Below are 123,546 nucleotides of genomic sequence, written 5' to 3'. Positions count from 1 at the left end.
AACATTGACTACCACGCATATGGCACGATTATTATAATATTATTCTTTATAATTCTGACGTATGATGGCCATTTATCTACTTTGTGATATGGAGTTCGGCTTCTTAATCATCACGGTCTTATTAGATATCTTCTAAGACCGTGTTAATCATAATGCGTCAGACTCAGACTTAATGAGTTAGCTATCTAATAGTCTATATATCCGTGATTTAGACCGATGTGTTGCAAACACAAGACATTGCGAAAATAGTTTTATCATATATGTGGAATGTGGACCTTTAGGTATAAGTTTAAACCGTTCATGGTAAAAATTTTTATGGGGAAATATAGATAAGATTTAGGGAATTTTTTACAACAAATCTACGGAAATTTAAATTTTTGAGTTGGTAACACTGATTATGTAGTTCACTATAGAAATTTGAAACAGGCCATCGTTAATGGATTAAAAGTGAAAAAAGTTCATAGGATTCTGCGTTTTTCGCAATCTCGTTGGATGGCACCATATATAAATTTATGTACAAATATGAGGGTTAAGTCAAAGAATGAGTTTGAACGACAATTCTGGAAACTGTTAGTGAATAGTGTCTATGGAAAATGTATGGAAAATGTAAGAAAACGTATGTCAATGTTTCTAGTATCTAACGAAAAAAAAGCACATCGATTAATGTCGAAAACAACATTTAAAGATCGAACTATATACACAAAAAATGTAATGGCTATTCATATGAATAAGGAAAAAATTAAATTTGATAAGCCTATTTATGTAGGATTTGCAATATTGGATATTTCAAAGTCGATAATGTATGATTTTCATTATAATGTAATGAAAATATGTATAGAAATAAAATTAACATTGTGTATTCAGATACTGATTCGTTAGTTTACGAAATAAGAACTTCTAACTTTTTCGATGACATAAAACGAAAATTATTTTCTTACTTTGATACTTCAAATTATCCGAAAAATCACTATTGTTCTAGTGATCGTAGAAAAAATCAACCAGGTTATTTTAAAGACGAATTAAAATCTGAAATCTTATTAGAATTTATTACTTTACGTCCTAAACTCTATGCATATAAAACAAATAAAGATGAAGTAAAAAGAGCTAAGGGTGTTAAAAAATATGTTATTAATAATCACATGAAGTTTGACGAATATTTAAATATATTAAATGCATATATCAATAATTCAGCTAGTCAACAATTATGTAAATCTATGAATTTTATACAATCAAAACACCATTTTGTTTATTCTAAATCTATAGATAAAATTGCTCTTAGTGCGAATGACGATAAAAGGATTATTATGCGTGATGGTATTAATACTATTGCATATGGTCACTATCGTTTAAAAAAATATTTTATTTTATTTTTTTTAATTATGTAAAATTGATATAGTATTCAATAAAAATAATAATATTAATAAAATAAAATATAGGATAAATACAATTTAAAAAAAAACAAAAAACGTTATTTATTCATTATTTTTATTTTTATTACTAAAATGCATGTTTAAACAATTAGCTAAACAGTATAACATTTAATTTTTCAGAATGAACAAACCTAGAATATTCGTTCAAAACCTATAATTCCAAATTAGAAATCGATATTGAAAATCTGAGTGAACTCTATTTTATTTTAGACAAAGTTTTACATCGATTGCCAGATTAGTAGGGATATGGTAATAAAAAAATTAACGGATTTAATTTAATTATAACATTCGGTAATCAATTAAAAAATAAATTAACATAAAAATGAAATAGATCCAAACATTGTAATAATAAAATGGTTTATACAATTAAAATATTAAATATTGATAGATACATTTCGTTTATTTACTATTTTAAAGTATCGTTTACATCAATCCACGAATTATGACTGTTGTTAAAACCTAACCATTTAACATATAATTTGTTTTTATTTTTTTTTATAATACGTTCAATGAGAAAGGTGTCGGGAAAAAATGTTTTTTTTAATTCTTGTGTATAAAAACAGCCTAATATTATATTATTTGAACTATCTTTTAGTTGATAAGTTAATGGATCTGTATTTAAAATTTTAGAAATAGTGAACACTTCTGTTGACCAATTTGGTGTATAACCTTTACTGAAATTATGTTTATACTTAGATATTCTTACTTTGTCATTAATTTTAAATTTAAGTTTATTTGATGTATTAATTTGTAATGTTTTTCTTTTAATTGTAACCGGGTTGATCCGAGCTTCGTGTGGTGAACATTTTATTGTTGAATGTTTTGTATTATTATAATTATATACTAATTTAAAAATTGAATTTATCCAATTCCATGAACCTGATGATGTAAAATATTTGTAAATTTTATTTTTTATTGTTCTTATAACGCGTTCAACCATACCAGCCTTTATACTGCTGTATGTTGAATAATGTCTAATATGATACTTATTCATTATACTTTGAAATTCATTATTGTAAAATTCTGTTCCGTTATCTGCAGTGTTGCCAGGTTTGGACAAGGGGATAATCGTACAATATCTTCGAAATTATCGTATTTCACTTGAAATTATCGTATAAAAAAAAAAAAAAAAAAGATGATTGTACAGTAAAATCATAGATAATACATAATATGTATATTATGTATTATAACTATAATCTATGAGTAAAACTTAAAATTAATAAAAACTAAATGTATAAACTAGCTGGATTGTCGTTACTTTATTTTATATTTTACAATATTTAATAAACACTAAACGCAATTACGCAAGTCACTAATCAAATAATAATAAATCGCATATAATACACAAGCCACAAATAAAATAATAATACATTTTCCAAAATACGACAAAAGTCAATACATTACGTATATTATGTTGTATACACAAAATACTCAATACACGAGTCATAAAATATATAATAATAAAAATACATTTTTCATAATACGACAAAAGTCAATCCATAATATCAAAAACAATTTCATTAGTGTTCAATTCATCGTTCGGAAAATCATACATATCATTAGTCAAGCAAGCATACATTTTTTTAGTTGGTTCGAATTTAACACAAGTAGTGGTTTTTACACATTCACTTGTGTTTATCAAACCATTTATTGTTTTTGTCATAAGTTTATTTCTTAATTTGGTTTTTATTAGATTTACTTTAGAAAATAATCGTTCACAAACACAATTCGACTGTGGTAACGATAAAACGTTAAGAACAAACTCTGCCAGATTAGGAAAAAGCTTCTCCCCATTTTCTTCGTACAAAAAAATTTCTAACCAAAACATGTCAACATTTTTATTTTTATGAATATTAATTATTTCTGGATCAAAGTATGAATTTAATTTTCGCCATTCATCATCAATCAATTGCATTTGATTTGTATCATTACATATTCTTGGAAATAAAATTATAAAATTTAGCAGAGTATTAGAATGTTGTTGACTAAATATATGTTTAGGTGAAATATAATATAATGAAGATAAGACTTGATCATTAAAATCAAACCGTAATTTAATTTCTATGCAAAGTTCTATCAAAAACAATCTACATCGCCTTAACACATCAACTAGCATTTGTTCATTAATATTTTTATTTTGTGTTAATACAAACATTGATGCACTTAAATAAATACTGTTGAGTGGTAAATACTGAGTTTCGTCTTTAGGATCTACTGTAAATGGATTTGGAGTTTTCTTAATAAATGAAAAAATTATATCTTTATAGAGTTCAGACATTTGTGTGTGTACAGAATGAATAACTGTTTTATCACTTTGGAATAATTTGTTTAAAGATGTTATTTTAGGTAGAATATAATTTAAAAATGTATAGTACATAAAGAGTGAAGGGTCATGTAAACGATGATAAATGTTTTCTGCCATTTTTAGCCTATCATCTTTATGATTTTTGGCAAAATACTTTTTTAAAGCCTCCCATTGTTCAATACTACGTGATACTGCCATACCAAGAGATAACCATCGGGTCTGGGCTGGTCGTAACATTTTATGGGGCTCTAACTCACAAATATCTTGAAATTCTTTGAACTGTGATATACGTTTGCAGCTTGCTTTAAAGTAATTAAATACATCACGTACTAGATCTTCACAGTCTCTAGGAAGTGTTTTACAAGCTGCACTAGCGACGAGATGTAGGCTATGGCAAATACATTTTTGTAGAAAGATACCTATGAAAATACAATATTTATATTTTAATTTCGATAAGAATAAATTAAAGTTTATAAATTACCTGGAAATTGTTCTTTTAATTTTGCAGAAACCGAATTATGCTCTCCAAACATGGTATTACAACCATCAGCCGCAAAACCTAAATTTGTATGTCTATGTACTCGTATAACTGTGCATGTATAAAATAAACGAATCGAAAAAAAAAGTCCCCGTAACAAAAGTAATTTTTTTAATTTTAATTTTTACCACTTTTACACTTTTTTTTTTACCGGGACTTTTAATTTACTTTGTAAATAATATTTGCTTACCAATTATATTATCCATTGGAATTTTATTTTCAATAAAAGAATTCAATAGAGTGTTGTATAATATTTCAGCTGTTGCACCTTTCTTCGCACTTTCTGGGTCCGTGAATAATTGAACTAATTCCCAAAATTTTGTTTCTAGTTTATTATTTTCCAAATCATAATATTTAACACAAATTGCCATATTTTTAACTGTTCCTACATCCGTACTTTCATCGATAATAACACTAAATTTGTATTTCATTAATTTACTAGCTAAATCTTCATGATAACATTTTCCAATAACGTTTTTTGTAATTGCGGTTGCTTTAGTAAGCCCGATACTTAAACCTTTTGCTATATCTGAATCAGAAAATGCTTCTTGACATAATTTACTTAAATGGTCTATACTATTTAATGATAAATTATGTTCAGCTATAAACCCACATAATAACATTTCCGCTCTATTGATTTTTTCTTGAATTTTAATGTTTTTCGAATCAAAATAATTATTAATCGGAGTCTTTACATTTTTGATTGAACGAGCAGATAATTTATGTTTTTGTGAGATTTTATGTTTTTTTAAAACAGTTAATTCTGCTGTTAACTCAATAACACAAATTTTACATTTTGCTCTAAGTGGTTCACCTATAACTGGAGTGAGCCAATCTTTAAAATCTTGATGATTCATCCATTCTGAACGAAATTTTTGTTTTTTGTGTGTTTTATTGTGAGATTTCGAACCTTCATTTCTTAAGCGTTTGGTTTTCTCGGGGGTCCTATCCCTTAAATCACTGTCTTCAAAGTCGCTCATACTTATAGAATTTCACGGTTATGTCACAGTACACACAAACACTACTACACTATTCACTAGTGCACTAAATTTTTGAACGTCTAGATAAATTACAAAGACAATATCTGGTCGTGCGATAATCCGGTGATTTTTTCGCTATAATAATATAATACAATTATTATCGTCAACAATAAATGGATTGAGTTGAATGAACCGATTAGATATTTTATTTTATTTCTATTGTTATTGACTTATTGTATCAGTTAGTCGTATTATTGTGCTGTATTAAATGTTTTTTTTTTTTACTTTACTTGAAATAAACAATCTATACCTTAGGAGCACAATAGGTTTATGTGGTTAGTGCGTATAGACTACATAAAATAATTACATTTAAAACATGTATGATTATAATATAATTAAAATGCATATATATAATGCATGATACATAATAATTAAATAATACATGTTCAATTAAAAATATAACCGAAATTCTACTATATATATAAAATAAATAAATAAATTTCTGCCGTACCCTCTATTCAAAAGTTATATTTATAAATTTCAAAATTATCGTATTGAGTACGATCGCCATCCTTTACATCGGTGGGGGATCGCACAGGAGGCAATATTATCGTATGTCCCCACTAGGATCGTACCATCTGGCAACACTGGTTATCTGTTTGTAATAATTTTGGTTGATTTTTTTTTAATATTTTTATTATACCTTTTGTACACTCCTTTGCTGTTTTATTATTTAGTGCTTCTACCCACACATACTTGGTAAATGTATCTATAATAATTAAAATGAATTTAAAACCATTATTTTGTCTAGAATGTGGTTGCATGTCTATTAAATCAGCTTGCCAGAGATCATCTTTAAACCGTGTTACTACGCTTCGTCTAGGAAATATTTTTCTCGCTGGTCCATGTAACTCCTCAGCTAAACTGGTTAAGATTGTCATTATACTATAATATTTCTCTCGCGTAATTCTTCTAAAATTGATATAATTTCATTATTGACACCAGTATTACCAACATTTTGTGATGATGTTAGAAGATTTAATCTAGTTACTACTTACTAGTTCATTCGGATCGTCATAATAAACTAATTGTGTTTGAGGTATTACATCTTTATATAAACCAGAACCTCTCTTAACCTTTGGGGTTGCAGTAAAATTAAACATTTTTTCATTCTTTGGATCTGTAGTCATAGAACTGTTTGCTGTTGGACGAAATTCAAATGGATCATTTGGGTATAGTTGTATTATTATGAATATTACTACGTTTAGTGTTAGATCTAGATAAATGATCGGTAATTTGTGCTAAACTTAATCGAGGAGTTCTTGAGTTATTAATTTTATCTATTTCTTCGTTTAATTGCTTTTCCTCATTTTTCATTCTATCGTATACAGGTTTTACAACATTCGTCCATTTATGAAACTTTAAGGTTTTAGGTTTCCCATCTGCTTTTAAATGAGCTCGTGAAGTTTTTAAAATGTCGTAATAAGATTCCATATCTTGTAGAGTTGTATTTTTTGGTTCTTTCTCACATAGTAAAGACCATAGTCCTTCAGTCCATGGATAGTATTTATTAAATAACTGTAAGTTACCATGACTAAAAGTTACAGAGTAGCCTCCTATTTTATATGAATCACTGGCTTTATCATAATACATACCATATGATTTATCATATCGTTTTGATGTAGGACGTTTATTGAAAAAATTTGAAAATGATGAATTTAATTCGTTATCATTATCATCATCACTAACGTCTGAAGTTTCCGGTTTTATTTCATCAGCCGGTTGTGTATTCTTTTCTGTTTGGTTGCTCAATGGTTCTATTATTGGTTTAAATGCTTCACGAAAATAGTTGTCGGAATCTATGATACCACGTTTCATTTCCATTATTTTTCGTTTTATATTTTTTTTTGAGGTTATTAAATTTTCCAATAAAACTTTTTCTTTAATCATTTCAAATAATAATGTGAATATAACTGTATCGTATGACTATTGACAACACAATGTATATAATTTCAGTTATACTTTATATTTATATTTATACTTACATTTATTTTATTTTAATAAAAGTATGAAAACCACATCTATATCTTCCTTCATTCATTTCCCGAGTTTTATCAATAACCATAAACCCATAATCACTATGATTCAACATAAATGGGAAATTTTCCGAAATTCAATGAAATCCATATCTGTAGACGAATGATCATTGAATATATTTCGTAAATTTGTATCGTCTTGTTTTAGTATTATTAAAAAAATTGAGTTATCTCTTACTAACTGTTTTGGTATTTTAGAATATGTTTGTGCTAAATAAAATACTGAACTAGCACCTGAATGTCTACAAATTGAGAAGTATTCTCTGATTACTGACTGCGGACCACATATAACGTCATCAAAAATTATAATGGAATTTTTTTTAGTTAAGTTTGGTTTTATAACTTTATCAGCACTTGTAAAAATGAAAAAATTAACACCTTTTATATCATCTATTATTTTTTTTAACAAAACATATTTTTCTTGATTTGAGGTTTTAGAGTATAGATAAATATTTTAAAATCTTAACCCGTTTTCATGGGTAATTAAATTATACATTATATTTGTTTTTCCTGAACCACTAGGACCAACTAATATAGCACGTATGGTATCAAGTAATAATGATCCATGTTTTGATGATTTTTTTTCTATCTGAACATCAACATTTGTAATATCTAATTTATCTTTCTGCTCAATCAAGTTCATTTTTTCGTATAAATACTTATGCATTTTTACTTTATAATCAGTTATAAATGATACGTTCAACTCATAAGTGTAAATCAGGTAAGACTGGTAAAGGATTTGTAAACTCACTTATAAATAGTCATCCGTTTGAAGCTCGTATTTCAAACTATTAGTATTGTTGACATGGTGCAAAATTAAAAAAAGTGACTAGATTGTGTTGATAAAGGAATAAACCCGTTGGATACTGCATGTTACGATCACGATATTTTGCATGCAACTAGAAAACATTTAGAAGATAGACATAAAGTGTTAGAACTTCGGACTTGGGAAAGATTTAAAGCAAAAGATACACCTAGAAATAGAAAATCGTTGCGTACACCGTAATAAACGCAATGAAAGCTAAAAGAAAAATAGGAATGGGTTGTAAACATAAACGGAAACGTACTACAAAAATAAAAATAAATGGTATAATGTTAGCGAAAAAAAAAACGTTAAAAAAAAAATGTTTGTAAAAGGTTGATTTTAACACCAGGTCAGACAGGTGGTGCAATTCCCTTAATACCTATTTTTGCAGGATTATCAGCACTTGGTAGTTTAATGTCTGGAAGTGCCAGTGTGTATAATGCAATACAAAATTCAAAAAGAAAGAAAGGTAATGGATTATATTTAAATAATAATGGATCAAGGAAAAAAAACTGATGAATACGCTACCTAACAGACCACTAACTTCTAGAGATATTATAAAATACGTTACAAAGTTTAATATCAGTCATTTCCGCGGAGTATTTTCACGTGATAACTTACCTAAAAAACCTCTCGCAATCGAATGTGGTATATTAAACTTAGACGTATCTTCCGGTAATGGAAGTCATTGGGTAGCGTTTTATAAAATTAAAGATAAGGTTGAATATTTTGATAGCTACGGTGATTTACCTCCACCGATTGAACTACAAAACTATTTTAAAGGAAACAAAATTAAATATAACTATACAAATTATCAAGATTTTAATTCATTTAATTGTGGACATTTATGTCTTAATTTTTTACAATGCAAGAATCAGTTACTTTAAGTTTATCTGGTAATACAACCACATTATCTGTACATTATTGTCCACCAATTGATGTATACGATGACTCGGAAATTGCTTTGTTAAATTTGCAAACATATAATACATTTGCAAACATAAACGAAACTAATAACAACTTCGAAATATATTTAGAAAACCCCGATCGTTTACTAAATAATAATAAATTTCCAATCTGCTATATCACACTGAAAAAGGGGTGTTACGATATTAAGGATATTAAAAATCAAATTTTGACCCAAATAGATGACTTTAATAATGATAACGATTACTTTAGAATAAAATCGACAGAGAAAATGACTTTTGATATCGGGATTGATCAAATAGATTTTAGAACAACCATATTCAGTAATGGTATAATACGTTTTAACGTAAAGAACAGTATAGGACCTTTATTGGGGTTTGAAAAAAAAAGTTATGAACCACACAATATGCACATTGAGGGTCATCGATCACAGAAAGTGACAAATTTAATCAGTGTTAACTCAATAAAAGTAATGTGTAATATAGCTCAAGGTTCATTCAACAACCACATGTCAAGTCATTCAATTTATGAGTTTTCCCCTAGTGAGAACATAGGGTCTAAGCTGATTCAAACACCAAATAACCTAATATATTACAAATTAAATAAAACAAATATCGATTCAATAACTATACAATTAGTTGATCAAGATCATAATCCGATAAACAATTTAGGTGAGAAATTAGTAATCAATCTACATATTAAACGTTACGGATCTTAATATGGGATTAAAATTTAATATAAGCCCATTACATAAAATAAATCTTGTTAGTCAAAAGACTAAAGCGGTACCGGTAACATCGAATAAAGTAAAAAAAATAACAACGAAAAATAAAACAATTTTAAAGGCTTTAGGTTATAAATTAAAGCAGAATGCCTGAAAGTGATATTTTAGATATAAGTTCGCCGTTTGAAACCGATTCTAAAATTACGAAAATCGAATATCATTCATATACACCGTATACAACTTCATTTAATAATAGTGATGAAATACGTATATCAATTCAACAAACAGATGTTTATCCATATCTGAATGAAAGCTTTATATATTTAGAAGGTCAAGTATCAGATGCTGGAAAAGTAAAACTTACTAATAACGGTTTTTCCTATCTCTTTGATCAAATACGACTTGAAATCAATAGAATAGAAGTAGATAGAACACGTGTACTTGGTATTACCAGTTCGTTAAAAGGTTATCTATCAGGTACACCTGATAATTATAGTTGTTATGAAAATGCTGGTTGGATTTTTAAAAATAGTTCAAACTCAGCAAATAATAATGGAGAATTTAGTGCATGCATTCCGTTGAAATATTGGTTAGGTCTATTTGAAGACTTTAAAAAGATATTAGTTAATTCTAGATTAGAACTAATATTAACTCGAAGTCATAACGATTTAAACGCTCTAAAGGTAATAACCAGTGCAAGTAAAAATTCTGAAAAAGTTGATTTGAATAAAATAGTTTGGAAGGTTCCACATATTACTGTTGATGATGAAGAAAGGTTAAAATTATTAAAACTTATTGAAAAAGAAAAAAGTTTGTTTATCCCGTTCAGATCTTTTGAAACTTTTGAATATCCTGAACTCGGAACCACAAAAAAAGTAGTGTGGAACTTGAAGACAGCATCAAAATTAGAAAAACCACGATTTATCATAATTGGATTACAAAAAGGACGTAAAAATTCGTTAGAAAAAGATTGTAGTATATTTGATCACTGTAATATAACAAACGTTAAAGTATTTCTTAACTCAATAGCTTATCCATATGATAATTTGAATTTAGATTTTACGAAAAATAATTTCACCTTATTATATGATATGTATACATCGTTTCAAGAATCGTACTATGAAAAAAATATACGAAACCCCTTATTAAGTCCCTCTACTTTTCTATCGAACGCACCAATTGTAGTTATCGATACTTCAAAACAGAACGATTCGGCTACAGCATCATCAGTAGATGTGCAATTGGAAATTGAAGCATCGGAATCTCTTACACGTGTAACTGCTTATTGTTTATTAATTCATGATCGCATTGTTGAATATGTACTTTTTACTAGAGAAGTAAGAAAACTAGTGTGAATAATATTAAAAACTGATTTATTTAAAATACTTGATGTTAAATACTATTAATTAATTTAAAATAAATAAACAAAATGATAATAAAAAAAATGATTTTATTTATTTCAGAAATTTAAACGAAAATGATTCGTTTAACTAATAACTAATCATGTTTTATTTTCAGTAAAAGTAATAGGGAGATTTTTTATACTGAAAGAAGGACATTCCGCTTTAAACATTTTTTGTGTCCCTATAAAAATGGAGCCAAACGCCTCATGGTTTCCCTGAAACAACGTGGGGCGACTGACTCCATTTAACAGCGGGAATTTCTTACACTGCAAGGGGACAATACCTCCTCAAACTTTTTTCATCTCCGCTGAAAAATGGAGCCAGACGCCCCATATTTATACTAAGTAATGGTTAGAAAAACCATGGGGCGTCTGGCTCCATTTTACAGCGGAAATTTCTTACACTGCAAGGGAACAATACCTCCTCAAACTTTTTTCATCTCCGCTGAAAAATGGAGCCAGACGCCCCATATTTATACTACTATTGGATTTTAATATTTCAATATGCGACAAAATAAATAATATGGTTTGTATACTTAGTACCTACTTATTTTAAGTGAAATATTATTCAAGTAATTAGGTTTTTATTGTATTTTTTTAGATACCTTATCAACTAAATTTGAAAGAAGTGTAAACAATTGAATCCAACCAAAATTCCAGAGGATAACTATTACCAACCATTTTATATGTATATAAAACTAAAAATTGTAAATGAAAAAAATGTATTGTAATTTGTATAACATTCCATACTTAAATTTAAATAAGGTTACAGCATCAATCATTTAAATTTTAATCCTAAAAGATAATTCTGAAATATTATAGCTTGCTGGTGCATTGATTAGTAAAAATAGAAATTTAAGTATTGTAAAATAATATAAGTAAATATTCTAGTATAAATCAAATAAATAATTTAAAAAAAAATCTTTTGGTACCTATCTAAAATCTATGATTAATTATTATATTTAGATTGCTACTAAGTATTTGTTTTTATCATGCATGATGAATTTCAATATAAAGTATTAAAAGAACATATAATGTATTTTAATTTTAAATTGTATTGTTTTACATAGTGAGATGCCAAATACTCACATTAGATATTTTGTAAAGGCAGATACAGACTAGAGAAATGGGGGGAGGCAAAGATATTTATGAAGTTAAATATTAAAAAAAAAAAAGGTTGTCTATTAGCAGCCATTGCATTGCCCCTGTAGTAAACCGACATAGTCACTTTACTAGCACATAATCGTTTTACTATTTATGATAGTTAAACACATAGTACAATAATTTATTGGCTTGTTGTTTACGCATGTAGAAATATGGAATAGGTGAACCAGTTTACAATTCTACGAAATTATTAGTAAACCATTTATCCGTGCAAAATAATAGTACAACAGTAAATTACAATTTTGACAAGTTACTATCCCAACATAATTTCGGCTTCCTTGATCCACTTCCATTCTTTACCGAGCAATCGTCCAGCGGAGATTTTGTATATATACAGGTCTCTACACGCTGTACGATTAGAATTAGTCTACTATCCCAGATCACCGGACTTAGCTTAGTCGTTGGGCCGCGCCCTAACATCGCCGCTTGTACACTAAGTCTAGATCCCAGTCTTAAATTAACTATTTCTCGGGCAGAGTCATTTATACTCTGTCCTCAAATTTATTAAATATTGTTAAACATTAAGTTACAATTATATTTTCTTAACATAATAAACTATACATTATACTAACTCAAATTGTTGTGTTCTACTCATTACTTATCCGAACTCTATCTACTGACGTACGACCGACAAGCGTTCCAGAGAATATTTATATATAATTGTGTGATGAGTGCAGAGCCTACCGCACATGGGGTCACTGCCAGTTAACTACACCCCCTATGCCCTATGCTCTAAGCTTGTATCTGCCTTTTGGTAAATGATGGTGTTGTAGCATATTTATTGTTGAATATTAGAAATAGTTTCTATTAAAGTAATAAATTAAAAGATGTAGCGAGCCTCGGTGTCAGCCGAGAAGCCGATGCGCACAGTGGTGAAAACAAAAAAAACACGTGGGGAAGAAAAATAAAAATAAAAAAAAACACTGCGTTAGGCAATAGTGACGAGTGATCGCCGTGTATTTTAAGTCAACAAGCAAAATAATGTTAATATTTAATAATAATAATGAAACATCTCGCCGTAAGGGGAGCTCAGTAGTGGAACTCAGGGAGTTACCGTTAACTGAGTAAAGTGTGATTATTATTAGTATGAGAACACAAAAGAAAAAAAAAACAAAGTTCCACTGTAGGTAGCGCTGACTAGCACTATAACTCCGGGAGTTACTGTTTAATCGAACAAAATACGAAAAAAATAAAGAACAAATGATATGTGGTATGGCCGTTTGGTTACGGGCGTGGGGTTTTTGGTCCGCGGTGGTTTGTTCGTCGGGACGGTCGAAAAACTAGTGCCGAGACAGTCCGCGGTACCGGCGGTTGACAATTCCAGACGCGCTTATCGCGCGTCGGTGTCGGCCGTCGTCGATTGGCGGTTGGACAGACAGGTGACGGCGCGGGTATCCGCGCAAAGGTCGCTTGTATTCAAGCGACTATTACGAGGGACCGCGTCAAAGATAAACATTTTTTTAGTAAGTAATTACATACCTGCATATAATACATTTTTGATGCACAAATAAGTTCATATTCTACAATAATTTTTTCATAAAATCCAGGCCCTTCATGAATTTCTAATTTATATTAATATTATTAGGGCCACTTTTAAATTTTACTATTGTTTTAGGTCTGGGATTATTAGAGACTTGTTTCTTATTTCTTGAATACATATCATTACTCATATTTTGCATAACTGCATAACGAAAATTTTGGTTCAACTGTATCATCAAGTTAGAAATACATTTTCCATAGACCTAGACTTTAAAATGATGGTAATATTTTATAGTGACTCATAATAATATTAATAGAAATTAGAAATTCAAGATGAGCCTGGTTTTTATGAAAAAATTATTGTAGAATATGAACTTATTTGTGCATCAAAAGTGTATTATATGATTTACATGCAAGTATATAATTTCACTAAAAAGTGTATCAAATACAGGAAATTATAAATGTATGATTGAAAAAAACTGATCAAAATTTAAATAATTCTGTGTCTGCAAATTGTAACTATTTTAAAAATGTAGAACATATTATATTAGATTTTACTAAAAGATGAAAAAAAACATTAACTAGAATTAATATACTATGTATTAAAAAATGTTAATATAGATATTTAATTTAAAATTTGATATGTATGCAAAATATAAATTTTGATAAAAGCTTGGCCCTTGTGACATTAAAATAAGTTGTTTTCTTAAGATGTAATTGTGTTTAAAATAATTTTAACAAAATTTCTTCATTCAAAATGCATGTGCTTATTATTTTTATATGTAATCCTACAATGTTTTGTTATAAAAAAAGAAGAAATTCCAATACATACACATTGAAAAATAGAATAATTTTGATAAAAAATATACATTTTATTTATAATTTAAAAAATGAGTTAACTGTTTTTGTTCAGGCATTTACGTAATCGGGTGATAGCGCAACGAGCATACCGTACATAAGCTATACCGCAGACGAAGTTCAGTTCACGTTCCGTCCACCGGTGTGCGTGCATAGCGGCTAAACTTATAGGTGTGTAAAAGTATCCAACCTTGTTTAAATTTTAAAGCTATAATATAAGAAAAACTTGTAATTCCCCCTCTGACCAAAAAAAAGACCTTTTTACACTTGTATAATATTTTTGTCAACAATAACATAACCAACAATCATTGCCGGCATGTTCCTCGAAATCAAAATGTACACCTACCAAAAACATATTACTCGAAAACTATGTTCACTGCTCTTCCATGTTCGCCTCCAGGGCAGAAACAAACACATGGTACGGTGGTCGCTCAAAGCCAGTCGGCCACTCCACGGCAATATTCAGTTGTACAGGGCCAACTAATAAATATACATAATAAAGAAAAATAAAAATAATAAGAAGAAAAACAACAAAACAAACACAACATACCATAAAACTCATATTATATCGACACGCTTTTAGTCACAGCTTTAATTTCTGGAAATGCAAAAAAGGAGGAAAAATTACAATAAAAAACAGAGTTCATAGAGCGACTTGAAAGAACGCAAAACAGCTACTGAAGTAAAATATTACACAAGCATATCAAGCATATTCCACGTCTACATATTTCAGGCATTACAACTTCATAGCGTCATAATATACTCAACCTGTACAGTCGCAGTAAGCAAAAATTGACGCGCAATGAGAACATTGAGAATACGATCAAATTAAATTATTCATGCACGGAACAGAGGAGTAAAAAATGAGTTCATATTTTTTTGTAATTTCGGGGACTGTTGTATTAGGATTTAATGAATTTCAATAATTAAGCAATAATAAAAAATAGAATTTAAATAAGTTAAGATAACAATTATGAAATATAGTGTTGTTAAACTTTTATATTTTAGTTAGCATAGTAATCAAAACATAGTAGTAAGAAATGTAAATAAAATTTGTTATTAATTGGGTTAAAATAATAATTACGTAATTTAAGGTGTATGAAATGTAAATTAGTATAATAAGAGAATCGATAATTACTCAATTGTAAATTTAGTATATAAGAGATATGGTTAAGGCAGAAAAGGGGTCATTGGTGGTGATCGTGTGACTCGATTACCACTGGATGTCGCGTTCAAATAAAGTATTTCACATCATTTTTGGTTTTACCTTAATTTGGTAAACGTCCGAGTAATCGGAGTATACGAAAAATGAGTGTATATATTTACCGATATTGATAGGTTTATCAAATTTAATAATTTTGTTCTCAAGCTCCACAGCGTTGAGATTATCATTATACCTAGTACAGTGCTTGAATGTAGCCTTATTGATCAACTTCTGCAACCTCCTCTCACACGACACTACCTCCATCTTCATTTGCTTGCGTTTTGATTCCATAGTTTTTCCTGTATAAAGTAAAATTTTAATGTTAAAAATGTTTAAAAAGTTTATAAGTAACCTACCAAATACAGCGTTATTCATTAGTTTTAAGAAATCCCTCTCAAAATCGTTCCCAGCCTTCTTCCTCATCTCAGTGTTAAGTTTTATGTAATCTGTCAACCACGCAGACTGTTTAAACTGTATAACTCTATGTACATATAAAAATAAGAAAAATGTTAAAAATCTGTTTGAAATCTTATAAAATGCAGATATTTACTTTTTCAACTATTAAACCGTTTTTGCCTGCTGCAGGTTTCTATAGTGTATAAGGTAGTTTGTCTTTTTTTCAAATGTAGCCATCAGTTTCCGTACCTTTGATCCACGCGGTATACTATTTTGTGGCAGGAAAGGCAGGTCATTATGGTTATCGTGCAACTCTTTCGGGTAAGACACATCTACTTCATATACCCGTCCTTTATCCGATGTTGCTGTTAAATTGTCCAAACCATCCAAGTTAGTTCAGCGGTGGCTGTCATGGTGTGAGCTCGTGTCTGTTCACCGCTCCGCAGTTTTACTTCGTTTTCCTCGGAAATACCTACACGTTTTTTACGCGGTGTGAACCCATCAATTTAACACGCTTTTTCGCGTCGGTTGGTGTTAGTCTCGTGAAAATCCGTGAATTTTTCACCGAGTTCTCGCGATTTCCGCAGTGCGTCTTGTCGTGCTACTGTGTTACGTATCGACACGCTTTTTTTTTGCATCTTTGTACCTGAATTTTTCGGGTGTTTTACGGTCCCGCTATTTGCTTAAAAGTGCGCGCGCCTGCCGGTGTCGGTTTTGAGTTGGCAGGTATAAAACCCGCCTGTGGGGTCCACTTTCGTGTTCCGCCATAAGTAATACATGGCCGCCTATCGTCGGTGAGTACTATAAGTAATTCCAGACGTTATTTCGGTTACCACGTGCCAATTTTTGCATACGACCTTGCAACTCAATTTGCATAATTTGAATATCACAACCGAGGTTATACGTAGTGTGCCAAAACGCCGATATATACAGAGCGCTCAAGGGGGTGGAATTTTTTGAACCGCTGCAGCGCGTTCAATAACTCTCGTATAGAATGCGCGTAAGGCCCAAACGGATTGTGGGCCCTAGCGGAAGAACATACGAAAAGTTACCTCCCCCCCCTGTTTTCGGAAATTTTGAGTCAAGTATAACTCAACGGGGTTTCGACTTAGAGAGCCGGTTCCAACGGTAATCATTTTGTCTTGGATCTCTCTCAAAAGTCCCCCCATAATCGGTGGGTCTAAAAACTTCCAAGGGATCTTGGCCCCCTGTGAAGGGATCTCGAACAAACTTGGTGTACGCCTTTCGGGGCTCCCCTGGACCGTCCCCACCAATTTTGGTGCAGATCGGAAGGGATTGGGAAAAGGGATCCCCCCTTTGGGGCTGCGTGGGTCTTTGACTAGGTTTATGGAACGGGCGGCGTCTGCTAACTCCCTGATTTTTACCTGGTGTCTCTGAGTCGATAGGATGACCCTAAGCGGATACCCTCGGATTGGTATTCCTGCTGTTGACCATCGACATGGAAGCTCCGTCCTCGCAGTCAGCCCCAGTGACACTCAAACATCTCGAGAGCCAAGACGTGGGGCTCTTCCGAATGCTTAAGGCGGAGGTCGAGTCTCTAAAAGAGATGGCCAAGCGCACGCAGGTAAGGGGGCTCAGGGAGAGCGTTGACCAAGTGCTTAGCATTATAGGCTCCATAGAGAACAACAACGCTGAGCTGAGAGTGGCAAGGAGCCAGCTAGCAGGCAGCTAGCTTATGGTCGTTGACGCTTGGAAAGTGTTGACAATCCTCACTCAGAACCTGAGCACGACGGTTAAAGAGTCTAATAAGATAGTATTAGACGCCGGGGACCTCGCTCCCCGGCCATTCTAGTGAACATCAGCGAGGAGGACTTCCCCGAGCTGGCTAAGAAAATCCGCTACGGGGCATGTTGAGACGTTATTGGGAATCGAATAGTGGGGATGAGGCAAGCAAAGTCCAGCAGCCTCCTCATTGAGGTGCGTGGCAATCTTGCGAAGGTGTCTGCAGTGAGAGCGGAGATTGCGAGATTTGCAGGAGCTGAAATTGGTGTCAAGACTCTACAACAGAGGGAGCTGCTAGAGATTAGGGACTTGGACCAATGGTCAAATGGACCTGAGGTCCTCGAAGCCATAAAATCGGCTTCAGGGTGCGACTCCAGTGCACTAAGGCTCGTTAACATGCGGAAGCGCTACGGTGGAGCACAGCTCGTTCTGGTCTCCGCCCTAAAAGAAGTAACTCAGGCAATCTTAAGACAAGATCGGCTGAGGGTGGGCATGGTGATCTATAGTGTCAGACATTGCGATACGAAAGTCAGGTGCTTTCGGTGTCTGGCATACGGCCACAAAGCAAAGTCGTGCTTAGGCCCGCATAGGACCAAGTGTACAGGCGCTGCGGACAGGATGGTCACTTCGCCAGCATCTGTGCGGCTACCCAAGAGGATGCTCTATCGTTCGCGAAGTCACTGGCAGCAACCAGCCAGGCTGGCAGTGGTGATGCGAAGGCGGTCGTTGAAACCACTAAACCACAATGATTCGCGTCCTACAAGTAAACGTAAGGATGTGCAGAGCGGCGCAGGACCTCGTCCTGGCGTCGACTGCAGAAAGAGACATCGACGTAATCGCCTTCAGTGAGCAATACCGTGACAGGAATGAGAAGAACGGTTGGTACGCCAACGCTAGCGGACGAGCGGCAATCGTCGTCCTGTCTGTTCAACGCCAGCAGGGCTTCAGGTGAATTCAGTTGAACGGCTAACGGCTGTATAGCTGCTACTGCTCGCCCAACGTAGCCCTGTCCGACTTCGAGGACTTCTTGACAGCGCTTGAGACGAGCGTTAGGAGCTCACCATGCCCGACCATTATCACCGGTGTTGCGTGCCAGTATCAGATTTGAATCCAAATAGTTAATTTGAATGAAAGTTAAACTTAATAACGTAATATGTTTTATTGCATACAAACAAAATACATGTAACAAATTAAATAAGTGGCTGAGTGACGTGAAAGTGCTCTGTTGTTGATAGCTTTGGTACATCTGCCGTTGCTGGTCTTCGGGCTCCCTTATATATTGTGGTGCGTCTCTTGTTTACGTAGTGTTTTCGCCTTCTGGGTAAAACCAGGTGTCCTTGTTGTTGTTGTTGCAAATTCGGACACGAATTTGAGAATGTGTAATAACATCTCAAATGCATCATTAGTGCACTGTAATTATTGGTGCGCTTACTATCCCGACACGTGTCATGGTCATAGTAGCATCCGCATTACCCTTGACATGAGGCATGGTCATACTAACTTAGCCTTGTAGTCTCGTAGATATCTTATAGATATCTCGTAGCCCATAACACCTCCCCACAAAAAAAAAGGTTTATGTCTGCAAGACAGAAATCTTTACAATTTTCTTAAATGCACTCAGTTACACTTACAAATTCAGTTTACATTGGTAACTTAATAATAATATTAGTTTTATCAAATTTTAAATAAATCAAGAATACAATATAAAGTATGTTAGTACAGTATATATTATTAATATATATATTTAAATATTTGAATCTCCTTCACCTTGAATAATACAATTAAAATAATAAAATAAATTTGTGAATAATTAATTAACATTACACACGAACGTTACGTTCTACCCATATACCAAATTAAATAACTGAATAACTGAATCTACACATAGGTATAAAATTAATATTAATATTTTAAAATGCTTTATTAAGTTTTCATATCGTTTTTTTTTTTATGATAATATGATTAAATATATTATATTTATTGATTATTATATTATACTTATTTTTATATTATTTGTTATTATTTATTATTATTATTTTTTTTTTTTACGAATAATAATGAATTATTAATATTAATATTTTAAAATTAACGTGGTGATGATGGTGCGCTAAATGGTACTTCATCATATATTTCTGAAGCAAAATTTCCCCTTCTTACATTTCGTATTTGTGATCTATAGTTAGCCAATCTTCTTGGTATATCAATTACTTGGCGATTGCTAACGTATCTACATTTTAATAGTATGTATATGGCTATTATTAATATAATAGATAGTATAGCCAAAATTATTGTAACATACAAAAGATTTGAATGTATGAACTGGTGTTTTTGACTTTGTTCTCTAATAACTTCTTCGTCTATCATTTGCTGAATCTCATCAAGTGATTTTGACACACTGTGCAGATCTGTTAATTGTATTTTTGATGTATTATTCCATACATCGCTCAATTTATATTTATGTATATGTTCAGGTATTTTATTAAATATATTTTGTATTTTAGTATTAGGTACAAAATCTTTATAATTTGTACTCGAAATATCCTCTATAGGAGTCAACACTGCGTCACGTGTGAATACTTGACAATTTATGTCTAATATAGTTATTGCACCTGAAACCTCAACTTCTTGAACAAAAGATTCGGGTAAATCTGTGCAACTTATTGTCAAAGTATCATCTCCAGCATGTATCCATGTGTTTTTATTAAGAATTCTGTGGTAAATGTTTCTAAGTAATGAAAATTTGTTGATAGTACATCCCGTTTGAGATGCATCCGGTGCTTTAAATATTTGCATTTCACATGGTGTATTATCATTGTTATCTAACATTGGCTGTGTAGCCTTGCATATTCTGTATATTGTTGTTTCAATGCAATCTTTCATCTCTTTTTCCGTGTAGGTAGTAAATTGTTTTCTATCCTTAGTTATTGCAACGTAAGTATATGTATTTGTGGACATATACCATGAGTCAACTCCATATTCAACAGATTTTATTGGTAAAGGTATTATATTATATAATGAAAGTTCTATGTCGACAACCAATGGTATTCTTGTAATAAATACCAATTGTTCATTTTCATAGTATACGCTTATTTTTGTTATTTTTAAAAATTCACTTAATTCTGACGCTTCTGTTCCCATAGGTATGGCATATTGTTTTTTAATTGTTCGTTCTGCTGTTTTCAATGTTGATGCAAGTTCTTGTGGTGTCATAAGACTTGGATGTATTAACCCCTCTCTTGCAGCTGTTATTATCTGTTCCAACGTTGAGGTTTCATACGCATACTGATTAGTTATTATAGTGTATAGATTATGGACTTCGTCAGCCATTAATAAATCTAATACGTCATCAGTTACATTCTGTAATTGCATCATTCTCTCATGTAATTTTTGTTCTTTAGTTGATATTTCTTTATATAGTGCCTCTGTTTGATTTAGTGAACTAGCAATCTTTTTAACTGCTGTTTTCACTACCGTTGTTTGCGATTTCACTATATGTAAAATATTAGCTCCTGTTTCTTCTGTTTGTTTGATTGCTTCTCTAGTTTTCTTTGCACATTTATCATCACATACACCAAATAATGTATACATTGCGTTACCCACAAAGTTTATTAATCCCCTTTTGTTTCGTTTATTTTCTTGATATACATCGGTTTGATTAACTCTACCTCCTAATGACATATACAATCGTTCTTTTTGATTAGTTATTTCATCATATAAATCAGTTATTACTATTTGATATTTCCCACACAAATCTATATGACGTTTGTCAGTGCATATATTTGTTATATTTTTCATTTTCAAACCTAATAAGTCGTATTTTGTATTATATTCCTTAAGTGAGAAATACGTAACCAGTTTATACTCTGCTCCTATCACCTTAGTGGGGCCTAAATTTTCATAATAAAAAACCTTGGATTGTTCATAGGGTACATATGTATAATATTCCGATGAATTTATTTCATTAGCACTGTTAAGTCCAACCATCATCACCAATCTAAAAGTAAAATTATATCTTCATTATAGTACTACTTAATAACATTAGTTATATGGTTTGTTAGTTTATATCATTAATTATTATTTTTTTTTTTTTTACAAACTCCCTTAATCTATTCATTTATACTATATATTTTAATTAATCATTTGCTTTATCATTATAATACCGTTTTACATTATTTTTATGTACGGTAATGCCTCGTCGGCCACGTTGTATAACTATATTTTCATCTCCTATTACTTCAATTACTTCATATGGTCCTAACCATAGTGAATTAAGTTTGTTTTTATGTGCGTTATCTTTTAAAAGTACTAAATCTTTCACGTGTATATTTACAGGATTCTCATTTTTGTCATATCGGTCCTTACTTTTTACTTTGTGTTCTATTAACTTCTCTCTCGCTAATTTATGCGACACTTGCATACTCTGTTTCAAATCATATAAATAATCATCATAATTATATTGTGGCTCTGGCTCGGATTTTAATTTAATTGGTATTTCTAACGTACGCCCATACACTAACGCGTATGGTTGAAAATTAGTTGATGTATGTACCGTTGAATTATATACAAAAAATGCATATGGTAACAAATGATCCCAATTATTTAAATTCTTATCCACATAATGTCTTAAGTACTCGGCCAAAGTTCTATGTGATCTTTCGAGACCTCCATTTGTCTGTGGTCTAAAAGGACTAGTATTAACTTTATTTATTTTTAACAGTTTGCAAACTTCCGTAAATGTTTTGCTAAGGAAATCCGTTCCCTGATCTGTCAATATCGTTCCCGGTATTCCATGTACACACACGAAATGTATAACAAAAGCTTCCGCGACCGTGTTTGCCTGATGATTAGGTATTGGTACTCCTAGCGTGTATTTAGATAAGTCATCTTGCATTGTTAAAATATAATTATTACTAGACAAGGTCGTTGGTAATGGACCTACAATATCTAAAAATATTTTTTCAAATGGTTTTGAACTTGTTGATGTAATAGCCATTGGTTGCTTTACATGCCGATTTGAAATTTTATTTACTTGACACGATGTACAATTTTTTACGTACTTTTTAACATCATCTTTCATACCCTTCCATCTAAATTGCTTCTGTATGCGTTTAATAGTTTTATTAACACCTAAATGACCTCCTAGTTTAGAATCGTGAAACTGCTTTAATATAGTTACTTTCTCTTCTTCCGTATATTCTACGTTCGCACATACCATAATTTCGATCTTAGTATTACGAAATATGTATCTTAACATTGACCTTACTTTTTCCCACTGTAGATCATCATTCATACCTAGTTTATTCATTGCTATTTTATCTAAATTATTTTCCTCACAAAACTGTTTCAAGTTCACTAACGCTATATACATATTCTCGTACGTTGACCTCTGACGATCTTTATTTTTCGTTACTAGAAATATTATATACCGGTCATTCTGTACTACATACGGCGTATCGCCTATCACTTTACTAACTGGTAAAAATGAAGTAATTCCAAACTTACGTTTTATTTCGTAATTTATTCCTGATGTTAAATTATGTTTCGCTATTTCTGTCACTATATGATACTCTACTGGCGACTCCAAAAGTGTACCTATAGCTTCTTTTACATTGCTATTAGTAATTAACTGTGTTTCCATTTTCCGAGAAATTCCTCGTACGACTCGTTTTTAATTTCTTGTATCGAATACATACGACTTAACGCATCTACGTTAGAATTTTGCACCCCAGGTTTATATCGTATCTCATAATCATATTCTTCAAGTTGTATTCGCCAACGTGCTAACTTCGATAATGGATTTTTTAAGTTGAAAAGCCACGTCAAAGGGCGATGATCACTAAGTATTATAAATTTCCTTCCATATAAATATGGTCTAAACTGTTTTACCCCAAAAATTATAGCTAGACATTCTAACTCGGTTGTGGAATAATTATTTTCACTTTTATTCAACGTCCGTGACGCATAAGAGATTGGTAAGTCTTGACCTATTTCTCCCTGAGATAATATTGCCCCTAGTGCTTTATTACTCGCGTCCGTAGTTAATATGAAAGTCTTAGTGAAGTCTGGATATTTAAGTATTGGTTCAGAACATAAAGCTGATTTCAATTTATCGAATGATTTTTGACATTCATCACTCCATAAAAATTTAATGTCTTTCTTTAAAAGATTAGTTAAAGGTTTCGCAATTGCACTATATGAATTTATAAATTTCCTATAATACCCACTTAACCTAAAAATGATTTTATATCTTTTACATTAGTTGGTTTTGGAAATTCTAATACAGATTTCACTTTCTTTTCATCAGGTTTAATTCCATTTTCTGATATTACGTGTCCCAAATATACACATTCACGTTTTAAAAATTCACATTTATCTGGTTGTAACTTCAAATTGTTAATTTGTAATCGCTCAAATACTTCTACTAACTTCTCATTATGATCATACAAATTTTTCCCGTATACAATTATGTCGTCTAAATAAACTAAACATTTTATTCTATGGATAAATATAGTAGCTAATATGGATTAGCTACTTCCAAAGGAGATGTACCTGTGTTCTCCATAAATTGCTTTCACACTCATTTGATACGTTTTACAAACAACTATAATAATATAACTCAATAATAAATCTCAATAATATATGCCCTTTAATAATTCTCAATAATTCAACAATATGCCCTCAATAATAATTCTCAATAATAATCTCAATAATTCAACAATATGCCCTCAAAATAATATAATAATTCAATAATAACTCAAATAACTCAATATTTCTCAATAATAATTCAAATAAATCAATTGCCCTTTAATAATCAAAAAAAAAAAAATTCCTAAATAGTTTTTTTACGACCTACTTAAATATATTCAGTTACTTAAATGATATTTCTTAGGTTTTATATTTTTGAACATATATCCGTGTAATAATTTAATTAACTATTCACTCACAATAATGCGACGTTCGTTGATGTTGTCATCCTGTCTGATACTTTCTGCAACGTTGAATTGAATGGTCTTCTCTTCTGAAGTTATCAACGAGGTAGACTGCGCAATCTTCCTTGTTGATGGTAGCCTTTGACGGTTTGCCTCCTTGAAAAGTGAATCCTACCGACTGCGCCAAATTGTTGCGTGCCAGTATCAGATTTGAATCCAAATAGTTAATTTGAATGAAAGTTAAACTTAATAACGTAATATGTTTTATGCATACAAACAAAATACATGTAACAAATTAAATAAGTGGCTGAGTGACGTGAAAGTGCTCTGTTGTTGATAGCTTTGGTACATCTGCCGTTGCTGGTCTTCGGGCTCCCTTATATATTGTGGTGCGTCTCTTGTTTACGTCGTGTTTTCGCCTTCTGGGTAAAACCAGGTGTCCTTGTTGTTGTTGTTGCAAATTCGGACACGAATTTGAGAATGTGTAATAACATCTCAAATGCATCATTAGTGCACTGTAATTATTGGTGCGCTTACTATCCCGACACGTGTCATGGTCATAGTAGCATCCGCATTACCCTTGACATGAGGCATGGTCATACTAACTTAGCCTTGTAGTCTCGTAGATATCTTATAGATATCTCGTAGCCCATAACACCGGTGACTTTAACGCGAAATCGCGGGAGTGGGGAAGCCCTAGAGAAGACAACAGGAAGAAAGCACTGGCTGACCTCTCCGCTTCCCTCGGATTGAGTAGCTGACTGTAGCTGGACCAACCGACGTTTATCAGGGGTGCATCGGAGTCGCACATCGACCTCACCTTCGTGATGCTGTCTGCGATGTGCTGGGTCGACGACTGGAAGGACTTCGACGAAGAGTACTTGAGTCTGCATGAATACGTCAAGTTCAACGTCAGGACAGCAGGCCAATGCGGGCAGGAGCCGAGCACCCGCAATAGGTGGGCCTACAGGAAACTGGATCAGGGGAAGCTTACTGGGGCTCTAAAACTCGATGTCCAGCCTTTGGCACCCACGGCAGAGGACGCGTGCCGGCAGGTGGTCGACTGGATGACGCGCGCATGCGACGCAAGCATGCCAAAGTCTGGCAAGACAAGACGCCGTCCCGCCCCCTGGTGGAAAACGGACATCGCTCAGCAACGGACGAGATGCCATAAGGCTAGGCGTATTTACACTCGTCTGAGGAAGAGGACTGACGACGCTGGGTGTGCGCCACAGTTAGCGGCCTTCAGGTCTGAGCGGAAGCTTCTGGTAACCAAGATACGAGCGGCGAAGGAGAAAAACTGGAATAAATTGTGCGAGCTCGTTGACAACGACCCGTGGGTTCTTCCCGTACCACATCGTCATGAAGAAGCTGAATCGGAGAAGAACAGTTCCAGGTCTTTACCTGCCCGGAAAACTGGATAGCATCGTCAACACCCTCTTCCCCACGAAACCCCTGTTCGAGAGAGATACAACACCGGTCAGACAGGAGGACCTCTATCGAGCATGCTTCTCGGTGGAAGACGTGAAAGTGGCAGCGAGGGGGCTGCCGAACGGCCAGGCGCCGGGGCCCGACGGAATTCCCAACGAGGTACTGAAGGTCGCGGTCTGCCTTTTTCCACAGTCTTTCGCAGCGATGTACAACAGCTGCTTGAGGAACGCATACTACCCGCTGGAATGGAAGACTGCTAACCTCGTGCTTCTGCGAAAGCAAGGCAAGGCGTTGGAAAGCCCGTCTGCGTACCACCCCCTGTGCATGCTCGATTCTGTGGGCAAGCTGTTTGAGAAACTGCTAACGGGGAGGCTGCGGGAGCACCTCACGAGGAATGGTCAGGCGGGCAACCAATTTGGCTTTCGGCCGGGAAGGTCCACTCTAGACGCGATGTCTAGGGTGCGTTCCGTCTTTCAAAACGCGAACGGGAGGGGGCATGTTAACCCTCGATGTCAAGAATGCGTTTAATAGAGCCCTCTGGGACAAAATCCTAGACAAGCTAGTGCGGAAGAACACCCCGCCATACCTGCTGAACATTATAGCACAGTGACTGTCGGAAAGAAGGATAGTCATCCAAGGGCCAGATGGGAGCGCCAAACCTGTGGACGTCATTTGCGGCGTGCCACAAGGATCGGTCCTCGGGCTAGACCTTTGGAACGTCTTATATGATGTTCTTCTAGAGATTCAACTTCTACCGGACGTTGAGCTAATCGCATTCGCGGATGATGTGGCGTTATTGGCCACTGCAACCGTACCCTTTTTGCTGGAGGAGAGGCTCGAACAGGCCCTCGGCGACGTCGCAGATTGGCTGGCCGTCAATGTGCTGGAGCTGGCCATTGACAAGACCGAAGCGATACTCCACGCGAACCGCAATAAACACAACCGCATGACGGTAAAGTTCTGGGGGCACCGCTTTGAGTCGAAGACCGCAGTCAAATACTTTGGTGTGACGATCGACCCGAGACTGCACTTCAAGGAACACGCAGAATTAGCAGCGAAGAGAGCGTCGGACACTTGCCACCAACACACTCAGATCCTCCCAAATCTCCGAGGACCCAGGCAGCGGACGAGGAAGGTACTGGCCACGGTGGTATCTGCCCGACTGCTATATGGAGCTCCCTTCTGATTTCCCTCCATAACGGCCGAGGCAATGCACAAGATGGAGGCAGTGAATCGGAGAGCGATGCTGAGGGTCGCCTGTTGTTATCGCACTGTATCGTACAAAGCAACGGTGGTCGTATCAGGAATGTCACCGCTGGCGTTACTGGCCGAGGAGCGGCAAAAAACGTACGGTGGCATCCTGAAGAGCGTAGCCAGGGACCAACTGATGATTAGGTAGCAAACGGCTTGGGACAACTCGTCGAAAGGTAGGTGGACACACAGGCTGATTAGCGAACTTACACCCTGGTTGAGGAGGCAACACGGCGAAGTGTCTTTCCACCTCAGTCAAGTGCTGACCGGGCATGGTTATTTCGGCGAGTACCTACATCGGTTTGGGAAAGTCGAAAGCGACCGCTGTGCGCTGTGTGGGGTGACTCATGTGATGGTGCGGAACACGCGGTGTTTCAATGCGACTACTTCCACCAATGGAGGGCAGAAGCCTGCGTATACTTAGACGTTGACCAGCTCCTGCCCGAGAACTTCATCAGCATCATGCTGAGGTCCAATCCTGACTGCCAGAGGGTCTCGTCGCTAATCAGGAGGATCATGACTACCAGAGAACGGGAGGAACGTGAAAGGCAGCAGGCACCCGGTGGTGGTCAATGAGTCAACGGACGCATGGGCACAGGAGAGTGGCGGATAGGATCTGCAAGGGAACATGGCCAGGCACAAGTCACAAAGGCGGCGGACTCCGGTCGGCTCCAGAAGACACTGGATCCAGGATGAAGACTGATGACAACATTGCAGTATATTATTATGTTGTAATTAACATTTGTGAGGCTGTTTACAAGTGGCACCGCCCTTGTAGGCAACCAACTAAAAATATATGTAGATTATTGTGAGGCTGCACTCAGGGGCACTGTCCCTATAGACAACCAACGGATGCTGTGACGCTTCTTTTTTAAATAAATGATGTACCTGGGCAGAAGTAATGTCCAATGACTATTCCCGCCCAGTTACGGTTCAACCAAAAAAAAAAAAACATCCGAGTTGGGTTCAACCCAGTTGAAGTCACCGTACGGCATGTACTCTGACATTGCCCATCCGTATAAGTTGTTACCTATAAAGTTTAAAAGATAAAAATATTTTTAAAAATATAATATTTATACTTACAGTCCTGGTATATCAACTACGATTTCTCCATCGTTTCATCATAACCAGGTGTTTTAGCATTGTTGGCCTTGGTATACCGCATGCTGGCCTGTACCAATCCACCACGAATACCTAAAAAAAAAAAAAAATGTTTAAGTGTATGTATTTTTAAATATAATATTATACTAACCGTTCTCAAACATCAAGAGCGTATCGTAATCCGTCATAAGTTCCAACTTCTTACCAGTATACTTCAACATTGCGTGGAAACTTAAACCAGGTGCAGTGAAATAGTGAGCGGTATCCAGGTTATAAGTCTTCATACAGACATCGCGAAAGTTTTCAAAGATGTCCGCCAACAGTAAAACATTGATTTTTAAGTATAAATCACTGTAATTTGCTAACGTCTTGCAATTGAAGTGATCCCAGATCTGTAAAACACAATCATTTTAAAATATAGATCTAAATACGCGCACAACGTATAACATACCTCCTTGGCGTGATCGAACTCTTCCTCCGTTATCTCCGACTCAGTCAATGTGCTGTATGTGTCTCTTCCGTGGTAATCGCCTATCGTCTAACTTGTCCCAGCTATCGGTGTACTCATACGGGTACACCCTTTTCCGTGTCACAAGCGGAATATCGTCTCCAGTAAACGCTTTAGCTGTTTCACGAAAGTTTTCAAGACCTGGTTTTATCAGATTCTTAGCGAGTGAAGATAGACTCGTTGCAATGAAGCTGAAAGTATCAATAAACTGAATCGAAAATCTGCTTGACACAAATTTCGAAAACGAAATATATTTTTCCTCACTGTTGGGTATTACATTTATAGTTTGGGTGTCATGACCAAGTTCTGTGACTATCAGGAGTGCGTCGTAGTTGGACAAGTTGTGGAAAAATATGGGTACAAAGTTTTGTGTTTGTAAATTTTGATTGCATACATTACATAGAGCTTGACGATATTTCCCCGATAGATGGCAATGGTCCGCTGTCTTGCGACGAAGTATTTCCGAGAGTGAGCTAAACTCGATTTTACATAAATTGCAATGCGTTGCTGCTTCGTGAGCCTGGACGTCATCCGCGGTCATGTTTATGGTTATATTGGTCTTTAGTAATTTTTCAATATTTAACGATATATCCGTCACGGCATCAACGAAATGTCTCTCCACATCAGGTCGACTCTCACTTCCTCGGTAGATAACTGGTGCTGTTGGTATGTTGTGTTCAGCCAATAGCTCAGTCGGTACATCTTCACTCGCCTTCACAATGAGACCATAGCTCATAGCCTACGTTTATGAACAATCTTTGTATTTTTCCCCTTTACCTCGTCCGTTTTAACTATCAGTGTCTCAAAATCAGCAAAGATGGCAAATGGGTGTCTCTTTGTGTTTTGCCACACATCAAATATAACACAATCACTCTCCTTAGGCATTTTAGGCAGTATTGGTTTGTGCGCCCCGTAAAACAACTTATGCTGCTTTAACGCTTCCTCCCCACTCAGCTTGCGTTTATATATTTGATTATCGAAGCTGGTAAAGCATCTTTTACAAAATACTACTCTCTCAGTGTGTTTAGTTTTCTGAGCACGTATAAGGCGGGAAAAATTAGAGATGTAGACGTAATGCGACAGATTTTTGTCTGTCACCAACAGCAAGTCAAAATGGTTAGCTTTCTCCTCGTCTACTACACGAAGGGGATACACCTCATACGTCGGGTATTTCCTCGGCGGCTGGAATTTTTTCTCTAACCCATAGACATTTACACTCACGTTAAGGTTATTATTTTCAATTTTGGTTATATCTGACAGAGGTATTGGGAAGGTGATTCCATCAAAATTATATCTCCCCTCTTGCTGTTTATAATTTTTACCGACACAATATTTATATTTATCTGACTAATGCTCTGCCACATGCTTTGCTAATATAGCCCACTTGAAACATTGCTGGTCATTGTTTTGTGAGTTTATTGTAGCTCGTTTCCTATCTATATATACCGTTAACTGTATATATGATGAGGCAGACATCGGTGTATATTTATATATACCTAGCAATAATCCGTCTATAGTTTCTACGGTAAACCCGCTACCTCTACTAGTATAAGTTTCTTCCTCAGCCAGCAATTTTATAAAAGCCCTCTCTAAAGTCTCTTCAATGTTACTTTCCGGGAAAATTTCGGTCTCTGATGTTTTAAATGCTCGGTTCTCTGACGAATTAGGAACGTTGGGCCGGTTATGGGTCGCCTCGAGCTTAAGGTTAAATTTAATCGCCCCTTGCTGAACGTGTGTTTTTAATATTTGATTTAGCTCGGGCTCGATCGAGCGGAGAAAGTCGGGATAATTTTGAACATTGTTAATATTTTTGACATAAAACCACACGATTTTTCGATTCGCAGACGAGGAAATTTCTATGAACCCAGGAGTTTTAACCATGTCCATACGAGCTGTTTTCGGCCCAGCACCCGAGGTGGTATTTGCGGTGGAAACCTAACCTAACCGTTAACGGATGTGGTGTAAGAATCTTTTTAAAAAATGAAAAAACCTAATTAATTTGAGTTAAAAAAAAATTAAACTAACCTGTAATAGCGTTCTGTTTCTCATTCTGATTCGTCCATTGCAATCATACACAAAACATCCTCAGATACCTCATTCGATCGCTCTTGAGACATCTCTGTCGTTATTATCTTCAACTTCTTTAATTAAAATATTTATAACTGATTTAAAGTTGCCTATAACTGCCTTGCAGTTTTTATGGCGACAAACCCACCTAGTATCACTGATTTGTGAAAAAGTACATATTTTTATATTTAGAAATTTTTGCATATCCTGCAACTTTTGGTTCTTAGATGGCATTAAGGAATGCACATATATGACCTCCAACATATTAAAAACCTGCTTTGAATACTTTAAAAAATAGGGGAGAGTCGGGTAATTTGGAACACCGCTTTAATTGGACCACTCGCTTATCTCTCCTCGTAATGATAAGAAATGGTTCGAACCTAGTAAAATATGTTATCTGTACGCTTATAACGTCTTTGGAGTAAACAAACACGTTTTTATCATTTATCGCTTGATCTATCAACACATTATACAAAATTCGGGTTTCTGATGTTATTTTCGACACATTTTTGTTAAGTAATAACATAAAGAATATTAAACGTACTCGAATTTGACCTATTTTGATTTTTGTTCACAATTTAGTACACATTTGAATGATGTTACTGTTTAAAACTAAACTTTGCTGCTGTTGAGTAAGTAAAGAGTTTTTCGTAATATTATAAAGTTGTTTATTTTGGACCACCAACTGTTGCCTAATTTGGACCATTATTTTATTACAGATTTTACATTTTAAAATTGTTCCTACAGTTATTATGCCAAAAAGAGGTCCATACGGTCAATGGTCTCAACAAGATCTACAATTAGCAGTTGCTGCCTATAAAAATGGTGATTATGGTTTGAACAAAAGTGCACAGATATACAATGTTCCCAAAGCTACTCTTAAGAGACATGCTGATGGTAAAAATGGGCATGTCAATCTTGCCAAATCATTTGGGAGACCAGCAGTATTTAATGCTAATATGGAACAACAATTGGTAAATTATCTTTTACATTTAGAGTCATTATTTTTTGGTTTTACAATAAATGATATAAGAAAATTAGCATTTTATATCGCGGAAAAATATTCATTAACTCATAATTTTAATAAACAAAACAAATTTGCTGGAAAAAAATGGTTTTATGGGTTCATGAAACGTAACCCACAACTTTCCTTGAGACAGCCTGAAGCTACTTCTATGCCCAGAGCTAAAGGTTTTAATAAAAAAAATGTTATGGATTGTTTTGACATTCTTGAAAAAGTAGTTGATGAATAATGCAAACACTATTTTCAATGTCGATGAATCTGGTTTCACTATAGTCCAAAAAAAAACTCAAAAAGTGATATCTTTAAAAGGTAAACGACAAGTAGGAACTTTAACGAGTGGAGAAAGAGGAGTCAATACTACCATTGTTTGCTCTGTCAATGCATCTGGTTTTTATGTGCCACCAATGATTATATTTAAAAGGAAACGAAAATGCCCAGAGTTAGAAATAGGTGCTCCATCTGGAAGTGTTGTTGAAATTTCAGACTCTGGTTATATTAACTCTGAGCTTTTTGTAACTTGGCTAAAGCATTTCCATTCGCATGTAAAATCAACTAAAGAAAATCCAGTTGTAATACTACTAGATGGACAAACTACACATAGTAAAAATTTAGATGCTTTATTATTTGCTAAAGAAAATGGAATAGTATTGCTTCAGTTACCTGGACATATTACCCATCGCCTTCAACCACTTGACGTTGCTTTTTTCAAGCCCTTAGGGTTATACTATATTCAAGCTCAAGAAAAATGGTTGCGTCAAAATTATGGTAGAACAATATCACAATTTCATGTGTAAAGTTTACTTAAGGAAGCATATGGTCGAGCAGCTACTGTAGGTATTGCTGAAAATGCATTTAGAAACGCAGGTATCTGGCCTGTTAATAGACACATATTTCAGGACCATCAATTCATTGTTTCTGACTCATTAAACAGATGTCCTACTCCGAATTCCTACTATTTTATTTTATTGTTTTTTTTTTTATAAAATGTTTTAATTTAAATAAGTTCAGTTTGAACTTATAATTTGTTAACAGTAATATTGTGATGATATTTTATTTTTGATTTCTTTTTTATATTGATTTTGTTATGTATTGTACTGTTAAAAATGTTAACTTATACAATTTAGTAACTACATTTTTATTTTATTATAAATTTGTTATAAGCAAGGTCTGCTATTATTTATTATAAATTTTGACTAATTTGGAAAATTAATTCCTACTATTTTATTTTATTGTTTTTTTTTTTATAAAATGTTTTAATTTAATAAGTTCAGTTTGAACTTATAATTTGTTAACAGTAATATTGTGATGATATTTTATTTTTGATTTCTTTTTTATATTGATTTTGTTATGTATTGTACTGTTAAAAATGTTAACTTATACAATTTAGTAACTACATTTTTATTTTATTATAAATTTGTTATAAGCAAGGTCTGCTATTATTTATTATAAATTTTGACTAATTTGGAAAATTAATTCCTACTATTTTATTTTATTGTTTTTTTTTTTATAAAATGTTTTAATTTAAATAAGTTCAGTTTGAACTTATAATTTGTTAACAGTAATATTGTGATGATATTTTATTTTTGATTTCTTTTTTATATTGATTTTGTTATGTATTGTACTGTTAAAAATGTTAACTTATACAATTTAGTAACTACATTTTTATTTTATTATAAATTTGTTATAAGCAAGGTCTGCTATTATTTATTATAAATTTTGACTAATTTGGAAAATTAATTCCTACTATTTTATTTTATTGTTTTTTTTTATAAAATGTTTTAATTTAAATAAGTTCAGTTTGAATTTTAATTTGTTAACTGTATTTCATTAATAATGATGTGATATTAATTAATAAATGTTCTTATTGATTTGTTAACTGAATAAAACATTTTATTAAATTTGAATAAAGTTATTTTACCTATTAAATTTTTATTTTTATTATTTTTATAAAAGGTCCAAATAAAGGTACAGGTGGTCCATTTTAAGATACCGGTTGCGTATATTGGACCACTTGATGAATCTTATTTAAGTTAAAAATTTTCACAGTTAAAATTACAAATTTTAAAAAATGTTTCCATGAAATTGTAGCTTAGATGTCTAGGTATCTTTGTAATACAGTTTCATGAAAATCTATCAAAAAAAATAGTAGAAAAACTACAAAATGCCATAAATGGTCCAAATTAGGCGACTCTCCCCTACACATATTTTTATAAATTAACTGTTGATTTATTAAATTTTATAAAGATAATAGATAAGTTCAAAGTTGGAACTTACTTTAACATTCTTACACATATCAACTACAATCAAATTTAGTTTATGAGCCATACAATGAATGTAAGTTGCATATGGATATTGGATAGTGTATTTTCATTTTAGTTTGAACGCCACCTTGTCTACCTGACATAACATTGGCTCCATCATAGGACTGTCCGACAATAGGAACTTGGTCTAACTTACATAATTTTAAAAAGTTGAGAATTGCATTTACTAGGGTCTCGGCATTTTGTTTTTCAGATACATTTAAGAAGCCAATAAACCGTTCATATACTTCAAAATGTTTGGTATATCGAATACAAAACTGAAATTTGTTCTTGTTTGTGGCGTCTAAAATATTGTATTAAGTTATTTGAATTAGATTAATTTGAAAAGATAAAACTTCAGAAAATATACCTTGCTTCATCACTCATAATAGAGTAAAAATCTGCACTTTTAACTTGGTTGATGATGTAGTCAAGAACATAATTTGAACAAATTTCAATAATAGTGTTATGAGTTGTAGCACTTGTATAGTTTATAAATTTCTCATATTGGTTTTGGAAATCAGAGTTTTGTTTAAAATATAATTCACAAGCTTCTTTAAAATTACCTAATAAAAATATATAAATAAATAAAATAAATAACAATGATTGAACGTTAATATAGGACAGAGTATTCATATGTAACGATAATTTACTGTATATAGTCAATATATCTCCGCAATAATAACCAATAATGATCATAGAGCGCGCTATCCCGCCGCTATCGTGTATCCCTTGTATATGTACTGTGGCTTCCCGTATGCCGCGTAGCCTACTCCACATACGCGCGGTGGAGCCCACAGTAGATATAGGGGACCCAATGGCCAATAATCTGAACTCGACTACAATGTGTTCTTACGCTTAAGAACCCAACTACGAGTCTCGTGGTATAATGAGCTGCCAGGTTGTCCGTAGGCATCGCTTTGCCGCCTAGTAACATAGGCTGGTTAGCAGGAGCTACGTCGGACTAGCCGGGTTCACCCGAGATTCGGTTGCGGAGATTAAGCTAATCAGTTAATAAAATTGTGATCGTCGTTATCTAATCGCGAAGCCGTCCGTCTCGTTTTACTATATAGACCATTAACGTGTGTGTGTGTGTGTGTGTGTGTGTCCGTCCGACGGAACTAGTCGCTATCCCCGCCGCCACGCCGTAATCAAGGTCACCGTTACCCGCACCGCAGTATCTGATTATTTTAAGCGACCAATATATCCACGATTACGTGTGAGTATCCATAATCAATTGTCTCTGTACGTATTGTTTGTACTACTAATATATATCATATGCCTGGATATTTTTGTATATCTGTACGGTAATTGTATTTTTCTTTATGTACTTTACATAATTCGATAATATATATATAACTGTACCTAACTATTTATATTAATTTATACTATATACAAAACTATATGTATTCGGTTGTTTATTGTATACTAATAATAATATTGTATCTGTAAAAATTCACTCTTTAATTATTTTTTTTGTTATGCAATAAAGAAAATTTATAATTACACAAATCGAATATTAATATATATACATTGTTCTGAAAGAACTGGCGCCCAACCAAATCTACCATTACACATATCATTTAAAAATTAATCCAATCTAGTCCTATGCAGGCATGCAGCTATGCCATGGTATAAACCCCTTAACAAAAAAGCAGAAATAAATATATAACATTTAATTATACCTTTGTTTAGTGACTTTTTGTCTTCTAGGTGACCCCTAAATGCTATTCCTTAGCGACTCAAATACAAAATTATATCTACTATGCACTTAATATAATTCCGGTTCTTAATTATGTCTTCACGATTAGCAATTGTCAATAAAGTGTGAACAGAACCTGTAATTTTAGACTTTTTATGGGCCGTCCACTTGGCCATACAAGTCAAATGATAAGGAGAACTACTATGAACTTCAAATTTTGATTTACAATTTTTTTCCTTTTCCCTTTGAACCACTTACCTATGATTGTAAGCCAATTTTGTTAATAATACTAGTTTATATTTTAACATTTACAAAATAAAGGTAAAATATGTATTTATGTATAGTTATTATGCAAATTTTAAGTAATAATGGACTAAATAAATACATTTTATAAATATAACTTCTGATGTACCAGTACCAAAATTACGGCATGCAAAGCAAAATACACTATCTTTTAGAATGCTATATTCAAGCCATTCAAACTGATTATATAATGTTGAAGAAAAAGCACGATTTTGAGACCCAAAGCTAGTTTTAGGATATGCCTAGATAAATTATATAGAAATAAGCAGAAAGCGAAAGACAATTATTAAATTTTATAGATGTAATAAAAATATAATGCTTACTTCTAATATCGGTTTTGCTGGTCCAGAGTCTAAATCACCTAAATCCAAGTTATTGTTAACAATACCAAGCTGTAAATTTTGTAAATGTTCCTTTAAATCCGGTAGAGATGGTAAGATTGGAGAAGGGTCATCCACTGATTCATCATCCTCAACACTGTTTGTACTGTTTGTAGAAGTCGTTGGTACTGATTTTTTAGGTACCTATATTAAATATACCGAACACTTTTTTAGCCATATTTAATATATTTTTAAAAATTTTAAAACGCTTGAGCCAAACTGCAAATGGCAAGTCATTCTAGATTAGGTTAACTTATAATGCGACACTAAGATTTGCGACGGTTTTAGTCCAAGATAATACAATTTGGAGGGAAATCAATAACGTGATGTTGTATACGAAATGGCTGATTGTACAAGTGAAGATAAATATTATAAAAATGATTAAAGTGATATCATTTTATAACTCTTGATAACAATAAACACACAAATATTATGTAAAGTATTATCGCCGATTAATAATTACAAAAGTGATCATGTTAGTATTATCATTCGTCACAAGTTCAATATAATAAGCACAATAATCAATAGTTTATATTTAACTCGATGATAAGCAAAAATAATACAAGAAATTCTGGGGGGGTTAAGCCACCCAAGCCCCCCCCCCTAGATACTGCCGCAGTACCGTAGAAGTATACCTACACAATATTATCCGGACCAACAACTCCATCACCTTCTCATACTGTACACACGGACACCATGAGTTTAATATATATTTATTTTTACATGCTATATGTTTTTTGTATTTATGTATCATTCATTTTTATTATATGCTCGAAAAGCAATCAGTATTACAAAAGAAAATAATGTAATTCGTAATTAATTGTTATAAAAGTTACATTTTCATTATTTAAAATAAATAACACGTATTTGACACTCTAAAAAGAAAACAGCAGTATAAGTCATTTCGTTACAATTTTTATTTTTGTTTATTTTATCTTTTAAATTTATTTTTAAGTGTTTAATGATTTTGTTATATTTTTAAATTGTTAATTTTGCTGTTTAATTATATTTTAACATGTACAAAAGTATGAATTATATATAAATTATACACAATTGAGATATTTTAAAATGTATTTTAATATCTTGATTTTTGAAAGAGCTCCAGTGCTCCCACAGCCAATAGAGGTTAAAAACATGTATTATTAGATAACTAGAAGTTTCACTTCTAGTCGGGTGTGCCTCGCTCTGCTGTGAAATTGGATCTAAGTGAATACTCTAGGTCGGAGACGGTACTGTAAAGAAAATATCGTAAAAAGTCTAGTAGTCACAATTTTAGTTAACCTAATCTCCGGGGGTTGTGGAAGGCGCCTAAAGGGGTCCTAACCGCCATAGAACCACAACAGCTTAACCCACAAAAGTATTTTATATTCAATATACATATTTTATGATAAAATTAAAATTTACATATTATTGCCATAGCACAATCTCTGGATCCAACTAGATAAATTAATTGTAATAATTTATTAATTATCCAGACATTTCTTATTTATTCTCCACTAATACTGCAAGGCCCATAGGAAATTCAATTATTTCACAATTATGTCACAATTACTTGACGCGGACCTGGTCTGTCACGGCGCCAAGGAGTGAGGAGATGAGGGTTGATGTAAAGAACGAACACTAGTTGTCGACGGTATGGTGTGTTTATTTTAAGGCGGAGTGAATATTAATGCTTTCACGAAATAACAAAACAAACACACAAAAACAATACCGCGTAGGGTAATACCAAAAAAAAAAAAAAAAAAAAAAACATTAGTGTCGGTATGATGGTTGGAGTCCAATATGAAAGATGAAAAATATATAAGAGAGGCGAATCGGGGTGTGTGGTTGCTAAGATGCGGATCACAAGACTGGCTATCTTGGGTCCGGTTCGATCCGTCCGCGCGCTGTTATCGCGCATCGGTGTCGTCCGCGCGCTTTTATCGCGCATCGGTGTCGTCCGCGCGCTTTTATTGAGCATCGGTGTCGTCCGTTGTTACCTGGCGGTTGGTAAGAGAAGTAATTGGCGGATTTCCGCGTAAATGCCGTTTGGATTCAAACGGCTGTTACTCGGGACCGCGTCATACTTCAAGATACGTTTTGTTTTTATGTATCTTTATCATTAAATCTATATTATATTTATAGCCAACGCAAAAATTGAGAGTGAATGCAGGAGCCGAGTACTTCTTATGTTTTCAAAAAATATTCTAGCATATCCCTTCTGTGTCTTTTCCAATTTAAGTACTTTTTATAGATAAAGTTATATCCTAAAAAAAAAATTCTAGCCATAACAACATTTTAACAATACATTGTATAATGCTCTCAAAATCACAGTATCTTAATATTTAATTCTAATATAGTTTACATTATATGCATAGTAAGTAGGTACATGTTTCTATAATTGAAATTAGAATGTGCAAATAACAAATTGAATTAATATTGATATTGTGTAATTAATTTAAATACTTGTGCTTTAATTGTTTTAAATTAAATGATTAATCACATTACTATAACATATACAATGTAGCCCTGATAGAGAGGAGAAACTAGGTCTTAAATACAGCTTTCAGCCCCATCAAGCAGTAAAACAAAAACACCACCAGTATGATCCTTATGATTGCTTGTATCTAAAGTATTGTTTTTTATGTCTAGTGAAATATTCAACATGTTTAGTTATGATAATTAAATAATTTATTAGTGTAAAACATATAAAATATAAAATAATATCATACTATGTCTGTTTAAAGTTGGGTTCACAACTTGCCATGTCATGTACAGTTGAATATAGGTATTCAACTTGTAGGAAATGTATAACCAACATTTTTTATCTATGTATTAAATGTACTGAGTTGGATACCTCCTAGTTTTAGCAGCATTCAATTTGTACAACTTATATAATAAGTATTATAAATAGTAATAAAAATATCTTCAATACTTAAGATAAAAAAATTATTATTTGTCTAGGTCTCATGGTGGAAAATTTGTTAAATGTTAAAAAAGCCCATAACCACCCAGAGGATCCAAGTTTTTGACATTGGTATCATTAAAGCTAAACATTTTATTGTGATGTGCAAGAGAAAGCACTCCACATCGAATAATTTTTGATGAGGAGATATCAAATAATTTATAAACCAGTATAACAAATTGAGTATAAATTCTGTTTTAGAACGGATGGTCTAAACAAAGCAAGCTCCAATACACAAGCTTTTTAAAGACCATGGAACGTGCTAGAAAAGATGCTCAACCCAAATACCTTTGACAATGTTAGAGTATGCTGGCTGTTTCAACGATGAACGTTAGATAGCTATGTTCCAAACATATAATGGTCAAAATATGTATAGGGGCTATATCAATGGCGGTCCAGATGGTGGTGAAGCTGTTGTATTTATTTCCCAGCACTGGAAAAGTAATTAAATATTAACCAAAATTTAATTTAAATTCAATTTATATACTATATAGTATATACCAATTACCAACTATATTTAACATTATTTGTTTAGAATAATATGAGTTTGTTAATTTCTGCTCAAGAGCTTCACATTGACGCGACATTTAAAAGTAGACCAGCACAACCATCAAATGATCAGTTGTTGATAATAATGGCGATGTATATGGATCAGGTAACTGCTTGAAATAATTGAAATTTAAAAGAATTTAGTTATATGTTAATGTGTGTACTACATAATAATGTAATAATATAAATATAATATGATAATGCATGTATATTACAGGCATTTCCGGTTGCATATATAATGATGCGTAGAAGGACCGAATCAGTATATCAGTCAATTTGGATATTTACGTAAAATGTGTGACATCAGAGCACAAATGTTGTAACGGACTATGAATTATCATTGACAAATGCTAGGACGAGTATTCAATAATGTTCACTTGCAGAATGTTGGTTTTCATATGGTCCAAGTAAGATTTTTATTGACTATAAATTCATCATTTCAATATTTGTTGTGAATAATCATGGTCATTAATTTTCATACCAACATTTTTTGTTTTGTTAAGTACTACTATCATGGTTTTACTTATATAACCAGAAATTATTAATAATTACTTATGTCTTATACCTAATATTATTAAATTTAATAATAATTGTATTAAAAGAACCTTCTTAAACTAACCTTCCATGCAATTCTTATAAAATATCTATAAATAATCTAACAAGTCTTTGTGCTTTTTGATAAGTACTTGGCTTGTTAGCATTGAATATTTATTGTAAAACTAAAAACCTAAAAAAAAAAAAAAGCTTAAAACGAATGATTAATTACTAAAAGCTTATATGATATTTAAATTAATACCTAGGCATTAGAGAAAAATGCAAAACAATTTGGGATTCGGAGACAAGTATACAGAAATGATACTTTTTTGCATATCATGTTCCGTATGTCCAATGCCATACCATTGTTGCCACCTAACATGGCTCCAGAAGGTTGGGAAATAGTCAAAAGAAAAGTCAATCAGTCTCCAAACCAAGATGTTTCTAGATGGTATGTGTGATACTTTGAGACACACTGGATGGAACGCAAGTATATAATTTGATATAAATTTTAGTTTCAAAATTATTTGATTCTGAAGTTCTAATTAGTTATAAACATAATCAATATAATAAATAATAATAAATTACAATATAATATAACTCATATAAGTACTTACTGAAGTGTATATTTCATGTTTAAAAATACTTTTATAGGTGTTGGTGCTGCTAACTTCACTGTTTTCAATAGCCCCAAAACAACTAATAATGATCAGGAAGTCTTCCATAAACATTTAAATTCCTATATGGGCATGATAAAATAAACAGGTATGTCAGCAACTTTGTGGTGCGCACAATATGGCGGCTGGCTTGCGCGTATTATCAATTATACGTAATCACTTATCGTCATATCTCTCATAAGCATGATAAATTTAAATATACATATAAAGATATTATTTTTTATTTTATAATATTAATCTTGCTAATCGCTTTTAGTTAATTGTCTAATAAATATTACATGGGTTTAAATTATAATGATTTTATTTTAGCTCTATAAACATTCAATAATATAATGGTATGTAAAATCTAATTACAATACCTAATTACAATATTAATTTTGTTTCTTTAAGTTATGAACTTTTGTATTTTATTTTTGTTATTTGCTTTACAGTATTATAATTATGTAACAAAGCATCATTAAGTTTATTCATTCGAATAAAAGTTCTTGTGCGGATCAAACATTGTATCACTTCCAATGGTAAATTTGTAATTTTGTCTTTCAATTTGTTTGATAAGTCTTTAATGATGTTTGGTTTATTTGTCAACCCATCACCATGGAGTTCTTTAAACAAATTTTCTAAAATATGAGCAGCGTTGACTAGTGTTGGTGATGGAATTGTAAGATTTCCTTTAGATAAATGTTGAATCCATGATGTCTCCTGTGTACTATTGCATTCTTCATTCTTCAGGTATGGATATTTATAGATGAAGCGATGTGCTACATATCCAGCTACATATTCAACGCACTCCTTTTCTATGTCTCCAAATGATTCTTCATTTCAATCTAAAATAATGTAGGTTCTTATTTTTTCACAAAATTTAGATATGTGATTATTTAACTAAATTTCGTTTTATATATTTATAGGGTACTGGAAGGAAAAAACATCATTTAATTACTAAATAAGAAACAAATTTACTTAATATTGGTGAAAAATGAGATCCACTAAATCCAGGTAACTTGATTTGAATACAAATTTTTTATATTGTTTTTATTTTTTTTTTACACTTACATTCTTTCAAAGAGATCCAGTATATTCATATCCACATTTTAATGTAACTGAACCTTCAACACTCATAATATTTGCCAGTTCTTCATTTTGTGAATAGTCAATTTCATTAATAATACCTCAGATTGCCTAAACATTGAACTAGTAACACACTCTTCACCTGAAAAAGCTAGTTTCTATGCCATCTTCTGTATTCTGTTTTCAGTGTATACTGCGGTTGAATGTTTTCCCAAAATGTACCACCTGAGACTAAAAAATAAGATTTGAACAATAATTTATTTTAATGTATTGTATATAGAAATAAATATAAAAAAAATTGTTATGTACGCATATTTAAATTGTAACGGTGTAATATTATTCAGTGCTGCTCCACAAATTCCTTGAGAAAGCTAAACATGTTTTCAACTACATCCTGATAACTTTTCGTGTCATTATATAAGAAATATTCTTGCATTTTAAATCATTCAACAAGGCTTTTAATGATTTGTTTGTTATTAATATACCTAAAATCATTATTTTTATAGCTCTGGGAGATAAATTTGTCACATTTAATAAATATTATAATCTATAATCTATTTAAAATGAGATCAGTACAAGGCAGGCAACGTGTACTCAGCTCCGTTCCAAAGTTTTGTCTTTGAGGTTGACTGAAGCCAATTAACTCTGCCACCCGGGCCTGATCTCAATTTTATTAAAGTATACCTTTCTGGAAAGGCAATAGACTTTTTTTGCCATGTACTCTCATTTGGGCTACAAAATAAGACATTTTGTCCAATAATTCATCTTGTGTCTCTAAAGCTAACCCATAACTAGATGAATTTTTGTCTATTTTTTGTTGAGTGTTTAACAAGTCAAACCAATCGTTGAATAACTGGATCACTTCTGTAGCCTATAAATAGTTATATAATACTTGTAACACGTTTTTGGTAAATTTACATTGTTATTTTGGTATAATTTTTGATATTTACTAATTATATAAAACATACAATTTAAATGCTACTAAAATTAAACAATTTTTAAAACTAATTTTATTACATTTTTCAAACGCGAGGCCCCAAATTTAAGCAAAATGCGCGAGGCCTAGGGCCTGGGCCCTGTTCGCCCCCCCCCCTAAGGACGGCACTGAGTAATGTATAAAATATAACAGGAGTGGCCACAACGAGGCTCGCGAGCCGCATACGGCTCTTGAACCAAACTTAGACTAAAATTAAATGTAAATAAATGTTCTTTCATTTGATTTAAAATGAAAAATGTATCTTTATTTTATAAACATTGCTTTACAATGTGGCTCACCTCAAACTAACTTTATAAATTTGTGGCTCCCAAAGTTAAGGTTAGTGGCCACCCCTGAAATATAATAATATGAATACCTAATGTTATATTATATTAAACAATAACATATTTATAGTTGAAAATTATTTAGTTGATGATTTTGTTGTTACCTCTTTCCAGTTGTAATCAGTGATTATATTTTTATTTCCACAGAAACTTATTGCTTTGGCAACACTATTTGAAAATAACTGTACTGCCAGTTTAACGTTCATTCTTGATGCACCTTCTACCAAAATATGACGCTCAGATAATTTATATGCAATTCTGTAGTCTTTATTATCATTTACTTTCAACAATTCTTTTATAATATTCACACCAATGTATTTACCGTTTGGTAAAACAAAACCTCTATAGTAAACCATAAATTAAAATTTATTTGATGAAACAAAGTTTATTACAAGATACTGACTTATCAAGAAAATGATTTCTAGCCAGCTTAATTAAATGAGGAGTGTCAGCAAAAACAAAAATATTTGTTGAACTTATTGGATGTTGAAATGATGTCCTTTCAACAGATATATTTAAGTTTCGCCATAATCCAATGTTGGATGGACCCATATCGTTAACTACTGCCACAACGTTGTATCCAATATTATATAGTTTGGCTATGATATCATTTAATATGTCGACTGTCATCGGAGTGTCAAAATTATAAAATAATGGTTGTTTCCATGGTGCTATTAGACCTGTTTAAAAAGTTATTCTAGTACTACATATTATATTATTAACTGTTGGATAATATATAGATACTCGAACAACAAGAACTTGAACACATTTATGTGGACCAATCATTTGTTCATTTTTTTATCATAACAAATTCTTTTTGTTACATACGTTTCGTCAAACGAGATTACTGTCAGTTTATCATTATCAGTTAGAGTTTCTCCTAAAATGATTTTCATACAAATTTATAGATCAAATAGTTAATTTTTTTTTTCAATATGAAACTACCTTTTACTTTCATCAAAGTTAATACATTTGTCAAGACTCCAGTATCTACTGAAAAATGACTTGCCCATGTCCTGAGAGTTGATAAGCCTGCATATTTTTTAAGTTTTACATTTTCTTATTCAATTTTATCAATAATATAAACAATAAATTACCTGGCAACGGAAACTGTCTCTTTTCCCTTAAATACCTATAGGCCTTTGGAGATACACTTCTCAACGATATTGCAGAAGCTATATCTTCTGGAGTCCATTTATAAATTTTTTGTTACCATTCAAAATAGCATCAATTTGTGTAGGAGTAAATAATTTTGAAAATACTGAGTGAACACGTGTGTTGAAAACGCTGTCCATTTTATGATATTATCTTCAAGTTTTAATATTTGTAATTGTTGAGTAGAAATAATTTGTTTTAATTTAATTTGCTCATTTTTGAGTTCATCATTCTCTTTTTTATATTTATCAATAATTTCCGTAGTCTACAGATTATAAAAAAATAACACGGTAAAGAACAAAAACAAAATGTCATCACATAAACATATAAATAAAAAAGCAACAGTATAATACTAAATAAATACAAACATATAAAAACAAAAATAAATATCAACAATGTATTACAAACATATAAAAACAAAAATAAATATCAACAATTGTATTACAACCATGATAAAAATTATACAATTATTATATTAGTAATTAAAATATTATGTATGTATGTATTATATTTTTATAAATATCTTATATAATGTCATAAAAAATTAATAAATACAATCTATATAAACAAACAGTTGCTATTGTGTACTATTTATTTAATTGGATAATTTATATTAACAATATAGATAGATAATATTTTGTAATCTTTATTTTAAATTGTTTTTATAAAATATAATAATTACACCATCAAAAACTAGTTCTTGATCTTATAGGCATTTTTATTGCAAAACCTAAAAAAACCAAGAACATGAGTTTTCAATGAAGATTAAAATAAAACAATTTTTTTGATTCTCTTTTGTTCATATAACATGTGGGGTTATATACAAAACTGAAACAAACAAAAAGATTGTTGAAACACCATTATAATATCATGCAAAGTAAATGTTATCACAAAAGGCGTAGAAGGAAAAGGTTAAATATTAAATATTATTAAACCCAACTAATTTCACAAAGACATTTCATGCAACATTAGTATAGGTACTTTAGAGTTGTTTCATCTGTGGTCGTTGCTAATGTATGTTCAGCTAATGGAAGTACATCTAACTCATCACACAAGTTGCTGAATAGTTTTGATCTTACAGAACATGAGCTACTAGATTCAGGTTCTCTAAAATTGAATTAGTAAAACATTCGTGAAAACAACATAATTTGCGCTGTGAATATATGAGTGTTGTAGTAACTCGAAAATTGAATGTTTTGAGTTACGCGTCATGTTTCTTAATAGTAAAAATAACATTATTTATTATGTACTAGTATATTATGTATTTTGAGTTACTTCACTGATGTACTCACAGTGCAAACTGTTGTAAATATTTATTTAAAATACTTTCAATGTGAATAATAAAAGTTAATACGTATAAGTGTTACAAAATTTATAATTTACATTACTCTATCCGATTCGATTACTGTGAACGTTCCACAAGGGGTTCTAATCAGAGCAGGAGAGTAATTTACTGGCGGTGTGTCTGGACCTACAGAACTTGATCGTTCCCTATATGGAATATCATCATATTCTATTCCGTGTTTACTAGAATATTTAAAATAATTAAAATATTGAATACTATCTAATTAGTTTTTTTCTTAAGGCTTACGTCATGGGTATTGCATTAGGTTTTAATTTCCTCTGGCACTTCGGTGAATATAATGCTATTTTTTGTGCATATGACTTATCAGCAATATAGTGTGAGGAAAAATGAAGAGAGCACACAACACCTAGAAACAATACAGTGAATAGTAAATACTAACATAATGACACTTGGTATTAAAGCACAGATGGTAAGTGTCAACCTATTCTGTGTTTAAGTAGTTACAAGAAAGTAATGTATAATTGTATGTAGTAAAAAAATTTAAAGTATTCGTATTTGTATTCAAAGCAGTACTATACCTGTTTCACAATTAATATGTTTAACATTCGATCCTCTTTTAATTTGTTTTACCCATATTTTTCGCAAATTAGTATCTTTGGGAAATCTATGAAGATGAACATTCACATTTTTCGCTTTATCCTTTCTTTTGCTGCCACTGAAACACCCCTCAAAAACACAAATCGGCATTATAAAAGTTAAAATGTTAATAATAAAATATTGTCTGTACTCAATACACTGTGACAGTTGTCGATATAATTTATTCAATAACTATTTAATATTGTAATTCTTTAATAGTTTAATGAATTACAATTAACATTTTTAAATTTTATTTTATCTTATCATGAATAATTTGATAATTTGACAATCATATTACCATGATAAATGATAACACTTCGGCCAATGAAAAGCGGCGAACAGCGGACGCCATCTTTGCGCAAACTCGCAAAAACCGTAAGTGCTGACATACCTGTTTATTTTATCATGTATATGGGTTAGAAATCGACCAGGAATTTGGCACTTCACAAGTCAGTTAAAAATATATTATTAGAATATGTATTATTTCATAAAATATTGTTTACATAACTATTTAAATATAACGTATTTATTTGTGAATACTAATTTTCAAATTTAAAGTTTAGAATATTTTACAAATAAATAAATTAATTCGAAGTCTATAATAGTAATTTGAATGTATATGTAATTTTGTAACTTGCTTCAATTTATGAAATACACTGATTCTAGAAAACATAAATACCTACCTAATATTTTTCAATGATTTTAAGCTTGGACATATTAATAAATATCTCCTGGTTTTCCAGGTATGGAAATAATTATAAATTAATGATACACCTATTTAAAATTTATCATTTTTTACATTTCTTATTGGACTTAGTGTCAGTTGTATAAAATATGTTTAATTATTTTTAGTTTTGCTTTTATATTTAACTTACTATAATAATTAAACTCTATTTCCAGAAACAATGCTAAAACTGGACAAACATTTCATTGAAAAATTCCATGTCCAACAAGAAAGACCCATTCTGAGATCGAGGAGTAGAGCATATGTGCAGCTTGACCAGAATTTATCGTTAGCCACTGAAAAACTACAACAAGGTAGACTCAGTATTGAAGAATTCTTAGCCTATACTGGACATTTAGCATATGATTCAGGTAGAAACATTTCCTTAATTTTCCTTAAAAATAAATAAGATAATATTAGCGAATAAAAATATTAATATATGTGTATACTTACTTAACGCAGACGAAATAATATATCCTACGGAAATCCTCAGATTTCAGAACATTGTAGTAACCCTTCGCTCTCACCACTGGGTTGATACACGCTTCTTTTACGACGAGTGCACGTTTACTGCTACTTGGAGTGGAAGAGGTTGGAAAGATGTGTATAATGAATATTAAGACTTTATTGATTTATAAACGTTAAGTTACAACTGTTTATTGCACTGTATCAAATTAATTAATATATTTATTATAACTAGAAGTGTTTTCGACAGAATAGTAATCTACCGGAGAGTAAATGTTGTGAGAACGTCTCCCTAGAGGCTTCGAGTAAGCATGGGTGAGACGTTGTGTGTAAGACTTGTAAGACTTCTCTGACTTCTATTTATATGGAGGCATGCCCAATGAGAAGGCCCGATTAGTGGCCTATTCTGGTGGCGTGATGTTGTGTTTGACCTTTTGCACTATAGGATTTCCGCAACTACGTCAGCTTACTACAACATCCAGTGAATATTGCCAATGACGAAGGTTGGATTTTTATGAATTTGTAAATAATATATCATATCAAATCTAGGCTATAAACATTTAAATATATTTATATAAATAATGTAGATGCATTTAAAAGTATGCATCAGTTGTGCCTACCCTAAAAATATAGTAATATAATTTATTGTTAAAGTAACAGGTAACCTACTTACCCACACAAATATTTATGCATTATTCATCTACCTTAATTGGTATTATTAAATTAAAAGTATAGGTAGATAGCTCGCCACTGTAATATATTATGCCATAAAGAGTTTTACATTTTTGGCTTCAAGTTATTTAGTTTCATGAAAAAATAAAATTCAGTAAATAATATTTAATATCAATTATATTTAGACATTTTTAATTCATAAGAAAATATATCTACATTTAAACTATTTAACTATATTAAACTCACTTTTGTATTAGGTTTTAATAGACAAAATCAATTACAAGAATTGATTTTGGAACAACAAAACCGTACAAGACAGATAGATGGCAACACAACAGGAAAATGCTCTCAATATTATGATTGGTAATGCTATTATGGTTATTCAATTAAATGTTATTTATTACATATTTTATTTTTTAAGTAGCTATATTAAAAAATATTAAAAAAAAAATTTTCTAGACGAACAAGATTTTGTTTTAGCTGAAGAAAGTGATAAGAGGAAATAGAGGAACGAACGCTAGAGAAAGACAGGGCAAACATCCCTCAAGTTCCAATCAACATGGATGCTGTCAAACCTAGGCCAGAAATGTGTGATTTGTTTAACCAATATCAACAGCCACGCATGCATTCCTTGTGGGCACGAACGTCAACAACGCTGTCCTATTTGTAATTTGGAAACAATAAATATCATACGAATATTTTAATTACTATCAAAGTATAAAAAAAAAAATTACTACCCAAGACTGAAATTTACATTTCATTTATTAATATAATATAATATAATTGTGTAGATATATAAAATATTAATTTTTTTTATGATTTATATTAGGCTATATTTTCAAGATCAGTCGGACTTAATACTCCTAAACAGCCCGTCTCATTATGCAACGTATATTTTCAGATTCATTTATCCAATAATATCCATATGTTGGGTTCAAAGGAAAAAACAATTTTCTGAACTAAACTGCAGTAATTACTTTTTGGTTAGGATCAATTGCAGCTATCAAAAGTATAATTTTGACTGCTGTAAATGCACAATATATTTATGAAATGATTTTAAATCGTTATTTCCTATACATGATATTTGTAGGTAGTTAGAACTATTGGAAGCAAAGGATAATTGACCATAGAAGCTCTATCCTATTTTAAGAGGGTTTTGTCAGTTCTGATGGACTAAATTCAGTTTCTCTCTTTAGCCCCCCCCCCCTAATTTTAAAGTGTGCATAAATCGTTATAAATAAAAATAATAAAATCTAATTCATTTATCATTTTCAAATTAATAATAATAATTTTATTAATTTTAGTAAATAATATTTTGTTATAGATGCCATATAAAAAAATAAATAATTTAAGTTAGTTAATAAAATAAATGTAGTAATAATAATGAACCAGTATTTTGCAATAACATATCTTCAAAACATGTAAAATAAATCATTAGAACCAAGGTGTATTGATAAGGTGTCGTCATTTGTTCTGAATCTTGATTGAAAAATTTACCACAGATAGACATCACCACCGGGAGCGCTATATGTCCTATGAAGGCCGATAAATGAACAATTTTGTACGCCAAAGCCATAGAAAATTGAAAATATATTATGATTTAAGGAATAACATTCAAAATTTTATATTTTAAATGGCCATAATGATTTATATGTTGTAAATTATTTGTATGTTTGTATTTAAATACTTTATTTTTCCGAATTCAGTTACGGTTCGTAAATACGCGAGCGGAACAACATTTATTCCTCGATATTTATATCAAAATTACCAACATTTTAAATCGCATTGAAAAGATTTTTACCTGTGATGTAGCGTTTTTATTTTTTTAATATTAGTAACCAATAATTTTTATTAATTAAATTAAAAAGTTATAGGTTTGAGAACTTTAGGACAGAGACAACACATGCGGGTATCACGTTCTCATAAGATTAATCTGTAGAATATCTAAATATATATATTCAAAAATAAAAGTCAAACATGTACAAACATGAACATTGAACAAGCATGTACATTGTACAAACATGCTTAAACTGTATGTCACTCGAAATCTTATGCCTATTTGGTTGTCAATGTTATGTTTAATAATTGATAGAAATGCATTTAATATTTTAATTAAACATTTTATTTAATAATTCAGTATACAGTTTTCAATACAATATATATATAAACTAACATGGTGATAATAATGTGTGTACACGTATAAGGTTGATGCATTGTTGTGTAACTGATAATGTACAGTGTTCCCATGGCATCCCCCTTTTTAAACATAGGTAACATTCTTTTATTTTTATATTAACAAAACAATAACAATTACAATATTAACACATTTTTTTTTTTAAATAGTATACAATCTTAAATTCTTATAACTTAACATTTTTTTTTTTTAATTATATGTAATCCTCTAAATGCTTAGGTTTTTTTATTATCCTCCCACTCTTAGTTTGTGTTACTTTAATCATTTCTTTTTCACTTTTGTTTGTCTCATGATCCTCTATTTCTGTTTTTTTTTTATTTATTCCTATTTCCGTTTCACTACTATCACCATAATCATATCCAGGATCCCATATTAGGTGTTTTCTGTTTCTTTCAACTGTCTGTCCATTATAGTTTAATGACAAATGAATTTGGTCTATTACATACCGAAATCACTTTTCCATGTATGTATGGTTTCCTATTATCCATATTAACAAAAACATGATCACCTTCTTTTTGGTATTAGTTTTTAGCATTTTTATCATATTGTTTTTATCAATTTTTTGTTTCTAGTTATTGCCTTTCTAACTGAGTTATAGTTAATTTTCTAGTCCAAATTTTAGGAACTATCCCTCTCACATTCCTATTGAACATTATTTCATTGGTGTATAATTTTCATTTAGAATGGGTGTATTTTTCAATTCTAACATCGCTAGATAAATATCTTTTTTGTCTGCTACAACTTTTTTAAATGTGTTTTTAACTGTTTGAATAATTCTCTCTGCCATACCATTACTTGTGTGGTACCTAGGACTTGAGGTTTTGTGTTCAAAATCCCATTCCTTAGAAAAATTTTTAAAATTACTATTAGAAAATTGTGGTCCATTATCAGAAAATAAAACTAATGGTATTCCATATCTCGAAAATATTAATTTTAACTTATTAATTGTTGTTTCACTGCTCATATCCTCAAGTATTTCTATATCCACATATTTACTAAAGTAGTCAATGATTAACAAATATTGCCTGTTTTGATATTGAAATATGTCAGTACCTACTATTTCCCACGGATTATCTCCAAAATCTCTAACTGTCATTGGTTCCTTACTATTATTTTTTCTAAAACTCTGACATATTGAACATTTATTTATTTTATCTGTTATTTCTTTATTCATTTCTGGCCAGAATAAACATTCTCTCGCTTTACTCTTACATTTTTCTATGCTCATATGTGTATAGTGTATTTTATCTAACATCTCTTTTCTTAGAGTTTTAGGCACTATTAGGCACTGTCCTTTAAACAATAAACCGTCTTTTTCAAATAGCTCTTCTGAGAACGTCAAATATTTTTTTATTTGATCAGGTTTATTATTTATAGAAGGCCATCCCTGTTTAACAAATTCTAATAACATTTGTAATTCTGTATCCTTTTTAGACTTTTCTTTAAACATCCTCAATTTGTTTTCAGATATGTTTAATTTTTTTACAATCATATTTACCTGCAATTCTATTTCTGATTCGCATAAATCTATATTGTCTTTTATGTGAGCACGACTCAGTGTATCTGCTATTTTTAAAAATTTACCTGGCTTGTATATTATATTTAGATCATACGCCATTAATTAATTCTCATTCTTTGTAATCTCGCAGGGGTTTTATCTAGTGGTTTTTTAAAAATTGTTTCTAGAGGTTATGATCTGATTCTATATTTATATTTTTACCATATATATACTGTTTAAACCTTTCCAACCATATAAAAATGCTAACAATTCTTTTTCTATTTGTGCATATGTTTTTGTATCATTTAAAGTTTTGGAAGCATATGCTACTGGATAATCATTTTGTAATAACACTGCTCCCAATCCATCTTTTGATGCATCCACTGATAGAGTACATTTTTATTTAAATCGAATATTGTAATAAAGGCTCAGAAGTTAAAGCACATTTTAATACATTAAATGCTTTTATTTGAGTTTCACCCCAATACCAATTACAGTCTTTTTTTAATAATTCTCTTAAGGGCACTGCTAGCAGAGACATTTTAGGAACAAATTTTTGTACATAAGTCATCATACCTAAGAATCTTTCTAGATCTTTTTTATTTTTGGGTTCTACCATATTTTCAATAGCTTTGATTTATTTTTATCAATTTGTATACCCTTTACTGAAAATATATGTCCTAAAAATTTCACCTCATTAACAGCAATTTGACTCTTTTCTCTATTAAATTTAATTCCAACACTCAATGTTATCTAACACTTTTCTTAAAATATCATCATGTTCTTCTTTAGATTTAGGTATAATAATTAAATCATCTATTTAAACAAATACATTTTTTATATCTGCAAAAACTCTACTAAATGTTTTATGAAATACTTCTGGGGCTATTTTAATTCAAAAAGGAAGTCTTTTAAACCTATACCGACCAAATGGAGTTATAAATGTTGTCAATTTGAACTCTTTAGTGTTAATGGTAGTTGCCAAAATCCTTTACTAGCATCTAATACTGTAAATAATTTAGCTCCACTAAATTTAGAAGAGATTTCTTCAAATGTTGGTAAATTAAAATGTTTTCTCAATAGTTACCTATTTAAGTGAAATGGGTCTAAGCAAATTCTTATTCCCTTTTTGTTTTTTTTTTTAACCACTACTATTGGATTCACCCATTCTGTTGGTTCTTCCTCTTTAATAATATATCATTATTTACCATTGTTTCTAAACCCCTTTTTAATTCATCTATAACCGTAAATGGTACTCTACTTGTATATGTAATATTACCTACTGCTCCTGGTTGTATTTTAAAATCATACTCTTCTACTTTCATGAGTCCTATTCCCTCACTTATTGATTTGTATTTGGATCATCCATTATGTTTGCATTTACTTCATATAGTTTTTTAACCAAATTTAATTTTATCATTGTTTCAAACCCAATAATTGGTTGACTTTGCTCATCTACTACTATAAAATCTATATATTCAACCATACCATTCTCAAAATAACATTTTAATTTACACTTTCCAACATTTTATGTAATTCCGTTGTAATTGCTCAAATTTATTTTAATTTTTTCTATCATTTGTTTATTATTAAACTTCCTATAAACATGATTTGGTGATACATTCACCTGAGCACCACTATCTATTTTAAAATGTATCTCTTGATTTTCAATCATAGAGTTTATAAACCAACCTCTATCTACTATCGAATCTACATTTATGTTGCCTAAAAATAATACTTCATCTTCCTTCATTTCATACACTTTTTTACTGTTCTTTACACTATTATTTTTATTATTCCTCACATATCTGTTTTTTACATAAGCTGGATTATCATTATTTGTTTTTTTAAAACACATGTTACTAAAATGATTATTACCTTTACATGCGTGACACTGCTTTCCATATGCCGGACATTCTTTAAAGTTGTGTATTTTTCCACACTTTCCACATGTAGTCTGCTTTGGTTCTTTTTTGTTAATTTTCTGGTGTTGAAAGACTGCTTGAACCTCACCTGATTGTCCATTGTTGATTGCTGCTGCTTGCTCCGTTGTTTGCTCCGCTGATTTAGCAATTTCACATGCTTTACTCAGTGTTAAATTTGGAGTTCTTAATAGTCGATCTTGTACAATTTTACATTTTACTCCTGCGACAATACGATCTCTGATTAACCTATCACGTAGTAAACCAAAATTGCAATTGTTGCTTAATTGTCGTAGATCTGTTTCAAATGTTTCATCTGCACCTTGAACTCGACTGTTGAATTTGAAAGTCTCTACACTTTCATTTAGCGCTGGCACATAGTATTCATCAAATTTTTTAATTAAGATATCATATGTCCCGTCGTTTTCTTTAAATTCAAAAGTTTCCTTCGTCACCAATACAATGTAAGAGAATTGCTATTTTTTCTTCTTCTTTTAGTTTAATTGCACCTGATCCTATCATGTAGAGATTGAACACACTTTTCCATCTAGTCCAATCCTTTCCCGATGATAGATCCTTTGGTTGCCGTAATTGATTCATGGTGAAGAGAAACTTGAACTATTATATTATCCTTTTCGACTGCGCCATGTTATGTTTAATAATTCAGTATACAGTTTTCAATACAATATATATATAAACTAACATGGTGATAATAATGTGTGTACACGTATAAGGTTGATGCATTGTTGTGTAACTGATAATGTACAGTGTTCCCATGACAGTCAAAATAATAATTTTACCCTAAACATGATACACTTTGCACTCTATTCACAAAGTTGAAAATATACCTTTCAAAACATCTAGTATTCTAGTTGTTATTATTTTTTTAAAAAATGCCAAACAAATGTTTTGTACCTGGTTGCAGAACTGGTTATGCTTTTCAAAAAAATGAAACTGAGAAGACAAAATCAATTTCATTATATAAGCCTCAAGCGGTAATATTTTTTAATTGTTTTAAAGAAAATTAAATTTATATTCTATTACTATTAACTATATAATTTACAGATTACATTATTTTCAACATTTTAATATAAATATAATATACCTATATAAAGAGAACAACAATTTACATGAATCAATATTTTATTTAAATATTCATATTATTTGTAACAGGAGTAAATCGAAGTGTGGAATAAAAATATTCCACAGGCTGATAAAAATTTAACAGCAAAAGATCGTGTATGTGAATTACATTTTCTAGAAGAATATATAATAAAAGAAAAAGTTTTTAAGGGGGTTGATGGAAAGGAAATCCAATATGAATTGTGTAAGCCTACATTAGTAGGGGTAATTCCTACGCGCTTCCCAAATTTACTCAAATACCTGAGCCATAAAACAATGAAAAGAAAGCCTCCTACATTGAGGATTTCTCCAATAAAACAAGGTTTTAAATTATATTTTATTAATATGTAGATATAGTGTCATCATATGTGTCGCAGTCCATCATTTTTTTTTCTAAACAATATTTTTTTAAATCTGATTTCTTCTATTAATATTACACTTCTAATAAACCATATATTTTTAAAGTGCTTTAAACAATCATCGAAAAATATAAAAATATGTCTACAGAGCATAATAATATTCAAACATCATATTTCATAGTATTGTTTAGCAAAAATTTATTGCAATTTGTAAGTAATAACTGGTTTGGTTAAATTTAGGAAACGCTTAATGAAAGTGAAAATTTTATGCCAGAGTTATTTGATAGTTCACCGCATCCAGGTTTGATGAATGAGTATATTCCAAATTACCAGAAGAAACATTATGATGTTCACTTGGATGCAAAATATGTTAAACTTCCAGGAAGTATGGGGGTTTGCATACAAATGGAAAAGAAACTTAATTTACCCATATCAATACCATATCAATGGTTTAAAAAATGATAAATGGTTTTTATCATCTATACCACAGGTTTGTATAATAATAATAATTAATACAACTATATAATACATGAATACATGAATATAAAACTAAAAATTAATTAATTAATCTTATATTATAAATCACAAATAAAACTATATCAATAAAATAGTAAGTAATAAGTATTTACAATATTAAGGTTTTCATAAGAGAAAAAGTATTGCTTATTGGAAATTTAACAACATGTCAAAACGACGTGGAAAAATTATTGAAAAATATTGATGATATTAAAATTTGTCTTGAATATAATGAATCTGATCTAAAAGTTGTGAAATAACTTGGAAGGAAAAAATTATAAAATGCAAATGTGGTCGGTCAACTTCAATAATGAATCCTGTGTATAAAAAAAGCAACAAAAAACGTCTTTTTAATAAGGTATTAAACTAATCACAATATATCATTTAAAAGCATTATTTTACCCTTCATAAATATTTTAAATTATGTACATATAGAAAAAAACTTTGAAATTGAAAAAAATTGAAGAAATTGTGAAAGATCTTTCACCTAAACAAAAAGAAGGTGTTAGAACAACTTTTAAAGATTGATCTGTTAATTCTTATGAAGATAAAAGGACCAGCTTTATAAAAATATAAGTAAATATATCAAGTGTTTTAATTTCAACTACCTATCTTTCTCACCAACAACTTAAGCTTATCCAAGGAACGTGCTACTTCGTTTAATAATAATTAGTACATGGTCGAAGTGTCCTGCACAGCAATCACTACATAGTCTTGTTTGGTTTTCTGTTGTTTTACATTACCGTCAATCGAGGTGACTTGGAACATCGAGGTGAAATGAAACAGTTTGGTTTTTGTTTAAACAAATCAAGTTATCTATGGAGGTATTTGATATAATTTGACTCTACCTCCACTAAAAATCAATTTATAATATGTGATAATAGATTTTATCATCAACCATGTGATTAGTATCATTTTTACCGCAAAAATAAATTACTAAACATTTCTCATGATAACAGCGATTTTATCAGTGCTTTCAAAAGTGCTTCAGATCTTCACGTTTAAAATCAAGTGTAAAGGTTTGTATATTTTTTATTCATTAAAGGACACTTCAAATAAAGAATAATGCAGTTAGAAGTCTAAAAATATTTTTTATCGATTTTATATCATAAGTTTTATTTTACAGAAAAAAATTGAGGGTGACTTGAAACACGAACAAAATAACAATGCCAAACAAATACGTGCGAATACCGGGCAGCCGTGCATATAAAAATTATAGTGATGAAACTCTTCAAGCGGCCATCGATGACGTAAGTAAAAAAAAGTTGTCATACAGAGAAGCGTATCTGAAATTGACCAAAATGATTACACATGCAAATTTTTAAGAAAAAATAATAAGATGACTGGATTTTATTGTTTCCCGTTCATAATTGACGAAGCAACTATAACAAAGGAACAAATCGTTAAAAAAATGGTTATAAAAAACCAAAGAAGAGGCAATTTTCAATTTGAATAGTTAATGTTAGGTATGTTATGTTATATTATGTTATACAATGTTATACAGTAGTTAAGTTGATCTATTTAAAAAGTTGCATATTTTATTTTGATCATTTTATTAATTTTTATTATTTTAAAATTAAGTATCTTGTTAAAAAAAGGTAAAGTCAACCTTTTTCTTTTTATATTATTTGACATGTGTTTTGGTTAACTTTTTAAATAAATAATATATTGTTTTTATGTACCTAACTGCCTTTTAAGTTATGTTAATTAGTATTATAAATTTGTTATACCTTTAAAATAAAGTATTCTGTTAAAAAAAGGTAAAGTCAACCTTTTTCTTTTTATATTATTTGACATGTGTTTTGGTTAACTTTTTAAATAAATAATATATTGTTTTTATGTACCTAACTACCTTTTAAGTTATGTTAATTAGTATTATAAATTTGTAATACCTTTAAAATAAAGTATTCTGTTAAAAAATGGTTAAAAAAGGTAAAGTTCACATTTTTTTTTTTTATATTTACTTTCCATTTGTTTGAATTTATTTTTAAAACAAATATTTCGTTACAAGTAGCCTCTTACGTGCCTCAGTTTGATTTTACGTTAAATTTTCATAGCTGTTACAAGTCGCCCAAAAATTGAGGTGACTTGTAACACGTACTTTTTATTTTTTTTTAAGTACAATTTTGATCAAAAAACAAAATGAAAGGTCTTATTCTATTCATGGGACGTATGCGCACATTTATGTATTTTTTGTAGGCCTGTGCGATTTTTTTTAAGCCCAGAATACCAAAAACAATATCAAAATCGTTTCAAGTCACCTCGATTGACGGTATTTAAGAAGATGATGGAAATGTTATTACGGCAATTTTTAGACTGCCCGCCGACCGCTTGCCGTTGGAAGTCAACGGTGTTTTGTTTCCCAAGTTTTGGTTACTAGGATCATTTCTCTTAGCTTGTATTGTAACAAGAAATAGTTATCCTGTTAATAGCTTCTGTAATAATCAATAAGTGTAGTGAACCGATACAACTACCACAACCAGTGGGAACCAAGAAGACCGCGGAGCAAACACCACTGTATAATTAATATACATTAAAAAAATTAAATAGCTATGTAATTATCATCGAATACAAACAATAAAAAATTGTGTGTGCTTAAGACCACACGACAGAAGTAAAAACTTCAACAAGGCGAAATTAATAATACGAAATACATTTTTTCTGCGTTCTGTATTGATAAATTCATAACTTTTACAATGTACTTAATTATAATTGTGTATAAATTATTGTGTAATATTTGAATTCAATTGCTGAAGTTCTATTTACTTCCTTTTACGATAGTTTTTCACGCGCGCATAGGTCAGTTGCCTTTTCCGTTGCAATTTGTCATCAATTTGATTTTCTTCATCCGTTTTCTATACTCTATAACATAGAGGGGGTGGGCAGTAATTTTTTGAAACACCTCTGAGTGCAACAGACAATTAAATCAAAGTACTTCATTTCTGACTTTTACCACTAATTCAAAAGAATATCTACATTGAATGCTGCTGATACTTGTTATTGCTATAGCGACATTTATTGCTAATAGTCGACTCGAGCCGACTTTACCCGATTGAGTGTTACACTATTAGCGTGACGGCTCAGTTCAATTCAGTACCCATAAAAAGTGCTAAACGCGCCTAAAGATTTTTTCACTTCAAAAAACACGTAGCGACTGCCAACGGCACAATAACCCATACAAAAATATATAAAACTATAAAAATGATATATTGTCCATACACACATCTACATTGAGGATAAACGTACCAAAGTGTATAAATACAGCCAGCTGACCACGAGTCACAACACAATTCCCTCCCGATCGCTAACTTGTGATATTGAAGAGATGGTACAGAGGAATACAGTTCGCCTGTATTAACGCCCTGTACCGTTGTCTCCGAAATATCACAGTTATCGATCCCAGTATCTGAAATAGTGAAGTGTCGCCGCCAATAGGAGTCAGCCACAGCCGCGACCCATCCGCCACCAAGGACGCTACGGACTCGCATTTACGAAGTTCCGCCGCGGAGAGATCATCGCCGTCTAGGACCATTGCCGCCGCCGATAAGAATCAGCCAGAGTCGCGACCCATCCGTCAATCCACCAAGGACACCTACCAAACGCCGACCTCCACTTCGTCCTTATCTTTCACACCGTCCCTATCCTATATTGCTGTGTATGGATTACGGGACACCGTAGTGTATACCTGCACAGCAATATACCCTTCCTCCATACCTTCACCGATACTGTTGTGTACGGATTATGGAGCACCGTAGTACATACCTGCACAACAGTATCCAGACCTCCGTACTTCGTATCCCTGCACTAACTGTACATCGTAGATACTGTAAGTTAACCCAATTTATATATCTATATGTGTATATGTTAATTTTCATTGTACGTTCAAAAAAACAAGAAAAAACGTATACAAGAAAATAATGTAAACTATCATTAATATTGTAATTAATGTTGTATGTCAATAATATTTAACTAAAGTATACATATATGACACTCTGAAAATGCAGCAGTTGAGTCATTTCGTTACAATTGGCACCTAACGTGGGGCTCAATTTGGAAATAAATTCGATTTCAATCTGGAGATTAGCAAAATCTACATCATTTTACAAAGAAGAAAAAATTGTATCATTAAAAATGCCACCGAAAAAACAGACAATCAGTGAGGAAGCATTCTAAACATTCAAGAAATAAGTCTAAAGGAATAGTCAATTTCTGGTACAACAACTATTAAAAAAATTTAACAATAATAAAGAAAACTAAAATAAAAAATTGAGAAAATTGAAGGAAACTACAATAAAAAAATCGAGGAAATTAAAGAAGACTACGATGTAAAAATTGAAAAGCTTAAAGAAGAAATAGGAGGATTAAACAATAAAAGTTAGTTTAATAGGACACATGTTGAGAAGCATAATATGCGGAACTCTAGCATAGAAATATCAAAACCGGTATTTTATAGCTATCAGAAGGATCGTCGTCCGATAGAAGTGGTATGCATTTGTATGTTGCGCACTTTTCACCAGGGAGATTACAAAATTTTAAGGGGGATTTTCCCCCTTAATAATTTTTTCTTTCCTGTATTAAAAAAACACTGATTTTCAAAAACCATAATGTGTATTCTGCTCACTCTTGAGCAGGGGGATTTTTTAAATTTGAGGCGGAATTTCCCCCTTAAGCCAATTATTTTTTCCCTGTAACACATAAAGTTGAAGCAGTGTTTACACACTTCAACACTATTTATTTCCCTTGTAAGTTAAACATTCAGGTTACACAGTAATTTCATTTTAACAAATAGATAAAAGTCATTTTATTTAATTCATTTTAGTTCAGACAGTTCAGTTAATATTCATCCATCATTCAATCAGGTTCCGTTATTTTTTTATCAAGTTTAATTCTGTTAAATTTTTTATTTTATTTTTTATAAAAATGAATTTTTAAAAATTTAACAACAATTTTTGTTTAATCATTTCGTTAATACGAAACAGCACATATCCTACATATCCAGAATTTACTATATTTACATCAAGATTGAAAACATTCAATTTATTTCCGTTAACTTCATTTCAAGATAAATACTCATTAGTTGAAATCGGTTTTATATATTCAGGGAAAAAAGATATATTGTTGAATGTTTTTGCTGCGGTCTTATCTTGCATCATTGGGATAAAGAAGATAATCCATGAATTGAGCACTAAAGATGGAGTCCGAAATGTGTTTTTGTATTATTATCAAAAATAAATCATTTGTTGTAAATGTAGTAGTAAAAAAATATGGTAAGATTATCGATATTTGTGAATGTGATTGTGGATCTAGGTCATATGATACTGTTGTTTAGTACATTATATAAATATTTTTTTAAACTTTTTAAATTTCAATAAAAAAAAAAAATATCTGTTTTTATTAAATTTAATAACTTATTTAATACCCCGTGAACGTATAGCCTAGTGGGATAACGCTTCTAATTTAAATTTAATATGCTAATGATTTAAAAAAAAATGTTTCAGGTTCCATCGAATTAAGTAGGTAAGTATAATAACTCTTTACTATTTATCCAACTAAACATACGTTCACATTTTATTTTATTTTTTTTTAATCTTACATTCGTTTAGTATATAATATGCATGGGATAAAGAAAACTTGTTAGTTTGAGCTAACCCTTTTGGTCATAGAGTCCTGTACGTAGGACACGTCATGTTTAGCCAGCTAAAAACCATATTAATTTTTTTCGTATGATAACGCACCAATATTAATTTGATTGTTTTGTATGTCTAGTTTCTCCTACTATTAATCAATTACTCATATAACAGTTGATAAGTTACTTTATACACGAAATTAATATAGTCATTTGGTGAAAATAATTATTGCTTGACATAGCAACTTTTTCACGGTATTAATAATTTATATTTATCATGGTAAAAAAAATATTTTACAATATAAAAAAAACATGTGATCAGCTGTTATTATGCTTAAAAATGGCCAAATTATTTTCTGTTAGTGCGTAGTATATGTACGGTGTACCGTATCCAGGACACTTTGACAGGACGCCGCTTCATTTTATATTTATAGAAGGTGTTATCGTTAATCGTTATTTCTGATGTAGTGGTCAGCCACATTATCTCCTATATTACTTATTTTTAAATGTATTTTCATGATGATAATTTTTGTTTCTAATTTTATAAATAATAAATTACCATATACTTTTTATAAATTTAAACACTTAACTATTTAAAATGGCAAATAAATTAAATACCCAATCAATTATTGATATACTTGACTGCGATTTATAAGACTGATGAAATTTCAAGTGATAATGAAGACGAAAATGTTCAAGATTTATTATCCAAAGCTATATAAAGAAATGTAACAATATAAATAAATAAATATTGGATGAATTACTGAACTTCACAGATAATCAATGTAAGTTGTACAATAAACTATTATAAAAAATAACACTTTCATAATTATATTTACCTACTTAATTATTGTAAATATTTAATTGTACAGTCAATGAATATTTGTTTGGTGAAAATATTGATGTGCAGCAACCAGATATTATTGAAGAAAATGATAATTCAGTAAATGAACCCAAGATATATGCCGTAGATGGGATAAAAATAAATAAATTATACATTGATGTCAAACGCCCAGAAATACTTCAAAAGTATAACAAAAATATGAGAGGCGTTGATAAGTTGGATTTTCTTTTGAAAATTTATAGGACTTTTATAAAAAGTAAAAAGTGGACCCTAAGAATAATGACACACTGTATTGATATGGCACTTGCAAACAGTTGGCTGGAATATAAAAAAGATTGTGAAATACTACAGGTAAAAAAAACAAAAATATTAGATCTTTTACATTTTAGACAACATGTTGGAGAAGCTTTAATACTATCAAATAAAACTTCTTCGTCTCAAAAAAAGAGGGGCAGGCCATCTGAACAGGCACAAAATCAGCTTCAACCAAAACGTTTATATAGACCTGAGTCAGTACCTGTTGAAGAAATGCGTTGGGATAAAATTGATCATTTTCCAGTTTTTGATGAGAAACCTAACACATCTAGGTGTAAATACTTATTTTGCAAACAAAAAAGTATTGTCTTATGTTCTAAATGTAATGTTCATTTATATTTTATGAGAGGTCGCAATTGTTTTATAGACTTTCGTTCAAAAATATGATAATTATTACACAGTCGAACTTGGTTAACTCGAAGTTGAAAGGACCGGAGTAAAAGTTCGAGTTATCCAAAAAAAAATTTTAAAACATTACTGTATATTAATTCCTGCGTTTATTATAAGTAAAATATGTAATGTGCAATAAAAATTAGTATGTATATATATGTAATTTTAAAAAGGTAGGTAATGTATGTACATATAAACAAAAATGAGGTTAAAAAATTATTTAAAAAAGGTATTTATTTTTGTTTGAGTTTTGCTGTTGATTGCAGCGTTTGTAGTGAATCGTTCTATTTTATTCAAAGTTTCGAAAAGTTCATCACTGACTTCTCCTTTGTTTTCGATGAATCGCCTTAATACATTAATATGCATCCGTGCTTGTATACTCGTGGGAATGGGGGGTTCGATACATTCTTGTTCCTCTTCTTCATCCGATGATTGAGTTCATCTTACAGTTAATTGTATAATATCTGAATCTGATAAATGTCCGCATACTTCCAAGTCGCATAGGCGCAACTAAGGTAAAAATTCTGGGGGGGCTATAGCCCCAAGCAAATTTCTTTGCTTCCGTTATTACTCATTTAGTTATAATCAAAAAATAAATACAAATAATTGTTATAATAATTGTTATATTAGTATTCTACATTCGTCGGTTTTTTATTTTATTATATTTTTCCAGTATGTCATTATTGTTTATATTATTTGACATATCTCTCTCAATATTTAAAATGGCTAAATTTGAAAATCGATCTTGCACCATTGATGTTCTCAACCAATTTTTAATGCGTCTCATACATGAGAAGGATCGCTCGCATGTTGCCGAACCTATCGGAATGGTTAGAGCTACTTGAAACAGCTTGTATATGTTTGGAAATGTATTCTTCTTCACAATTTCTTTGATGGTGTCTAATTCAAAATCATTATTTAAATTTAATGCACAATTTTTAGCAACGAGCATCTCCGCCTTTAAATCTTCTTGATTGACATTTAAAATTGACTAAAAACCACAAAATGTTCAATTAATATGAATTTGTATGTATTAAAAAAATATTTTTAAGTTTTCAAAATTTACCAGATATTGATTAATAAAATATTCACTGTTTTTTGAATCCATTTTGAGAAAACTATCTAACGAAGTGGCTAATAATAAGCTTTCGGTTGAAAATCTGCTTTTAAGATTAATAATTAACGTGTCGATAATTCTGTAGTAAGCCACTCCTCGCCAGTATTCTTCTTCTGTTTCGATGTTACACTCTCCTTCATTTTCTTCTCCAGTTATCTCTAACACCACAAAGTGCTCATACCTATTTGGCTGTTTTCTTGTACGTTTAGAACCTAATACATATAATTAATAAAAATAAAACAACAAAATAAAATAAGTAAATAATATTTTTTTATATTATAACTAATACAACTTAAATTATTTTCCAGATAATACGAATTACTAATTGTATACCAACCTTTAGAGGGAACATTTAGTGATATATCATTATCGTTGGAAAATACTTCTATTTGTTGCCATAATATTGAGAAATAATCACAAGATCTATTTTTTTCAAAGGTTGTGATAACTCCATTAATCAAATTAGCGGCATTACCCAATGTTTCTGTCTTTTTCTGTAGTTGATTACTCAGAATATTTATTATATTTAAAACATCATTCAGTATAAACATATGAATTACAAATGATGCTTTTTCAATTGAGCTTAATATACCTATAATTGTTTCAAAAGTAATTAATACTAAATACATAGACATATTAAATTACACTACTATACACCATAACTTATTAAATATTTATTTATTATTATATTCATAGATATTTAAATAGTTTAAAAAATGATCATACCTATAGCTTGAGTAACATCTTTATCTGATGTCTCATTAATTTCAAATCGTAATGCCTTAACTATTGCTTTAAAATTTGTTTTTATAGCATTGCAGGTTTTATATCTGCATATCCATCGCGTATCACAGATTTTACTAATAGACCGTTGCGAAAGACCAAGATTTATTTGAAATTCATGTAACATTTTATTTTTTTTAGGATGAGAAAAATGTGTATAAATTGATTCCAATACATTAAACATGTTTCTTGCATTCTGAAATGTCATACAAATTTAAATTATATTTATTAATTTTTATTAAGAAATAACTTACTATTATATTTTTACAAGTATCTACTACAATCAAATTCAATCTATGGGCCACACAGTGAATATATATGGCATAAGGATAATGCTCTTTCATTAAAGTCTGTACACCACCATGCTGTCCCGACATAACACTGGCCCCATCATATGATTGTGCTATTACTTTAACATCTTTCATATTTGATTGTTCTAAAAACATGAGTATAGCAGCAACAATATCAATTGCCTTTTGGCTACTTGAAACATCAATAAAAGTTAAGAAACGTTCGCAAACATCTAAACCATTCACATATCTTATGCATATTGATAACTGTTCTTCTTTATATGATCTAAATATAAAATATTTAGTGAAAAATAACAATTTAATTAGGTGTTGATACTTAATTACCTAGCTTCATCAACCATTATTGCCACAAACCCTGTCAACTTTACTTCATTAATAATAGTTGTTTTAATATGTTCTGCACAAATATCAATCAATTTCATTTGTACTATCCAGCTAGTGTGTGAAATTTTTTTGCTGTATAATGAATCAATTTTGAATTACATTTGGCTACAAGCTTACATGCTTCTTTGAAATTGCCTAAATTAAAATAGACAAATAATGAAACAAACAAATAAATATGCGGTTATGCATTATAAAGACAATTATACCTTGATTGTTAGATTCCTTATCCTCTAAATGCCCTCTAAAAGCAATTCCTTGCTTAGCTAAAAATAAAGTTATATCAATTAACGTTTTTATGTATTCCTCGTTTTTTTGTTTTTGATCATTTTGGGCAGTAGAAATTTGACACATAACTGAACCAGATACTTTGGAAGATTTATAAGCATTCATCCTACTCATACAAGTTAAATGAATTGTTGTTGATGAATGACTCTTTATTTTATTTGTAATCTAAAAATAAAAATTTTTACTATTTTTTTTTATTTACATAAATTACTTTAGTAGTAGGAATATTGTAAATGGTTATCTACCTTTTTCCAATTACAAAACCCAGTGACTGTCCATGTATCTTCTTGATTCCCACTACCAGAAGCAAACAACCGGCAACAATAACAAAAAGCAGCATCGAGGTGACAACTATATTCAAGCCATGCGTTATCTTTATAGCAACTACTAGAAAATCCTCTTTTTTGAGTGCCAATGAGCGTTTTAGGATATGCCTTATAATTAATAATTTAATGTTTAAAATAGAATATATTCAAATTAAAGTTGTTCAAAAAGCAAATTATATCTTACCATTAATATTGGTTGTTTTGGTCCACTTTCAATATCGCCTAAATCTGAAATATTGCCAATATTGGATTTTTCAACAGGGACAATCTGATATGTTACTTTTATTTCTTTTACTTCAGATTGATCAAGCGTCACTGTTGTTTTTATACTATTGCAACCATCCTAAAAAAAAATATAATTATTTTACTTATCAATATTTTGCTACCACATACAACGTTATTACTTATTAGTTATTATAATATAATATAGGTACTTACGCCAGACACAACTTTTTTTTTCTTAAAATTAAATACAGAAAACACATTTGGTGTTTTATCAGACATTCTTCACTTAAAACCAATTGTTCATCAAAAAACACAGTAACTATAGAAAAATGAGTAAGTACAGAGTACCTATAAAAAACGTGTTTGTTACTTGTAACTCTAGATAAACAACATAGATAAAAACATTTTTGTTATCATTGATAACTTAACATTGTTGTATGTTGATAGGTTATCAACTATATTAGCACAAAATAAATTGAAGTCACATGAAAAAAAACTGGGGGGGCTATTTGACAAACTGGGGGGACTAAGCCCCCTCTAGCCCCCCCTAGTTGCGCCTATGCCAAGTCGTCATCCATGTTGATGTAGTCATCAAAATTAATATTTACACCTTGCCTCACATTGTCCCATACATTTATTGTAATCGTTTGTTGAATTTCTTCATCACTGACATTTTCTGAATTTCCGCTTAAAAAACCAGCTTTACGGAAACAGTTTGTAGTGGTTTCTGATGTTACTTGTTCCCAGGCATTTTTGGACATTCGATTTACTTGTAAAATATCAATTTTACCACCATCTTGTAGCAAGTTCAGTACTAGTAGAGTACGGTAATGGTGCTTGAAATTTTTAATAATTCCTTGGTCCATTGGCTGAACCACAGATGTCATATTGGGAGGAAAAAACAAAACTTCGAGATTACCCATTGTAGGAATGTAGTTATGCACAGTGCAATTGTCAATAAATAACATCACTTTTCTGTTTTGTTAACAACTTATCGGTAATGATAACATTAATGACTAATGAGTAATGACCTTTATAGATAAATGAGGGAAATTTTATACAAATACATATGTATTATAAAACTCAAAACTTCGAGTTATCCACGAAAATATTCGAGTTAAACAAGATTTTTTTACATTGTTTAAATAGGAAATTCTAGGGACCGGAGTAAAAGTTCGAGGTATCGACGATTTCGAGTTAAATAAGTTCAAGATAACCAAGTTTGACTGTAATATATAATACTTTTATATGGTTTTTTATTTATAATTATAATTATTTATTAATGATTATAACATTGTTAAAAATAACTAAATAAATTGTTTTTACCATATTTTATCTTTAATTTGACATAATACCTAATTAGGCCAGGTGGATGGGCAATGTGCTCCCCCCAGAAGAAAATATCTAGCTATGATAGTTTGATTGGGTATTAATAATCATTAGGTAGGTAGGTAATAATAATTAATTAAAAAATATTTTAAAAATGTGTTATATTATAATATTATAATTTTTTAAATATTTAAATAATATACATAATATGGTAATAATATGACACGGTACACAACGGCTGCCAGTACAAAGTACAGGCACCGTAGCGACCGGTCTACGACTTAATCAACCACCACCACGGGTAAAAACGACGCGACACCGTCGACTCTCCCTCCACGACGCAAAGGCTAGGCGGGGCAAAAACTGTGAACCGGACAACAGACCGTTCCGCACGATGTATAGATTTTGCTTTTATTCGACGCAACCGCCACGTCTTTTCTTTTATTTTATTGTGATCACACATCTTGTTGTGCGTCCCACACTATTTCACTTTTGTGATAATCACGCGCCCCGTGCGTATCAATAAACCTACCGTACGGTAGATTCTCACGCGACGTTGTTGTTTTTTTGCGTTCCATCTTTTTATTTTTATCTTTTTATTTCATCTTTTTATTGTCGTGACCGACCTGCGCCACTGCTACCGTCAACCAGGTCGTGTCAAATATAAGTAGGTAATATAGTAATATAAAATAGTATATAATATAGTAATCAAAATATGAGTATAAAACAGTAAAGGTACCTATACAGTTAATATAATAATAATTAAACATATTTATGCTTACAATTTTAATGGAATAAATGTTAATTCATTAGAAATAGTACAAAGATGAGTAGGATAAATGTTTTCTAAATTAGTTAAGGAAATACATACTAAATTTTGTGTAGAATTTACATTAAAAGCTTGGAAATGTTCATCAAAGTACTGAGTATTAAATTTTATACAAATTTCAAATGATAATAACATAAAATTATTTTCATCGCATAAATTTAAAACAATAGACATATTTTTACAGTTGTAAATTATTTCTTTTATTGAAACCCATGAAACAAAAATTACGTCATCACCAGAAAAATTATCTTCTTCGGAAAGTAATAATGTTTTTATAATATAAAGTTGAATTAACTCATTCGAAAAAGATATAATTGGACCAGTTTGTAAATTACTTGTATACAAATTTGTGTCTGTAGTTACTAAAAGTGTATATGAAAATTTTAATTGTTGTTTCATCGCTAATGTAAAAGTTATATTTTTTCTTGATGTGGTAGAATGAGTAGAGAATGTGGAGAATGTAGTTTCTTTGAGTTCCCTATGTTTTGCTTCAAAACTCATAGACCAAAAAAGTGATAACGGTCCAGAGTTTTTAATAATTAATGGGTAATGTACCATGTGATGATGCTTTGGCTTCAAGCTGGTACCACGAAATAAACGTAAATATATTTCATGGTGTTCAGTTATAAGTGATTCAAGCAAAACTATGTTCGTCCTCATTTCTTACCCATTTAAAAAAAATGATATCAAGAATTTTTTTCAAAACAATATATAAATATCATAACTCTGATTTTTTAGGAATCATATCACCAATAATTAATCTAAAATATTTCATAAAGCATGACATTTCTAAAGCTGACATTTTTAGACAACCTGAACGTTTAATATTCATTTCATTAATATTAAAGTTGGTTTATTTCTTATGTCTGTTGGGTCATAGTTGAAAGACTCAATCCTCTTATTCAAAGTATCAATAGAAAAGTATTTCAAGTTAAAAATCAGTTCCTTTAATAAAAATCCTACATCATATTTTCAAACCACTTCTAACATATCATGCATTATGTCGAGACTATAATTGCTAGTTACATCAAAAGATTTAACATCATTCCATACACATAATTCTTTAATGCCTGTTCTAGACACATCATCGGTTATAACGTCATCTGAATAGTTGATTGGATTTCTTAAATTATCATTATCTTGTTTTGTTTGATTTTGGCATTCATTTTTAGGTGTCTTACAAAATCTATATGGATATTTGGCAACAAAACTTTCAACAAATCCCAAAATTGAATGCAACCCCAAATTATTACCTAATATTAATCCTAACTTAAATAATATTTTATAAGTTTTATTTCCAACCATTATATCTTTTCCTGAGGTTTCTCAAAAAGGAAAGATAAATTTAGTTATTTAAATAATTATAAATTTATTTTAATTGAAATAAATTTAAGAAATTCAAATTAAATTAATTATTAATAAAATTAAGAACAATATTAAGTACCTAACTCAAAAATTATTATTTTAATACCTATTTAATAATTATGAGACTTCTAAATCTTTACATAAACTTTGAATAGATAAAAATTGTCTTCCTTTCTTCTGATCAGAAATATCAAAAAAAAATAATGTTCAAAAAAATTCCATACCTTTTGTGCTTGAAGTGAATATTTTAAGTTTAGTACATGAAACAGTTTGAAGCAGAGATCAATTGCTTTTAGCAAAGTTTCGAGAAGAAATTGAACGTCATCGATGATAGTAAAATATTGCATAGAACTGTCCACGAGTGTGAAGTTGGGTGACTAAAGCTAGGTGACTATTTTTCGGACGAATAGTGATAAGAAAGACCGAATACTGGGTTGCATTAAAATGTATAACAGGCGCAAAACGTTTCCAACCTCCTTCTAACATCCGCCAACCACAAGATAGCGCTATGTTAATGATTTTAGAGTTAAAAGCACTTTTCCATCACAATATGGTACAGGCTAAAGTCGCCAGGTGACTGTTTTCCGTACTACGCGTGACGGGCGTCCGTCCGTGGTATTTAATTTTTTTCGTCGTGTTCCCCGGGGAGTCGCACGACTTAACCTACATATTCGGAAAGCCAGGAAAATTGTCTATCCGACGAAATACATTCAAAAATAAAATAAATAAATAATAAATGTGTTAATACATAAATCAGGTTGTTTTAGCAACCATTTGTAAACAAAAATTATAAACAAAATTTCAATCGTAAATCTTAAAATCCCCGTTTGAGCAACCCTTTAAAATCAAAATTTCGATAAATCCTTTCTTAGTGCCCGTTGAAATTATTAGAAAAATCTATCCTCGTAATTTCTAGTCGATAACTCAAATAGGTTCGGCTCTGCGTTGATTATTGGTAAAGTACACTTTCCTAATTCCTTTATATATAGAGATGATTATATTTGATATATAGAGAAGAAAGTCAATACTTATATTTATACAAGACGTACGAAACCAGTTTTGGCCACTCGTAAAATTGTATGAAAAATAATAGTTTGTTCATGGTATTACCATTTATTAAATATACATATATGACCAAATTTTAATCAATGATATTAGTAATACTATTTAAAATGAAACACAAAAATAAGTCTCTAATCCCTATTTTTCTATTCTTCGATATTTTGGGATTTCCCCGATGACGGACGCTTTCGACAGCGATCCTGTGGTGGGAGGAAAAATAAAATTGTGCTACATAATATTATACTGCGGTGCGGTCATTCATTGATCATTCAGCAATCAGCATTCTTCAGTCTGTTGACTGTTCAGACATTTCCAATCAAATCGTGAGTATACAATTTTTAATTGATGTATGTATATTATAGGAATGCTACCTTATTAATTGAATAGATTATTAATAATATTATTTACATAATAATATGTACATAAATAATATACACATATTCTTGAATACAGTCGAGTCTCGATAAATTGAAAACCTTGATAACTCGAATTTGTTTTCGTCCCTATGGAATTCGTATGAACTCAATGCGATATTTGTAACTCGAAAAATACATGTCAAATTAATTTTGCCTCCCTTGAAATTCGAGTTATCGAGACTCCACTGTATATTGTTTTCTAATACTTAGTGTACTTGAAATTAAATTTTTTTCAAGTTGCAACTATGGTTTTCTATTAATAAATGATGTTTTTAGAGTTTATTATTTAATTATGTCATGGTTTTTTAAAAACTAGGTATTAATTATTATTTTACATACATTCAGGGCCGGCGGCATATCATTGCTAGCGATGGCATTCGGCAATCCCTGTCCCTATGACCCTATCTCACATATGCGTAACTTGGGGGGGGGGTGAAAAGAGTCCAAGTTACGCCTATGCTATCTCAAGAACCCGTATATTACCTTTTGTTATTTTTACCCGGGGTGGGGATAGCGGCCTCTCTCTCCAGATACCGTGACTGCACGAAGAGAGGTACCGCCCGTGACCGAGAAATAACCCTTAACTTGGCAAGCATCAAAATATTAGAATGAAAATTTGGAAGTAGATATTTTTAAACTAATTTATGGTCGCTGAATTCAAATATGTTATCAAAAAAATTTTGGACTTTAAAAGTTCAAAGTTATCAATGTATCTCAAAAGATACATTGCCATGATAAGGTTATTATTTACATGTAAAAATATATAGCGAATTTCAATTTGATTTTTCTATTTTAATTATTCTAAATTTAGATTTATAGTTTTTTTGATCTTGAACAGTACTATAAATTATCTATTTCTTATTTTATTATTTACAATAGATTTGAAATATTTTCGTAGGTTCAATTAATAATTAATAACGATTAACGGTTGATTGAGACCACTATAGGAAATTTTAATTGTGTTTAAAAATTATTCAATTCATCTACATTTGGTACCTATGGATTTGATTACATTAAATTTGTTTTACTTTTACAAAAATATTGATTTTGTTCATAGGCATTTGGCTATTATTATCTGGTGGACAAAAATTAATCATAATTTACTGACCCATTTAAAGATGTTAATATCCACAGTTTTCTAGAATTTACATTAGTTTATATTAATTTATGGTAATATTGATAATTTTGATCTAACTTAACATGGGGATTAATTTTCTTATATAATTGTACAAAAGTAATTTATAAAAATGAAAAATTGTTTTAATAATATTTTTTCACGGATTTGTTATAATTGTAATGCCTTTGATTTTATAGAGTGCAACATATGTTTAAACAGGGGCCATGATGCTGCTGACTGCGCTTTAAACCAGTCAGCAGCATCAACCCCCCCCCCCCCGCCCACCGCGGCCAAAGAAGCAGTGGCCGCAGCAGCTGCAAAGGCGGCAGCGGCAGCAGTAGCAAAAGCCAAATGGCTTGAGGCCGAGGCTGCTGCTGCTGCTGAAGCTGCAGCTGCTGAGGCTGCTGCTGGCACAAAGGATGGCCAGGAAGATGGTAAGAAAAATTTAAAAATTAAATTAAATTAATAAATGAAAATTAATGATAAACATTTGTTACAGATGCTACAGAAACAAATAACGAGTAAGTATTCAACGACCCATATCAATGTCTATGTATTGTATAAAATTCGTTATTACATTGTTTTGTTTTATATTTTTATTTCAGCCAATTAAGTTTTTAACTTAACAGACAATTTCTTACTCGTTTTTCTTTTAATTTTTCTAGATTGTTCTAAGCAAAAGTTAATAGTTACTACATAATACATTATATAAATATTATATATACTTTAAATACTTAAAAATTAAATCAAAAATATCAAAATTGATAATAATCATTTTTTCTTTATCATGAAATTAAAAACAATAAAAAATAAATTAATAACCTCAAATATTGGTTAAGATTTGAAATGGTAACCTTCTAAAACTATATACAACCATGGTTATACGTTTGTTCTTTGGTTATACTAATCTATAATCTATAATAATTGATAAAGCAAATTTTGTATTGTTTTTTGGTTTTTTTATGCTTTTTGAAAGCTATATATTTAACTACAGGAAGATTTGTTACACTGACCACTTAAATGGAATCCTCATAAATTTCTCTACCGATAAAGTTTTGGGTTCACAATTTCTCGTTCTCTTATGTGTGATTAATATTGTCCGCAAATGGACGACCACAATAATTCTGAATAGAAAACATAATATTTACCCTTGTTATTTTGTAATTACTATACCTATTGTTCAGCGTTAAAGGTTTTGAGACTTGTCATAAATTAAGTTATTATGTATGCATAAAAAAATAAACATATAACTGTATAAAACTATAAAATAGTCAAGTACAGAGGTTCAAATTTTAGTCACAATACCATTTGCAGCTTGCTTCTGTTGAAATACTAAGTCCTTCATCCACAGCGAACATTCTTATTTACTTATCGTTTGACAGTTTAAAAGTAAATCTAAGTTGTCGGATAACAAAAATCGTTTTCCTTCATTCAAAACAAATCACCTTAATTACAAATACTGTATTTTAATATAATATAAATACACAAATAGGTAGGTAATCTAGACAATCTAGTATTTTTCGGACAGGTTTCAACTTAGGGGGACCATTGCTTCACCAAACGTTTTGGTTTAGGCTCTTCTAAGACGCATTCCCTAAGTCGAGGGTCTTTGAACACCCCCCCCCCCTAAGTGTATTTTTGAAAATGTTTAATTTTTGTACAATGTTTCTGAAACTCGGGAACTGGGTAGTTTGAAGGTCGGTGATCAAATTTGGCGTCTTGTGTCGAGACCGTAGAATCCGTTTTTCCCTGTAATTTGGGGCTTCAAAAATTCAAAATTTACATTTTTTTCGGTTTTTTTGGAATGGGCACTAAGATTTGGGCGCAACAAACCGTTTTTGTAATTGAATAATATAGAGGACTTTGCGCCGAATCGATGGGTTCCGAGATCGACGTTATGCGACTTGCGGTTCGGGAGTTATGATTTTACATATGTTTTTAGTACTTAGAAAATTACGTAGTAACGTGTTTTTTGGATTTTGAATTTTCGATCGATCACTATGAAACTCGAGATTCTGGTATTTTAGCGTACGACAATTCAAAAAGGGTCTATGGTCGAAGTACCTACGACCATTATTTCACCCGTAATCTGAGAAGCAAAAAGTTGAATAACACATAAAGTTATTTTTCGTATAACCATACGTTTCCTTATGGTATACGTCGGTTTAATGTTTTAAGTTATAATTATTTTGAACTTTTTGTTTATATGCCACTTAAACAACACGTTTTCGTAAAATCTAAACTTAAAACTTACAAAGTACCCTACCCGTTATAATATATAACTAATTGATAAAGATACAAATTCCATTCTGATACCTTTTTTTGTGGGAGGCCTACATAATTACGCTACTGCTAATATTAATGTTCTGATAGATACAACTAAAAAAATTATTATGTAAATTATTTTGTAATTTTTTTAAAGTTATAATTGATAAGCGGTAGTTAGATTTTAAGCTTTTTTAAATAGGGATTTTCGTAATTTTTTGTTGGCAATACCGGTTATTCGAAAAAACTTGTTTTTATTATGGGAAATTTATTTTTCTAAGGTTGGTACTCCGATCTCCCGAAATTTGATTTTGGTGATATCTCGCTGTTATCAAAATCGGGAAATCTGTACCAGCCCCGTAAATCGTAATGATATCATACTTAAGAATTGTATGCCTGCACTGTGGTTACACTGATTTTGTCATGGTGATAATATTATAATCTTCTATACCGTATTACTACCATCGAGATAGATAAGAATACTAAGATAAGTATTCTTATCTATCTCGATGATTACTACAGAACCGTATTACCGTGATATAAAGTAGCTAGTGATAATGACTAAATGTAAATTGTATTATTATTTATTACAAAACTATTGTATTTTACATTTTGTTTTGAATTTATATGTATTTAATTTTAATAAAAGCTTAACTATTTATGTTAATATGAGTAAACGCAATGCTACACAAAGTTTATTATCTAAATGGCTGGACAAACGCCCGAAAAATGAAATTACTAATGATATTTCTCCGAATACGAGTAAATCAAATGTCGATATCGACAAATTATCAAATTCTCCAGATCTACCTCAGTGTCTGCAAGCAATTAAAGATCAAAATAGTCAACCACCTATTGTAAGTACATCAATGAATGTGTGTAATGAATTTACTACCAATGTTGGTTACTTTGTACTAAAAAAAGAAACTGTATCAAATTCAAATAAAATTACTGATACTATGAAATATAAATTGTTAGAGATGACTAATATTCCTAGTGATAATTTTGTCTGCCCATTTTCGGTACACATAAAAAAAATAAAGAAGAAAAGAGATTCCTAAAACGATTGCACTTTGAAAAACATAAGTGGCTTACTTATTCTGAAAATAAGAACGGATTGTTTTGTAAATATTGCGTGTTATTTTCTGATAAAGGTGGAAAAGATAGGGCTACGCCGTTAAAAAAAATTGTCAGTGAACTTTAAAAAAGTATGCAAAGTTGTGGGGGAAAGATGGTGATTTGAAACACATAGCAAATTGCAATAACATATTGAATGTCTATTAATTGCAGAAGACTTTAAACATAGATATCAAAATCCAGATAAAGATATAATAAATATTATAAATACAGAAAGAATAAACCAAATTAATGAAAACCGTAATAGATTGAAACCGATTATTGAAACTATAATTTTTCTTGGGAGACAAAATATACCACTAAGAGGTCACAATGATTCTGATGATTTTTTTCAAAAAGTAAATGATTCGGTATCGACAACAGAATCTACTGTTAATAAAGGTAATTTTCAAGAGACTTTAAAATTTAGAATTTGATGTGGGGATTCTAATCTAGAAAATCATTTAATGTCGACTCATTCCAAAGCTACTTATATAAGCCCTATAATACAAAATGATATTATCGAATGCTGTAAAGTTTATATAACTGAACAAATTTTCAAAGAAGTTCAAGAGAGTAAATAGTATAGTATAATTTTCGATGAAACAACTGACATAGCTCATGCTTCACAAATTAGTTTAGTGTTAAGATATACATACAACGGTATAATAAAAGAAAATTTTATTTGTTTTGTTAATTGTCATAATATTTATAATGAAACAGAAACTGAAGACGAGGATTTAATGGAAAAAGACCCTATTACATTTGAACCTAAATTAACTGGTGATATATTAGGTGAAATTGTACTTAATATCTTAAAAAGTTTTTCACTTAATCTTACTAACTGTGTTGGTATAGGCACTGACGGATGTAGTGTCATGGTTTCTCCAGTACGAGGAGCTGTCACAAAAATACAATCACATGCTCCAAATGCCATTCATTGTCCGTGTTCTAACCACGCATCGAATCTTGCAATATCAAAGTTATCATCTATACAAACAATAAGAAACTGTGTGGGACTAATGATGGAAATTATATCATTTTTTAATATGTCATCTAAACGAAATTTTGTTTTGAAGAAAATTTTAAATGGAAATCCACGTTTAATAAGCTTGTGCGAAACAAGATGGGTTGAACGTTACGATAGTGATATGCTGTTTAAGTCATCTTTACCCTATATTATAAAAGCTCTAACATTAATTTCCAATTGGCAAGAACACAACTCATCCTCAAAAGCAAAAATGTTATTGACATCACTATGTAAATGTGAATTTGTTGTTGGAATATTTTCTTTATCAAGTTTTCTATGTGTGACAATAATGGTGAGTAAGCTACTTCAGAGTAAATGGCAAGATATTTGTAAAGCAAATGAAATTATCTCAGATGTAATTTTAAGTCTTGAAAAGAAGAGAAAAAATGCTACGACTGGCTTCCATGAACTATATTATATTGAAATAAAAAAAATGATGTTAGACCTGGACATTGGAGAAAAATTGCCACGATTAACAAGCCATCAGACTAAAAGAGCCAATCACGCTGTTGATTCAATTGAAGATTACTATAGAGTATCTGTGTGTATACCACTAGTTGAAAATATATTAAGTGATATGAAGGCACGTTTCTGCTGTGCAAAAAATCAAGCATTTATATTTTTATCTAAACTTATTCCAAAAAACATAGTCACCACAACTAATGAAGAATAACAAAAATTGTACAAAATATAAACCATTTTAAATTTGATGATGCAAAATGGATGAATATAGAAGAGATAGAGTTAAAAACTGAAATTGATTTATGGAAATAAAATGGACAAGAATCCAAAATGAAGGTAAAATGTACAAGTTGGCTTTTAATTTTATAAATAATATTTTTAATTTATTTTATTTAAGGTGTTGAAATTCATACTGATGTTATCACTAGTGCTGAGGCGTGTAATGAAGTTGTATATCTTACTATTAGAGAATTGCTTTTCATTATTTCATGCTTGCCTGTTAGTGTCGCTTCTGCTGAAAGGTCGTTTTCCACTTTACGAAGGTCGAAGGTAATGCTTAACATTTTACACTTTATAGACATGCGCAGACTTATGTTTCAAGGGGAACAAATTTTGGATATACAATCAATTAGTAAAGCAGAAAGGGACATTTTTTCATTTTTACCACCTATTTAATTTAATTAATTAATTAATTTTTTAAATTAATTTCGCATGTATGCATGTATGTATTATTGCTTATTTTTTTTTTTTATTTGAGTATTTATTAGAGCTATATAAGTCCTTAATTATTTTACTATTTTGTGCACAAATGCAATAAAATATAAATGCATGCATATTTGATTCCATTTTTCTATTACTTGCTAATATTGGCCTAAAACATATTTTTGTAGATTGAAAACATGGTTAAGATCTAGAATAGGCCAAAATCGATTAACGGGTTTGGCTTTGCTGCATGCTCACAGGCATATTATTATATCCATTGATGATATAATCGACAAATTTTATAAAATGAAAAAGAGAAATATAGACTTTGTTATTTTAGTATTTGACTATCAACCTTATGTTGGTATATATTTTGTATGTATATATAATGTTAAATAAATATTTAATTTAATTCAATTTGATACTTTATTACTTTTATTTTTATTTATTTACGCGAAATGCGAATAAGTAACAGGAACAAAGCTATAGGTAATCGACTGTAAATTAATTTTTAGTTTCATAGAAGAAAAATTAATTTCGCCCCCCCCCCCCCCCCCCAGTGTTGCCAGATGGAGGGAAATTTCCCGTTTAGAGGGAAAAAATATGACTGAAAAATACCATTAGGGAAAAGGGAAAGAATTTCATTACCAACTCGATTTACGGGAAATTAATCAGCCCAACATATTTTTTCGAAAAAAAAAATAAAAACAGAAAATTAAATATTGATAATTTATCATGATAAAGAAAACTTCATCATGGATTATATTATTTTATATGAATTGTGGATAAGACATTAAGAAATGATAACAGCTAAACAGCTTAAACCATATCTTAGTTAACACAATGTAGATTGTACTTTGTACTATTGTAGGTAGACGGTGTCTTGTCTTGTACAGTTGTACAGTTGTACAGAGCCTAAATAATATATATATATATTATAGGCTCTGTAGCATTATTATTATAGACCTATAATAATAAATAGCGTAATATGACTAATATGGGTATTAAACTATTACGTAAAGTATGTATCATGTATTTCTTATTTTTATATTATCTTATCGCTATCGCAGATTATTTAAATTATAAACAATTCACAATGAATTCAGACGAAGATTGCCCCGTTACGCCACCAAAAAAATACAAACGAGGATCAAAACTTTTTGTTGACGACTGGTTAACTTCTGCTGAATTTAATGGATGGCTAGAAAAAGTTCCAGATGACGCCACTAAAGCTAAATGCAAAGCTTGCAAGGTATTTATGATTTAATTGTTAGTCTTTTATAATATTTAATTATTATTTATTTAGACCTTATTAAACTGCGGTAAGAGTGATCTTCAAAAGCACGCTGCTGGAAAAAAGCACAATGATAAAATAAAATTAATCAAGACCTCAGTGAACATAAGAGATGCATTGCAACGTCCAACGTCTGATTCTGAAAAAAAACAGTCAGTTAAAGAAGCCGAGATAAGGTTGGCTGCATTTTTTGCTGAACATAATTTGGCGTTTCATCTCAGTGATCACTTAACTGATGTAATAGGTAAATGTTTTACTGATTCAGCAATTGCAAAAGATTTAACGTTAAACAGAACGAAATGCACAAGTATTGTTAAAATATAATTGCAAATGTCGAATCCACTGAAACTATAAATAATTTAAGACATTTACCGTTTTCAATTCTTGTAGATGAAAGCACAGATATTACTGATCACAAATTTATGTGTGCTTTAGTTAGATATATGTCTCCAACAACAGGCCGTGTTAGAACAGAATTATTAGAGCTTATATTATTGGATGCCACTGACGGTTCGGCAGAAAAAATTTATGACGCATTTAAAAATTGTTTAGTTTCCTACAATATACCTCTAATAATATCTTGGGTTTAGCTTCAGACGGTGCTAATGTTATGGTCGGAAAGCATAATTCTTTTTTTAGTCATCTAACTAAGGATGTTCCATCAGTTATATTGATGAGATGCTTATGCCACTCATCAGCTTTGGTTGCAGGGAAGGCTTGTGAGAAATTGCCAAGAGGTCCTGAAGAATTATTGAGAAGTATTTCAACGTATTGTTCAGGGAGTGCTAAACGTTGTTCACAGTTGACAGAAATGCAAGAATATTTTCATATGGAGAGAAAAAAAATATTGAAACTTGCTTCAACAAGATGGTTATCCATGCATCAGTGTGTTTCTCGTATACTAGAATATTGGGTGGTATTAATTAGTTATTTTCGTGTTGCTGTTGTTGAGGACAAATTACTTAGCGCTGAAAATATTTTAAGATCGATGGAAAATTCATATACAAAGGCTTATTTACTATTTTTAAAATATGTATTAAATATTTTGAATAAATTTAATGCATTGTTTCAAAGTCGGACCATATTGATACATAAAATATCTGATACTTCTGAAAACATTCTCAAAGAGTTTTTAACACATTTTATAAAGACTGACGTTCTGAATACCGTACAACTCCATACTATTAATGTTGATGACCCTAATAATTTTTTACAAAATGATCGAGTTTTTTTGGGAACTGAATGTGAGGACTATTAATAATTTCAATTCAGAAGTTGTAACAGAAATAAAAAATAAATGTTTGGAATTTTTTATTCAAGCTGCAATTGAAATTAAAAAAAGATTGCCAATCAATAACTTATTTTTCAAACAACTAAAATTTATTGATCCAAAAATAGCACTGACAGATGGTACTGATATAAATTTTAAAGTTTTAATAGAAACATTCAATAAGCCATTTGATATAAACGAGTTAACAATGGAATGGAGAAGAATCAAGGTATTAATAAATCAAGAACAAAAAAAAGAATTAATTTCTTTGGATGTAGAGGAGTTTTGGCATCAAATTTCCAAACTTGAAGATTACTCAGAAGTATTAATGTACAAAAATCTAGCGGACCTTGCACAATTGTGTCTATGCTTACCCCATTCTAATGCCGAAGCAGAGAGAATTTTTTCAATAGTTACAGATGTTAAAACTAAAAAGCGTAACAGGTTGGGAGATGATACCTTAAATTCAATATCTGTAATTCGATCATCATTCGGGGCTAAAAATATTAACTGTACCAACTTTGAAGTGACAAAAGAACATTTAAGACTTCATAACGCTAAAACTCTGTATAAAAAATAATGTTTTTTTTTAATCTTGTGTTTTTATTATAATATGATGTATTTTGTTTTTAAATTATGATATTTAAATAATATGTTATACTTTTAATTTTTAAAGGACTAGAGTGGTATTTCTAAGTCATAAAAGCAGTGTGTTCCTTATATAATAATTTGTTTTTTTTTAATTTTGTATTTTTATTATCCTATGATGTATTTTGTTTTTAAATTATGATATTTAAATAATATGTTATACTTTTAATTTTTAAGGACTAGAGTGGTATTTCTAAGTCATAAAAGCAGTGTGTTCCTTATATAATAATTTGTTTTTTTTTAATTTTGTATTTTTATTATCCTATGATGTATTTTGTTTTTAAATTATGATATTTAAATAATATGTTATACTTTTAATTTTTAAAGGACTAGAGTGGTATTTCTAAGTCATAAAAGCAGTGTGTTCCTTATATAATAATTGTTTTTGTTGATAATAAGATAATCTTATACTTTTATTATCCTATTTTGTGTTTTGTTATTTAAATTATGATTTCTAAATAATGTTATACTTTTAAAGGACTAGAATGGTCATCAATAATTTGTTTTGATGATATATTTTATTATTTACATTTTAGTATCTTATATCTATATAAAGTGGCCCTTTATATTAATAAAGTGTATCAAAATAAATAAAAATTAAATTGCTATGTAGATGTTAAAAGTATTTCTTATTAATTATTATATTATGTACCTCAAAATTATATTACATAAGAATAGACTATAGACTATTAATTATTATTGTGTGTGGCGTGTGCAACTTATAGAACTATGGTGTTATCTTATCATTTTGACCACAGTTAATGATATATTATCACTTATCAGTGATTGTGAGTACGAGCGTAGCGAGAAAAAAATTTTTGGTGCGGGAAATTTTTAATCAAAACGGGAAATATGAAATCAATAAAAGGGAATTTGAATTTTTTTAATCTGGCAACATTGCCCCCCCCCTCCCCCACGGTCTCAACTCAAATACGCCCTTGCATGTTTTTATTATTTAATCCTAAATGTGAATTAAATGTAAATATCAATTTAAAATAAATTACGAGATGATTTAGTTTAGATGATATTGGTATTTGGTAATAACTTATTACCTATATCATAATAACTAAAGACTAATAAGTAATAATTTAATAACAATAATAACATAATGAATAAATTAATAATAATAATCAATAAATACTATAATGAAATAGTCATATTATTTTGAATTAACTTCTATCAAATAAATAGTTTGATCGTACAACCATTATGTCTTCCAGTAAACTTGGGTTTATCCTATTTCTTTGATCATTCAATATAAATTTTAAACTGGAAAAAGGACGTTCCACGGTAACCTATTTAAAAATAAAATTAAGTTGTATAACTCGTATTATAAAATGAAATCATTATATTATAATTTATAACATTTCAAATATTTGAAACTGAAATATTAACTTGAATCAAAGGCTATAAAATTGTGTTAGATAATAGAAATATCGTCGTAATTCATAGTAAATAATTACTAATTAGCCATTGCTGTTCATACATCAATGGATACTTTTTTTTAAGTTTTGTCCAAATATCTATAATGTTTTTGCTTTTATCTTCCCTTGGAAGTTGCATAAAACTTATAACTTCACTTTTAATATCCAACACAACCTGCTCTTGCCTACTAACTAAACCACTACTCCGGTCAGTTGCAGCCGTACGAAGTTCAAGCTCTAAATCATCTACTTCATTGTCTTCAATATGATTACTTAAAATAGATGGCTGTTCAATAATAACAGGATCAATATTATTATCATTATGTAATTCTGAAGACAAGAGTATCAAATAGTTTTTGGTTTTTCTTATTGTAATTTTATCCAATAAAACATTACACACGACCATCTAAGAAAATACCCAACTTGAAACTATCGCAGTTAAATAAAGTAATTTCTCGTATTTGCATAGCTTCAACAATTATATTTGAAATAATGAATCTAAAAAAATATAAAATACAATTAATGTATAAAATAAAAATAATACTCGATTTTATACAATATATTGAATTATTAATGTTGTAATAATTACTTATTTTCCTTGTGTTAATAATGCATTTTTTCCACTCAAGTAAAGAATCGCCAGAGTATAATTGCTCAGCCTGCAATAAACAACTAGTTATTTTAACTGGTCCAAGAGCAATTTTCAGGTCATTTATAGTTCAAATAAAAAAAAAAAAATAAGCAATAATACATACATGCATACATGCGAAATTAATTTAAAAAATTAATTAATTAATTAAATTAAATAGGTGGTAAAAATGAAAAAATGTCCCTTTCTGCTTTACTAATTGATTGTATATCCAAAATTTGTTCCCCTTGAAACATAAGTCTGCGCATGTCTATAAAGTGTAAAATGTTAAGCATTACCTTCGACCTTCGTAAAGTGGAAAACGACCTTTCAGCAGAAGCGACACTAACAGGCAAGCATGAAATAATGAAAAGCAATTCTCTAATAGTAAGATATACAACTTCATTACACGCCTCAGCACTAGTGATAACATCCCACATAGCATTTTCCAATGTTAAAACTTCTATAAATGCTGAAATTGAGTTGAATTTGAAAGGTTCGAAAAATAATATTCAATAATACTAGATAAAGTGTTTATTTTTAAATGTTTAGATTAAAGTAAATTTTTAATGTTATATAAATACTTGATTTAGGTTAGATTTTAAATATTAAAAAGTTAATTTGTGTTAAATATTGAATAAAGTTACAATGACTAACATTTAAATTGAGTATCATAAACAATGTTTATTAAGTCTAAATCTATAAACATTAATTATAGGTTACTAAATTAACACTATCTACACATTACATTAGAATTGCATTGTTAATGTATTTGTTTAAGCTTTTATTTAATGCTTAATAATATTTCGTCTACATTATTTGCGGTATAGATAAGCGCTATAAATAGGGTGTCGCATTTTTCTTTAAATAAATAAACAATATAATTCGTTGGGTATATTTTATATTTTAATTTGTGCAGGATACGTCGATTATCGCTTATTATAATATAATATATGAAAATTGACTTTATTATTGCCAGAAGTCAAAACACAATTTGAAGTAGTCGCTCGAAGCGTAACACAATAATCAATTTACAAGTATTTACAACTCGTTATTGAACAAATTTCCTGGTCTAGCGCGGTGATAATAGATAAGACCGACGTGGCCGACTGCCTACGACTAAAAATAACCGTTTTATGAACAATGAACTCTATTTACGTAATAATATGATGTATCATGTAAAAAAATAAAACGAGTAGTCACTATAACGTATATACTATAATATAGTCTGAGTATTAATTGTACTATTTGTACTATTGAAAAATCATGCTATTTTGTTCGAATCGATCGTCTCGCACTACAGGACAAACGGCTGAACTAAAATATTACAATTTTATTATTTTACAATTTTACATAAAAACATGAGTTGTTTAAGTCGGTCTAGTAAAAAAGACGTATTCGCGAAGAGCTTAAAGATCTTCAAACACAAGATGATCAATTTATATTTAATCAATTAGACTTAGAAGAAAATGCAGGTGATGAAGAAGCTGTTGGTGTAGAAGATAAAAATAATGCAGGTTGGTGTATAATGTTTATATATAATATATTATAATAAATAACTGTTTAGTGCTAATTAGTAGTTCAAAATCGTATTTCGTTCAACAATAATGTTTTTGTTATTTTTAATTATTATGACTTGTATTAATTATAAGTAATTTCATAGAAATAATAATTAGCTTATAATAAAAAAAAATGTATTTCAGAATTGTCTAATGTTAATAATACAATAGAAGAGATTGCGAGCTGTTCTTATAAACTGAAATTCAGTTTATCAATGACGAAGAAAATGCAATTGTGGAATCAGATACAGATTGTTCGGATGAAGAACTACCTTTTCATCGTTTTACTGAGGTAGAAGCAGATTCTGTAAAAACTAAATTAGCATTATGGAGCATCAAACATAATATAACACATGCTGCAACTTCCGATTTATTAAAAATTATTCAATCTAGTTACGACCCTTCTCTTCCGGGTGATGCTAGAACTTTGTTAAAAACTAACATTTCAGGTTTAAAAATTCCACTTAAAGAAATAGCACCTGGGCAATACTACCATTTTGGTGTGCGCAATGGTATTATACAGAATTATAATATTTATGATGACACCATGGATGTAATTAAATTAGTTGTAGGAATCGATGGTCTTCCATTAACTAAAAGCTCGAAAAGCACTTTTTGGCCAATCTTATGTTATATAAGACCCTATTATAATAATGTATTTCCGATTGGGCTATATTGGGGAATAAGATAACAAAAGAATTTGTATAATATGAAAAAGTCTTTCACCTAACACCTTAAATAAAAATAAATTTAAAAAATATTATTTATAAAATTAAAAGCCAACTTGTACATTTTACCTTCATTTTGGATTCTTGTCCATTTTAATTTCCATAAATCAATTTCAGTTTTTAACTCTATCTCTTCTATATTCATCCATTTTGCATCATCAAATTTAAAATGGTTTATATTTTGTACAATTTTTGTTATTTCTTCATTAGTTGTGTTGACTATGTTTTTTGGAATAAGTTTAGATAAAAATATAAATGCTTGATTTTTTGCACAGCAGAAACGTGCCTTCATATCACTTAATATATTTTCAACTAGTGGTATACACACAGATACTCTATAGTAATCTTCAATTGAATCAACAGCGTGATTGGCTCTTTTAGTCTGATGGCTTGTTAATCGTGGCAATTTTTCTCCAATGTCCAGGTCTAACATCATTTTTTTTATTTCAATATAATATAGTTCATGGAAGCCAGTCGTAGCATTTTTTCTCTTCTTTTCAAGACTTAAAATTACATCTGAGATAATTTCATTTGCTTTACAAATATCTTGCCATTTACTCTGAAGTAGCTTACTCACCATTATTGTCACACATAGAAAACTTGATAAAGAAAATATTCCAACAACAAATTCACATTTACATAGTGATGTCAATAACATTTTTGCTTTTGAGGATGAGTTGTGTTCTTGCCAATTGGAAATTAATGTTAGAGCTTTTATAATATAGGGTAAAGATGACTTAAACAGCATATCACTATCGTAACGTTCAACCCATCTTGTTTCGCACAAGCTTATTAAACGTGGATTTCCATTTAAAATTTTCTTCAAAACAAAATTTCGTTTAGATGACATATTAAAAAATGATATAATTTCCATCATTAGTCCCACACAGTTTCTTATTGTTTGTATAGATGATAACTTTGATATTGCAAGATTCGATGCGTGGTTAGAACACGGACAATGAATGGCATTTGGAGCATGTGATTGTATTTTTGTGACAGCTCCTCGTACTGGAGAAACCATGACACTACATCCGTCAGTGCCTATACCAACACAGTTAGTAAGATTAAGTGAAAAACTTTTTAAGATATTAAGTACAATTTCACCTAATTATCACCATTAATTTAGGTTCAAATGTAATAGGGTCTTTTTCCATTAAATCCTCGTCTTCAGTTTCTGTTTCATTATAAATATTATGACAATTAACAAAACAAATAAAATTTTCTTTTATTATACCGTTGTATGTATATCTTAACACTAAACTAATTTGTGAAGCATGAGCTATGTCAGTTGTTTCATCGAAAATTATACTATACTATTTACTCTCTTGAACTTCTTTGAAAATTTGTTCAGTTATATAAACTTTACAGCATTCGATAATATCATTTTGTATTATAGGGCTTATATAAGTAGCTTTGGAATGAGTCGACATTAAATGATTTTCTAGATTGGAATCCCCACATCAAATTCTAAATTTAAATTTCTAATTCTCAAATAAAAAAAACACATCATTGTAAAATCAATGCATTTGTCACTCAGAATCTAAAATTCAAATCGAAAGTTAGTCAAAGTGGACTCGGCCTTGGAGTCACGCCTGTTTTATATATAATATGTAAGATTTATTATTATTGTAGTAAATTGATATTTACTACTAATTTTTTATTGCAATTCTGTATTTTGCATATAGACTGTAGGTTACCATATTCACCTTCTGCGTGCGTTTTGAAATACCGTTTCACTGGATTATCACGATTTATAATCTTTGGCATAATTATTAGTGTAGGGTGACCATACGTCCCGTATTATACGGGATTGTCCCGTTTTTCCACTTTGAGTCCCGTTGTCCCGACAAAAGTTATACGGGACGCATTTTGTCCCGTATTTTCAAGTAGGTCCTGTATTAATCCCGTTTTTCTCTTTATTGTTAATTTATAATTTTTTTTTTTTTTTTTTTTTTATTCTACGATAGTTTTGTATTAAAATATTTAATAGATCATATTCTAATCTATACTTATCGGCATTATTTTTAGATTCTTTTCTTGACAATAAATTATTATAATTGCTGCGGGTTGAAAATAGAGAACTAATAATGTCACATCATTATTGACAATGTTAAACCAACGATTATAAATACTAATGGTATATAAATAACGTACAAAATGTTATTAATATTATTATATTAATGTGTGACTTCGTCTACTAAATAAGTACAATATTCCATCCGCCACAACCAGTTTGTTGTCAAATATAATGTCTATTTTTGTTTATACGGGAGTGTCGAGTTCACGATGACATTCACAGTGTAATCGTAGTGACGTAGTGACGTATAGAGTATAAGCTTATTTAAAATTAAGTGTACCATAATAGCTTATTTGTTTTTCAAAATGTCCAAAAGACGATGCGTTTTTACTCCACAATTAAAATTAGAATTTCCTGTTTTACAAGATGCTGACGAAGTAGGAAAAATATTTTGTACCATATGTAAGTCAGTGTTTTCTATAGAACATGGTGGACGTTCAGACATCACACAACATGTTACAAAAGTAAAAAAACATTTACTGGCATTATCAGCTGCATCAAAACACGAAAAGGTAACTTCTTTTTTTTTAAAAATTGATCCGAGTGGGTCCACTGACGAAAATAGACGTACTGCAGCACAAGAAGGGATATTCGCATTTCATACCGTGGTACACAATCACTCATTTCGATCAATGGACTGCACATCATCTCTTTTAAAACAAATCTATAATAAAAAATTTACTTGTGCGAGAACTAAGGCTGAATCGATTGTTTTAATGTGTTAGCTCCTTTCTCCATGCAACAAATTTGTAAGGAAATAGAAAATATAAATTTTGCTACAATTATGATAGATACTTCTAACCATAAGAACCTAAAAATCGTACCAATTTTAATACGTTATTTCAAACCAAATTCGGGAATACAAATCTAAGTTTTTGAAGTAACAAATTTAAAAGGAGAAACAGCAAATATTTTATTAACTTATATAATTGAAAGTTTAAAAAAGCATAAGTTGTCAGATAAAATTGTTGCATTTTCTGGAGATAATTGCAATACTAACTTTGGAGGTGTTTTGAGAAAAGGATCAAATAATGTTTTTTCAATTTTAAATAACAATTTAAAAACGAATATTTTTGGTGTAGGTTGCGCTGCTCATATTTTGCACAACGCTATGCAATCAAGTGCTGATGTGTTACCTATTGATGTAGAAATCATAGTTAACAAAATTTTTCAATTTTTTCATATCTATACAGTTCGAGTAGAACATTTGAAAGAGTTTTGTGAATATGCAAATGTTGAATATAAAAATATTCTTGGAAGTGTAAAAACTCGTTGGTTATCCTTATTACCTGCAATAACAAGAATTATTGATATTTACCCGGGCTTAAAATCATACTTCGAGAAACAGGAAAAGTGTCCTACAATATTAAAATCGTTTTTTAATGATCCTATGTCTATAGTATGGTTTCATTTTTTGCAAAGCCAATTAAAGGTTGTCTGTGATACTGTAACTAAAATAGAAGGAGATAAAATATCAGCCTGTGAAGTTGCAGAGGAATTAGAAATTTTAGTTGGAAAAATAAAAAATAGAAAAAATCTAAATTTCCTTACAACAAATATTTTATCGCTTTTAAATGATTTAAAAAACAATAATATGTATAATGAAAACTCATTCAAAAAAAGTACTGATCTATTTTATAATACTTTTTTATCTTACGTAGAAAAATGGGGTTGCCACTTTGACCAGTTGATTTGATGAATTCAGTCATGTAGAACAAATTTTTAAATCACGAATTCATGAATGGCAAAAAAATTCAGCTAAAGTAGAAGTTAAGTGGTGTGAAATATTTGAATACACTAAAGCTCATAACATTGATACAACTAACATATCAAAAATTGTAGAATATTCTTTGGAAATTCCTGGTACAAATGCTGCAGTAGAACGGATTTTTTCAACCATTAACGTGTTGTGGACAGATGAAAAAAATCGATTTTTGGTTGAAACTATCAAATCAATTATAATTGTAAAAACACATTTTAAAAACTTATCTTGTAATGAGTTTTATAATATTCTATTAAAAGAAACTAGGTTACTCGATGAAATCGGTTCAGCACAAAAGTATACAAAAACATCAAAAGAAGAAATTTACGTGCCATCGTCATCAAAATATTTTTTTTTGTACTTTTGTGTATAAATTATATATTATACTTATTAATATTTTATTTGTATTTAAAAACTATTATACAGCATACATTTAATTTGTTTTTTTTTTAAATTAATATATTTAGTTAAAATTTACGGGACTAAAGTGTCCCGTATTTTTATTTTATTTTTATGGTCACCCTATCCTAACCTAACCTTCGAGAAAGTCATAGGCGCAATTTCAATAAAAAAACTGGGAGTGCTTAAGCTCTTTATTTAATGGATTTAGAAAAATTTGTATAAAAATGAATATAATAAGTATTAAAATATATAATAAGTACACAATTTTAAGTTAACCTATATAAGATTTATTCGCCTATCTTTTTCTGCAAATGAATCTATAACTTTATTAATATTTATTAATTTTGTCAAATCTTTTTCTTTATATAATATTGACAAATCTGTTAGTCTTTCCTGTCCCATTGTAACTCTAAGCCATGTCTTTATCATACGTAAAGCAGAAAATGATCGTTCACATGTGGCAGGACTATTTGGTAGTGAAAGTGTCACCTGAAATTTATATAGTCTTCATTAGTATTTTATAATTAATGTTAGAAATATCAAATAAGGTAGGTAGCAAAAAAGGGTTAATGAATTACTTGTAACAGTTTATATATATTTGGATATACATTTTTTCTATGATATTTTTGAAGTGCATTAAATCAAAATCTTTATTTATCTGTTTGAAACAATTTTTTTCAACCATAATTTCTGCCTTGAGTGATGCAACTTCAATATTAAATAAATCCTGAAATTGTATACTATGTAATGTAATGTTATAAACATACAATATTGTTAAGTAGGAAGTTAATTTTACTTTAAAATGGTTAATAAACGGTTGACTTTCATCAAAGTCCATCAGGAAAAAGTTGTGAATAGCAGAAGCCAATAACAAACTTTCGTCAGAAAAACGTTTCTTTAAGTTGATTATTACAATATCAAGTATGATAAAATATACTTTATTCCAATAATTTTCAACAGAATCATCAAAATTTATACTATCAGCAGATGTTGATTAGTTAGACAAAATTCTTTCAAGCTATGTGGTTCTTTTCTTATTCTTTTAGAATTTAAAAATACAAAAGAAATGGTAAAAATCTGTATAATCCTATAATAACAATCGGAATAATTACAAATCTTAATTATTTCATCAACTACATACTTTTCAAAGGTACTTCTAAAGAAATGTTATGATTTTCAGCAAACTCTTTTATTTTTCTCCATAATACCAAAAATGAATCATCATTTCTTTTTTTTCAAAAGTTTCAATCACAGCTTTAATAATACCGGCTGCTTTTCCTAGAGTTGCAGTTTTTTGTTGTAATGTATTGCTTAGTACATTAATTACAATTAATACATCATGAAATATAAACAAGTGCACGACAAATAATCCTTTAGTTATGGTTGAATAAATACCTAAAAATAAAAACAATAATATGTCATAAAGAATTATTCATTGTTCAGTGTTTATACATCAAAAAGTATTATTTTTATTCAATATTTTATACTTAACCAATAGCTTGACTGACATTCCTATCATAATTGGCTTCAATTTCTTCATTTAATACTTGTAGAATTGCTTTAAAATTATTTAAAACTACATCACAATTTTTAAATCTGCAAACCCAACGTGTGTCAGATAAATGGGTCATAGATCTATTTTTTAACCCCAATTCATTTTGTATGCCTTGCAGCTTAATATTTTTTGAAGGAAATGAAAAATATATGTGTATTGATTCCAAAGCATTAAATAAACTCCTTGCATTCTAAATAAATAAAATTATAAAAAACAATTGAAATTAAATTTGTTTTTCTAAATTAAAAAAAATGAATACCGTTATATATTTGCACATGTCAACCACAACCAAGTTCAATCGGTGCGCCATACAATGGGTAAAAACCACTGTAGGGTATTTTTCCTTAATTTTTCCTTGTACACCTCCTAAATGACCTGATGGCTGCATCCGAATTGCGTGCGCAGTTTTTATATGACAGGGTGGAGTTGCGTGCGAGTATTTTTTGGGACATATCCGAATTGCGTGCGTTAAAGTTTGAGTAGACGACCGGTTTTTTAATCGGTTTTAAAGGTCGTCGACCTTTACATATTATGCTATAAAAGTACTAATGTAAATATAACTATATAGTAAATTCAATATAGGTACCTACTGTATTTTGGGTTTTCTTCAGCGAATGGGGCTAGATTAGTAAATGGCGATTAGATATGAGTACATGGATATAATATGATAAGTATATTATAACGATTTTAGAATATTGAGTAATTTATGATTTTCGAAAATCAGTTAGCATCCAGAAAGGTTAAGCGACAAACGATAAAAATGGAAGTTAGTGTCATGTATAGTGAAAAAAATAAAAAATAAAAAATAATTAATGGCTATAAATTTCATTTCAATAAACTTTTAAATAATAATATTCAAAGATGGGCATGTACAAAACGAATGTGTAAAGCTTATTTTAAATTGAATGAAAATAGTGATATTTTTTTTAGTGTTTTAATTCATGACCACGAAAAAGATAATGTAAATATTTTAACTCGACAAAAAGTAAGCAATAATTTAAAACGAAAAGCTCTAGACGATCCATGTGAAAAACCGTCTAAAATCTTACATCGAGAATTACGTGAAGGAGATATTGATACTTTAACTACTACAGACACCATGCGCATAAGAAAGAATATTCACTATGCACGTTCAAGTATAATTCCTAAATTGCCTAAAAATTTAGAAGACCTTCATTTGGCTTTCACAAATTTAGGTGATATTAAAACAAATCGTGATGAAATATTTCTGCTTATAAATAATTCAGAAAAAAATATTGTAGCGTTTTCAATACAAACAAATTTAAAATATTTAACTGAATGTGACGTTTTATATGTTGATGGTACTTTTAAAAGTTGCCCCAAACCATTTTATCAATTATTCATTATTCATGGAGCTAAAAATTCAAATTATACTCCACTAGTATTTTTTTATTAACACGAAAAACTACAGAAATATATAAGAATGCGTTTTCCAATTTAATAAATAAAATGTGCTAACTGAATTTAACTTTTACACCACGTATAATTTACGCTGATTTTGAACAAGCTATACACTTGGCTATTTCGGAGATTTTTCCTGAAGTATTACGTAAAGGCTGTCGTTTCCACTTAGGTCAAACTATGTGGAGAAAAATTCAATCAATTGGCCTAAGCAAACATTTTAAAAAGAAATCGGAAATAGGAAAATATTTAAAATTATTTTTTGGATTATCTTTTTTAAAACCTGAAGAAGTTCATCAATGTTTTTCTGAGGATCTCATGGATATAAAACCAAATAACCAACAATTACATGATTTTTGTAACTTTTTTGAAAAAAATTACATTTTAGAAAGCTGTAAATTTCCACCGTCAATATGGGCCGAGTTTTCTAACAGTTTAATGCGTACTACTAATGCATGTGAATCGTTTCATTCGAAACTTAATAGTATGTTCTACTCTTCATATCCAACCATTTTCCAATTTTTAGAAGTTTTGAAAAATGTACAAACTGACGTTTATATCAAAATGCGTAGCTCCAATCAGACGCAAATACGGCGTAAAGCTGTGGAAAAAGATTATATTAGAGAAATTATGCGACAGTATGAAGATAAAATTATAACCCGTTTGGAGTTAATAGAAAAATTAGCTTATAAAAACTTACCAGTTTAATTTTTTTTTTTTTATTGAATTCTATATTTTTGACCTGTCTATTTTTGGCATTGCATTAACAATTTTCGAACTATTTTTTTTATTGTGATTTTTTAATTTGACGTTTTAATTGTATGAAGATAAAATTATAACCCGTTTGAACTGTTTAGAGTTTATAGAAATGTTTAATTTTTATTTAATTTTATTGTTTTTTTTTTTTTTAATTGAATTCAATATTTTTGACTTGTTTATTTTTGGCATTGCATTAGGTAACAATTTTTGATAAATTTTTAAAACTGTTTTTTTTTTTATTATCATTATTGTGATTTTTGAACTTAAGAATTTAATTGTCGATCTTAACTTAATTTTTTACTGTTATTTATTGAATTAATACTGTATTTTTGATCCCCTCTCCACCATAAGCTCTAAAAAATAAAATTTAGTTGTATATTAGTATATAATTAATTTATTACTCAGTAAGTAATAAGCATGATTTTTAAAATAAATGGTTACTTATTTTATTTCAGTATGTTACTCATGTAGGTACTTCTGTAGCAACTATAATATTCTTTCTATGCATAGGGTAGGTACACATAGTAATTTATGGTTAGAATTTTATATTTTTCTAAATAGAGCAAAAAAAAAGGAAATCCAAAAGAAGCCTATACCACACGTAAGTATTAAAATTTAAAATTTATTAATTTATTTTTTAAACAATTTGAATTAAGTAGTTTTAAAAATTTACAAAATTGATATAAATATAAAATGGCGTGGGGGGGGGGCGCACGCAATTCGGCTCAGTCGCGAAAATACTGCGCACGCAACTCGGCTCAGTCGCGAAAAAACTACGCACTCAACTCAACCTAGATAATGATTTTCGCACGCAATTCGGAAACACCGGACCTGACATTACAGCCGCGCCATCATGCGATTGAGCAATTATATTTAAGTGACTTAATTCAGATTTTTGTAAAAATTTCAGTAGTCAGAAAATCAGTATCATGCCCTCTAGAGACTTCCAAAACTCCCAAGAACCTTTCACGAATTTCTAGTCCTACAGTGTATCTCTCACATATAGACAGCTGTTGGCCTTTAAAACTCCTTAAATAAATATAAAAAAAATTGTGTGGGTTAGTTGATTGTTATTGAATTATGAATAAGTAGGTAATCATTATGGGGTTTTTTTTTTTTTATACAGGGTACTTGAAATTTAAAACTACCTAGCTTCGTCACACATTAATCCAAAAAATCCATTTGTTTGTACATCCAAAATAATGTTTTGTCTGACATTTTCAGCACAAATACTTAAAATTGATTAAAATTGATTTTGTATAAGCGAACTAAAATAGTTTGTACTACTATCATATTTATTTAAAAATTTTTGATCAAATTTTGCAAGTAATTTGCATGCTTCTTTAAAGTTACCTTTAATATTTAAATATTATAAATGTTTTTTTATTTTAATAAAAGTTATTACATACCTTGGATTCAAGGAATTTTCTTCTTTCGAGTGACCTCTAAAAGCCATACCTTGTCCGCTCAATTATAATAAAATTTTTATAAGTTGCGTAAAGTAATAACGGTTTTCTTGAATTTGTATTGTATAACCATCCGATAACTGACTTACAACTGATCCTTGTAATTTTGAGCTTTTAAAACTTTCACATTTTGATTTGCTTGTAATATGATATTTCCGGGTAGTGTAATTTCAATTTTTCATTTGTCTAATAATTAAAATTTTAAATAAAATAAATTTATTTACATTGATATTATCTATATATTTCTATCTCTAATAATAAGCAATAACCAGTTGGTAATAATTATTGAAGAACATTTAAATTAAGTATAATAAAACTATAATAGGTACATAAAATATAATACTTTTCTCCAATTTTGAAATCCTTTATCTGTGAAAGTGTCTTAACAATTATTTCCCAAACCAAAATGTCGACAACAGAAACAAAATGCTAGGTCCTTATTAATGCTATATTTTAGCCATCAAATTCTGAATAATATTTACTTGAAAACGATCTGTTTATATATCCAAATCTTGATAATAGATATTCCTAAATAATAAATAAATGCTAATAACGGTATTCGCTCATTGGGTATGTTTTTTGTATTAATTTTTATTGTATTTTTATCGATGTATTGACTTGTAATATAGGCTGCTTAGGACCGGTATTCAAATCTCCTAAATCATTTGGAAATGAAACAGTTTCCTGGATTGACTCGGTGAAACTGTCATTCACATCTTGCTCACTTTGCTGTTCTAAATGTTTCATGTTTAATAAAATAACTCAAGTTAGAAATGTTGAACGAGGATTATAAAATGGATCGACAAAAGATTAAATATACAACACAATTAGTTATAATAAGAATACGTAATATTTCACTATAACTAAAACACATAACTAAGTATGAAAAGTAAATTGCCTTCTAACAATGTAAGTTCTATGCTTACGAGACATACATGACGTACACCTAGACAATACTAGAAATACCGTCCATAGTACACTAATACACAGCCTTATATACGAATGATCTATTAACCCATGGCTCACGCCATTTTATAAGCTCTCTTACTTGCTAATATAATATCACACCATATGTGGTGTGATTTAACAAATAGTAATAACAACTTACTATGTTGTTGTTATTGCACATTATAATGCTACTTTTATACAATATTAAATTATATTCAACAAGAAAATTAAATTAATTTTGAAAAATAAATTATAATTTATACATTTTTTCTATTTTATTTAAAAACTAAAACTGTAATTAAATATTTGTATATATCATACGGCAAACACGGTCACACAGTATACTGACGATAACTTGGGTAGAAGTAAGTAGTATACATTTGTATGTTCTGCGCACTTTTGACTGCGGAGATTGCAAATTTTTAAGGGGGATTTTTCCCCTCAAACTTTTTTTTTCTCCGCTCTACCAGACTGCGGTGATTTTAAAATTTTTAGGTGGATTTTCCCCCTCAAACTTTTTTTTCTCCGCTGTACCAGTAAAAAAACACTGATTTTCAAAAACCATAATGTATGTTCTGCGCACTTTTGACTGCGGAGATTGTAAAATTTTAAGGGGGATTTTCCCCCTCAAACTTTTTTTTCTCCGCTGTACTAGTAAAAAACACTGATTTAAAAAAATTTAAAACCAATTATTTTTTCCCCTGTTACACATAAAGTTTAACAGTGTATACACTATTTATTTCCCGTGTAACACAGACGGAGTATTCCGCTACAACCAATAAATTTTTTTCTATGTTACACATAAAGTTTAAGCAGTGTATATACACACTTCATAATTATATTTTTTAGTCATGTTTTTTTTTTAAAAATAAAAAATAATACGTTTTGGTTCAAAATAAAAAAAATATATTTATATGTATTGTCTCATTATTCTAAATTAATTTTAAATTGATTAAACTAGTTTTCTTACTTCCCTAGTAAAAGGTACATATTCTACAATGCTATCATGAATTAATAAACAATAAGCAGTTACACCTGAAAGAGATTCTGATGCTTCAATTTCTAATTGAACATCTACTGATGAAGCTGTAGCTGAATCATTCTGTTTTGACGTATCGATAACAATAATTGGAGCTTGCGTTAGAAATATAGATGGGCTTAATATCGGGTTCCGAATACTTTTTTCATAGTACGATTCTTGAAACGATGTATACATATCATATAATAAGGTAAAATTATTTTTAGCAAAATCCAAATTTAAATTATCATAAGGATATGCTATTGAGTTTAAAAATACTTTTACATTAGTTATATTACAATGATCGAATACACCACAATCTTTTTCTAACGAATTTTTACGTCCCTTTTGTAATCCGATTATAATGAATCGAGGTTTTTCTAATTTTGAAGCAGTTTTTAGGTTCCATACAACTTTTTTTGTGGTTCCGAGTTCAGGATATTCAAAATTTTCAAAAGATCTGAACGGAATAAACAAACTTTTTTCTTTTTCAATAAGTTTTAATAATTTTAACCTTTCTTCATCATCAACAGTAATATGTGGAACCTTCCAAACTATTTTTTTCAAAACAACTTTTCCAGAATTTGTACTTCCACTAGTAATTACTTTTAGAGCGTTTAAATCGTTATGACTTCGAGTTAATATTAGTTCTAATCTAGAATTAACTAATATCAGTAGTATGTTTTGGTCGGTTCTGGGTCCCCCGCAAATCCAGGCGATCCAGGCACCCCGCCCTCCCTATCGTGCGCGTGCCATGCTCCGTCATTCCTATCGGTGCCGTGCCCCCTCCCCTCCATGCCATGCCCGGCCTTGCCCCTCCATGCCGTGCCCGACCATGCCCCTACCCTCCATGCCGTGCCCGTTCATAGCCTTCCCCTCCATGCCTATCGCATACCTGCCCGACCATGTCCCTCACCTCCCATCCATTCCTATCCACTCTATCCCGACAGATGACAGTACTTAACATTTCTATAGCACCTTATTGTTTTTAATTATATACTTTTCCCCATTTAACTAAAAATCATTAGGAAAAGACAATTTATTATGTGTAGGACATCACTTTCCATTCCAACATACGGAAAATAAATATTTATCATATGTTTTATAGCTATGTGAATGTGGTAGATGTTTAGTAATATAGAGACCTGATTTCATTCAAAAGAATCATACTGTTCTTCAAGCTCCTCCTTTCATCTACGGAGTTTATAATATACGAGAATATAAAGATATATATGCCTAAGAGAAAAATATATTTAATTAATAAATGAATATTATATTATTCATCGATATAATGTTTAACACTGCTTAAAACTCTTGAAAATGTTATTATGAAAAGTGAGTGTTTCACTTTTAATTAACCTTTAATGACTATTGAAACATTAACGACCTCTGATTATTATTTCTATTATTATGAATTTTCTCTTTTACCTTTCGTTATTTAATAGGGCGATTCCCGAGTGCGTCCCGTTTATCATATTGTACCTTTTTAATAGCCTAACTGCGTCCGCGATAATATCACACATAATATTGGTATATCCCATGTGCGTCCGCGATATTATTGCTAACAATATATCTTTATGGATAAAATGCATTGATAACTTATAATATTACACTGTGTTAGTTTACATTTACACTATAGTCAATACGTAAAAACCTACTATTCGTAACTAGTCTTTGACAACCACGTGCAGCGTGTGTAGTGATGTGTAAGCAGCTAACAGTTTTAATTAAATAATTAACATTTTACATTAATTTATTTTATTAAATAATATTACGTACTATAATATACTTGAAAGATGTCGATGTCGTTGCCGTCGAATATGATCAGTCAACACGGTAAGAAACTTAAAATTATTGATGGATATAAAATGAGATTTCATAAAATGTTGAATGGCGATGTAAAACGATGGTGCTGTGTAAAAAAAACGTGTACAGCTTACGTGAAAACAGATATGAGTGAGAATACAATTATTGATAGTAATTTAAACCATAATCATGATTTAGAATCTGAAGGAAAAATGATGAGACAAGTAATAAGGAACTCTGTAAAACGAAAAGCTCAAGAAGAACTTTGTGAACGTCCACTTAAATTAATTCATTTGGAACTAAAAAATAAAAAAACGGATTCTTTAACGACGTCTGACATATCTTGTATTCGAAAAGGGATTTATGCTGCTCGCCGTTCAATACTACCCAAGAAACCAACTAATATTCAAGACGTACACAGTTCATTAAATTCATTAGATATTAAAACATTTGATAATGAAACATTTCTTCTGGTGAATGACAGTAATAAAAACTTGGTTATGTTTTCATGTAAAAAAAATTTAGCTACTTTATGTACCGTAAAAACAATATATGTAGATGGTACATTTAAGTACTGTCCAAAATTTTTTTTACAACTTTTTACCATTCATGGTTTAAATAATGGTTATTACATACCATTAGTATTTTTTTTATTGAATAACAAACAAACAGAATCGTATTCTTCATGTTTTTTGTAGTTAAAAAATGAATGTACAAAATTAAATTTATGTCTTAACCCCGAAATTATGTACGCAGATTTTGAAAAATCTATTCATATGGGTGCAAAAAATGTTTGGCCAGATATCATTACAAAAGGTTGTCGGTTTCATCTGGGACAGGCGTGGTGGCGAAAAGTACAGAATCTTGGTTTAAGTACTCATTATTGTGATGATTTATCAGAAATAGGACAGTTTTTAAAGAATATATTTGGATTACCCATGCTGAATGAAGACGATGTTGAAATAAGTTTTACTGTCGATTTTATGTCTATCAAGCCTAATGATGAAAAACTAAATCAGTTTATGGATTATCTCGTAGAAAACTATATTGATACACAGTCAGACTTCCCTCCTCACACATGGGCAGAAATGAGCAGTAGCAGTGAACGAACAACAAATGCGTGTGAAAGCTTCCATTCTAAATTTAATTCATGCTTTTACACACCTCATCCGGACATATATTCCTTCTTAGAAATATTAAAAAAAATTCAAATAGACACAAAAATTTTGATACAAACTTCTAATCATATACCTAAAAAAATTAGATCAGTCAATGAAAAAAATATTAAATTCATCGAAGAAAATATACTAAAATACAAAACTAAACAAATCTCTAGATATGATTATGTGAAAATCATGGCATTGAAAAGTCAACCAAAAAAATAGTTTAAATATAAACCCAGCATTTCAAAATTGTATGTAAACCTAAATAATTTAATACATTTTTTATAATAATAAACTTTTAATTTTTCTTAATAAATATAATATAATAATTAAATAATCAAATAACCAAATATTTTTGGGGTGTAAGCCAGTTCACCTCCTCGTGGTGCACCCTGGGTAACTCTAAATGAACTGGGACGCATTCGGGCTATGTAAAAAATATGACCTTTTTTTCTTGGGACGCACTCGGATGATACCTTATTTTGGACGCACTAGGAACATTAAAAAATTGTCATTTTGGGACGCACTCGGGCGACGCCCGATTTCTTAACAGCCGTAAGCTAAATATAAGGAAGAGGTGTACCTAATTATAATATTACATTTTATAGCATTATTATTATAATTATATAGGTAGTAGGTACCTTAAATGTATTTATTATTGACTATTTATTACTGTATTACATTTTATTATTTTATTATATGACTTTTTATGTGACTTTAATGTATTTTTCAATACATTTTACCATATTTATTATTTATACTTAATTTTGATATATTTTCATCATTTTTATCGGGACTTTGTATTAAATTAAATTAAACTATATTTTAATTTTTAATATGTGATTTAAGTAAGTAATTAACATTTTTTATCATATTATATGACTTTTTACGTATTTATATATTTATCGGGACTTTTTTTTCCTAGTGTGGGACTTTTTACCGGCACTTTTTTTTCCGCGATTCGTATATTTTGTACGTTCTATCGAAGTTTTTTAGCGGTGGCAAGGGGCGAATTCTACATAAATTGGTTTTGTTTACCGTGGGTACACAAAATGTTCATTTTATCCAATGGCGAGCAAAAATTGCACATTTTATAATTCTTAGTTTTAATAAGATATAATATGGATTACACGTGTGCACACAAAAAAAACATAAAAACATCTGAATAGATTAAACAGATCTAATTTTTGGCTTCGATCATTTCACACTACACTCCAACTGATTGATAGTTCTTTACTTTACATTTTATTTTATTTTCCCCGAGTAATGTTAATACAATGGTGCATCGTTTGCGAGTTTAATTCACGATTTGTACATTTTATTATTTCAACTTATATTCATAAAATGGTAATTAAATTACTCGTTAGACTCATGGGCCTAGTGGGCTAAGGCGTTGGGTTAGAGTTTGTAAATTTGGGTAAGTAGTGGTTTAATACTACACTCAGTGTCGTAGTCAACTAGACCATGAGTCTACATTTTTTCATTTTTTTTTTCTTCTGTTTTTGTCAATAAAATCTTTTTACTTTATGTGCGCGGTCAAATCAAAATGGCCATTGTGGGCTTGACATATTGTGTTGCATTGTGCATTTATAATATTTTTTTTATTTTTAAAAAATATTAAACTATTATCAAAAATAAGTAACTAATAATTACTTTTATTTCTATAATGTGGTATAACTGTTTTTTTAATATTATATATTGACGATTATATTTTACTATTTTCTTTGTATCATTTTAGTTGTGTTTTTTCAGTTGTGCACTGATGACTATGTTGTATTTTATTTATTTTTTCCCACAAAAAAGTGTATGTAATTTAAATAAAATTGAAAGAAATATTTCAAACGTTAAAAACAATCAATACGATTACATCGTCTGAAATTTCAAAACTTAGGCGATCTACAAGGGGGAAAGTTAAACCAAATTATTTTCATCTTGAATTCAATAATTAAAATTATTACCTCATATTTCATGGACACCATAGTAGTCAAATCAACCTACAGTATACAACATCAGGGTAGAAAAAACATTTATATTGGTTATCTTGTGGATCAACCTTTATCTGTTGCTATTTTATTCAAGAGCAACGCAACTAAACAATGTCTACTACTAAATGTATCACAATGGAATAAGTTTATATCTGATGATTGTTTTAAATCAATTGTTTGTTCTTTAACCACAGTTCATCAATCAAAACGTGTTAAATTGGACAACCATTTTTATTATAAAATATGTGTAAAATCTGAATCAGTTAATTTACATCATATTAATGGAAAGATTACATTATCCAGTAATAATTTAAATCGTTTAAATTATTGCAACCATGTATAAATGCAAATATCATATCATAGAGTTAGCAAATAAATTGTGTTGTATCAAAGTGTTTTCAATAATGCATGTATGATTATCAAGTGTGATATTTTATATTTGACACCAGAATGTATTAAAAGTGATTTTATCAGCTCATATATTAAAGATTTTAATTTCAAAATGGAGGACATGAAGGATGAAGAGAAATCATTTTTACTTGAATTGCAACAAATGCATCATGTGAAGTTTGCGGAGATTGTACCCACCGTGCAAAAAACTGTTACGGTTATGTAAAAATAGTGTTCCAAGGGAACTCTGAAACGTTTCTAAGAAACTTCCATTGGAGTTCTAAAACCATTCCATAAACGCAATATGCCGTGTTGTTTGTAACAATGCATAAACCATCATTGTACTATAAAACAAGTTATATTCCGTAAACAGTTTTTCGGGAACATGATAGTAACATGTTTTTAAAACTGTTCCTGGGATGTTAATTCGGAATTCAAATGAATAGTTTTAAATTTTATGTTCCAGTTATATTTTTTGAAAGGTTTCTAGGAACAATCAAGCATATACCCGCTACTTTATAAATAGGTATATAGTATCGGTTATCTAGGGGAGGGGGTGAGGGATGCTTACACTAATTATTACCAAAATAAAACACAAATTATAGTAGTCTTAGAATATTTATATTTAAAAAAAATAATAATATATATACAATATAAGTATGATAATACAGTTTTTATAAACATAAATTAATATTATATTCTCAGTGTTTTATAATATTAAAAATGCGTGGTACAAAAATTAAATATTTTTTATAATTACATACTATGGCAAAGTGAAATAACAATCGCTTCATTATTTGTAAGTTGGACAAAAAAACACTTAAACATAATATTATTTACACTTATCTCATAAGCATTGGATAAGTGATCAGTCTTAACAGAAACAACTCCAATGAGTCTACTCAGTACAGGTTGTGTAAACAAATTATTTACAGTTAAAAATTTAACAACAGACAGTTTAATTGTACTATCATTTTTAGAGTTTAATTTATATATTTTTTTTATCATCACAATGTCCTCATTTTCTAGAATAATAAACTGATCTTTAATATTATCAGAGCAGAGGATATAGTTATTTGATTTAAGAGTTATTTTATTGTAATAAGTGAATTTAAAATTTGATCGATTTTTATCTATTTTAAAAGAATCTAAAATAAACAAATCATTGTTTACAAGAGTTTTTAACTCTTCACCTTCAGATGCTAATACTTTGTTTTGAATTTCAGCAAGTGGAAATCTACAACATTTCATTGATGTTTTAAGTTTTTTAAGATAATTTTCATACTTGAAAGCGCTAAAATTATCTAACGGCCCATGTAAATTTACAAAAAAAGGCAAATGAATTAAGCTGTGGACGTTGTAGCTGACAAAATTTGAACCATAAATACATGAATAATTTTGAACAAATTCTATTAGAAGTTTTGAAGCTAAATCACTATGTGTATTAAACATTTTATCTGAACACAGTATTCTAATAGATGTAAACAAAATAAGGAAGTGATTATATTGTTCCTTTTTTATGTTTGATTTTAAGACTATAATACCAGTGTAAAGTAAAAATTCAAGGAATTCTGTGGCTTTCCAGTATTCCAAGTCATCAAGACTTCTTGGTAAACGAGCAAACTCAGATGGTACGGTTTTTCTTAAATTAAATAAAGCTAAAGAAATTGAGTCTTTTTTTTCCCCCCAACATTCTTATTGGTTTTTTTCCCTTAACCCAAAAATCTAACAATCTTTTCATTACCCCCTGGCACACACAGTGCATGTAATCCAACACTACACAATTTATTATATCAATAGGTAGATTTATTAATGGGCTAAATCCATCTTTATGGTATTCAGCATTTAATTTTAATCTAAAAGAATTATCTGTTCTTAACGGTGCAGATACATCTAAAAAGCAAACTCGATCCAAATAATCTCCTTCAACTTCACAAGAAGTACAAGCAAAATAACCATTATGGTTTTTAACATTTAATAAAAATGCTTTAGCTGGTGCATCAGCAACAATGTGAGCTACTTCAAAATTAATCTTTTTGTTGTTTATTTGAATACCATGAGTTAAAATGTGATTTAGTTCATTTATAAATGGTTCTAAATATTCATTTATATTACCGGGTTTACCGTTAAAACTGTGAAAAATTCCAACCGGAAAAATTTTCTTTTTAAAAATTGGTAAATTTATGAACGACATAAGAATTGGCCAAAACTGTGTTTTAGAATTTTTCGCTAAAGGAAGACCATCAATACTAAAACTTAATTTTATAGGTATATTATTAGTTATATTATGTATTTGTTTTAAAAGATGAGGTTGTATAATATTACAAATACCTAGATTTAGGTATGAACCATTTTGAATTTCTGAAATAGATCTAACAGCTTTATATTCACGTAGAATTGTACGGATATCCTTAGGAACTTTTTGACCTGTGTTCCTAAGAATATTTAACATCTTATTGGCACAACCATGTGATACATTGAACTGCACAGCCCACTTTCGAATTTGTTGAACTAAATCTTGTTCTATATCCTGGTTATCATTAGTTACATACAGTATGTCATCAATGGGTTGGGGCTCTGCAGAATATTCCTAAAAAAAAATATTTAGGTACCTTTAAGTTATAATTTAATGTTTTTAATATATAACAATTTAAGTAATACTAACAATACAAGTATGAAATTCATTTGTAAAATTCGGTGTTGTATTAGAATCACATGGTTCAATTGTTGTATTGATGTTTGTAACGGTTGAATGAAGTTGTTTATTAGGGGATTTTAATAGTGTAATTGAATTGAACTAAAACAATAAAGTAAAAAGTTGAACAAATCTATTTTTTTAATTATATAAAATATAAACATACCTGAGATAATGACTGAGTTTCAAAATTTGTGGCAGTTGTTAAACTATTGTTGTGTAATTGAATTTTATTTCTTATACGCCTTTGAAATTGGCGTTTAGAAATAGTTCCAATATCTTTGACTCGTTTATGGATTTTTGGCAGCACTAAAAATTATAATAAAAATTACAAACTGATCAGTGATATAAGTTATTATTAAGTAAGTTTAACTGTATCAGCTAAACCCAAATTGTATTATATAGTATATACACATAACTTTATATTATGCTTTTATTGATAAAAAAATAAATAGTATTTTTGTATCTAAAGAAATCATAAAAAAACTATTGAAATTAATTAAACTGATTTCATTGTAAATTTAAAGATTCTCAAATGTTTAAATTATGCATATTTACTTTTCCCTGTCATATCGTGTTTTTGCAGTTCTAAACCAACTTTGTACTTCCACTTCAAATGTAGAATCAGAATATTGATACTTATTTTTAACAACTTGGCTGCCATGAGATTCTTTTTGAGATCTCACTGAACTTTAACTCCCTGCCACTAGATTTTTTAAAAAACTTCCATTTAATGATTGGGTACTTTTTTTAATTTTTTGACTTCAAATTTTACATACACATTATTGATACATAATTAAAAGTTTTTTTATTGGTTTTTGGATTTTTAAAACGTGAGATCCCAAATAAGGTCTCATAGCACTGCAAATTAATTTTTGGTAGTTATCAAAATATCCCTCAAACTGAGATTCAGATAAAATCTCAAAATTATTCTGTACCTATATCAAATATAACTATTAATAGGTGTATACATTTATAAATTTAACCATGGAGTACACAATACATTTTAAATAATATATTTGTTTGAAAATAATTTTAATGACTTACAATGAAGCATAAAATAACAAATTTTGTATATTATAAATTCATGTTTCAAATTGGTAGTATACAATTTAAAATTTTAATTTACTTATAAAGTTATAAGTTATAACAAACATTTGACTTCACTTTACCTACTCTTTAGGAACTTAGTTTCATATAATAATTAACATAATAAAAAACACACACTTTTTATAATTTCAACATGGTAGTATACAATTTGAAAATAAAAATTATTTACTTATAAAGATATAACAAATTTTTCACTTAAGTTTATCTATTCTTTAGGAACTTTTTTTTTTTTTAGGAAAATTTAGGACTTAGTTTTTTCAAAATAATTTTTATAATAAATAATGACAAATCAATCTATACTAGAACACTGCGATGTGTGTCTTTAACCAAATTTGACAAACATATCTGTTGCACAATAAGCACATAGTTCTAACTTTTAAGGAATGTGCCTGTGCATATTTTCTACCCTTTTCTGCAGATGTCTTCATATAACATTTATAGCACCTACCTTTTTTACACTACTAGTTGATGATTTTTTTCTAATGGTCTAGTAGTATAATTTGGTAGGTTCTGGAGCCTCACCCGCAACCACCTCAACCTCAACCTCAACCGCCCCCGCCCGATCGCGTACGTGTGTGACGTATATTATAACCTCCCACCCACCTCCTCATCCGCCGCGCCACCATATTCCCTACGTAACCGACATATCGTACAAGCATTATCATTTTCTTATTTCTTATCACTGTTATCAAGCATTATTACCATAAATGTTATCAAATGTTATCATATTTTTTTACCCGCGGGGCCCGATCAACGGTCTTGTATTAAATCAACATATATTTTTTATCTCACACAATCATATATTATTGTAATCAGTTATCACTTTGTTATCAAATATTTTTTGCCGCCGCTCGCATACATTTAATCAGTTATATATTTATTACCACCACCACCCATTGAAACTATTACATTTAAATACACGCTGAATAATATACATAGAATACTGTACTATAAAATATTATTCGCGGTTGATGTTAAGAGACATTTCTGCCATTAGATGTACATATTATAAATATTATCGATAAATGAAAACTAATAGCTTGCACCTGCATACTTAGTACTCTATTGCCAAATCCTTTATTCAATTAACTAATAGCTATGAAAACTAATAGCTTAATAATCGCACGTGTCGCCAGGATGTCGTGGACTTTTAATAGGTATCCTTATTCAAATAAATATCAATAATCACACAATACCTTGCAAAAACCATTATTATTATTGCCGCCGCCCATTGAACGATATACTATTATATTTAAATACACGCTAAATAATATAATCATATAAATACTCTAACAACGTATAGTCTCCACTTATAATTTTAGAAATATAATATAACATACAAAAATGTTATTATCAGACCCGCCGCCGCCGCCATATCACTACGTAACCGACATCGATTTTATGTTATCGCCAGTTATCATTATCACTGTTATGATTTCTTATCAATGTTATCATTTTCTTATCATTGTATCATTTTATTATCAACTGTTATCATATATTATTTTAATAGCGTAAAGAAAAATGTATAAAAATCTAGTCTTAGAGTTGAACCGTATACCCCCATTATATTCGAAGACGTCTTTACCCACTTGGACTCTGACTACATTGATGATAGTAATCAAAACTGTTATACTTAAGAATAAAATCTAATTTAATAGTCATTGGCAATTTTAGCATACACATCCGATCAAATGTCTTTAATTGGTCATATTATAATAGTGATACTTAATAGGGTCGCCGCACATTAAGGTATTATAAAGAATGTATACACATCCTGTAGGCATCTAATTAAATGTAATAATCATTGGCAATTTTAGCAGACACATTAATACATCTGAATTAAATGTAAAGAATTTATTGGTGTTTAATAGCAGGCACATCCGGTAGGTATGTAATTAAATGTATTGATACTTAATAGCAGACACATTAGCAAATCCGGATATTATATTGTGATTTAAGAATGTATTGATACTTGGAGACATATACCACCTGGTAAGCATATTATTAAATGTATTGATTCTAATAGGACTATTTAAAATGTTTAGCATATTAATTGATCTTTAATAGCGGATACATTAGAATATTTAAACTTAAATATCGTAGAGACAATTCACACGGCTATTATACTAATGTCTTGTACACCAAACTATGAAGAAACAACTGATAGTTGTCTTTAGTCTGTCTACAGTCTCAAATCGTTGTACACGTATATTTTTCGCTCGTCCCGTCTTTATAAATTTTAGTGAGTTTAAAAGTATTTTTTTAAGTGTTTAAAAATTATTTTAATCATGGCTGGTTCAATTGGAGACATGGCTGTAGTGTACAAGAAGAAGAATTTCACATATGTTACCTCCGACACGCCTGCAGAACTGATTGATTCTACGTCATATACATTGGACTTTGTCGCCCGTAAGTTTTTGAATGTTGGATTTGATTCGGAAGACAAGTTCAATATTGTTATTCAATATAATAACACCGTCACGCTATGTAAGAATCTACGAGGGTTTTTTAAGACGGATATTCTCGCTGATGGGGAATATACTGTCATTCATATTAGATGTCCCACAAAAATATAGAAAACAGATTTTTCTGGAGGATGAATTTATCGCCGCATCAAACATGGTGTATCGAGGGGAAAATGTGCTTGTCATAGAGTCTAAGAAAAAGGAAGGATGTCGTGTATTGCTCGATCGAAAAAACTTGATGAAATTACAATATATAGAGGAGAGTATTTTTGAAACGATCGCGCGAAAGTCAACCATCATACGTCCAGTTGTATTAAAGCAATTTGAAATTATTGGAAATTATATAGACCGGGAACTTACCAATGTGCTTTCGCCTCCGAAAACAATCGAAGAAATGATAATTTTTATTTATAGGTTATCAATACTGTGGACCTGGTAAAAATTTGAAAAAACGATTAGCTCGGGGCGATAAAGGTATAAACCTACTGGACTCTGCTTGTAGAGACCACGACATAGCATACGAGCGTAGTAACTCTATCACAGATCGTAACAAAGCTGACCATATATTAGAACAAAGAGCCTAGGACAGATTCAAGTCAAAAGATTCTAGTTTAAAAGAAAAAGCTGTAGCTTGGGGCGTGACTACTGCCATGAAGGCAAAACGAAAAATCGGTGGTGGTTGTGGATACAAAGCGGCGATCAAAGCAGCCAAAAATGTTATCAAGAAAAATGTAGGTGAAAAAAACTTGTTGAAATTGAGCAAAAAATGTGTAGCCGTAGCACGAAAAACATTTACAACTAAGAAAACGAAAGCTCCAAGAATAATAACAGTACCGAAAAAAGGCGGTGTTACCGCTCATTCCGATTTTCGCCGGTCTATCGACTTTGGGAGCTCTAACTGGTGATGTTGCTAACGTTGTTAAGATGGCAAATGAATTTAATAGAAAAACGCCATCACATTTAGGTAATGGAGTATATCTCTCACCGTATAAAGGTAACTCATATAAAATAGTATTACCTAATAAAACTGGAAGGGGTGTACAAACGAAAAAAAACTAATAGCTACGTTACCCAATAGAGCGTTGTACGATTACGAACTCTTAAAATTCGCTCGTGATATTCCTCATTTCATTGGTGTGTTTACCAGAGATAAGTTGCCAGTTCGTCCTAAACACTTAGAATCTGGGATTATCAACTTGGATACGTCGAATAGTACAGGAACTCATTGGGTAGCGTATAAAAAAATCGGAAAAAAGTAGAATATTACGACAGTTTTGGAAATTTACCACCACCACTCGAAGTACAAAAATATTTTCACGGATGCACTATTAATTATAATTATAACAGAGAACAAAAATATAATACTACAAACTGTGGACACTTGTGTTTAAGATTTTTATCATGTACACGATAACGTTAAACGGAAACTCGAGTGAATTGTCATGCGATATTTTTCCACCTATAGAAGTAGAAAATACAGCGCAGATTTGTCTTTTGAGCTTGCAGACGAATAATTCAATTCCAAACATAGAACCTGGTTGCAATACCATAGGTTTTCGGAATATGATTGGACAAATTGAAAACGTGATTATACCTACTGGTTCGTACGAGTTGGGGGATTTAGAATCTGTTATAAACAAATTTATGCCCGACTATGTTACTCATTTTAAATTAAAAGCAAACATCAATACTTTAAAATGTATGATGTCCTGTAGTCATGACATTGACTTTTCAGTCGAAAACAGCGTTGCTAAATTGTTGGGTTTTAGGAACGTCGTATACACTACAGGTGTTACTCACGAATCTGAAAATACAGTCAACATAATGAAAGTAAACTGTATAAAAGTAAAGTGCAACTTAAATGTTGGTTCATTTTGTGACGGTGCGCCGAGTCAGACGATACACAAGCTTTACCCCTCTGTGCCTGCAGGATATAAGATCGTTGAAGTACCTAGACACCCAGTGTTTTACAGACTCAACACGACTTCAATAAGTAAAGTAAATATCGTACTAAAAGATCAAAACGATTTTCTAATAAATCTACGGGAAGAGCCGATTACAATTCGTTTACAAATAACGCAGTGATATGGCGCTCAAATTTAATATAAATACAGCTGCCATCAAAAAACCTGTTAGTGTAGTACCGACAGTGAAGAAGCCTACATCTAAGCCGCCAGTGAAGAAGATAATAAACAAAATCAAGCTCACTAAAAATAATTTAAATTTTCTTCGTTCGTTACAATGATGGATGACTCATATTTAGACGTGACTGCCGACTATGTCGATGATTGTAAAATAACACAAATGCAATATCATTCGTTTACACCATATTCAAACACGTCTTTTTCATACAACGATGAAATTAGAATAAATATCCAGAATATGGATTCTTACACTTTACCGTGTCAGAGTTTTTTTTACATTGAAGGGAATGAACAAAAACCTTCCGATGCTGTTGGAGACGTACGTTTTTCAAATAATGGATTGGCATTTTTATTCTCCGAGATGCGATATGAAATAAACGGAATAGAAATACAAAAATTGAAAACACCCGGAGTGTCGTCTTGCTTGAAAGCATACTGTTCATATACACCAAATGACTTGAATACATTAGACAACTGTGCTTGGGATTCGGAAATGGACGGTGAAGATAATAAAAATTTTATGACCGACAATGTATTTACCGGATGCATCCCTCTAAAACATTTATTCGGATTTTGTGAAGATTATAAAAAAATATTACTTAATTGCAATCAACAACTGATTTTAAATCGCTCGTCTACTGATTTGGATGCAATACGTGTTGTGGGTGCTGGAGCTACTGAACACGTTGAGCAAAATAAAAAAATTACTATTGAACTGACTAAGGTGGCGTGGAAGATGCCTATAATCAAAGTCACCGATAAAGAAAAATTAAAACTGCTGAAAGTATTGGATTCGCGCAAAACCTTGTCATGTGCGTTCAGAACCTGGGATCTATGTGATTATCCGGTACTCCTTAGAAATACTTCACATTCGTGGACGATAAAGTGTAGCAGCTTGCTTGAAAAACCTAGATTTATTTTGTTTGGATTACAAAGAGATCGAAAAAAAATATAGGATTCGACGCTGGGCGCTTCGATCACTGCCAACTAAAAAATCTTAAGGTACACTTAAATTCTGAAGTGTTTCCATATGAAGACTTTCGAGCCGATTTTAAAAAAAATACCACCAGCTTACTGTATAAAGCTTATACAGACTTTCAAAAATCATACTACGAGAGAGATTATTGTGAACCATTGTTATCAAAAAATGTTTTTCAAACATAAGTTCCAATCGTCGTTGTCGATTTATCGCATCAGAATGATAACGTTAAATCATCGACCATAGACCTACGAATAGAATTTGAAACGGATACAGTTATTCCTGAGAAGACTGCAGCTTATTGTTTAATACTACATGATCAGATTATAACTTATAACCCGTTTAGCGGTGATGTTAGAAAATTGTAACCCTTGTATATAATTTTAGACCTTGTAAATATTTTATACCTCGTACACTTATGTAAAAACTTATTCTAATAAATAAAAAAAAAAGTTTTTAAGTATCACGCTTGTTTTTATTTACATAAATCATTAATAAACAATATTCAAAAAACAGTTCCGTTTTGCACTCTCTTTTTCGTGGGCTTGCTGTCTAGAATAGATGGTGTTTGTTGAAAGGCGTTGGACCGTCGTTTTCATCAACAGCAATGCTTGGTGGTGAATGGATTACTCGGTTATTATACCATGGAGGGTACTGTGCAAAATTGTCTGAATCAAATCCATCAGCTGTATTGTCTAAACAGTCGAACGATGTAGACTGGTAGGCTAAACAAATAATAATTTGTTAATATATACATATCATCGAAATAAAATGCAAAAATTACCTTCGGCTTGGATTCTTGATTTTGTACACAATATGTTGCCTGTGTAGGATTTATCTGCGAACATTCTCCATCGAAAAAAGACGGTGAGAATGATTGTCGTGGGGCCGGCTGCGCATCGTTGTCATCGTTATATTGCGGAGACGGTGATGAATATTTTTTCGGAATAATGGGCGGGGACAATGACGAAATTGGATCAACAAATAACTAAAAATAATAAAAATAAAATAACTATTCTATAGAAAATTAAGGTTTAATTACCTCTGGTGGCATTTCTCGGCTCCATCTTAAACGTTGCTCAGCTAATTTTGGTGCTGCAAACATTTTCAGCTGGCTAACAAAATTTAAGTCGATATTCTTTATGATTTGATCAGCCCGAAGATTTTTAATAAAAATTATCATTTCTTCGATTGTTTTCGGAGGCGAAAGCACATTGGTAAGTTCCCGGTCTATATAATTTCCAATAATTTCAAATTGCTTTAATACAACTGGACGTATGATGGTTGACTTTCGCGCGATCGTTTCAAAAATACTCTCCTCTATATATTGTAATTTCATCAAGTTTTTTCGATCGAGCAATACACGACATCCTTCCTTTTTCTTAGACTCTATGACAAGCACATTTTCCCCTCGATACACCATGTTTGATGCGGCGATAAATTCATCCTCCAGAAAATCTGTTTTTCTATATTTTTGTGGGACATCTAATATGAATGACAGTATATTCCCCATCAGCGAGAATATCCGTCTTAAAAAACCCTCGTAGATTCTTACATAGCGTGACGGTGTTATTATATTGAATAACAATATTGAACTTGTCTTCCGAATCAAATCCAACATTCAAAAACTTACGGGCGACAAAGTCCAATGTATATGACGTAGAATCAATCAGTTCTGCAGGCGGTGTCGGAGGTACATATGTGAAATTCTTCTTCTTGTACACTACAGCCATGTCTCCAATTGAACCAGCCATGATTAAAATAATTTTTAAACACTTAAAAAAATACTTTTAAACTCACTAAAATTTATAAAGACGGGACGAGCGAAAAATATACGTGTACAACGATTTGAGACTGTAGACAGACTAAAGACAACTATCAGTTGTTTCTTCATAGTTTGGTGTACAAGACATTAGTATAATAGCCGTGTGAATTGTCTCTACGATATTTAAGTTTAAATATTCTAATGTATCCGCTATTAAAGATCAATTAATATTGCTAAACATTTTAAATAGTCCTATTAAGAATCAATACATTTAATAATATGCTTACCAGGTGGTATATGTCTCCAAGTATCAATACATTCTTAAATCACAATATAATATCCGGATTTGCTAATGTGTCTGCTATTAAGTATCAATACATTTAATTACATACCTACCGGATGTGCCTGCTATTAAACACCAATAAATTCTTTACATTTAATTCAGATGTATTAATGTGTCTGCTAAAATTGCCAATGATTATTACATTTAATTAGATGCCTACAGGATGTGTATACATTCTTTATAATACCTTAATGTGCGGCGACCCTATTAAGTATCACTATTATAATATGACCAATTAAAGACATTTGATCGGATGTGTATGCTAAAATTGCCAATGACTATTAAATTAGATTTTATTCTTAAGTATAACAGTTTTGATTACTATCATCAATGTAGTCAGAGTCCAAGTGGGTAAAGACGTCTTCGAATATAATGGGGGTATACGGTTCAACTCTAAGACTAGATTTTTTATACATTTTTCTTTACGCTATTAAAATAATATATGATAACAGTTGATAATAAAATGATAACAATGATAAGAAAATGATAACATTGATAAGAAAATCATAACAGTGATAATGATAACTGGCGATAACATAAAATCGATGTCGGTTACGTAGTGGATATGGCGGCGGCGGGTCTGATAATAACATTTTTGTATGTTATATTATATTTCTAAAATTATAAGTGGAGACTATACGTTGTTAGAGTATTTATATGATTATATTATTTAGCGTGTATTTAAATATAATAGTATATCGTTCAATGGGCGGCGGCAATAATAATAATGGTTTTTGCAAGGTATTGTGTGATTATTGATATTTATTTGAATAAGGATACCTATTAAAGTCACGACATCCTGGCGACACGTGCGATTATTAAGCTATTAGTTTTTCATAGCTATTAGTTAATTGAATAAAGGATTTGGCAATGAGTAGTACTAAGTATGCAGGTGCAAGCTATTAGTTTTCATTTATCGATAATATTTATAATATGTACATCTAATGGCAGAAATGTCTCTTAACATCAACCGCGAATAATATTTTATAGTACAGTATTCTATGTATATTATTCAGCGTGTATTTAAATATAACAGTATATCGTTCAATGGGTGGTGGTGGTGGTAATAAATATATAACTGATTAAATGTATGCGAGCGGCGGCAAAAAATATTTGATAACAAAGTGATAACTGATTACAATAATATATGATTGTGTGAGATAAAAATATATGTTGATTTAATACAAGACCGTGATCGGGCCGCGCGGTAAAAATATATGATAACATTTGATAACATTTATGGTAATAATGCTTGATAACAGTGATAAGAAAATGATAATGCTTGTACGATATGTCGGTTACGTAGGGAATATGGTGGCGCGGCGGATGAGGAGGTGGGGTGGGAGGTTATAATATACGTCACACACGTACGCGATCGGGCGGCGGCGGTTGAGGTTGAGGTTGAGGTGGTTGCGGGTTGAGGCTCCAGAACCTACCAAATTATACTACTAGACCATTAGAAAAAAATCATCAACTAGTAGTTGTAAAAAAAGGTAGGTGCTATAAATGTTATATGAAGACATCTGCAGAAAAGGGTAGAAAATATGCACAGGCACATTCCTTAAAAGTTAGAACTATGTGCTTATTGTGCAACAGATATGTTTGTCAAATTTGGTTTAAAGACACACATCGCAGTGTTCTAGTATAGATTGATTTGTCATTATTTATTATAAAAATTATTTTGAAACTAAGTCCTAAATTTTCCTAAAAAAAAAAAAAGTTCCTAAAGAATAGATAAACTTAAGTGAAAAATTTGTTATATCTTTATAAGTAAATAATTTTTATTTTCAAATTGTATACTACCATGTTGAAATTATAAAAAGTGTGTTGTTTTATTATGTTAATTATTATGAAACTAAGTTCCTAAAGAGTAGGTAAAGTGAAGTCAAATGTTTGTTATAACTTATAACTTTATAAGTAAATTAAAATTTTTAAATTGTATACTACCAATTTGAAACATGAATTTATAAATATCTACAAAATATTGTTATTTTATGCTTCATTGTAAGTCATTAAAATTATTTTCAAACAAATTATATTATTTTAAAATTGTTGTGTACTACCATGGTTAAATTTATAAATGTATACACCTATTATAGTTATATTTGATATAGGTACAGAAATAATTTTGAGATTTTATCTGGAATCTCAGTTTGAGGGATATTTTGATAACTACCAAAAAATTAATTGCAGTGCTATGAGACCTTATTTGGGATCTCACGTTTTAAAATCCAAAAACCAATAAAAAAACTTTTAATTATGTATCAATAATGTGTATGTAAAATTTGAAGTCAAAAAATTAAAAAAAGTACCCAATCATTAAATGGAAGTTTTTTAAAAAATCTAGTGGCAGGGAGTTAAAGTTCAGTGAGATCTCAAAAAGAATCTCATGGCAGCCAAGTTGTTAACTAACCATTTCTTATACTTTTCGTTAATTAACCATGACTCTTTAAACTTAGTTTCATACTTTTTGACTTTTCTTGGATTATCTTCAAATTCTTCCATGATGATAATAATTAAAAAATCTAAAATAAATATCGATGCACGATTACACTGACACAAAAACTAAACGCAGATATCCGGATTCGATCAAACACACTCGACTGTGAGGTTGAAACTGATTCGTAAAATCGTAATCGTAGATTTATAAACCGTAGTTCATAATCTTATTATTCTTATTATCGTGTTATTACTTTATTAGTATTTATTTGTAGTATACATTGAATGTATAAGGCATAATAATAGAAACAAGTCTATGTAAGACTATAAATCGTATCTTATCTTATCTTTTGGCGTAAGAAAATCAATGTTCTTGTTACTTATTGACAAACTTTTTATAATTATATAAAAATACGTCGTAATGTTATGACGACCCGGAGAATAATTCACTGAACCCGTAGCCCGTAGATTTATATGTAAACCCGGATTATCCGGGTGAAACCCGGAGAGGTGGCAACCCTAGTTGTATGTTGTGCAATTGCATCTTATTATTATATACGTATTTTCCGTGTCTATGATTTTGGTGTTCTTAATATATCCCAAACATAATATATGTATTTAAGGGGTTCAATGAGGTATTGGTTTTCTATGAATACAAATATATACCTAATAAGCAAAATTTGTAAATACTTTCGCATATTTAAAGTTGTACGTATTTAATAATAATAATACGCCGACTGTGGAAGTGAAGGCGTATAGTAATGATGTACCTACACTAATAATTAATAAATACTAATTTTGTATTGAGTATAACGAATTTACCAACAATAAATAGATTTACAATTCGTCAAGTCGAAATTTTATCGATACGATAGTATTACTATACCCAAAAATTAAATCTAACACGGCCGCCGTTGACGTCCAATTAATATTGGACTGCGAAGATGGCAATACATGTATAAACATAATATAAACGCAACGTAAAATAAAATCGAAATCTCCTTTTTTTTTTAATGATTAATAACAATTGAATTTCATCGGTGTGCAAAAACTCGAGATAAACCTGTACGTATATAATATTAACACATTATATTATGATATGGGTAAGAATAATTAGCATTGATTTATCAAGTAAAATTAAATCCAACTACACAAACATACACTCGAATGAGTGGAATATCGGAATTGAATAACAAATCCGCCTAAATATATAATTACCCATGTATACAATATTGCTGAGTTCAAAAAATAATAAATATACATAAATAGCGTATAGGTAGTAAATATATGGGAAACTATAAAATATATAATATTCCAGTAATATACGTAGGTATGTATAATAATATATTATTAAACGGTGTTTAACTCTTGACAATCAAACGAAAAAACGAAAAAAAAAATGCAAAAAATCGAGAGCGTCCGAGCGGTCGTGCGTTTCAAAGCGCCGCCGTCGGATCGACGACAAAACCGCCGGAGCGGGAATCGAACCTGACTATCCTAGCACGGGGACCTAACGCCTAAACCTATCGACTACAGTTTGAGATGGGAAACCGAGTCGAACGTCGAGCTCTTAAGCCGTTTCCGGACCGCAGAGAACACCGCATATTATGTACAGTGTCAGTGTGTTGTAGGTATAGGTATCTATTATAATATTACATCATAGTCCAATATATTAGACAAAACCTTAAAACAAATCAAATAGGTATTAATAAAAGCTTATCCACAGGCATTAACATAAAAAAACCTCTAAATCCTTGCTATTCTCCCTAATGCCCTCTGCAAGAAATTTTCTGTTCATTGCATCAAACATATCATTAATTTTAGTTGTAAATAGCTGAGATTCTAATGAATCATCAAAACCATTACAATTTTGTGTACGATAAAATTGTATACCTGCTGCCATGGAGTTACTAAAAATCTATTGAAAGATAGAAGAATGTGATTTTAATTTCAATTATATTTATGTATATTTATTATTATTTATCCTAACTTACTTGGGTTGCATATTTAACTTTCATTTTGATTAGATTATTTAATACTATGTGATGTTTTGTAATTTTAGGACATATTTTTAGCATAGACTTAGAGTCATTTTCAAACACTTGGCGATAATGGTCCCATTTTATAAAATTATTTGACGGATTTAACTAGAAATAATTAATGAATTAACATAAAATGTCATGTTTAATAAGTTTTATGTTGATTTTTTATTCCAAAATCAATGATAGTAGATATATATTTGGTTGAATTGAATAAATATTTTGTAATAATTGCCTTTAATTGTTAAGTTTGGACCAAAACGATTTCTGATATTTTTAATGATGTGAGGTGCATCAGAAAAAAAATACACATTTCTATTCCCATCATAAGGGTTAGTAAAATAATTTTTTAAATCCGCACGTTTACCACTGACTCCGAATTGCTTTAACATAGTTTTATTAGTTGAGGCTACATCACAAGTGAGTGCCATTACTTGTAGACCTGCATCTTCCAATAAAATAATCACTTTTATTATAAACTGTGCTAAATCTACTCCTGTTCATGAAACAAATAATTGTTTTTAATGCTTATTAACTGACAATATATATTAAAATGGATAATTTAAAATGTAATCCAACCTTTAACTGGACCCTTTGAGGCAAAGATAGATATGGGTTGTGTCCACATTGTCTGCTAAACTCTGAACATAAATACTAGGGCATGATCCGCCAATTCCGAACTTCCAATTTTACTTTCAAATCTCCTCATCTCCTCCATAATCTTCCAAACCACTATATGTTAGTGTTCGTGTTTTCACATCAAGACTTGTCCTTAAGAAATTTCGTCCAACAGTAAAACACCTTCTTTGTGGTTGAGATTTTTCTTCAAACTTTTTTTTTAACAGTTTAAAAAATCCCAAGTCAAATCCACATTCATGCTTAACTGCCAATAATGTTTGCGGATGGTTTCAACACAGGGTAACGGTAACAAGTTTTGTCTTCTTAAAAATTATAACCAGATGGAGACCTATAAAAATTTACAAACTTTTAATTTTATAATTTTTTTTTTAAAAGCTAACAGTAACTAAGAAAAGTACCCACCGTATCTGAAATAGAAAACAAAGAACAATCCACTTTCAGAAACTTCTACTTCTACTTTTAGCATTTTTATATACTTCGCTGCTGTAAAAATTTCTTGCAATAAAGATGATTGACATTTTGGAATATTCAAATTTTCAATTCATTTTGATAAGCCAATTTCTGAAATTTCATTAATTTTATTCGTGCTTCTTTATATCTAACTGTAGTTGTGAAATTCTTTTATTTGCTCTACTGATTTGCTGTCCCATTTTTCTTCTTGTTTTTTCTAATTTTGTAAAGCTGACTTTTTTAGTGGTGAAAAATAAACTTTTATTGTTTTTTTTTTTTTTGTTATTTGATTTAGTTTCTTTCTTATTGAAAACTTCAATCTTTTACACTATAAACAACAAGAACTTTAAACAAAAATTAAATAAAAATATCAGCATAACTTAAGTTTTATGATGTATCTATTTTGATTAAATGTCGATTAAGACCATTGATTTTATAGTGCATTTATATTAATGCCTACCTACTTTTAAAGCTATTACTTACCCATTATCTGAAATTATTTTTAAACATTCTGAATGCTTCCAATAACCATTTTCATATTGGTATTGATAGCCAAATGAAGCTTTAATGTGTGGATATTTACTTGCAAGAACTGCTCCATAACAAATATTCACTGAATCAAAGATATTAATGATTTCTTGAATGTTTTCAATGGATATGTTTCTATTTAATTTTGAAGGAAATAATGTTGTTTGTTGATCAAGAGATATTTTTTCATTAAGACTTGAATTACAAGATGTGAATCTATACATATTTATATTATTGATAGGTATAACATTTTATATTTAAACAATGATTAACTAATTTGAATGCAAAAAAGAAAAACGTAAAAGTACTAAAAATCAAAATTTTAATCATTATATACCTTCAGTAACTATCAACTGCTTTTCTATATTACGTTGGTAGTTAGTATTAAAATTTCTTAACTTAAAAAATGAAATAGTTGATTTTTTATCAAACTTATTTATGGTAGGATCTTGACACCAATTATGTGACAGTTGTATACCATGTTTTTTCTTTTTTGTGAGGACATCAAAAATAGGTTCCTGTACAATTCCATAACCAAAATTTATAATAGTGCATTGATATTGTTTTTTCTTGTAAAACTATTGTGCTATACTTACATAAAAAGAATCCTGAGTAAAACTTTTAATTATTTCATTTGAAATATCATTATAAAATGTGTTTGATTTTTCTATTTCACTGGTTTGATTTTGACACGTAGAACTGCTAATCTATAAATAATGAAAACATTTTAAATTAATTAAGGTTAGCACTAATTTTGAATCCTACTCACAAATGATATACTCGTATCTTAAACACATGAACTAGAAGCAATGGATATATCTTCACAATATGATTTTTCCGTTTCATTTGTTATGTTTTCATTTGTGCAGTTGCTTAGTAGGGGTATAGCTCCAGATCTCAAACGAGGCTTTTTTAAACATATCTTGTACACAATTTAGGTTTTTTTTATTAAATAATAATGATACCATAGGATCTTACATATATTTTAATATTTATTATATAAGTTAATCATTTTATATCTATACTTACCGTGTACTGGGTACTTCCTTCGCCTGATACCCAAGTATTTATAATGTCTTGTGGCCCAAAGTGATCTCCACAAACTCTAGACCTTTTATTTAAAACTTTTCCTAAAGCTTTTTCCCATTTTTCATGGGAAACTTTAGGAACACTAAATCTGCTTTTAGATATTCCCCTACAATTTTCCACACAACATTTGTCTAAAAAAGGCATAATTCAGGCAGATTTTAAGCAATTCCCAAAAAAATTGCTAAATGTGAAATTCCATGCTAGTAGCAAATAAAGCTGTATACTCTTTAATATTTAAATATATTATTATATTATTGTTTATTATCATAGACCTATAAAGGAATATTTATACGTATGATCATGTCTATAATTATCATAATATACATCTTAACTCGTGATGATTATCATGAATTAATAAGATTTATGTTTATTATTTTAATTCGTGTTCATAATATATCATGTATAATGTATAATTTAAGAATTCAAAATACGAGGCAAAATAATTGACATAGTTTGTAAATAGGACACTAGATAGTGTTAGTGGCCTTGCCATAAAATTAGAAGGTTCGGTCTTCACTTATCACACATTCGTTCAGTATCCTGTATATCTTAATTAGTGGTATTGAATAACAAATCCGCCTAAAATATACAATTACCCATGTATACAATATTGCCGAGTTCAAAAAATAATAAATATACATCATCAATACATAAATAGCGTATAGGTATAGTAAATATATGGGAAACTATAAAATATATAATATTCCAGTAATACACGTAGGTATGTATAATATATTATTAAACGGTGGTAATATATTAACTAGTGAAATATATTAGAGCTTTAACTCTCGACAATTAAACGAAAAACGAAAAAAATGCAAAATATCGAGAGCGTCCGGGCGGTCGTGCGTTTCAAAGCGCCGCCGTCGGATCGACGACGAAACCGCCGGAGCGGAATACGAACCTGTTTACCATAGCACGGGGACCTAACGCCTAAACCTATCGACTACAGTTTGAGATGGCTAACTGTGTCGAACGTCGAGCTCTTAAGCCGTTTCCAAACCGTAGAGAACACCATATTAATCGCTTTTATTTACCGGTCAAAACGTCAAATCCTTACGATTCTCACTTAAAGAAAACTCGTCGGAAAATAAAAACGTTCTCATGTCATCGAGTCTCCGTCCGTAACGATCGTAAACTAAGAATCTCCCTCGTTATCGTACGTACGACGACTATTTAAGAGGACGCTACACCAGCCATAATTTGATCGTAAAAATAGTTTGGCGCGGGACAACTCTGCAAAGACAATATTCATAGTAGATTTACCAAATTTTCAGGATAAATAAAAGAGAACTTTATCTATGTCGTAGCGTTTTTACATTTTGATAACTTCCAAATGACACAGTCCAAATTATTCATTCAGAAAGATTCATTAATTTTGTTTTTTTTTCATTTGCTTATAAATAATTAATGAGTATTGATATCAAAAAAATATAAACGCTACGACATAGATAAAGTTTTCTTTTATTTATTCTGAAAATTTCGTATATCTACTATAAATATTGGCCTCATAGAGTTGTTCCGCGCATGACAGTTTTTATTGTATCAAAACG

At 30.3% G+C, this 123,546-nt stretch overlaps 6 protein-coding genes, 3 long non-coding RNA genes and 3 pseudogenes across 9 annotated transcripts; 3 read left to right on the top strand and 9 right to left on the bottom strand.

Annotated features, from left to right (window-relative positions):
• Window positions 1-5,993: 5,993 nt before the first annotated feature.
• Window positions 5,994-7,384, bottom strand: LOC126554732 (uncharacterized). Its single transcript, XM_050209773.1, has 3 exons — window positions 6,516-7,384; window positions 6,312-6,454; window positions 5,994-6,225 (listed from the first exon to the last, which is right to left on the bottom strand). The coding sequence occupies exons 1-3, from the start codon at window positions 7,201-7,203 to the stop codon at window positions 6,199-6,201; spliced, it is 858 nt and encodes a 285-aa protein (XP_050065730.1). The 5' UTR covers window positions 7,204-7,384; the 3' UTR covers window positions 5,994-6,198.
• An 11,807-nt stretch (window positions 7,385-19,191) lies between these two features.
• Window positions 19,192-25,641, bottom strand: LOC126554731 (uncharacterized). The gene is made up of 2 exons (XR_007606718.1): window positions 25,587-25,641; window positions 19,192-19,551 (listed from the first exon to the last, which is right to left on the bottom strand). It is a non-coding gene; the product is annotated as an uncharacterized LOC126554731 (long non-coding RNA).
• A 4,362-nt stretch (window positions 25,642-30,003) lies between these two features.
• LOC114128745 (uncharacterized) lies at window positions 30,004-31,158 on the bottom strand (annotated as a pseudogene).
• A 13,727-nt stretch (window positions 31,159-44,885) lies between these two features.
• LOC126554734 (uncharacterized) lies at window positions 44,886-45,545 on the bottom strand. Its single transcript, XR_007606719.1, has 3 exons — window positions 45,234-45,545; window positions 45,082-45,168; window positions 44,886-45,016 (listed from the first exon to the last, which is right to left on the bottom strand). It is a non-coding gene; the product is annotated as an uncharacterized LOC126554734 (long non-coding RNA).
• A 439-nt stretch (window positions 45,546-45,984) lies between these two features.
• LOC126554729 (uncharacterized) lies at window positions 45,985-47,344 on the bottom strand. Its single transcript, XM_050209772.1, has 5 exons — window positions 47,176-47,344; window positions 46,883-47,003; window positions 46,675-46,818; window positions 46,273-46,398; window positions 45,985-46,021 (listed from the first exon to the last, which is right to left on the bottom strand). The coding sequence occupies exons 1-5, from the start codon at window positions 47,342-47,344 to the stop codon at window positions 45,985-45,987; spliced, it is 597 nt and encodes a 198-aa protein (XP_050065729.1).
• A 17,170-nt stretch (window positions 47,345-64,514) lies between these two features.
• Window positions 64,515-65,907, bottom strand: LOC114118963 (uncharacterized). The gene is made up of 4 exons (XM_050209771.1): window positions 65,724-65,907; window positions 65,335-65,589; window positions 64,947-65,209; window positions 64,515-64,871 (listed from the first exon to the last, which is right to left on the bottom strand). Exons 1-4 carry the CDS (start codon window positions 65,905-65,907, stop codon window positions 64,515-64,517), a joined length of 1,059 nt encoding a protein of 352 aa, XP_050065728.1.
• A 49-nt stretch (window positions 65,908-65,956) lies between these two features.
• On the bottom strand, window positions 65,957-68,234 carry LOC126554727 (zinc finger MYM-type protein 1-like). The gene is made up of 9 exons (XM_050209770.1): window positions 67,927-68,234; window positions 67,271-67,415; window positions 67,006-67,194; window positions 66,871-66,925; window positions 66,682-66,738; window positions 66,593-66,610; window positions 66,416-66,551; window positions 66,031-66,356; window positions 65,957-65,976 (listed from the first exon to the last, which is right to left on the bottom strand). Exons 1-9 carry the CDS (start codon window positions 68,232-68,234, stop codon window positions 65,957-65,959), a joined length of 1,254 nt encoding a protein of 417 aa, XP_050065727.1.
• Window positions 68,235-73,739: 5,505 nt separating this feature from the next.
• LOC126554735 (uncharacterized) lies at window positions 73,740-74,062 on the top strand. Its single transcript, XR_007606720.1, has 2 exons — window positions 73,740-73,863; window positions 73,929-74,062. It is a non-coding gene; the product is annotated as an uncharacterized LOC126554735 (long non-coding RNA).
• A 14,875-nt stretch (window positions 74,063-88,937) lies between these two features.
• On the top strand, window positions 88,938-96,791 carry LOC126554726 (uncharacterized; annotated as a pseudogene).
• An 8,066-nt stretch (window positions 96,792-104,857) lies between these two features.
• LOC126554725 (uncharacterized) lies at window positions 104,858-106,667 on the bottom strand. Its single transcript, XM_050209769.1, has 4 exons — window positions 106,562-106,667; window positions 106,170-106,312; window positions 105,974-106,105; window positions 104,858-105,898 (listed from the first exon to the last, which is right to left on the bottom strand). The coding sequence occupies exons 1-4, from the start codon at window positions 106,665-106,667 to the stop codon at window positions 104,957-104,959; spliced, it is 1,323 nt and encodes a 440-aa protein (XP_050065726.1). The 3' UTR covers window positions 104,858-104,956.
• Window positions 106,668-111,819: 5,152 nt separating this feature from the next.
• LOC126554724 (uncharacterized) lies at window positions 111,820-112,677 on the top strand. Its single transcript, XM_050209768.1, has one exon. The coding sequence runs from the start codon at window positions 111,820-111,822 to the stop codon at window positions 112,675-112,677; it is 858 nt and encodes a 285-aa protein (XP_050065725.1).
• Window positions 112,678-113,492: 815 nt separating this feature from the next.
• Window positions 113,493-115,377, bottom strand: LOC126554730 (uncharacterized; annotated as a pseudogene).
• Window positions 115,378-123,546: the final 8,169 nt, after the last annotated feature.

Source organism: Aphis gossypii, unplaced genomic scaffold (assembly GCF_020184175.1).
Source record: "Aphis gossypii isolate Hap1 unplaced genomic scaffold, ASM2018417v2 Contig00585, whole genome shotgun sequence".
NCBI lineage: Eukaryota > Metazoa > Arthropoda > Insecta > Hemiptera > Aphididae > Aphis > Aphis gossypii.
The sequence above is the reverse complement of the archived record's forward strand: the minus strand, read 5'-3'. Positions and strand labels throughout refer to the sequence as shown.

What these genes read in the sequence shown, in the direction of transcription:
- LOC126554724 (XM_050209768.1), top strand. Translation starts at nt 111,820, where the DNA reads ATGATGGATGACTCATATTTAGACGTGACTGCCGACTATGTCGATGAT.
- LOC126554725 (XM_050209769.1), bottom strand. Translation starts at nt 106,667, where the DNA reads ATGGCAGCCAAGTTGTTAAAAATAAGTATCAATATTCTGATTCTACAT. An exon ending in ACACGATATGACAGGGAAAA is followed by an intron (nt 106,313 to 106,561) that starts GTAAATATGCAT and finishes TATAATTTTTAG; the next exon opens with TGCTGCCAAAAATCCATAAA. An exon ending in ATGAATTTCATACTTGTATT is followed by an intron (nt 105,899 to 105,973) that starts GTTAGTATTACT and finishes ATTTTTTTTTAG; the next exon opens with GAATATTCTGCAGAGCCCCA.
- LOC126554729 (XM_050209772.1), bottom strand. Translation starts at nt 47,344, where the DNA reads ATGCCGATTTGTGTTTTTGAGGGGTGTTTCAGTGGCAGCAAAAGAAAG. An exon ending in ACATATTAATTGTGAAACAG is followed by an intron (nt 47,004 to 47,175) that starts GTATAGTACTGC and finishes TATTGTTTCTAG; the next exon opens with GTGTTGTGTGCTCTCTTCAT. An exon ending in CCTAATGCAATACCCATGAC is followed by an intron (nt 46,819 to 46,882) that starts GTAAGCCTTAAG and finishes TAAATATTCTAG; the next exon opens with TAAACACGGAATAGAATATG.
- LOC126554727 (XM_050209770.1), bottom strand. Translation starts at nt 68,234, where the DNA reads ATGGGTAATCTCGAAGTTTTGTTTTTTCCTCCCAATATGACATCTGTG. An exon ending in GGTTTTGTAATTGGAAAAAG is followed by an intron (nt 66,926 to 67,005) that starts GTAGATAACCAT and finishes TTTTATTTTTAG; the next exon opens with ATTACAAATAAAATAAAGAG. An exon ending in ATAATGGTTGATGAAGCTAG is followed by an intron (nt 66,357 to 66,415) that starts GTAATTAAGTAT and finishes TTTTATATTTAG; the next exon opens with ATCATATAAAGAAGAACAGT.
- LOC114118963 (XM_050209771.1), bottom strand. Translation starts at nt 65,907, where the DNA reads ATGTTACATGAATTTCAAATAAATCTTGGTCTTTCGCAACGGTCTATT. An exon ending in AGATGTTACTCAAGCTATAG is followed by an intron (nt 65,590 to 65,723) that starts GTATGATCATTT and finishes AAACAATTATAG; the next exon opens with GTATATTAAGCTCAATTGAA. An exon ending in ATTTTATTAATCAATATCTG is followed by an intron (nt 64,872 to 64,946) that starts GTAAATTTTGAA and finishes TGTGGTTTTTAG; the next exon opens with TCAATTTTAAATGTCAATCA.
- LOC126554732 (XM_050209773.1), bottom strand. Translation starts at nt 7,203, where the DNA reads ATGATTAAAGAAAAAGTTTTATTGGAAAATTTAATAACCTCAAAAAAA. An exon ending in ATCTAGATCTAACACTAAAC is followed by an intron (nt 6,455 to 6,515) that starts GTAGTAATATTC and finishes TTCGTCCAACAG; the next exon opens with CAAACAGTTCTATGACTACA. An exon ending in ATGACGATCCGAATGAACTA is followed by an intron (nt 6,226 to 6,311) that starts GTAAGTAGTAAC and finishes TATCAATTTTAG; the next exon opens with AAGAATTACGCGAGAGAAAT.